Source organism: Dysidea avara, chromosome 5, assembly GCF_963678975.1.
Source record: "Dysidea avara chromosome 5, odDysAvar1.4, whole genome shotgun sequence".
NCBI classification, from domain to species: domain Eukaryota; kingdom Metazoa; phylum Porifera; class Demospongiae; order Dictyoceratida; family Dysideidae; genus Dysidea; species Dysidea avara.
The window spans coordinates 7,450,689-7,582,546 of NC_089276.1; the positions used below are offsets into that span (position 1 = coordinate 7,450,689).

Below are 131,858 nucleotides of genomic sequence, written 5' to 3' on the forward strand. Positions count from 1 at the left end.
TGATGGAGCACAATATTTGAGAATTTTGGGGCTAATAGAGTCAATTCCTGTAGCTTTGTTGGGATCAAGCTGACTTAAAACTGAATACACTTCTTCTTCAGTAAAGGCCAGTAAGTTCATTTCATTAGAATGTGAAGTTGCATTCGCATAATGTGGAGTTGTAGAAGGTGGAGTAAAAACCGAATGGAAATATTGATTAAAAAGTTTACTCTAGAGATGTTGCTGTTAGCTGAGGTAGCATCAAGGTGGATGGTGGGTGGGATTGTGGCTGACTTTGTAAAACTTCTTATGTAATGGTATATTGCAGGATTAGAAGAATTGGCATAGTTGGTAATGAGTGTAGTTTCGTAGTTGGACTTAGCAGCAGCTGCACTTTGTTGGAACATTTCTTCAACATGATTTATAGTCGACTTGCATTGTGTTCAGAAGGTGAACACTTGTGCTTTCTTCTCAGGGTATGCAAACACTTCAATTGATGTCGTAGACCTCTGCTAAACCACTTGGGGTATTGTTTAGAACGGATTTGTATTTTGGGAATAAATAACATCATGGCTTCGTGAATAATAGACTTAATCATATCCCATGTAGCTTCAACATCTGATAGGAACAAACAGTTGACGATCATAGATTTGGATATGTAGGAATTCATTCCATGAAAATCAGCTTTAGAGAAATCATAAACATGTTGAGAAATATTTTCAGTTCGCTGAGGTTGAACAAATGATAATTCAAAAGTGATAGCATAGTGATCAGATTTGATACATAGGTTGTCAGTCAGTATCACTTACTGAAATGCTGTCTATTAGGTCATCATTGTTTGTAAGGATGAGGTCCAAAGTGTTGCCATGGATATGAGTTGAGCAGGATATTAACTGTGATAAATTATTTTCAAAACATGTGTCACAAAATGCTTCAGCAGCAATAGTGCTACCACAGAGAGTATCCCAGTCAATGTCGCGCAAGTTGAAGTCACCTAGTAGTACAATGTTAGAGGACTGTTGAAACTGGTAGAGATGACTTGATAGAGATTGGATCAGTGATACATTAGGATTAGGAGGTAAGTACACAATACATAGGATAAGTGTTTGTGGGAGTTCCACTTCAACAGTTAGCATCTCAATATTGGTGGGGGAGGGGAGGACTTTACTGACAATGTTATCCCGCACTGCAAGGAGGACATCACCACCTCTTGAGCCACGATCATTACGATATATAGTAAGTATAGTTAGTAGGTAAAATTTTGTTGTCAAATATATTGCTGGATAGCCATGTCTCAGTAATAGCTACAATGTCAAAATTATGGGAATAAATCAAAGTTTGAAACGAGGATAATTTGTTAACTATACTTCTTATGTTCATATAATAACAGCTGAGTAGTCATTGATTTGTTGTAGGTGCTGCAGAAGAAGATTGCTGATTTATAGATGTCATTAGAGGGAGTGGGGGATTATAATCAGAACGGCATAGTTCAGAATTATGGTATTGTCCATAGAGTTTGTTGTCGATAAAAATGCTTTTGTTTCTAATTTTAATTCTTTTCTAGTCAAAGCCTAATTACATCAATGTCCATCTTTCTTTAAGCAATGCAGATTCAGCTTTCCTTTCTTCCGGCGTCATGTCAGGTTTGATTCGTACTGGAGCTTGGAATGAGGCAATTTTGGTTAAAGCCATGGTGGCTTCTGTGGATCGTAGAAATTTAATGAGAATTGGCCTGGGGCGTGAAGTATCAGATTTGTATTTGCCCAAACGGAAGCAATCCTTGACTGAACTGGCCTGGATCGATAAGTCAACTTTAGCAAATTCATTGGTGATTGATTGTAAATCATTTTCCAGACGGTCAGATTTAGATGTTTTGGGTGGGCTTTCTTTAATACCGTACATGACAACATTGAACTTCTTGTCCTCATAACTAGCAGTAGATGGTGGTTTATTAGTGAGGGTGACACTTGCAGGCTTAGGTTGAGAGTTTGCAGAGGTTGATCCATCAAGCATTGATACAGGCTCCAGAGTAGGTTCCAATGACTTGACGGAGGTCTGGAGAGCTGCAATAGATTTGGTGAGTGAAGCAATTGTGGCTTTCAGATCTAAAATGGTTGAGCAGTGTTCCTTTAGTTGGCAATTAAACTGGTAAACACAGATTTGGGAAGACCTGCGCAACCTCTATGCAACCAGGAGTTGCACTGGCCTTCACAGAAAATACCCTTCTTAGACTTACTGGAATCTTGTATTACTTCTAGACAAATACACCAACCTTTCTTCTTGGTTTTCTTTGGCTGACACGAGTATTGTGATGAATCGCCTGGTCTGTTACGCTTTAAGCTAGAAGTGGTGTCCATGCTGGCTGCATCAGTGTCTTTAGAGGACGACATTATTATCCGTTTCTAAATAAAGAACACCACGACGAAATAACATACAAAGAAACACAGCGACTAGCCTTGAGTGGTATATACCGTTATCATACAATCCAGTATTATGCCACGGTACAACAGCGTTTTTACATAGTAGCAATATGAGATCATCATGCATCCATAAACACATTAATGGTGTACCATCTCTTCAGTTATACCTTATTTATTAAGTAAAATCTTGCTGTAATGCACTTACATACATATCCCCACTCTACACTATTCAAGTTACGTACATAGGACAACAGACCTCCTCAAAAAGGATATCTGGGTACCTTGATAGCCTCATGATCTTACTTTATAATTGTACATACATTTTTGGACCCAAGCCAAGTCTGTGGTTTCTCAAAAATGAACACTTCATCAATGGTCCAGGGAATAGAATAGTTACACTACATGCAGGTATATATATATAGTAGATGCATTACTTGTACCAAGAGTTTTATATTATTAACACTTGCTTGCACCTCAATGTGTGATTTATAGTACTGTAATTACTAATATTAATGGTTTTCAAAGTATTTTGTGTTCACGTTTTGAAGATCAGTACAGGTAAATGTTAAATATGTGGTCAACATGTTTACTTCCTACGTGAGTATGTGTATGAATTTATGATTTGATCTTCAAAGTGGTCGTGAATGTAATGTAGTAATTAATTTCACACATTGAGGTACAATTAATGGACGTATATGGTAAAACCCCTCCATTGCTAGAACCATAATAAAGTGCTCATATTACAGAAGCAGCCACAGAAGTATCTTGATCTAAATGTACGTGCACCACTAGAGTGGGAGTACGGTGTATAAACAGGTGTCCTGGTTATCATGCAAGATATCCTCTGAGGAGTTCTGTTGTATGTACCTATATGCAGCCACATACGAAACTTAAATATGGCTAAGTCCACTACAGTGAGATTCAACTTAATAAAGAAGGTACTTGTGAAGAGATGGTACAACATTTACATGATGTTTATGGACACGTGGTGGTCAGATCTATAATTTATAGTCAACCTGTCTAATAAGGACCATTTTTGGATTTGCTAGAAAGGGTTGATGCTTTGGTGCTATACATTAAAGAAATATAATTTAACTGCAGCACATAGATGGCCTTTAATACAGGTGGTCACTAGTACAGGTTGCAATGTACCTAGACAACTTCACTCTGTAAGACAAACTTGGCAAAGCCTTGTTGTAAGTGGTTATTGGAGGTGTACACTCCAATACAGCAATAATAGACTGCAAATTCCACCGCATACCACAACATAATTCATTATATCTCTCGAGCCCATTGTGGTCCCACCACAAAAATTTTATCAAACATAGACTATGACCTAATTATTCACAAAATAATTTGAAAAATTTCAAGCAGCATTTTTCAAAATATAAACGATTAAAGTTTTCAATGAAGTACTTTTGAACCATAATTAGTAGATATCCCATAATTTAGGGATCACTGGAAAGGTCGTCCAACAGTCTTCCATCAGTGAAAATTGTGTTTAAAAAGAATTACACAGTGCAAAGTTGCAGTCAATTTTATGACTAGGGATGGACCAAATTTTCATGAAATATTCAAATTATTTGTGGTCATAAATCAGAAACTATGAAATGTATGGAGCTAAAAATTTTGCATGAGTGACAAGCACCGCAGGTACACAAATACACCAAGTTTCGTCAAAATCCAAGAGGTGACCCTAAATCAGGGACCCGCCGATTATGCTCATAATTTTACCTACTATGCTATGCTGCACTGCTAAAAAATTTACCTATTATGCTTAAATTTATGCTCATTATTTACCCATTATGCTCAAATTATGCCCATAATAATTTCTAATTTATGGATAAATAATAAGTGGCTGAAGCACAAATAGTCAGGTTCACTATGTACTTTTGTTCAAAGTTTATGGAGATTAGCAAACCTATACGTTTTTGGAAAGCTTAGAGCATGAGGAATCTGAAAATCAATGTTTACATTTGCACATATTCCTGCAAGGTCAGCATGTTTTAAATTTCAAAATGGCAGCCAATAAAGTAAGAAATTCCCGATATATCAATTTTAATTTGACATAAAAGTTCATTAATAAACTCAACAAATTCTCTGGTGACATTTTTACATCTCTATTTATTAGAGGTGATAGTTAATCATGAATAATTAGAAGTTTTTACAAATGGAATAGAAGAGCATCCATTATGCTGCAATAACTCAAGAATAGTTCTAAGCAAAAAGAATTGTGGAATATTCCAGATTAATTTAATGAGATCTTTGTATAACTGGAGCAAAGTATAAGTTTGGCTTTCACTGAAACAGTTCAAGCCAGAAAAAATTGAGTTATTCTAATAGAGCAGTCACATACTCTAATAAAGCAATCAATTTTGAGTTCATATTGTTAATGTAGCAGTCACTTTTATGAAACTCCTAGCTAGTGTGCTTATGTTAGGCATAAATTTCAGGAGATTAGCTAATACTAGGTTTGAAAGAATAATCGTCATTTGCATAAAATATTCTCTCTTAAAAGGAACCTTGTTAATTAGCAATTGGCAACTATGACTTCACCCTGACCAGATCCAAGAGCACTTTTGCATGTACCAGTTGGTGGCATGCATTGACACAGTTTACTATGTCAAATATAACTTTGCTCAAAATTTATGGGCCTACATAATTATTATTAGAAAGCTTAGAGCATGGAGATCAATGCTTACATTTATACAGATACCTACATGTTAGTTAATTAGCAGTTTGAAAATAGCAGTCCATATGGTGCAAATTTCTCCATATATTAGCCTCTTATTGACAGAGAATTGTAACAAACAATATTTCTATGTTCTCACACCCATATAGAATCCATTAATAGCCTCTAAAATGCTAAGTAACTTAAAAGCAATTTATTTGGCAAATCGTTATTCCATGAAACAAAGTGAATAAGTGAATTATGAACATTGAGATGTAGAGTACAGCTATGTATAAAGACATCACGGCTATGTACGTATGTACATATACATGTATTTATATCTATTACAGTTAATTCAAAGATATGAACCTAACAATGATCAGCACTGTCACTGTTGTCATTTTTGATGTATTATACAGTACGATAGTACTATATATATATTAGGGATCATGCAGAATTGAGCTTTTCTAGTTCAAAATATCACCCTAAAACCAGTCTCAATTTCCCTTCATGACAGCTTTGCAACATTGGCTAGGCATAGCCAAGCTCAAAAATGTTGACTTTAGACTAACTCCAAACTCTTCCAACAAACTTTCTATAGCATTTTAGAATTTTTCTATTCAACAGAATTTTACGCTGACTGACTGACAGCCATGCAAGCATAATTTGACATATTGGCTTGATTTTGCCAACTGTAGATGTACAATACATGCATCATGGGCTTGCCTTTGTCCTCTTTTGTGTTCCAGTTCTCTTCACTGACAATGCAAGGTGTCAATTTACGCTACATAACGTGATACAGCTTAACTGTGGCTGTGTTAGCTTATCGCCGGTATTTTCCATAGCAATATGATTGATAGTGGAGACACTTCTCACGCTGTTCTTTGTTTGTAACGCTGTGTAACGTGAAAAGCATAGCTGAAAATGAAGCATAATGGCTACCTCCCTTTTTGCTACATAATTGATAGTTGGGACATGTGTCCAGGTGTATAGTTTTCCAAGTGCCCTTCTTCCTTTGATGCAGTATATGTGCAAGTTCACCAGTCATAATTATGTTAGTCCTACATTAATTAATTCCTATATTTCAGTCTATACAGTAGTGAACAAGAGATGTTACCTATATGCTGCGGTGGACATTTAATCCCTAATTCAGTCATTTATAGACTGAATGAAGTATAGGGATTAATTGTTCACTAGTATATCTGCAGATGTATAGGCAACCTTTCTTCTTTCGCTACTTTTTAGCAATTCCCTTGTTTCTGTACTTTTTTCATCGTAATCCAACTTTAAAATTTTTCATTTTTCCTTCTACTTGTATGTATATATAAATCTCCGTCACTTGTGCATCTGTACCACACAAACACAGTTCTGTGCAAGGTAAATCATTGCAATAACACCAGCATTTTAGCATGGAGCAGTTACTTGTAAGCCTGTCATTAAAAGCATCTTGGCTAGATCTTTGCCATCTTCTGGATAAGAATCACTCCATCGACAATTGCAATATTTGGATTATTTAAAGATGGTAATCATTCTGTCACCAGAAAGGAAATTTACATTGGGTTAACAGTTAGGTAACAGTGGATACTAATTTTTGAGATCATGTATCAATTTTAACTTGTTGGTGCATGTCTATCTGGTGCATAAAATTGCTCTTGGTGATCACGGTGAATTCATTGTTTATGTAAAAAGGAAACTTCCCTTTTAGGAGAGAGCTAATTCCAATTACTTTTAAAATGAAAATTCTTTCAAATTCATCTAATGCTAATTATGCTAAACATACGTAAGCACATTAACAAAAAAATGGGCTCAAAAGTTGACTGCCTTTAAGTGATTGCTCTATTAGAGTATCTAAAATTTCAGCTTTTCTAGGTTTGAACTGTTTTAGTAGAAGTCATATTATACTTTGCACTAGTTATACTTTGCACCAGTTATACTCCAAATGATCCAGAATATTCATTAATTCTTTTCACTATAAATTATTCCTGAATTATTGCAGTATAATAGATGTTCTTCTATTCCCTTTGTAAAAACTTCCAATTGTTCATGATTAACTGTCTCACCTCTAATGAAAAGAGGTGTAAAAATGTCACCAGAGAATTTGTTGAGTTCATTTATTAAACTTTTATGTCAAATTTAACTTGATATATTAGAGTTTTCTTATTTTATTTGTCACTTTGAAATTTAAAAAATGCTGACCTTGCAGGAATCTGTCAAATGTAAACATTGATTTTGAGATTCCTCATGCTCTAAGCTTTCCAAAAATGTATAGGTTTGCTAATCTCCATAAACTTTGAGCGAAAGTGTATTTTTTGACATAGTGAACCTGACTAAAACTTACTTGTCAAAATGCATATCACAGAAAAGATTGATATACTCTAATAGAACAGTCAGCTATGTGATTGTTCTATTAGAGTTACTGACTGTTCTATTAGAGTATATCAATCTTTCTGTGATAGCTATTTTGATAAGCAAGAATTCATACTATAACACAAATATTCTACCTATTATGCTAGCATTATTTTCAATCCTTTCAGACACCTATTATGCTCATAATTATGCCAGCATAATCGGCGGGTCCCTACCCTAAATTCCTTGTTGATTTGACATGGAATGACCCATAACCTAAATCTACCATGTATGAAAGTGAGTAGAGGTGGAGAGGCATTCATGATGTGTTCCTTGGGATCAGCTAAAGGTAGTATCGCAATGCTGTATAGAAACCTTATAGCTACTCAGAGCAGTGTAATGGTGTATGTGTATAATGGCTTCAATCAATGGAGCAGTTAATGCTGGGTGGCCACAATAGCCAAGCAAACCAGACATGGTTAAGCTTAAAAGCTCAACTTTGTAAATTGGATTTGGTGAAATCCAATTTCCAAGACATAGAAGATAAGACTTTTTAGCTCGTCACCAGTTGCGCGCTGTGTGAGCAAAGCGCTAAAGTTAATGCTTTTTATGTAGTAATAATTGGATGATGGAAAGATCCCCTTATCTAACTAGTCTACATTTGTAAGTCAGTCACATTTTTTGATATTTGATATATCTTCAATAGCAAAGTATTAAAAGCAGTAAGCCACATAGCAGTTTAAAGTTAGCTAGTATACAGAAAAGAAATAAATTTTTAGATATGAAATCTATTTCACGAAAAATGTAAATTATGGTACTTAATGTCTTACACAAATGCTACTATTATGCATTTCACTGGTAGTTTCCCAACATCAGTTTGGAAATGGACTGCCACTTATACACATACAGCTTAACTTATAACTTTTCTAGTAAATTTAATTTATAGCAATAAATTGAGATTACAGTAAAAGTAATTATTGTTCTATTGAAGTTAACATGCCTTGGCATGGGTGTAGACAGGGCCGCCCAGAGAAATTAAGGGGCCCAGGGCAAAGAGTTAAAGTGGGGCCCTTCACCCAAGTTGTAAGTTGAAGACCAAAAAAAAAAAAAAAAAAAAAAAAAAGGTCACAACCTGCTGGCAATGACAATAACTACCCATCACCAACCACATCTCCTTATCTATAAGCTTGCTACACTGCTCCTCTGAAGAATACTGTGACTGCTCTATTAGAATATTTAGATCTGACTGCTCTATTAGAGTATATCGCTCTTTTAAACAGGTATTCAGGGGGCCTCCTGGGGCCCCTTTCAGGCTGGGGCCCGGGGCAAAATGCCCCAGTTGCCCCACCTGTGGGCGGCCCTGATTCAGGGTGCCCTTCATGGGGCCTCCTGGGGCCCCTTTCAGGCTGGGGCCCAGGGCAAAATTCCCCAGTTGCCCCCCCCCCCTGTGGGCGGCCCTGGGTGTAGAGTAAATACAGCGCAAACCTATGTACCATGCATATTAATATACCACAGTAAATGAAGCCAACATTATTATTATAGGTAATAATCGTCAAACTCACATGAGTGAGTATGTTACAATAGGTGCAATAATTAAGGCTAAGTTACAATATAGTTATTTAGATGTTCCTTAAAGTATCTAAATTGTTACAACTTATAGTATCTCTAAGTAGATTGTTCCATAATCGAATTGAAGTAGGAAAAAGCTGTACTGGTAAACGTCAACAGCTGTCTCAGGCTGTATAACATGCTTTAGGTAAGAGAATTTAAACTAGTCTTTTGTGCTTTGTCATAGCACTAAGAATTGAAATCAATATGCTTGATTTGGTCGTACCCATCTTGACGTAAAAAGACACTTAATCCCATGGGGCTCCCATGGGAAGATTTAGGCCACTTCAACTAAATCTTTTGTTTCTCGGGCGAAATTCAGCCAAATAAAAGTCGGTAGGTCGGTAAAATAAAAATAAAAATAGGCTATTTTGCTAGCTGAAGAGTGATATTGCGAGTCAAACGGTGGCTAAGCTACATTATGGTTGCTGTATCACTTGTGAGTAGGCAGCTATATGTTGAGATTTTTACTTTTTGTCGTGGAGGAGGAACTGTAGAACCTTTACATACACCTATTATGTAACACTATTAGTATGTTGCACGTATGCGGTTCACGTGATAAGAATCAGTTCGATTGTGGCATTAACACGAGGTGCTTGGCTTCACGACCAGTCTTGAATCCTCCCCTATTCCGCCGATCGTTAGTGGAACCTCGGCGTACTACAATTCTACCAACACATTTTTGGTGCTGTGACAGGTACGTCGGCTATATTGTCATACCCCGCTACATTTATGGTGCTGTGACAGGTACGTCGGCTATATTGTCATACCCCGCTACATTTATGGTGCTGTGGTAACCAATGGCGGAAATAAAGAGACTGATCTCGTCTAGACGAGGATTCCGAGCGCATCTTACGAAGTTACTACAGAGTTTGACTGAGACTCTAACTAATGCGTCACAACCGCTCACTGAGGATAACATCGCCAGTTTGAAGGACCTCCACGAACAACTCCAGCGGAAACAAGAATTGATTTCAGGGCTAGACGCCAAGATACTGGAAGCCACCACAAACGATGAGGAGATAGAAGCAGAAGTATTACAGACTGAAGAAGTAAACTCCTCCATATCCTCAGCTAAGGTGAAAATCACTGAACGCCTTAGGTCAGTATCCACAACTACAGAAGGGCACACATCCCCTTACCATACATCACCTCCTCCTGCTGCGGTACCACAAGTAACTCGATTACCCAAATTAGAGCTACCACAGTTTGCTGGCAACCCCCTTCATTGGCACTCCTTCTGGGACTGCTTCGAGGCGGCAATCCACAACAACACTTCTTTGACCAGGGTGCAGAAACTTAGTTATCTTCGCGCACAGCTCTGTGGAGATGCTGCCCGTGTCATCGCTGGCTTCCAGTTGACAAACGATAGCTACACTGATTCAGTTACCTTGTTGAAGGAACGGTTTGGTCAGACCTACACACAAGTTGACGCCCACATGCAAGCTTTGATTGACACTCCTGCCCCAAGCAACACAGTCTCCAGCTTGCGAGAATTCTATGATTCTACTGAGGCACACATCCGTAGCCTGGCAACACTTGGGAAACCAGAGGACTCGTATGGCACTTTACTCATACCCATTCTCTTAGGAAAACTGCCCTCCCAAACCAAGAAGAATTTAATCAGATCACATGGCAGGAAGGAGTGGTCCATTACAGAATTACAAGCAGGTATTCTAAACGAACTGTACATTCTTGAGATGGGATCAGCAGAACCACGCAGTTCCCCACCCCCACCTACTGCTTCATTTCTTGCAGGTACTAAGAAGTCCACCACAACTACTAAAGGCAAACCGCGGTGCCCATTCTGTGCAGGGTCACACATTCCTTCACTTTGTGAGTCATTCAAGGATCCAAAGCAACGCTGTGATATAGTACGACAGAACAAACTTTGTTTTAATTGCCTAGGACACCATAGGGTGTCTCAGTGTAACTCTAGACATCGCTGCCACAACTGCCAGCGTAAACATCATACCAGCCTATGTACTTCTAGGCAAGACAACCCTGCAGACCAATCTGGCCACTCTACAAGCACCGCACAGCAGAACACCACCCTACCTAGTCAGTCTGCCGTTGCTACCATTACACACTCAACGGACACTGCCTCACTGTCAATGACCATCCCATCACCACAAAACAGTGTATGCCTTCTGAAAACAGCTGTGGCAACTGTCACAAATGGAAGCAACCTGACCAAGGCTAACCTGCTGTTTGATGAAGGTTCTCAGCGGTCATTCATCACTCAAGACCTAGCTAAGACCCTTGCTCTACAACCATTCCGTAAGGAAGACCTCACAGTTTCGTCATTCGGCGCACAGTGTCAAGTGAATCGTGAGGTGAATGTTGCTGTTATCAGTTTGCTTACCATGTCCGGCCAAGCCATACCACTCACTGTACTTGTAGTACCTCGTATTGCAACACCTATACAGAACACAGTGACCTCCAGTGTTACTCGACTTCCACACCTCCGGAATCTCCCGCTGGCCCACCCACTGACCACTGACAAGGAATTTGACATCTCTATTTTAGTAGGGGCTGACCACTACTGGGACATTGTCGGAGACCGTGTTATAAGAGGTGATGGACCAACTGCAGTTGAATCAAAGCTGGGTTACCTGCTATCTGGACCGGCTCCATTAACAACCGGACAATTTTTCACCAGTATCAACTGCGTCGTGATGTTGACCACCCCCCCAAGTGAGTTCAACTTGGAGCGGTTTTGGGATCTAGAATCTGTGGGAGTAATCCCCACTGATGACAGTCTAGGAGACAATGTGCTGAACCACTATATAACTTCGTGTGTTCAACGAGATCAGGGCGGAGCATATGTTGCCAGATTCCCCTGGAAACCAGACCACCCTGCACTTCCAACCAATGTAACTGTAGCCAAGCAGAGAACCCGCCAGCTAGTCAAGCGTCTATCCAAAAATCCTGATCTACTGACGACGTATCACCAAATCATAAGTGAGCAGGAGACTAGGGGCTTCATTGAACGAGTGGACAACCACTCCACATCACACTCTGGAGTACACTACATCCCACACCATGCTGTAGAAAAGGATTCTACAACAACGCCGATACGAATTGTCTTTGACTGCAGTTGCCGTGAATCTGCCAACAGCCCCTGTCTTAATGATTGTCTGATAATAGGTTCAACATGTGATAATGATTTATGTGCAATTCTGATTCGTTTTAGATCACATTGTTTCGGAATATCTACTGATATTGAGAAGGCCTTCCTTCACATACAGCTACATCCTGATGATAGGAACTATACCCGCTTTTTTTGGTTATCTGATCCAACAGATCCCTCAAGTCAACTTTGTGTGTACCGTTTCAAGGTAGTGCCCTTTGGAGCCACCAGCTCGCCATTCATGCTCAATGCAGTGCTTCAGTATCACCTCAGACAATACAGCACACCCGTATCACTTGATATGTGCTCCAACCTTTACGTCGACAACATCATTACTGGCTGTGATGTGGAGCAAGATGTGGTGAACTATTACCGAGAAGCAAGAGCCATCATGTGTGATGCCAGACTGAATCTCCGCAGCTGGTCCTCCAATAGTGTTGCACTGACCACAATAGCCACCAAGGATAACACTGCCGAGAAAGCCGTATCAGTTAATATCTTGGGACTTCGTTGGATCCCTTGGTCAGACAAGCTCCACCTGGCTGCTAAACCATCCATTCTAACTAATGACCACCTTGTGACCAAGCGGGAAGTTTTACAAGATCTCTCTAAAGTATTCGACCCCTTGGGATTTGTGGCACCAGTAGTAATTCGTGCCAAGATGCTGATGCAGACACTGTGGCAACTTAAGGTCACATGGGATGAGCCACTACAAGAGAACATCCAAGCCCAATGGAAGGACATTGCTGGTGATCTTAAGACTGCAACAGCTTTCTCAGTAAGTAGATGTTACTTTATTGCACGCATGACATGTCCAGTTGTGCACTGTTTTGTTGATGCAAGCAAACATGCATATGGTGCAGTAGTATTCCTCACCCAGGGCAATGAAGTGTCATTTGTAACAGCAAAGACCCGTGTGGCACCCTTGAAGACACTCACCATCCCACGTTTAGAGCTCATGGCAGCTCTGGTTGGCACTCGTCTGACACACTTTGTGATTGAGGCAATTCCTGTCTCTAATTCATTAGTTTTTATGTGGTCCGATAGTCAGATTGTGCTCCACTGGATCAAGAGCCAGAAGCCTCTTCCGGTGTTCATACGGAACCGTACCACAGAAATTAATTCCTTATTACCAAGTGCCAATTGGAATTACTGCCCTACTGCCGATAACCCGGCTGATCTTCTCTCAAGGGGTACCACTACCAAACTGCTTATGTCATCACACCTATGGCAACATGGCCCCAAGTGGCTCACAACACCAGACTATTGGCCATCTCTTCAACCACCACATTTGTCACCAATGGTTTTGGCAGCAGCAGTGGCAACAGAGTTTGTGCCCATGAAGCAGGCACCACCAGATCTTGGGCTACACTGTGCCATCTCTATTGATCGCCATAGTTCTCTTACCAAGTTACTGTCAGTCACTGCGTATGTCTACCGTTTTATAGATAATCTCAGAACACAACCGCAGCAGAGGTTGAGTGGACCAGTCAATGCAGAGGAACTTCAACGGGTGAGCCTCAGGTGGATTAAGGATGCACAACAGTCCATCTACTGGAAGGAGATCAACAACCTCCAGATGACAACAAAGCAGCCTAAAACAGCTAGACTGTCACTTGTTCGACAATTACGGCTGTTCCTAGACTCAGATGGACTGCTACGCTGTGGTGGACGCATCCACAATGCTCCCGTTAGTGAGACTGCCAAGTTTCCTTTCCTGTTACCCCCAAAACATCCATTGTCAAGGCTGATCATCCTAGACATACACATCAAGCTATGTCACTCAGGCACCAATGCAACCCTAACTGGTTTACGTCAATCCTTCTGGATTCCTGCTGCACGCCAGTATGTCAAGTCCATCCTACATCACTGTGTCACATGCCACAAGGTGAATGGAAGACTATATGCTGCACCTGACCCCCCTCCTTTGCCTCAACTGAGAACACAGGATGTCCACCCATTCACATTTACAGGAGTGGATTTCACTGGGGCCCTGTATGTACAACAAGGCAAGGAGGAGGTCAAGGTATATCTGTGTCTCTTCACTTGTGCCACTACACGTGCCGTCCACCTGGAGATAGTCCAGGACTTGACAGCTGATACGTTCTTGATGGCTTTTCGTAAGTTTGCAGGAAGAAGATCACTACCAACAATCATGATGTCAGACAATGGTTCAACCTACCTATCAGCGGCATCAGAGCTACGTTCCCTAATGGAGTCACCAACAGTCAAGGAGGAACTTGGTAGAAGAAGTGTTTCATGGCGATTCATACCGAAGAGGGCCCCCTGGTTTGGGGGGTTCTGGGAACGATTGATTGGCCTATCCAAGTCTGCAATAAAGAAGGTTCTAGGAAGGAGGCATGTCTCACTGCTAACCTTAGAGACTATTACTGTAGAAGTAGAGGCTACACTCAATGACAGGCCACTCACGTTCGTCTCTTCTGAATTAGGTGATCCAGAACCCTTGACGCCTGCTCACCTTCTACACGGCCGCAGAATCACTTGCCTACCACATCAGTTGGTGGAGATGGATGAACTTATAGACCCAAGCTACAGAGAGACTAGTCAACTTCAGAAGAAAGCCAAGGTCCAGGCAGCCATACTGAGAGATTTTCGCAAGAGGTGGTGTCATGAGTACTTAACAGCATTAAGGGAGTACCACAGGGCATCTGGGAACAACAAACAGAGTATAAGAGAAGGTGATGTAGTCGTTGTTCATGATGACACCCCTCGAGCAACTTGGAGAATGGCTGTAGTGACGGATTTGATTGCTGGAAGAGATGGGCTGATACGAGCTGCTGTAATACGCACTGCTAATGGGAACACGACCAGACCAATAACTAAGCTGTACCCATTAGAACTCAATGCAACAGAAGAGAAGGAACTAGGGGTGGAGAAGAGTCTTACTGCTACTACCAATTCAGATAACATTACTACTGATCCAGACAACTCTGGGAGTGAGCACAGTCGCCCACAGCGAGCTTCTGCAAGGAAGGCCACAGATCAAGTGAAGGAATGGGTCAGACTTCTTTCTGCCCCCCCGGAGGATGTCGTGGAGGAGGAACTGTAGAACCTTTACATACACCTATTATGTAACACTATTAGTATGTTGCACGTATGCGGTTCACGTGATAAGAATCAGTTCGATTGTGGCATTAACACGAGGTGCTTGGCTTCACGACCAGTCTTGAATCCTCCCCTATTCCGCCGATCGTTAGTGGAACCTCGGCGTACTACAATTCTACCAACACATTTTTGGTGCTGTGACAGGTACGTCGGCTATATTGTCATACCCCGCTACACTTTTTGAGAGCTTAAAGATAAATTTGCAACTCCTTCGTGGCGTTATCACTCTTTGCAAGGTGATCACGTGATTAACATAATCATTTTATGCTGAAAAATACAGGGTCGGTCGGGCCCAAGAAACAAAAGATTTAGTTGAAGTGGCCTTAACGTGAGCAGTCCCATGGGTCACTCATGGGAAGATTTTACGTACTTTACACTCACGTAAAATGCTGGTAGAAGGTAGGAAATCCATTTGAGAGCCTTACTCCTGGGAAGATTTTACGTAACTTCGTAAATCACATGATACTAACGCCACGTGATGCAAAGTAATCGCGTGAGCATTGTTAAAGGAAATTTCATGTTGCAAATCACTTCATACAAAGGTCACGTGATGCAAACTAATCACGTGAGCATTGTTAAATGAGATTCCTTGTTAAACAGTTGATTGATTGATTGATTTTTTATTTAAGCTCAAATATTCGGCATAGCTGTTCTTCCATACAAGAGCGTACAAACAACAAAATTAATACAGAAAACAATTTACAAATACAGAAAACAATTTACAACTACAATAAACACACAGGTACATACAATAATTTACAACTACAATAAACACACAGGTACAAAAGCAATAAGCAATAAGTAAACAAAAAAATACACATACAATTTACACATCATTACACAATAGTAAATTATACACTGAGGAAGGAAAAGTGGAGGACAGAGCAACTTCATCAAGCAGATCACTCCACCAGTGCACAGCAGAATGTCTAAACAGTTTCTTAGTAGAGGATAGTCTACAAAATGCTGGCTGAATAAATTTCTGAGAAGATTTAGTGTGATATTTATGATTAGTTCCAAATACTACTGGAGGATCCAGCATAGTACCATCACCCATATAAATCTTGTGTAAGGCACACAAGCAGCGGTACTTAATTAAAGATGAGCCAGTTAAAATTGGCACGATGTTCTGACACATGGTCAAATTTGTGCAATGAAGCAGTAATACGCACACCCCAATTATGCAAACGTTGTAAGCGTTGAGTGTTTGACTGAGACAACAAAGGACCCCAGACCAGTAAAGCATAAATCAGGCGAGGATAGCACAAGGGAATCAACTAACATCTTAATGACTTCAGTTGGTAAAGTCTTCCTATGGGAGTTAATCCAAAATAAATAAAAAGACATCGTCTTACAAATAGCAGCTACATGAGTTGACCAATCCAGTTTATTATCAAATGTTATTCCCAGATACTTTTGAGAGGCGACTGTGGACAAGGGAACATCATCAATCTTAACTTCAGGTGGCAAAGTGTTTGACAGTGCACAAGGTTGAAACCACATAACACTAGATTTCTTGGTGTTAAATTAAATCAGTAGTATTGTGATGTGTGTGTGTGTGTGTGTGTGATCACAAGGATTTTACTACCCTGGTATACGTACTTGCTCTGCGTTGGAAATCCTCGTGGTCATGGGATGCAACATGATCACATGTGAATGAGCTGCGCTATAATTTTTTGAAAATATAAACATTGCATGCATGCAGCTATATTAATGATGTCTATGTCAGGATCATCAGGTGTATAACATGAAAACAGTCTGTTTGTCACAGTATACACTAGTGACTATACAGTACTTCCCCACTTCTGGCTTAGTTACTGCAATCTATGTCAGGATCATCAGGTAAAATAAAACAGTCTGTTTGTCATGAGGAAGTATACACCATAATTCCCACTTCTTCCATCATATAAAGGTACTGTCCCTTTGTACCACTTTCCACTCCTACTTTAATAGAAAACTTCATTTTAATGGTTTTCCCCATCAAACCCAAGTCAGGTGGGTTGTAGATGACACCGACATCATTCTGTGAGCTATATACAAATATATGCATGTAAATAATATACATGCATCATATACAATATTGAGAATTATGTGACTGGATCTGGGATGAAGCCCTTTCTCTGGAATGCCTACTAGTGTAAATTTAAAATGACAGCCCGTGAGTCTACGAATAAGCCACCTGCCTAGGGACCCGCCGATTATGCTCATAATTTTACCTATTATGCTATGCTGCACTGCTAAAAAATTTACCTATTATGCTTAAATTTATGCTCAATACTTACCCATTATGCTCAAATTATGCCCAATTATTTATGCCTTAGTTCTCATGCTCTGCTAATAATTTCCAATTTATGGATAAATAATAAGTGGCTGCAGCACAAACTTACTTGTCGAAATGCATATCACAGAAAAGATCGATATACTCTAATAGAACAGTCAGCTATGTGATTGTTCTATTAGAGTTACTGACTGTTCTATTAAAAGTATAGCGATCTTTCTGTGATAGCTATTTTAATAAGCAAGAATTCATACTATTACACAAATATTCTACCTATTATGCTAGCATTATGCTCAATGCTTTCAGGTACCTATTATGCTCATAATTATGCCAGCATAATCGGCTGGTCCCTAGTTTTGTGTGGCTGTCCACGTATAAAGATTGAACCTTCTGTTGTATGCATACCTCATTTACTTAGTTGTGCATTTAATTACTGGCATTGAACTAAACATAATTATATAATATAGTTAATACAGCAACTGAGGACCAAGCCCGGGAGGATGAAGTGCTAATTATCTGCACATTGCAAAACCATATCAAACACACTAACTTTATGATAATTCAGTTATGCAATCATACATATGAAATCCATGGTAAGTGGTGATTGCACCCCGGGGTGTGCACTACTTGAATCTGCCAAGTGCATGCCACCTGGAGTGTTTCCACATCAATTACATAGCATGCTAACATCAGCATATATATATATATATATATATCAGCGTAGAAACCGGGTCGGGTCATCCGGGTCACATTTTCTCCGGGTCTGACCCGGATTGGATCACGTGAGAAACGAAATTGTTCGTTGGACGACGTGGAACTTATAAACGCTATCGCGTAGCTCTTTCGTGAGCCACGCCCACTTATCGCATTACCAACATATGCTCAGCCACGCCTATTTGTTAGTAAGTGCAGTATGTAGCACGAAACTGAGAGTATCTATGGTGAGGGGTAGCTATTGTCAGTAGGTGAAGACCTTTTTTTTTTTTTGGTCTTCAACCTACAGCTAGGCTGAAGTTGCAATATTTACGCAACACGAATCGAACGCTCAAAATGTAGACTCATTCGCTCGCCCGAGACACGCCTCGGCTTTAATTAATCCGGGTCAGTGGGTCATCCGGGTCAGCAGTAGTGACCCGGTTTCAACGTTGATATATATACCTATTTCTCTTCAGTGACATCAATGTTAAGATTAATAGGCTTGTGGGAATTATGCTCAAAATTTTCATCATTATTCTATTCCGAAATTCTTTTAAAACCTTATCATTATGCTTTTTATTATTCCCAAAAATACTCATTATTCCCAAAATTATTCCTAATTTTTGTAACTTTTTCTTCATTTTAGTAATTAAATTGTACAGCAAGACTTTGAAACAGTAAAAAGTACTAAATCCAGCTGTGTCAATTCATCAGAAAAGCTTTTTTGATAGCAAGATGCTTACTTACCAGTAGTATTAGTAATGAATTATTCCGCATCGATCGTTCTATTAGAGTAATTGATCGTTCTATTAGAGTAAGTGACTGTTCTATTAGAGTATCTCGATCTTAATTTATTTTTATGCCGATTATGCTCCAAAACTGCATCAAAATGCTGGAATAATGCTCTTTTCTATTACCCCATCATTATTCCCAAAATTATTCAGGCATAATTCCCGCATCCCTAAAGATTAACATGTGTATCATTGTTGAAGGTAGCTTGTACCGTGGCTTATCTTTTTGCTCCAATGATGAAGAAATGACTATAAATCACCACAACCCTCACTATCCCATAATCGATATGTGACTGGATTTGTGAAAAGGTACCTTTTTCACAGACCCTTTTCTAACTTTTAAGCTTTATAACTTTTTATCATGGTACATAATTGCCTGAAATTTTCTGTGAGTGCAGCTACAGCAATTTGATACTAAGAGCAAGTTAATCAGAGTCACATGTTACATCGCTGGTTTGTAAAATGGTACCTTTTGCGAATCTGGTCACATACTGTATGGCCATTTCGGTAGATACAGTAACTGTATATTTTAAATGGGAAAACTATAGTTCTACAAAAACATACCTTTGCTTTCATGATTAACTTACTTATACTTATTTTGATATTCATTTCTTTGACTGCTTCAGAAAATCACTTTGTTAGACAAAAGATGAAGCCTCAAGAACTTGTCAGTTTCAGAACTTATCGTATATGCAACTCCTAGTATAGACAAATAAGGAGCTAGGATAGCTAGATAAACAAACAACCATGGCTATATGCATTGTTGGACAGGTTTGAGTGTTGAGGTTGTGTTCTGACCATTGTTAGCTAGAATGCTATCGATTAAAACATTTTCAACACTTGATTGCTCATTCATGTTTGAAATTTGTTTACCAGCATTCACTGTCTACCAATAATATATAATAGTACCATATTATCAAGAAATGAATCAAACATATTACACACTGTGCATTATAACTACAGCTAAAATGTTGTGCTTTAAGTTATTACTACTATGCGTATCGGCATCACTGGATTCAGCTTCCTGCAAAATATTTTTACAGTAAAATCCATAATATTTGTTGCATAGTACATACAGTTTATTATATATATATATTATATATATATATATATATACATAGGTAGTTGAAATCATACTTACAAATGGTAAGCATTTTACAGAAACTGTTCATGTGTCCCTTGAGACAAAACTACAAATACAACGTGTGTGGTATATATAACCTTATGGCAATTTACAAATCAACATTCAAAATTATAAGTGTACATATTTCGGTCTTAGGGTTGTTGTTTATATAGTTTTGACCTTTTGTACATATGAGTGTCTACCAATAATAAAATTCGGAACATTAGGTGTTACAGCAAGTGCAGTGTACAGTATGTATGGCTGAGGTGGCATGTACTGAGAAGCTTGTTATGCTACAAATAGTGAGGAACACAACTACTTATCCTCCCCACTATACCCATGACTGAAGTAATTATGGATTGAATGTCCACTTGTATAATCTGTAGGTGTACATTGCTTCACCATGTTTTATGTCTATGATCCGTAATCAAACTCAAAATTCCTAATTATTCCTTCTACAGTACTTATCAAGACACACAATAGTGTTTCGTGCGGCCCAAGAAGCCGGCGCGCCACACCGTGGGTATATTGACAGGAAGAAAGAAAACGTCATTTTCACACTTTTGTATCTCGATGATTCCTTATCCGATTGGAACCAAATCTGCTACAGAGTTTCCCGCCTGCCAGGGAAGTCTACATACCAAATTTGAAGGAAATCGTGCCAGCCATTTCCGAAATACAAGCTGCCAAGGTTTCAATTTTTTTTCTTGGTTTTTTCTTCTTCGTGTTTTCGCACACTTGCAAAAATCGCTATAAAACGCAAAAACGTACTCTGATCACCTTGAAAGTTGGCACACAGAAAGGGAGTCCAAAGGCGAATCCTAGCATCAAATTTGGTGCAATTCCGATGAATGGTTCGAGAGTTATGACCAATTATTCGCGTAAAACAAGATCAATTTGTTGTCACACCTACAAGGTAAACCGCTTCCTGGAATGAGTTGAAAATTGCTACAAAGATGGAGTAACCATTGTAGGAGTTCCTTTTGGTGGTTTGAAAGGAATCCAGATAAAGACCATGGAGATATGACACAAAACCCAACCTGTGTCACAATTATGCGATCGATTTTTATGAATAAAAAAGTATTAGTTTTTACTAAGGCTGAAACAAATAGTACGAATATTCGTTATTCGTTCGTTAAGAAATATTCGTATTCGTTAAGAAATATTCGTTATTCGTTAATCGGATAATGTACACATTTAACCTTGAAAACATTTTGACAACTGAAAACTATCATTTTAAAATATACTTTTTCATCTTAATAATACATGTAAAGGACTTTTCTTTTTTAACATTTAAAGTTTTAGTAGTAATCAAAGTGATTTTGTCCCTTTCAAGCACCTAATTATTCCAAAAATTCTTAAAGAATAATTTGTTAATTCGTTCGTTAATTCGAAGAATATTAGAATACCTAAAATTCAATATCCGTTTCACCCCTAGTTTTTACGCCTACTAGGTAAATCTCTTTGGAGCAATCAGCTGAAAATCGGTGTATAGCTGGAATAATCTTCATAGAAAGTCCTTGCAGTAGTACAGAAGAATCGGATTACAAACCACTGAGTTATGATTTGAAAGCCAACTCCGTGTAGCAAATGCGAGATCGAGACTGATACTCTAATAGAACAGTCACCCTAATAGAGCATTCAGCCATAATTTATTTACTCCATTATAGAACTCTATTACATTACAAGTTATTCTGTAGGGAGTTCAGCTGCAAACAGTTAATCTTATAGACAGTTCAGCAAGAAGCAAGTCACCCTATAGAGAGTTCAGCTACAATTATATATTATTGCTGTAGTGATTCAGAACATTGCAAGTCACACTGAAAAGAGTTCAGCTATAAACAATTCATGCACCCTGTAGAGAGTTCAGCTACAAACAATTCACTCTGTAGAAGTTCTGGTACAAACAAGTCTTCATGCAGAGAGTTTAACAACCAAAATCCACCATATAAAGACTTCAGCTTTACTAACAAGTTACTCTGTAGAGAGATCAGCTAGAAATAAGAGAGAGCTCAGCTAGAAAACGTAACCTTGTAGATAGTTCAGCTACAAACAAATCACACTGTAGAGAGATCAGATAGAAGAAGCCACCTTGTAGAGGGTTTAGCTGTGAAGTGATCACCCTAGAGAGAGTTCAGCTAGAAAAAAATCTCCCTGTAGAGAGCTCAGCTACAAAGAAACCATCCTGTAGAGAGATCAGCTAGAAACAAGTCACCCGTAGCGACATCAGCTACAAAGAAACCATCCTGTAGAGAGCTCAGCTACAAACAAATCATCCTGCAGAGAGTTTGGTTACAAAAAGTCACCCTGTAGAGTATTCAGCTACAAACAAATCACCTTGTAGAGTGTACAACTATACACAAGTCACTCAGTAGAGAGATCAGCTACTTAGAAGTTACAGTGTAGAGAGATCAACTAGAAGAAATCACCTTGCAGAGAGTTCAGCTACAGACAAATCACCCTGTAGAGATTCAGCTACAACCACATCACCCTGCATAGAGTTTGGCTACAAAGAAACCATCATGTAGAGAGTTCAGCTGCAAACAAATCACCCTGTAGAGAATTCAGCTACAAACAAATTACTCTGTAGAGAGATCAGCTAGAGGAAGTCACCTTGTAGAGAGTTCAGCCACAAACAAGTTACCCTATAGAGAAATCAGCTAGAAACAAATCACATTGTAGAGAGTTCAGCTACAAAGAGATCACCCTGTAGAGAGTTCAGCTACGAAAAGATCACTGTGTAGATAGTTCATCTATAAGAAGTCACATTGTAGAGAATTCAGCTACAAAGAAACCACTATGTAGAGAGTTCAGCTGCAAACAAACCACCCTGTAGAGAATTCAGCTACAAATAAATCGCCCTGTAGAAAGATCAGCTAGAAGAAGTTACCTTGTAAAGAGTTCAGCTACAAAGAAATCATCATGTAGAAAGTTTGACTACAAACAAGTCACCCTGTAGAGAGATCAGCTAGAAGAAGTTGCCTTGTAGAGAATTCAGCTACAAAGTAACCATCATGTAGAGAGTTCAGCTATAAACAAGTCACCCTGTAGAAAGATCAGCTAGAAGAAGTTCCTTGTAGTGAATTCAGCTACAAAGAAACCATCATGTATAGGGTTCAGCTACAAACAAATCACCCTGTAAAGAGATCAGCCACAAACAAGTCACCCTGTAGAGATATCAGCTAGATACAAGTTACCTTATAGAGATCAGCTACAAACAAATCACCCTGTAGAAATATGTGTTGGAAACAAATCGCCATGTAGAGAATTCAGCTAGAAACAAGTCACTCTGAAAATAGTTCAGCTACAAACAATGGGAGTTTCAGCTACAGTTCAGTTATGTATAAGAAGTCACCTTATTACCTACAGTATGATTATCTTTCATTGTTAAATATACGAATATTTTTAATCAGACAAAAAAACTGTACACAATATTTTTCCTTTGTTCCACAATTCCTGCAGAACAGAAAAGAAATAAAAACAAGTTAGAAGGAAGCACCAAAGCCAGTTAATGGCCGGCTTTGAGGCTTGCAATACAAAAAGAAGTGACGTCTAAACCAAAACAGCCTAGCTGTAAAAAAAACAGTGCGGCCCCCAAAAAGGCCAGGATGAAAAAGATGTGAAATCCAAGGTAGTGGCCAAAAATGGCTGTGATGGTAGGTTAATGGCAAAAATTTTAATTACGACAATTCAGGTGAATTTCGTGCCAAATCCTAGTGGAGGAGGCAACACAAATTCACCTGAATCGTCATAATTAAAATTTTTGCCATTAACCTACCATCACAGCCATTTCTTGGCTGCTACATTGGATTTCACATCTTTTTTTATCCTGGCTTTTTTGGGGGCCATACGATTTTTTTTTACAGCTTGGCTGTTTTGGTTTAGATATAATTTACGCTGAACAAACTGTATTCTGTTCTACAACTTATAACTTTTCTAGTAAATGTAATTTATTTCAACACAATAAATTGATGCCTTGGTGTGGGTGTAGAGTAAATACAGTGCAAACCTAAATGAATCCAACATGCTTTAGGTAAGAGAGTATAAACTAGCCTTTTGCGTTTTGTAATAGCACTATGAACTGAAATCAATATGCTTGATTCAGGTTGGAACATGAACCAATGTTGCAGGATAAGTGAAACATGATGATGTCATAATGATTCATTATATAATTCATAAACAAGTTTGGCAGGTTTACGATGATCCCTCACAAAACACATGGTGTGTTTGCAGACAGAAAAATTATTCTCTCCCAATTGAAACCATGTATGTATTAAGTATATGTACCAGTGCATGTATTGTTGAATGTGCTTTGTGTGGCCGTCCACGTATAAAGATTGAACCTTATGTTGTATGTATAACTCAGTTACATCATTTACTTAGTTGTTGTGCATTCAATTACTGACATTGAACTATACATATACTTTTAGTTAATATGGCAACCAAGCCCAGGAGGATGATATGTGCATTGCAAAACCAAATCAATCATGCTAAATTTATGATATTCAGTTATGCATGCACACATATGAAATCCATGGTAAGTGGTATTTGCACCCTGGGGTGTGCACTGCTCGAATCTGCCAAGTGCACACCACCTGGAGTGTTGCCACATCAATTAGCATTTTAACATCAGCATAAACCTACCTATTTCTCTTCAGTGACATCAATGTTAACATTGTAGGTCTGTGCTACCACAGGATTCATCATAACACCATCAGATCCTGTAGTTGTATTGTAAGTAGATTTTTTCTCGTTATGGTTTCTGCAAAAATATACAGCTTAAATTATCTAAAGTTTTATCTTAAGACACTTACCGATAGTACCATATTAATACAACTACTCCAACTATTATTATTGCTATCACTACAATGACAGCAATAGTGACTCCAACTGCTATCCCAACTGTGTTGTCATCATCATCTGAGGAAGCTGTCCTCTCCATTGCAATGTAATCATTATCAACTATCAGTGGACCATCCTCCTGTAAAATAGATACATCATCTGTTGTGTTGGTGTGTATACTGTGGATATCAAGTAAGGCAGGGGCACAAAAAGGTAGTTTCCAAGAAAACTGAATAATATATGTTTTAAAAAATTTTAATTGGATTGAAGGCACTTTTGTGCTTGATTGTATACAAAACCAATACTGCAAAGGTACCAAGAAGACATTGTGAGACTGGCCATGGTTTCTGGTCAATTATTGTTGTAAGAAAATGCAAACCTCCATGATCCTTAATATACAGTACTACTAATATACAGTACTACTGTACTGTATGATATGCTACATATATTCTCACCACACGTCCAGTATCAGACTGTAGTCTAGCATAGTGGAACACTCCATATGAGGTACTCTCAGATAATCTTCTGTTGACATAATCTGTTCCATCAGGTCCTACAGTGGTCTCTCCACCACCAACAACAAATGTTAATGGTACATCTTCTATATTGTTCCACACTGTTGCAGTATAGACACCATCTCTACCAGGATAAGCAGGTGGTAGCTGATCATTATTCCCAGTGATAATATCCCTTGGAGCGTTGTTAATCTCATCCCCAGATACTACAATAACTCCATAAATGCTGAAAACATAAAGCACTGTTACTATCCTATAAGTATGTTGTAAATTACACATGTACATACAAGTTTTTACACAAAACTCCTATACCATAATAGCCACGATGCAATCATGCACATTATGAAATAACCCACTTCAGCTCTCCAGTTTCAACTTGATGAGGTGGTGGTAGTACTACAGTGATAGTGGTAGTAGTAGGTGCACGAGGTGGAGACAATGTAGGAGGAGGTGTTATGGGAGCAGGAGGTACTGCAAGGAGTGCACTCAGTAACATGCTTAAATGTTGTCCATTACAACAGAAAACACATACAAATGTGAGTACCACATTTATAAAGTATATGGATACACAGAGATGCAGTGCAAATGTTATGGGATACTTATTTTAGATTTCAGTGATGAAATGAAGCTCTGAATATAAACACTAGTTAGGGCCATGTGATCATTAGGTTATTGACATTATATTCATCAGGGGTGTACCCAGGGGGGTTTCAGGAAACCCGTTTGGATTTTACACACTACTTGAAACATTAAGAAATTGAAACTTCAGGTTTCCAGAATCTGGAATCTATCATGCAACAGGATGCATGAAATTTGGCACAGTACTAGGACAGGTCCTCAGAAAGATTTTTGGATATAGGGTCATCCCAGATTTTACTTTTGGTGACCTTTATGGCCACTTGTTTATTGAAAATTAGCCATTTTATCTTTATCTCCATTAAGCTTCAATTTAATTGTTAAAATCTGCCATAAAATTGAAGATCTCACTCTAGGAAACAACTACCGTATAGCTGGTAATTTTCGAAAGGTTTTTATTTTCGGATATTTCGAAGAGCCCCTTCTCTTCGAAAATAAATTCCCACGTCCGGTTGTTTTACGAAAATAAATTCCCACAAGTGAAAGCAACCGTCCAACTTTTGGCAATTCTTTCGTGTATTCCTCGAATTTTAGCTCAGTATTGCTGATGATAATGGGTAAACTGTATCATTACTGTACCAATAACCAGCAAACAGGTGATCCAGAATGGGGATTGATGCCGTCTACTCTAGAATCTATGGTAGGATAGCTAGCTATGATCAAGCGTGATGGTGCCAGTGAATTCACTCCACCCGAGACTCACTCAGTCTTCTCTACAGTGCACAGGAATGGGGATTATTCGTTATTCCATCAGTAAGTCAATTTTCGGCAAACATTCACGCTTCCTCATAATTTGTGACACAAATTTCCGTTTATTTGAAATCCATCCGGACTTCGAAACATGCACTCTTTGAAATTAAAATCTTTCGAAATTAAGATTTTGCTTCTTGTGCGAAAATTTCTGTTTCGAAAATAACCCACTATATGGTATTTTATTCTCAAGTTACAGTCACTTTTGTAAACCATAAAGTACCTTTAATTCACCCCCCACGCACTTATGATATAAGGCTGGTTTCAATGCCTTACTGGTACTATTTAGATCTGCTAACACTGAGGTAGATGTATACTACATACCACAAACCCTATATGTTTATCTGTTGCCATGGAAACTTCACCATTGGGCCATACAACAATATTCAGCATAAATTTCCTAGCATGCACCCTGCAGCTTCCTATGGGTGTGGGCTCGGTTTCCATTATTGCATAAATGTGTATGCCTAGAAGCCAGGGAAGCTTACCAGTATACCTACAAACTCTGCTGTTCATGCCTGTACATATTTCTCTGCTTTTAACATTAAAAAACTGCTTATTTGGGTGAGAAACAAAATATAAATGACAGAACAAAGCAGCAACAGACTATGTAGCTATTGATATAAGTGTGGATACTTACCGTTTTCTAAGAAAGTTTTCCTGATTGTAAATGATGGCAAGTCCTTCTCAAGGCCAGAAGATTATGCACTTGGTTATTAAAATACTTTTTACAGCAATCATGAGTTTTACGTGACAATTCACTAATACCACAAAGAGCAATCAAATGTTGTGATGAATGGAAGTCACAAGGGCACACAGAAGGCATGGAATTTAGTGAAAGCAATGATACACAGCTTTCCCTATTTTTATGTCACTGAAACATGACAAGTTTCCAGATCATCACTACAGGTAATCACTGAGTCATACAATCCTAGGCTAGAACAGCAGAGTGAGCAAGTAACTATGATGGAAGCACACAGACACAGTCAGCCGAAGCAGTCCAACTATGTATATTATAAACAAATATGGCAGGGTTTGCTCAATATACGTAGTTGTGTCTTCTTATGTAACACTAGGTAGTAGATACAAAAGCAAGTTTTTAGAATTGTGAAGTGGTTTTAACAAAACTTGACTGCTGTGATTTAGAACTGAACTTATGCAACTGCACTGACATGCAACTGCACTGACATGTAGCTAACACTGCATGCACTTTCATGTAGCTAACATTAATTATGTTTTAAAATTAGTGGCTTTAGTTAACAATATAACAGCGTCAGAGACCTGACTAAAGATAGTTGAACGTGGTCTAGAGTTTAAAAGTGTCCAAACAGATAAGTTGCCAAAGAGTACTAGTTTTTATGTAGTGTAGGCCTGAGCCTATTATGCTCAAAATTTTACCTATTATTCTTTCCAGAATTTCCCAAAAAATTCTCCTATTATTCTTTTTGTTATTCTTGTATCTAGCCTATTATTCCATAATTATTCTCACTCAGTATTATATATCTGTGGCTAGTTGCTTAGTTTTCAAGATGCTGCTATAAGTAGTTTTGTCCGAATTATTAATAGCCACTTTATGAAGCATTCCACCTTACACATTTTTTTAATATCCATAATAGTTACAGCTGACTTAGAATAGCTAGCTACAGTTATAATTCAAGTATATTTAATTATTAGTGTATTATAATAATAATTATGCTGTAACTACTGTATAGCTGGTAAGTTAGGTAGATAATAATGCTCAAAGAATTGAAGAAGATGCACTGGTATAAGATGTACAAGTTTCAGAATTGCAGATAATCATGTAGTTAAATCTCTGATGCTGGCTGCAGATTGTTAACATGAAACGATCTGACTGCTCTATTAGAGTATTTGAGCATTCTATTAGAGTATATCGATCTTTCAGAGGCTTTTCAGTTCCTTTCAGCCAGCACTCCTGTCAGCTTTATATCATTTGTAGTAGCTTAACTCTTTCTTCTAGGCAATCAAGAAGAGACACGTTACCTAATTCCACCGATTATTCCCGTGGTTGTCCGATTATTCTAAAATTATGCCTGTAACCATCGTATTATTTCGGAATTATTCTCACGAAATTGGTCACCTATTATTCTCAAGACTATGCCAGCATAATAGGCGCAGGCTTAATGTAGTGTAAAACATTAATATAGGATGCATTTAGAATTCTCTTAAATCAAATAGGTCATTAGGTTTCCATAGCAACAGACAAACATGTGTGTTCCTATAGCAACAACTATATGATCTAAGGTTTACCATGTCTAAATGGTACAGTTTTTAGCAGGGGCATCAGAGTAAATGTGAAAGTGGTAAGACTTAGTCTAAGGGGGTCTTGGGGGGCATGCCTTCAGAAATTTTTGAAAGTGCACACTCTGAGATGTTATCTGAAGGAAGCTTTGGGCTGGAGCATGGTATGAATGGTGCTAGCTAGCTGGCCTGACAAGTGTTCAATGATAAAACTGTTCAGTGATCAAAAAGTACCTTTTAAACACTTAAATCTTACCATTTGAGATTATTATTATGAGACAAACTGTAAGGAATGTTTCCAAAGTAGACACAAACACAAATTTAAACATAGCTATAATTAGAGGCACTTAATACGGATAAAGTAGACATGAAGCTGTTCTGAGTGAAAAACAGGTTAGATAAGTGTTGTTTCTGGTCAATTGTTGCCATTAAATATATGCTAAGTATTCCATGTTCACTACTTTTAGTTTTAGCTTTATCAAGTTTGCAAATTTTTTTATTTCAGCCAAAAAGTGGTAAGGCTCTGGCCTCACTGGTCACACCTACTCTGATTCCCTTGGTTTTTAGCATTAAAACAAGCCTCACACCATTAGTGTGTGGATGGGTGAAATGACAGCACTGTACAACAACAGAGGAGGCCGGAAGCGTGCACATGATTCCAATGGTTTTGTGTTGAAAAGCGCATTGAACCTCCGTGGGTACTGAAATATCTTTTGATTGATGAAGTATGACGAATAAATGGTAATGGCACATTAAACCCCAATAAATCCCACCAAAAAGGGTAGTTTTTTAAGACTTAGGCAACCCAGAAATCACGTGAGATCTTGTGCCAGGCCATGGATGCAGTAAAATCTTTGTTGTTGAGTGAGGAAGATGAATAGAGGAATCCCACTTGAGAAATAGTATGAATAGACACCCAAGAAGTCATTGTACTCAGTATACTCCATGAATAATAGTGGTGTGTGCCCTGTTACAAGATTAGACAAGACTGGGAAAACTCTCAGCAGAACAAAACCAGCAATATCCCTCCCTGAAGAAGGTTAGAGAGTAGTATCACAGCCACCATTCAATGCTGTTGCCCTTCTTCAATACTATTCCACTGTACAATCTCATAAATTAACATGAAAAAAGTTTCGTAGCGCTTATTACGCTTCCAACCTCCTCTAGTACAACAACTTAAAACAATTGTAACTTATAAATAAAACATGCTATCAACTTCAAACAAAAACCAAGTTGTTTCTTAGAATTAGATCTTTATTTCTATGGCAGATTTTAATCATTTACTTGATGTCTGAGGGAGACATAGGCAAAAATGACTAATTTTCAGTAGAAAATGGCTGTAAAAGTCACCAAAGGTCAAATTTTCGATGGCCCTATATCCAAAAATATGGAGTAACCTATGATGTACTACTGTACAAAGTTTCATGCTTTTATCATCAAAAGTACAAATCTGCTGTACTATATATAATATAATATTGTTCTGAACTATGATTTTGCGATGAAAATATTGAGATACTCTAATAAAGTAGTCAGGCTACTCTAATATAGCAGTCATTTAGCTGTGGTGGAAACCCCTTTCTGCTTACACCCTCGATGACACTTATCAAAATGCATGACATGCATGTAGCTTTTCTCAGCCCGACAAGCACCAATAATTATATTAATTGACTTACCAGATGAGTTAGTTCTGTCAATTATCTCTATTTCTATAGGAGCATCACTAACACCTTCTCCTCTCACTGACATATGGATAGAATAATTTGTGAAAGTGTTTAGTCCAGACAGATTTAGGCTAAGCATATCCACAGGTACTTCAACTGCAACAAAGCCATCATTTGATATGTTAGGTGACAATTGGATCATGGGTGGGTTTGCTCTGTGATATATGATATACTGTGTCAATTGACTGTTGGGATACTGAGGATGATTCCAGCTGATGTAAATTGATTCCAGAGAGGATGCCACAGCAGTGAGGTCTTGAACAGCTGTAGGTGCTGTGAAATAATCAATGGCATAATACACTGCAACAGTACACTAATGTATCAATTCTGAGATTCTAAACACCAGTATGTAAAATTTTTGAGGGATTGTTTAATCAGGTAAAGACATTGGTTAAAGGTCATTATCCAGCTATACAAGTGTGTAATTATTGCTGGGTATACTGCAGCAATGGGTGGAGAATCGTGTTAATAATGTAACTATAGTGGTAATCAACAGCAGCCACAACAGTATAACAGTAACCCATTGACCTTCAGATCATGCATTAGTAGTATATATCAGCAGAACACTCTAACTACTGAACTACTGCTTCCCAACTGGTTGAGATGAGACTATATTTTACAACAATGCCACATCAAAGCTATATACTGTAATTAATTCTGAAGGTTTCTTGGAGAAAGCACAATGCTTATACGTATCAACAATGAACCAGAATAGGAAAGTATATATTATGTTGTTGAAAATTACCCTACTATGCAGCAAAACATTTCACTACAGCATTGGGGAATTCATGCGAAAGAGTCATTAGTGTCATTCAGGCTGCGATACTGTCAAATAAAATTAATGCCAATTGCATTTTCACTTTGTCACCAAATGTTTTACTTGTCATTTATTCAGCTACACTGTACTGTATAGTATACACACACCAGACTATTCACCCAAGTGGTATACAATTTTGATCCACTCCTGTGGTGTGGTATACACTTAAATACTACCTAGTAACATAAACGATGAAAGTTTGGAGTGATTAAAGTTTGGAGAATTTGGCGAACAAGGAAATTCACCAACCTTTATTCATCAATTAGCTATACAGTGTATTGTTCTATAATTGTGCTATAATAAGCTGTATGGCAAATTTGCCAAACTTTTGTCTGCCAACGTGCTTTAAATGCTGATTCGCCAAACTCACAACAAACTTTCGTCCTTTACGGTATATGGATTGTACCTGCACCAGAAGTTTGATCCATAATTTCAACAGGTCCACTACTGATATTGTACCTCATATTAACAGTTGTGATGGTGATGGTATAGTTAGTAAAGTAAAGAGCATTAGGCACATTGTAACTTCCTTGTCCTTGGTCCAACGTGATACTAGATGAGCCATTATATAATGGTCCTATAGTATAAGCTGAAGAGAATGAGTAATACAAAATTTGATAATATGATCCATTATCTGGTGATGGAGGTGTCCAAGTGATAGCATACGTCCCACTGGTGTCATTGAATGGAGTGAACTGTGTCTGCAAATCTGCAACTGAATCCGGAGCTGAAAAAGAAAACAATAATATCATTAGGTAATACACATGCATGACTAAACATTTGAAGTGCATACTAACCATAGCATTAGTTGACCAAATTAAACTTACCATCTTCATCAGTAGGGCTCATAGCAGTTACAAGATCTCCTAGGCCTGCTCCAGTCCTTCCTCTCACCTCAACAGTGTAGTTAGTATTAATAGATAAATCATTAATAGTGTACCACAGCGTATCAGGACCAGTGATGTTCACTCTCATTCCATTACTAACACAATCACCCACTGAGGTTGGGACATAACAGAGTTCATAACCAGAGAGGACACCTCGATCACACGATGGTCTATCCCAAGTGACCACCAGGGTAGTTGAGTTACGAGGTATCCCTGGATAGTTTACTGTGAGGTTATTGGGTGCCAGTGGAGCTGGGGAATTGGAAAAGCATAGAAGTAGTAACTATATACATTAGCATTAATATGATGTAAAATGCATGTATAGTACGGTTATCATGGGGATATCTCAATGGCTGAAAAGTTTGAAACAGCATTGCTATGTTTTAACCAGTCAAATGTAATGAACTGTTATAGGTTCAATTACTCTAATAGAACAACCATTTGGAGTTGGGCTTCACCTACAATACAGACATACAATTTGAAAGTTACTCACTGTCTTCTCTTGTTAAAAATGTGCCATTCTCAAGAGGGCCTTCACCAACAGAAGTGGCAGGAAATATTGAATATTTGTAATGTCTGTTGCCAACTAAAAATGGAATACATCAAAATTAATAATCATGTGAGTGATGAAATGGTGCTGTATCCCACAGTTCACACAGGTACACAAAAAAAGGCTCAACCAAGTTCCCTCATGGAAAACACCAGAATACAGTACCAGTTGCATAAAAACACATTGACAAAGCAAAATGTAGCTACATAAAGTGAAGGGAAACAGAGCTCCAGAAGATGACATGCAGTATTAATTTTGTTTAGTGGATACATCATGGAAACACTATTGTGTGCCCAATTTCTTTTTAATTCATGACATACACTATGGGAGTGTGTCTCAATCTATAAAAAAACAGCCAAGCTGTGAAAAAAGGGTGTAACTTCCAAAAAAAGCCATGATGAATAAAGATGTGAATTCCAAGGTGGCAGCCAAGAAATGGCTGTGATGGTAGGTTAATGGCAAAAATTTTAACAATGACAATTCAGGTGAATTTGTGTTGCCTTCTCCTAGGAATCGGCACCAAATTCACCTGAATTGTCGTTATTAAAATTTTTGCCATTAACCTACCATCACAGCCATTTCTTGGCCGCCACCTTGGATTTCACATCTTCTTTCTACCCTAGCTTTTTTGGAGGCCGCACCCTTTTTTTACAGCTTGGCTGTTTTTCTATAGATATCACATCTTTTTGTATTTGTATACTCCAAAGCCAGCCTAAGGAGAAGACATCAAGACCTGAATTCTATGGATACTTTTTTTATAAAGATGCATTTTTTTACAAAAAAATAATACTGTATGAAAATTATCACATGTTCTCTCTCCTACAGGTAAACTACTTTGTAGCAGAAATCTCCACAAGGTAACTTGTTTGTAGCTGAAGTCTACAGGGTGACTCGTTTGTTGCTAAACTCTCTACAGGGTGATTTGTTGGTAGCTGAACTCTCTATAGGGTGACTTATTTGTAACTGAACTCTCTCCAGGGTGACTTGTTTGTAGCTGAACTCTCACCAGGATGACTTATTTGTAACTGAACTCTCTCCAGGGTAACTTATTTGTAACTGAACTCACTACAGGGTGACTTGTTCGTAGTTTAACACTCTCCAGGATGGCTTATTTGTAACTGAACTTACTACAGGGTGACTTGTTTGTAGTTGAACTATCTACAGGGTGATTTGATTATAGCTGAAGTCTACAGGGTGACATGTATTGCTGAACCCTGTCTTGTCTGTAGTTAAACTTCCTACAGGTGACTTATTTGTATCCGAACTCACCACAGGGTGACTGGTTCATAGTTTAACTCTCTCCAGGGTGACTTATTTGTAACTAAACTCACTACAGGGTGATTTGATTGTAGCTGAAGTCTACAGAGTGACTTGTATTGCTGAACCCTCTTCAGGGTGTCTTGTTTGTAGTTAAACTCTCTACAGGGTGACTTATTTGTAACTGAACTCACTACAGGGTGACTTGTTTGTAGTTGAACTATCTACAGGGTGACTTATTTGTAACTGAACTCTCTACAGGGTAATTTGTTTGTAGCTGAACTCTCTCCCGGGTAACTTGTTTGTAGCTGAACTCTCTACAGGGTGATTTGTTTGTAGCTGAACTCTCTCCAGGGTGACATATTTGTAACTGAACTCACTACAGGGTGACTTGTTTGTAGTTGAACTCTCTACAGAGTGACTTATTTGTAACCGAACTCTCTACAGGGTGATTTGTTGGTAACTGAACTCTCTCCAGGATGATTTGTTTGTAGTTGAAGTCCACAGGGTGACTTGTATGAACTCTCTACAGGTGACTTGTTTGTAACTGAACTCTCTACAGGGTGATTTTTTTGTAGTTGAACTCTCTACAGGGTGACTTGATTGTAGTTGAACTCTTCTTTTGGGTAACTTGTTGTTAGCTGAGCTCTCTACATGGTGACTTGATTGTAGCCGAACGTTCAAATATTATGGAGCTGAATGTTCTATTAGGGTGACTGCACTATTAGAGTATCTCGATCGCGCACGTACAGTGGTTTTTATCTGATTCTTTATAAACCACTGAAAGCTTGTTCTAAAACAATTAATCTACCTCTGATTCCATAAACTAGTTTGCCTGGTAGCGTGACAAGTATAATACTTTTTATTAACAAAACTTGATCATGTGATTTTTACTAATAGTTGCCGTTTTTGTTATAACTCCATGACTGTTAATGCGATTTCTTTCAAACCACAAAAGGTTTGCACTATGATAGTTACTCCATATACAGACCGATTTTCAAGTAATTCTGTCAAGCGTTTTACCCTGGAGGCGTAACAACAAATCGCCTTTGGATTTTTGAAAGTTGTGCATAACTCCCTTGGTCTTTGTCTAATCTGTACCAAAATTGGTCTATACATGTGCAGTATTACGTATATGTTCCTACTGCCCTTCAAATTTTAAGTAAATCGACCAAAGCACGCACGAGTTATTACAATTTTTCTAAAGTGTGCGAGACGAAGAAGAAAAAGATTAAAAAGAAAAATACAAAGAAAATAAGACAAACATTGAAGGCGTGTATATCAGTGATGGATGGGCGGATTCACCTTAAAGTTGGAATGGGAGGTGCCCTACCCTGAGGGAGTTCCCACAGCAAAAATGGTTAATTTCTGTCCTGCCATTATCAGGCTACGGATGTGTGAAAATGGCATTTTCTTGGTTCCTGTAAAACACACACTTGTCTGTTGCGCGCCCACACAAGCTGTACTTGGCTGCACGATACACTACCGTGTGTCTTGATATTGTTTAGGTCACTCTTATTTCTGCTCCTGTCCTTCACTCAAAACTACTTTTGCCCAGATGATGCAGATGATGATAATGATGATGATGATTTTTACAGAGATGCCCAGTTTTAATACGTTGAGACCTTTTAAAACCACAATTCAGCATTTATGTTGGCACAACCATTCAATAAACTGCATGGAAGCATGTACATGCTTTATCTAAAGTATTTCAAATTTAAAGGAAACAACGTAAGTCATATTTAAGGCTTACATGTACAAAGGAAAATGATATCTGAACTAAAACAGCTGAGCTGAGAAAAACAGTGCAGTCTTAATAAATGTGATATCAAATATTACAGAATTGACTGCAGTGATAACATTTACTGCAGTGATATCATTATTGTTGGCATTATTGCTAAGGCAGCCATTTGTTGTCCACCACATTTTAAAACCACATCCTTTTATTCACAACATTAGTATACAAAGTTGTACCAGCTTGACTGTTTCAATTCTTCTAACCTAGTCCATCTAATATAGTTATAGTAGGGGCTTCACTGGTTCCACTAAAGTTAGCAAAGTTATTCATCATTTCAGAATCCGATGGATCATCTCCACAACCACCATCAAGTATCAGTTGAAACTCAACACGATAGTAACGAATGAATCCATTAGGATCTGATGGAGGGTCCCAGGATATCATCACAGCAATGGTATCATCCGAGTCAGTGACATTTGTGACTACTACATTCTGTACTGGATCACTGGGAACTAGGACAATGTACATAACAGTACATGTAATATCTACTTACAGTGTATACATCAAGTAGACTCACTTGATTCAAGAGTCATAATCATGGTGGTATCATTGACATCACTTTCCCCAACTTGGTTATTCGTTGTTACTGTAAATATGTACAGCTCAAACTCATTCAGTCCAGTGATGTTATGCTCCTATGCAAAGAAACAGTCACCATTGCACCAAATTCATCCTTTAGGATGTTGTATACTACCACAAAATTTGTCTTAATTTCCAAAACACCATATATATAAAGAACTTTGTGTGGGAGGATCAAAGCAAAAAAGTGCTCTATATTCACCATACAAGCACAAGTGTTCTATATTGGGCAGTTATAGAACACCTTATAGATCCACAGTTCTATGACAAGTAGTTATAAAACTGACAGGCCTATTTGCAGGCTGATAGCCTGTACTGTGCTGGCTGACCAGTCAGCCCAACCAGTAAGAGGAGAACCACTGGATTTAATTTATAGACACACTTGAAGGTTTCGATGATGGTTGCTTGCAGTCACAGTACCACAATCAAAAACTTTTAGTTGTTGAGAAGACAGACTATACTCACAAAACGACTAATGCAGGTGCAACACAGGCAAAATGCCTATTTTACCGATGATAACACTACTCCGTGAGTTTCTAATCGTTTTGTGTGTCTTGTGCGTATTTGAAGTTGCCAGTTCTCTATACCAGATAAAGCACTGCCTTCCCTCGTGCTGTACGGGAAATGTAGCACTCTAAGAGTGGTCTTGAGATGAAATATAGCCCACTCTTTTCGTGCTATATTTCCTGTACAGCACTTGCGGCAGTGCTTTATATAATACATATATATATATATATATATACACGTACAAATGTAATTGCATTATTCCCTGCCAGAGTATCCACTGTACAAGTAGCCAACAGCCAAGTTATCCATCATTTTAGATTATCATAGCTCTTCAAGAGGAATCTGTATCAGGGAAGGTCCAATAGAGGTTCTATTCAAAATTTCTTTGATGAATGCACAGAGGTATGTTAAGGCTTAAAACTAGCTAAACTGAGAAAAAATTGACAGTATAGGTCTTCATCCGAGGTGTACAGCCACATCTAGCCATCTCCATGAAGTTAGCCAGAGCTCCATCACAGTTCAGATTGCTCATACAGCTCACCACTGGGCTTGGTAAAAGCAGCTTGCAAAGGCAGACTATTTACTCTAACTCAGGTAAACTTTTGACTCCAAAATTTGAGAGTGTAATCATAGTGTTTGTGATAAAATATCAAACCTGCTGTCATCCATTATACATTTATATGTTTTATTATTAACTAAACACACTATTGCTTATTGCACATGCAACTACATACCATTTCTGTCACATTAATAACCATCATGTAGTCACTAGACATGCTATCATTTTGTTGATAGTAGATGTTGTATGATAATGTGATCCCATTTTGTTCTCTAGCCATAACTGGACCCCAACTGAGTTCCACTGTAGTAGGATCAATATTCCTCACATCTAGATCAGTTACTGATCCACTGGGTACTGTTGGGAAAGACAAAAAGTACATATACACCTATAATAATACATGCACAGAGAAGTATGATATTGAAATTCACATAGGAAATTCATGCTTTAATGTATTTCAATTAAAACTCTGAAGTCTTGTAACTAACCAGTCCTGGCAGCTACACATATGTACTTTTCACCACAAATGGAACTTTCAATGGTGTCTAGTGCACAATTCAAGATAATATTTGTGTTTCTAACCATTTTAGATAGTATTCATTGAGGCTGGCTCTATTACAAGTCATCACATGCAGTCACAGGGTGGGAACAGCTATATAAGTTTTGAACCATTTTAGCCAGTTCCTGCATGGTGTTTACAATGTCATATGGAAAAGTTCTATATATGATCAGAAAACTATGTAATTGCCAAAGCAGACCCAATGAGTTGAAGGCAAGGTTAGTGCAGAAATTATTAGATTGATAGTGAAACAATCACTTTTATGATCTGATCACATATTGTATCAACCAACATATTTTATACGAAACTACAAAATTAATAAAAAGCTCATTTCACTTAAAATTAAGATTCACTACAAGACACATTGTTAAATCAGAACATAATTAACTCAGACTATACTTAATTACGCACTTACTGTCAGGTAATGTTTGTACATTTATAGATGAACTGTAAGGACCAGCTCCTGCTGCAGTATGGGCCCTCACTTCTATAGTGTAGTTACCAAACTCCTCTAAGTCTTCTATTAACAAACTGGTATCATCTCCCATTGCAGTGTTGAGTGTTAGTGATCTATCTTCATTAAAGTCTGAAGTGTTGTAGCGTACTTCATAATGTGTAATGACTCCATGATGATATTGACAAGCTAACTCATTCCAAGTTACATTAATAGTTGTAGTAGTTGGGACTGGAATAGCCACCATTGGAGCAACAGCAGGAGCTGGAAATGTGGAGAAGAAGAAATGTCATACAAAGATGATCCCAACAAGTCAGGAGTTCATAAACATTGCAAGCCACCTTGTGGTAATCTTGAGCTCCTGGCACAACCATAAGATATTTTACCTGTAGGAAACTCTATAAGCTACTAGTGGGTATATGTGCAAACAATGGTGTAACTAGTCCAGAAGGATTGGTTGGGCACCATTGTATGCGTACAAGCTGCAGCAATCAGCATGCTGTAGCTAGGGGGATCTGGGGGCATGCACCCCCCCAGGAAAACGTTTGAAAATTAGATGCTGAGATTCAGTTTGGTGGCATTTTGCAGCTAATATTTGTTATCTCTAGTAGGACACTAGCTGTACGAATGTTTTGTTAGCATAATAATTATAATTAGTTATGCAGCTGTAGGAGGCTTCATATTGCAACTCGTATTGCACAATTTAGCTATAGCTAGCTACGTACAGTGAGTACCTGTCAGTTCCAGTGCCCTACCAACGTAGGGTACTGGAACTGATTGGTTGGGCCTGTGCCCTACCAGTACCCACCTTAGCTATGCCACTGTGTGCAAAACATTTGTAGGGTAAAACTATTTACCATCTACATTTTGGATAGAAGGGCATACAGGGAGAATCATACATGTCAGTATACCATATTACAGTTGCTTTGGACACTAACTACTACTCTATCACAATACCTTCCTCCATTGTTCTAACACTAACTGGTGTACTGGGTACACTGGGACAAATATCATTGATGGCAATCACAATAAAACTATAATTCTCCCCAGGATGAAGGTCAGTGATCATGGCCTGCTCCTCCATGCTAGTCACTGTCACATCTTGTGGTTGACTATTAGGTGCCATTACCAAACAATCAGGATTCTGGTAGGTGATATTGTAGCCAGTAACTGGAGCATTATTGTCATGAGGTTCAGTCCAGTTAATGAAGAGATCACGTGAAGTAACATCAAACAACCCAACATTAATGGGTTCATCAGGACAATCTATGATAGGATACATGATAACACATTTACCCAATACACAGAGCTACTATAACAGTACAACAGTGAGACCATTTAACAGTTTTTTCAAATAAAAAGCTTGGTAGTAAATTATTCAAAAATGGGAAACATTTTGAGTCTAACTCTCCATTAATGTCATCGGCATTAATATCACTGCAGTAATTTCTTGGCCACTGCTATTATGTCACATCCATTACACACTAGCCATTCTTTGAAGGTTGCATTTTTATGGCTTGGAAGTTAGATATAATTTACGTATTCGCATATGCTAGACCCATAATTAGCTAATGGTTTATGTCTGCATGTTTCTTCCTCGACTATTCTGTAAATATTGTACATAACAGAGAGTCAAGATTTCACTAATATACTTAGCTTGCCAGGATTGTTGAATGCTGTGTTAGATCTCTCCACTCTATTAAGTATTTCAATCAATCAGGCACTGGTTGCATGTCTGGTTTTCATAATACCTCCTTGATCATAAATTTGTATTAGTTAATTCTTTTGCTACAAAGAATTGTACATGTGTGTGTAAGCTCTGAGAGAAAATTCAGCTGTTTTTCTTAAACAGTTGTTTCAGTGGGTGAAATATGTATCGCATGTGTAAACTCTTCATCGAAATCGTACAACAATTAGATCATAAAATCAGTTTAGTATGCTGAAGTACATCAGATTAAGCATACTTGAGTTATGTGAGTGCTGCAAAAAGAAGGATGAATAATATGAAACAAAATTTGAAGATGTATATACCAAGGTAATTCCTACAGTAAGGAATGGTCAGTCATGAATAACACAAAATTGCACTTTTGGGCTCCCATATTACACATACTTGTGTGCATGTGTTGTAGTCTTGTCCCCAGCCACCCACATGCTCAATCACATGACCTTCACGTGATCAAGTGCGTGGGTGACTGGGGATGAGACTGTGTGTTGCACATTCACAATGGCTTCTCTTAACCACACAACACACTACCAAATGTTGTGATACTCACTTTGTACAATGACTGTAGCATTTTGTATGTCAGTAACTACTACATTAGTAGCCACACACTGGTATAGTCCTGTATCACTAGTAGTAGCATTAGTGACAGTGATAATACTACTATTAGATTGTAGTTCATCTGTTGGTGTAATTGCGATCACTGTTGGGTCTCTGATGGTATAGGATGTGCCATTCTGTCTCCACTCTATGGTAGGAACTGGATAACCTGTAGCATTACATGTTAGCATAAATGACTGTCCAGCTGTGACATTCTGTGTCTGTGGACTATCCACTATCACTGTAGCCACTACAGGGAGAAAACACAACCACCATCAATAAAACAGTACAAGACAAAAATCACCAGTTACAGATAAACATATCCTCACCATTAAGAGTAGTCATGACAGTAGTATTACCAGCATCATTAGTGATGATACACTGATAGTCACCACCATCTAATGGGTCTGTATTGTCCAGCATCAGTTCCTGTATAGAAGACACTACTGAATTGTCCCTTAGTCGTAACCACTCATAGGTGTTGCCAGGACCACCATTAGCATAACATGTGTAGGTGACCATATTGATGACTACTACTTCAGTAATTGTAGCATTGTATGGGGTAACTACACAGAGAATAGAATATGTTATAATATTTTAACACCATTGGATGTATTAATATGGACTGTGTACATACACAGAATCTAGTAATTGTACTGTTAGTGTCACTATAATAGCAGTTGATAGCTAAGTATGTGGTACAGAACAGTACCACACACTTGCTCAGATAAATTCCACCCTCACACAGTAGCTCTAACTACTAGCAAGTTAATTTTCAACACTTTACATATCAGGTTTGGCAGTTGTGAAACAACAGCTCCTATTAATTTGTAATAAAGTTGTTCTTCCACAGGTATGTAGTGGAGTGTGTGATATCTTAGCTAAGATGTAGTAAAACAAAATCTCGGAGTGAGTAAGCATGGAGCAACTAGCCTCCTGCAAGAGGTCACAGACTAATAAGAAATTTTACATAGATGTACAAATAGGGCACAGTCAACTTGCTAACATAAAGAAAGTATATGGTGCATTCTTTAACAAGTTAGAGATGGGAAAGGCGCTGAATATAAAGTGTCCCATCAACACTGGAACCCTTTCTATTACGGACATTTTAGGATCCAGAATTTTTGGCCACCTTTGTGGCTGTACTATAGAGGTTTTCCTCTTTCAGAGGTAAAAATGTACTAACCAGACCTGTTGGGACCAAAATGTTAGTCCTTGTAATTTTTCTATTGCGTCCTTGACTCAGAGAGTTTGTTAAGAGAGATTCCACTGTATATTATAAGCAGCATGTTACCTACCAATAATTGTAGCAATATTATTATCATTCCCAGCAGCATTAGTTACTGTACACTGATACACTCCACCATCAGAGCCAGTCACCATTGGAAACGATAATATAGGATCGTTAGTTTCACTGATGACCACCCCGTTTTGCCTCCACTCAAACACATTGTTGGGACCTCCTTCAGCTGAGCAAGTCAAATTCTCATTAGAGTTAAAATTGGTTAAGATGTTCATAGGTGATATCTGAACACTGCCTTCAGGTGATACTACACAATGAAAGTATCCATATAAGAAACAAACAGTTTTAGACATAAAGATGTTGAAATCCATTGGTACTGTATGCCTTCCAAAGTAACACAGGGCTTCTAATGTATAAGCTAGTTTCCTCTATAATTAACATTTCCCTCAACAAATTTGAATTCTAGGTGAGGTGGGTCCTCAGGTCTCAGGTATCCGCAACTATCTACAGACATACTTACACCACACTATAGGCATTCACACAGACACAGACACACAAACCTATACATCTCAAAACTTACCAGTTAACAATGCTGGATCGGACATAGTAGATGGACCAGTGGAGCTAGCAATACAGGTATAGTTACCAAAGTAACCATACATAACTTCAATGCTGATAGTACTAGTATTGAAAGTCTCATCAGTAATGGGAGTAATCCAACTGTATGATGGAGCAGGAAAGGCTATTGCAATACATGTGAAGTTGATAACACTTCCATTTCTTGTCAGTTGTGATGTTGGATGAGTTGTAATGAATGGATCAACTGGTAAGGGAAACAGTACACACAAATATGACAAGTGTATACTTCACAGGCAGTACAATGTTTACTTATTAAGGCTTTACAGCACAAGTGCGTAAGGGACAGCACAAGTGCTTAAGGGACAGCACAAGTGCTTAATGGACACCTCATCTTACAGCCTATTTAAAGATGTTGCAGTAAAGAAATGTGGTAGTGATGGTCTCATACACCAGAGGTAGTTATTATAGGTACTATTAGCCAAGGCAATCGCTTGGGTGGGTGCATGGGTGGGAGTGGCAATTGTAGTAGTACTATCTAGATATTTAATAATTGCACATTTGCAGTTATTGTTGTGAACATTTCATTGTGTGTATTATGCTTTAATTCTCGTGTCATTATGGTGGGGCATATTGGGTGGGGGATGAGAGTAGGTTAATAAGTATTGATGGAGTAAATTATGAGAATGTACAATTGCAAACTAACACAATATATGCTATAATGGTTAGAGCATATATATACTACTGATGTCCTGGTGAGTGAAAGCTGTTGTGACAGAGACACATATACAGTTAAAGCACTTGTCATTTGAACCAGCTGTTGTAGTTTTGTTATTGTGCATGTAATGTAGTCTCATTGCTTATATGCATGCATGTGTATAATTTATATCTACAATTTGTTGTGGTTGCTTAGGACCTGGTGTTGATGTAAGGAAATACACACTGTCATTGTATATAGAATTCTGGTTAAGGCTTGTACATACTGTATGGCAATCAAGGTTTTGGTAAAAACAGCCAGATTAACACAAAAGAGTTTTTCATGACCTCTTATTACTAATATGTTGTTATTTTATTTGTTTCATTGCAGTTTTCTACAAGTGCTGCAGTTTTAAACTTTACTAGTAAGTTATTGAGGTTCCTGAAGCTGGCAGTAAAGCATTTAGCAAGAAGTGATCCATTGGACTGGTGATTTCCTGCTATTGTTCTTTGTTGCTGGTAGGCAGTGTGGATGGCTAGTTCTCAGATTGGTGACCTTGTGGGCCAACAGATTAAGAAAACTCTCTGTTGTGCATACAATGCAAAGAATAGCAATCACAGCAAGATGTTTTGAGCCTAGTGATATTGAAGTTTAAGCAGTGGGGTCTCCTTCAGATGCATCAGGGATACATAATGGGTGGAGAAATTAAACAGTGTCCAAATGGCGGCTAACTGCTGGCTTTATAAGAGCAGGGATTCACTGTGATCAGTGTTCTCATCAATGTACCTGTTGATAATGCTGCCAAGAAAACCGTGGCTACCTTACAGGCCTACCTAATCTCAAGGTTAGATGTAGCTCTTGGAGTTATAATGATAGTCCTGGTTCAACTGACTGTGAATTTTATAGATTAGTGTTGTAATGTTCATGTATTTGATTTGTACTTATCCAAACTAGGGAGGTTGGCCAGGGGGAAGGTTGTCTGCCTATCCATCAGGAATAAGAATACTCTTCACATGTAGTTATTCATTGGATGCACAAAAGTATTTAGTACATTGTAGCACTCAACACAAAATAGCATCACCATGAAACTGTGGATGGCATTAGGCTAATAGTTAGTGATTCTTTCAGTGACCAGTTGATAGATGGGGCCATTTAAACTGATCAGTGCAGAGTTGTTACTTACCATACAAGACACTACTGTCCCTTCCATTTCCAGCCGCATTGCTTACAACACATGTATAAGTTCCCCCAAGGAGGTAAGTTACATTGTTCACTGTCAACTGGTTACCATTGATCACAATGTCATCATTGTTTGGTGTAGTATCATTGTACAACCAGGTGTACATGAGGTTGGGACCAGCATCTGATTGACATGTAAATGTGACATTATCAGTCAAGTGAGGTACTTGATACATCTCTGGAGTGACTTCAACAATACCAAGTGGTGATACTATGGTAAAGAGATTTATACATTTTAAACTGGCAACAGATAAGATACATCTTTGAAGATAATACAAATAATTCTACATATTTATATACATACATGCTACCTATTAACAGTAAATGAAGCTACTAGTCAGTAATATTGAATGCAATTACAAAAACATTTAAGAGAGAAGAGGTAAAAAGTTGTAATCATACTAAAAAATTTGTAACAAAAGGCTCAGAAACAGAAAAAAATTGCACCAGAAAGGGTCAAAAATAAAGTATCACGAGTTGTTTGCTACAACAGCTGCACTGATACATGCAGTGGTTGCCAAGATAATCGATGGACGCCAAAAAAAAAAGCATGATTGTCAGACAGACAAATGGCTTTTCAGCTTTATATACAGTATAGAGATATAGATTATGATAACAGGAGGGAAATTGAATATCAAAATCACTGTTTAAAACCTGAAAAACTGCAAGTTTATAAGTGAAACCTTCCACTAGTAAGAGTGGGGAAGCATGTAGGCAAGTGATGGTATGGCAAAAAGAAGAGGTCTTAGGGTATCACGAGCTAAATGTACCAGATCCTCAAGAGTTTAAGTACACCCAAGTTTATGACAATGTATGTAGGGTGGTGAAGAATCACAGCAATCATTGCATCAGGCTGATAACAGTTCTTGAAAAGTGCTGAGGGTTGAAAGAATTAAGCCACTTTGTTCTTACAGATTAATAGATTTATAAGTATATTATTTTGTAGTGGTAGAATGGAAGGTGCACTAAAACATTATTACAACTACACAATTTATATGAAGTACTCCAATAGAACAATTGTCACAGTTCTGCCAAAGTACACTGACTGTTCTATTAGAGTATTTTGGATGCTGACACTAGCAGAAAGTAGCGGACCATCTCTGCTAGCACTGATACTAGACATTATAAACTTGCATGATAAAAAGGCAGCTCTAACAGCAAATACAGTATCTCGATACAACCTGTAGCTTTAATGGTAAATATAAATGCTCATTAATTTTAGACTCCATTAATAGCCCAGACCTATATTTGAGACCAGGCAAGCATTTCAAAATGCATCAGAAACCGCCCAGCTTATAATTGAGACAGGTGTTTATTTGAATGCAGCATTCAGACTAGGATATGGTTTAGCAACCATCTACTCACTGTGCAGCGTTGCTTCATCTGATGTGGCATTGTTGACGATATTAGAGGCCACACAACTGTAGTTACCCCACTGAGTGACATTGGCATTGGTAACCATTAAAGTGGTGGTGGTAGCACCAGACACATACATCAGTTGATCCACTAGGTCAACACCATTGTAGTACCATTGGTAGGATATTGGAGGGGAGCCTGTGGCCTCACACATAAAGGTTGCATTATCATTGACATTAATAAGCTGATCCATTGGATGAGTAGTGATCACTACACCAACTGTTGAGAGAGTGAAACAATAAGAATATATCATAACTGCATGTTTTATAGTATGGACAAAGTCCAAATATATAATATTAATTTATAAAGTAGCAACACAGAAATCAAAATTTTCAAGGCAAAAGCAATATTTTTTGTAATATTTCTGAGTTTAGGAAAACATTCAAGGTTTCTGCTGACACTTAGTAAGTGTGTACAGTGAACCCTCAGTTATCTGAATCTTCTTGTTTTCAGGCAATGATAAAAGTGTTCAGATAAGTGAATTGCTTGGATAACTGAAGCTCATAGAGCTCTGTTGAAATACTCTAATAGAACAGTCATTTCCAATTTCGGATAAACGAGGGTCTACTGTTCTGTATGTATGTACATATATGTAACCAACCTTGTGCAATACTCTATACAACCAAAACAGGTTTAATTATTACATGTATGATAAGAATAAATAACGGAATAGTAATTCTTGGTACGACACAACATGCTCTACTGTCACAGAAGTTCAGTTTGAGAGAATGATAATCTTAATCTCTGTCCATACTGATTCAAACTTCACTTTCCAGTGGGTGTAACAGTAGAACATGAGTGACAATATGACACAAGAAAGCATACATGCATAAAAAAGATTTCATTATTCTTACTATTGTGTGCACGGTTAGCCAGGAGTTGTAGTGAACAAATTTAACCACACCATACTCTACCACCACACAAGCATGGTTTTATCCTACACTCAAGCATATTTCTTTCAACTTACTATAAACAGTAACCATAGTATTGCTGGACCCAGCATCATTAGTGACAGTACAAGTGTAATCCCCTCCATCAACTGTAGCTAGATCACTAATAGTAAGGGTGTTGGTGTTAGTAGTTGTGGTGGCTGAGATTTCATGAGTCCCACTCCTGCTCCAACTGTATACTAAGTTTGGTCCACCCTCTGATGAACAGCTCAACTCTAACTGACTTTCCTGAGGGTACATGTTGTCACCCATGATGGCCACATCATAAGGAGCAACTAGATAAAAAGAAGTTATAGAACAATACATGATATGTTGTTCTGAATACTGATCAAAAGACATATTTCTCAACTTGTTGTTGACAGCCGGCTATAACTTAATTTCCAAAATTTTTTTGTCCAAATTCCCTTGAACCCTATCTCATAATCACCAAACAAGAGCACATAAATTCAACCACTGTAATGGATTGATATCAACTGTATAAGCTTGGGCTACATCAAGAAATCTCCACTTGACAATATCTAGGATTTCTGTGGGCTTTCTAATAAAGATAATTCACTCATCCAACCCTGGCCAGTACCCAAGATTCCTTACACCCCATTCCGGGTTAGCCAGAGTATTTTCACCTCGGGTTATTGAACTCGGGTTGGCCCTTGTTCACACTACTGCATCTGATGCGAGCTTGATAGTACGAGCGCCGAATAATAATTAGCTAAAACAAGCGCACAAGCTTTCATTTATTCAGGTACAAGGCACTAGAATTGTAGCGAGGAAGCATAGAACCAGCTGAAATAAGTCGTACAATGTTATAGCTGGCATGTTCAAGCTAGTGGGTGCTCCTTTCGCCAGGAATATTAACGCGTCATTCAAACGTAACTGTCACAAAGTCTATCAGAACTATGGTACGTCTTAACCATTTTGAAGAGCAGTTTTAGAGCATAGAACATACTTGCTGTGTGGCAAACAGAAGCAAGTTATATAGTTAACCTGAGTTGGCCAGCTCGGAATGTGTTCACTCTGTATCCTATCCTGGGCCAACCAGTACTAACTCACCTCTCCTTGTCGTGCTGTGTTGGACCCGGTTTGGCATGACTTGATTGATTCACACTGCAATTTGTTTTGAGCCGTGCCATGCTCTACTCGGGTTAGAAGGTAGTGTGAATGGGGTGTTAGTACCCTTACTACTATTGAATTGCGTCAGATCCCACATACTGATCATGCATCAACAGGGGGTAAGTTTGCAATACATTAATGGTTGAACCAAATAACCACTTTGTGGATGCCTAAAGTAACTTAAGGTGCTAAAATGAATACTTAGGAGTATAGGTTGAGAATGTCTGAGCCATCTTCTCATATGGCTGAAATGTGCTGTGTAGAAAAACAATCCCCACATTGCAAAAACAATTATTAATTTTAGTGATGCCTAGTAACTGAACTATGAAATGGTGACTCACTCAATTATTTTCCTTAAAACAATGCTTAGCCTAATAAACCAACATGCTAAATTTAAACCCCCCAATGTAAAACTTTAAGCAGCTTTATATAAAAATCAAAGGGAATTGATACTTTGCCTCAATATCAAAGGCAGTTGTGGTCAGAGTTATATAATGATATCACGAATGTGACTAAAACATGGAACGGACTCGTAAACAGACTGGCTCCAACAAGCTTAAAATGTGGATTTATCAGTATAGCTTGTAGCATAGCATCCCAAAAAGAATACAACACACAACAAAGGTCTTACAAAAGCTTTTGAACATAATTTTAAAGTGAGTTCATCTTCGAGCCAACAAGCCCTGTGCTTAAAACCTAGGGTTAATAAACTCAGATAACAGCAGTCACTGGTGAAATTGTCACTATCAGTGCTGAAAAAATCGTTGAATTATAATTATCATATAGCGGATTTATTGTTGCAGTCAGCCTTACCAACGTGGTGCGACTTCGAAGCCTGCCCATCACCTCCCGTCACCTGTTACACTGAGAAGCAGCTGTGAACTAATTACCTGCTACTAGTCTTCAACAAGTCTTGAAGCTTGTATCTTGGCTTGTTTACAGCATTATACAGTCACGCCACGAAGAATATGCTTTTAATTCAGCACAAAAAGATTAAAATTCAAGAGCAGTTTTAAGCACAGTGCTTAATATCGGCTTAAGCAAGCTTCGAGACAATGTTCAGAGGTTTATTTACTGTTACTACAGCATCCGATATTGTATTTGGAGTGGGTAACTGCATAAAAAAATGTGTTTGGGGTAAGTTTTTCCAGTCCATTTACAAGTCCGTTTCCTAGTCCGATCCATGTTTTAGTCACATCCTGATATCACCCTAACCACAGGGTGAAATCATGATATCGCCTTGTGGTCAGGGCAATACATGACATATAGCCTTGTGGTTTCCTTTGATCTGAGGTGTCAAAGTATATATTGGGGATATCACAGAGGTTTGCCCAACCTCGCAAAAAAAGATTGACTAGAAACCAGTATCACAATACCTTCACAGTACCTTGACAGTATATTGCTGAGATAGTATTTAAAAAAATGTTAATTTAAAAATGAAGTAGGGATCTATGCAATAAAAAGTAGTGAAACAAGAGATGAATGATGGTATTACAGCATAGCTCAGTGGGTAGTCCCTACTTTTGGCATTGAACAAAATAAGTACTATACCAAAGTAGGGACTTTCCCACTAGGGATGCACCGATACCACTTTTTACCAGCTGATCCAATACCGATACATTTTGGTGGAAAATTGTGGCCAATACCGATACCTTTCCATCATTATTTACAAGAAACAGCCAGTATCTCTACTCAACTTACTTAAATCCATGTTAGCTAATGTCTTATAGCACTGCTTGTTGGTTTTGTGGCCATTACGCATCGTTAAATCATGACGATCTATCAGCACGCATGGCTTCAATGAATCTTGTTTTGTGGCTTACTACCCATTCATAATCACTGGCTTCTTTCGAGTAATTCATGGTTATATGTTCTTCCTTAATATATAGTCTAATTCATGGTTATATGTTCTTCCTTAATATATATAGTTTTTTTTTGTTGTGCTCTCAGGGCATAGCTGAAAAACAGCCTTCTTTGGCTGACGCTATTTTCCCTGATTAAATATCATTTTTTAAAAAAAAGTCCATTCCACTTGCTACGTATGCCGCCATCTTGAAAAGCAATTAAATGATGTCATAACTTACAAAGTATTGGTTATGGTATCGGTCACTCAAACCATAACTGATACCAATCCGATACCACCAAAAATGTCCAATACCAATAAAAATATTGGTATCGGTGCATCCCTATTTCCCATGTAGCTATGCTGTAATACCATCATTCATCTCTTGTTTCACTATTTTTTATCACCTGATTCATTTAAAATTAACATTTTTAAAAATACTAGTTTAATTTTTTTGTGTAGCACAGCTAGCTACAGTGTAACTTACTGCTCTAATAGAATATCACACATGACTGTTGTATTAGAGTATCTTGAGTCAGCCAAGTGGTGTGCAGCTAGACCAACAAGGGGTGAGGATCTTGTTTACTGTTAAGTAAATAGCTAGATTGTTTGAAGAGGTGTGGTCTCCATACTCTATCACTATTAGTCCACCTAGATCTTTATTTGATGGGTGTGGTTGTGAACCTATTGTGAACGGGATCTTTTCTGTCTCAGCTTCACAGAAGATTTTTTTCTGGCTAGAAGCTGTTTGGAGTGGACACACCATCAATCAATTGTATTTATATATAATTTCTTGCCACACCCACTTTTGGCTTTTGCCATGTTGTAATCACGTGTGCCCGAGGACGCACCACATTTGTAAGTAATTTTGTTCATTTGCTTCATCATAAAATGATGGTTTCTCTCTCCAATCGCAAAGTTGCAGATATCTAGCTATTATACCTCTTATACACTGTTAAAAATAAAGAGTAACCACCACTCTAAAGAGTTCCCAAGGTAGGGAGGATTTAACACCCCCTGGAGCGTAACCATTACTCTGAAGGAGTAACACATGCTCTGAAGGAGTTGTCACTTACTCTAAGAGTAATAATTACTCTCTTCAGAGTAATAGTTACTCTCCAGGGGTGTTAAATCCTCCCTACTCTGGGAACTCTTTAGAGTAGTGGTTACTCTTCATTTTTAACAGTGTAGCACCGGAACTGAAATGCTTCTGAAATCCAGCTCTGAAATGAATCTGTGGTGTCTAAATATGCTGCTGAAAGAAAGCGTTGAAATGGAAATTATCAGTTTCGTTGGATGAAGAAGACAAGCAGCCTGATTGAAGATAAAAGGTGCAGAGAGCCTACACTCATTGGAACCCCAAAAGGCACATCCCACTGGTGGTTTGTTATTTTGGCATAAAATGGTGGCCGTGCGCTGTTTTGCCACGGTTTGGCTGACTGTGGTCAGGCAGGCAATCAGATGGCCAGTGAGACTAAAATTCGAATTTTGGCAATATTTTTTGTTTAATTCTATATCTGGCCACCTGATACTTAATGCTGTATCATATATTTTATGGACTATAGTACTATTCCATAAAGGGGATTATCATCACATAAGATGTCTCTAGGATGATTTTTAAAGGCAGAATTTTGGGTGGCATGCGAAATTTTCGGGACAATCCCTACTTAACAGTACATTGTTTGTGTTTGAAGAGCAACAGTTGGGGATGGGTACATGCACTCCCAGTTTCCCAGGATCTGTCATTGGTTTGTGTTTGGGAAGAATATAATTATTACCTACAGTAGCAACAATGCAGAGACCACACTAGACAGTACAGATGATCAATGGCTAAGTACCAGATGCAGTGGCGGATCTAGGATTTTTAAAAGGGGGTTTCTGAATGTTGGTATAGCTGAATAATGCATCTGATGACATTTCTCGGGAAATTTTTGAGACTTTAGAAGTTCTGAGATCGGATTATAGGCTATTTAGTTACAAATTGAAATAAATCCAATGCTTTAATAAATACTATAGTTAACTATAGGACAAAGATGGTGACTACAAGCTGTAGCTTTGATTGCTCTATTAAAGTAGTTACATGACTGCTCTATTAGAGTATCTTGATCATTTTTATTGTAGTGAGAGATGAAAAGTGAAGTGTTACTGAGGATTTAATAGCTATAAATGGTGTCAGTTAAGTGCAACTACATGCATGCTACTGAAATACTGTTGTACATAGTTGTTTGCTATGACAAATTGTCAGTGCAACAATGTTTATATATTTAGACTGCTACTGAGCTAAATTTAAAAGGGGGTTTCTGTCGAAACCCCAGAAACCCCTCTAGATCCGCCACTGAGATGGTATACATTTATGCATGTACCCCAATAAGAAAGCATTTCCACAGTAGGATGTGAGTTTGCTGTTTATGTTTTACCAATTATAATCATGAAAAGTTAGGTTCACACCTGTGTGAGCGTTTGAACTATTTTAGTGAAAAGTAACTTTGAATTTGTTCACAAAGGTATTTGTTCCCTGTGCAATGTCATACCAGTAACTGAAGTAGTAGCAAAATCATTCCCAGCAGCATTGCTAACTGTACACTGATATATTCCACCATCAGAACCAGTCACCATTGGAATTGATAACACAGGATTATTAGAGATGACCACTCCTTGTCTCCTCCACACAAACATATTGTTGGGACCTCCTTCAGCACTGCATGTTAATTCCACTGTGGAGTTTACAGTGGCAAAGATGTCCGATGTTACAACAACTGCTCCAGGTGATACTAGAAATAGTAAATAAGTGGTGTAGTAGTCAAAGTTTACAATGTTGTACATACAGTGTTGTAGTTATCGTCAGTTTGCATTGCTGCCAAAACCAAAACAATAAGAAGTGAACATGTGTTCACTTCCAATAGTTTTGTACTGGAACAAGTTGTTTTCATATTCTAAACATGTTTGCACACCTGAATTGTCCATACTAAAATTAATGTACTGCTACTAGCAGCTGATTCACATAGGAAGAGGGCCAGGTGGATGCAGACTGACTATAGTATGTGACTACAAACCAATAAAATTAATATCACAAATAAACAATACACATACTTACTGCTTTTCACCAACTACTACTGGGTGTGCAGCGAAGCACCTCAGCTGTTTGTTTTGAATGCTGATTTTAAAATTATAACAGGGCATTTATATATGTATTACACTTAGATAAATTAGGTCATACCTAAAAGTACTGTGTGGCTTAAGTTTTGTCAAGTGACCAGGGTTTTGTCGAACAATAAATTAGCTACTGTACGTTGTGTTGTATGGAAAATAAAGTGAAGTTAATGATCAAAAGTGTGACAATTTACAATTGAAAAAAAAAACAAGCAGTAGCTGCTTGGGTTTTAACCAATCAGGTTATATAGACAGCTAATAAATATATCACAAATTTCTACATGTGCATATTAATGAATTACCACATACAAAAAGATAATTACCAGTTAATACTGCTGTATCAGATATAGCCACTACACCATTAGAACTGGCAGTACAAGTGTAGTTGCCAAAACTGTTGAAAAATGCTGTGAACATAATACTACTTGTCATAAGATTGGTGGAGGTACTTGGAGTAGACCAGTTGTAGGATGGAGAAGGAAAAGCTACTGCAAGGCAATTTAGAGTAACACTGTTTCCAGCTTCTCTTGATAGTGACATTGGATGAGTCGTGATCATTGGATTAACTGCAAAATAAGCAGAAAAACATGAATGTTACTACATTGTTGGCCAGGCCACTACATAGAGTAACAAGATATACAAGTACATTTCCTCTCATTAACAAGTAATACGTAGTATATACACAAACAGCAATAACTTGACCAGTATGCAGTTTCCTTAATCCAAGTACACACTTGGAGATACTATTATGGAGCAGTCAACTACTCTAATAGAGCAGTCACGTACCTTATAGAAAGTATTCAATCAATCTACACAGTAATACACATGCCCAACATACAGCACAAACTTACAATAAAAGAAACACTAATAATGTAAAATGTCATCAGACTGTGTAATAGAGGGAGCAAATTGTTCCACGCAATTATAGTTACTGTATAGCAAAAGAAACATTGGTTGATATAGTTTTGTATTGAAAGATATGACAAAAGTGTGGTTGCACACAGGTCTCATATAAATGATGAATCCAAACTCAATTGGTGGCTCAAAAATAGTTGAATTTCAATTAATATGCTAATGATGTATTATAATGAGTGCTCTGTACCACACCAGCAAGTTGAATGGTAACCATTCAAGATGATGGCAACTGTCAAAAACATAGTCATACATCTTTTCTATTAAAAAGGTGTCCCTCCTGTATGCATGCAGCACGCAAAAAGAAAGAACAGACTCAAGGTTTTGTATATAGAGTGAGAAAAACACCATAACTAAACTAAAGCTAAACAGTTAGGAGTTTTATTTACAGCTGTAAACATTTTACTTTAACTCCATATATTTTAATTACCACTAGCTTTATTGTAGCTACAGAAGCATAGCTCAAACAACCTGCTTTAAATATTACTATTCATTGTTGTACAGTAGTATATAGTAGTAGTACAAAACCTAAGCAAATAGACAAAGTTAAATATCTTTATAATTTTAAAATAATGATTGTAATGCTTAGATTTTAGAAGTAGCAACTTGTTCTTTTTAAATTGGTTTATATTGACACTTAGTCTAGGATTCTTCTGTGATGATAAATTTTTATTTTGTAAAATATTTCAATGATGGCTTATAAACTCCAATATTATTTGTTCTGATGTACTGTAATCCCTACAAGAATAATAAAGTGGGATAGAAGAGAGAGAACTTGTGTAACATGTATGGCTTATATTTACTTTATAGCTCTATAGGAGTCTGTTCTATTAGCACCTTGTGTTACCTTTCATCTGTCGTTTTCCTTTTCATCTTCAGAAACCATACCAAGACATAATTTTCGTATTGACACTTTTTTACAGGAACATAATTATATGGACACCTTTCTGAAGCATTCATGCCATTATGAACAGTTTCTGACTTAGACATTTAAAAGGGGTTGCGTACACTCTGGGGCATGGTCCATAACTATAGCTAAGCTAGTATAGTTATTTCACCAGTTTCTTTCAGGCTTTTTGCTACATCTATAAATATAATGGTGGATCATCACTATAATCTGATATTATATGCAAGTTAACAGTAACAATACCTTGACTATTCAACATTCCTTGCTAGCTTGGTACTAAAAGAATATTGAAAATTAAAGTATACAGTGGACTAGATAATTTTTCTGCAGCTTTGAAAAAGGAATGCAAGTGAGAGATCAATAGTACTGTTATTTTGAAAAGATTCTCATTAAAGGACCTTTATTTTTCACACTAATAAAATTCTCCACTCTTAGATAATCACAGATTGCTTTAAAAATCTGTTCTTAGATGTAATTAGGTAATTCATTTTTTTGCAGTTTTTAACTTTTGATTGTATACTCATAAATCTTACCAAACAAGTCACTACTGTCCCTTCCTTCTCCAGTACCATTGCTTACAATACATGTATAAGTTCCCCCAAGGAGGTAAGTTACATTGTTCACTGTCAACTGATTACCATTGATCACAATGTCATCATTGTTTGGTGTAGTATCATTGTACAACCAGGTGTACATGAGGTTGGGACCACCATCTGATTGACATGTAAATGTGACATTATCAGTCAAGTGATTCACTGCCGGATTTTTAGGAGTAACCTCAACAGTGCCATTCGGAGATACTGTGAAAAGAGGATGACATGAGTAATATGTATGTACTAAGCAGTTACATGTTTGCATTAAATATGGCACAGATTAAGAATTATCTAGAACCCTTTATCAGGAAATGTGTGTACGTATAATATATTTGTTCCATTAGAGTGTTACAAACCAATACTACAGTATTGCACATGTCTCTGGCAATAATCGCTATATTGTGCCTGTAGAAAAGGACAACATACGTAGGGTAAAAAAGCTCCAAAGCTAGCCTGAAACTTGATTTAAATAATATCTATTCTTTCATTGCAGTTATTAACTTTGCTGCACATGTGGGTGACCATAATGTTGACTACTACTTCAGTAATTGTAGTATTGTATGGAGCAAATGTAGAAATATAGATGCTACAACCTAGTGGCAACTCATTAGGATCACAATATTGATAAAAGTTTGTAGGAAGTGGATTTAGGATTAGGCAAAGAGGTTTCTGGAGGTACAGCTACAACAAATGTAGGGTGTAGGGATCAGTGCCAGTTGTGATTTTCATGTGTATTTATGGCTTAGCATTAATCTTGGAGTCACTACATCTACTGTATCTTTTTGACTTGGAACCTTTTTTTGTAATTGGAGTGTGCTTGGAGGATTCACAATTTATAGCGACTGTGTTCTGTAAGACTGTTTGACTGGCCTATTACAAATCTTTATTTGTTTATGTTTGAAGGATAAAGAAGTGCAACAGTTGGGAATGGGTGCATGCACTCCTAGTTCCCGAATCTGTCATTGGTTTGTAATTGGGATGAATATATTGCCTACAGTAACAGGCTACACACAGTGGTGACTATGCTGGTTATGTTATCAAATACATCTGCTATGCATATATTTCAATATAACTACAACAAAGCTGCCTCATTGAAATGCTTTCTTGTGGGAGTACATACACACCTATATAATAAAAATACATTAAACTAATGCACTCATTTCCACAGTAGGATGTGAGTTGCTCTTTCATGTTTTACCAATTATAATCATGATAAGATACAGTAGGTTCACCAGTGTGAGCATTTGTATTCTTAGTGAAAAGTATCTTTGAATTTGTTCACAAAGGTATTTGTTCCCTGTGCAATGTCATACCAACAACTGAAGTAGTAGCAAAATCATTCCCAGCAGCATTGCTAACTGTACACTGATATATTCCACCATCAGAACCAGTCACCATTGGAACTGATAACACAGGATTATTAGAGACGACCACTCCTTGTCTCCTCCACACAAACATATTGTTGGGACCTCCTTCAGCACTGCATGTTAATTCCACTGTGGAGTTTACAGTGGCAAAGATGTCTGGTGTTACACCAACTGCTCCAGGTGATACTAGAAATAGTAAATAAGTGGTGTAATTGTCAAAGTTTACAATGTTGTGCATACAGTGCTGTAGTTATAGTCAGTTTGCATTGCTTCCAAAACCAAAACAATAAGAAGTGAACATGTGTTCACTCCCAATGGTTTTGTACTGGAACAAGTTGTTTTCATATTCTAAACATGTTTGCACACCTGAATTGTCCATACTAAAATTAATGTACTGCTATACTAGCAGCTGGTTCGCATAGGAAGAGGAAGAATAAGGCCAGGTTGATGCGAACTGACTATAGTATGTGACTACAAACCAATAAAATTAATATCACAGATAAACAATATACATGCTTGCTGCTCATGTCTTCTCACCAACTACTAGTGGGTGAGCAGCGAAGCACCTCAGCTGTTTGTTTTGAATGCTGATTTTAAATTATAACAGGGCATTTGCATATTTAGATAAATTAGTAAAGGTATTGTGTGGCTTAAGTTTTGTCAAGGGACCAGGGTTTTGTCGAACAATCAATTAGTTACTGTATGTTGTGTTGTATAGAAAATAAAGTGCAGTTAATGATCAAAAGTGTGACAATTTACAATTGAAAAAATAAGCAGTAGCTGCTTGGGTTTTAACCAATCAGATTGTATATACAGCTAATAAATATATCACAAATTTCTATAAGTGCATATTAATGAATTATCAAATACAAAAAGATAATTACCAGTTAATACTGCTGTATCAGATATAGCCACTACACCATTAGAACTGGCAGTACAAGTGTAGTTGCCAAAACTGTTGAAAAATGCTGTGAACATAATACTACTTGTCATAACATTGGTGGAGGTACTTGGAGTAGACCAGTTGTAGGATGGAGAAGGAAAAGCTACTGCAAGACAATTTAGATCAACACCCTCTCCAGCTTCTCTTAATAGTGACATTGGATGAGTCGTGATCATTGGATTAACTGCAATATTAGCAAAACACATGATTGTAAAGTTACTGCATTGTTGGCCAAGCTACTATATATAGACTAACAAGACATGTAAGTTCTTTTCCTCTTGTTAACAAATAATATGCTACATATCATGAACCACGATAGTGGGTTCATAATAGGGATCGCAGTGGAATTTTTGAAAATCCTAATAGAGCAGTCACCTAAAACCAGCCTTAGAAAGCAGACTTGAGCATAAAACAACACTCAGAAGGCTCATTATCAAACACTGAACTCAGACAAATGGTGATATAGCAGTAAAAATGGTCTAGACGAAATTTGGAAACATTAAAAAATTGCAAATTTTATGCGAATTGTTCATATCATGAACCACGATAGTGGGTTCTTAATAGAGATCGCCCATGTTTTTTGTAAAAATCCTAATAGAACGCACACCTAAAAACCACCTTGACAAGCATCCTTCAACTCAAAGCAACCCTCTGGTGGTTCTTTGCAATGAGTATAGGTCCACTAGTAAGTATCAAGTGAAAAGGAAACAGTATGTGTATTTCAGACAAAATTGAAATATTCCCGTTTGCTCATAATAGCCTAATAATTATTAGCTATTCTTATTATTCATAATATTATTATTATTCTTTTTTCACAGGCATAGCGAAGTTTACAAGGAGAATCCTGGGATAAAAAGTAGCAAGGCTTGCTGAATGGATCATTGTGCGTGTCCATGACCTATTTTTGATTTCTTTTTCGGATGGAAACAGCCCAAACGGGGCCGTTTCTTCTTGCCAGAATGCTATTCAGTATGCTCTAGAAGCCATATAAGATCGCGTTCGAAGTTAAGGTTTTTGGCGTTTGCTGCTTGTGGCTAATAGAATCTGTCTTTATTAAACTCAGTATAGGCCAGGAAGCTTAATCTGGGCTGATGACTTTGTTGAAAGGTGGTTTTTTCGCTCCGTGATTATTGTACGTGGGCGGGTTATCCAGATTAAATACTCTAATAGAGCAGTCATGTAAATACTCCAATAATGCATTCAAGTGTATAACAACAATCCTTGCACTGAATTTGACAGCTATTAAAGGCACCAGTAATGTAAATTGTAGCTCATATTGAGAGACTCTCAGCACATTGCAATTTGATCAGTTTCATGTTTGTACTGAAACATTGACAGCGCTACTATGCAGAATGCAAAATTACACTATTCACCACAGTCTTCTTCATAATCCATTACTGGATTAATAAAAAGTACACAAACTAGATGAATAAAAAATTGGAAATTTTAAAATGGGAATATGGATCGCTGAAAAAAGCCACGAAACAAGAAAGGATCGCTGGGGTGGTAATGTAAACCACAAATCCCTATTTTGACTCTCTGTTGGTGGTAATGTAAACCACAGATCCTTATTTTGGCTCACTTCAAAATGACAGAGCATAACTAAAGATTTATGACAAAGTCAAAATAGGGATTTGTGGTTTACATTACCACCCCAGCAATCCCTTCTTGTTTTGTGGCTTTTTTCAGCGATCCCTATTCCCATTATAAAATTTCCAATTTTTTATTCATCTATAGTTATTATTCATAATATTATTTTGTTTCACTCGCGTACAGCTCAAGGCTTCCATTTTTTTGCGATAAAAGCTACACAGCCTTATTCATTGAGTCCTTCCGTGTGTCCATGACCCATTAATTAACCTGTAAATGGAAGAAGCCATAGAAGTACAAAATTACAGGATTGTGTGTGCTCAGGGATACGTATTGTTCTACTTTTGTCTTTATAATGTTAATACAGACTATAAACCTTTACTATTACCCTTACTATAAAACAGACATCCAAAAATTAGAAAAAAATCCAACGGAAAGCAACTAGAATGATCAAATCTATAAGAAATCTTGACTACGAGGAACGATTGAAAGTACTTAACTTGCCATCATTACATTATAGACGTTATAGAGGTGACATGATTGCTATCTACAATATGCTACATGATAAGTATGATATAGACCATTCTGATTTTTTTACTTTTTCACCCATTACCCATACCAGGTCATACATTTAAGCTATTTAAATATTTTTCAAGAACAGATGCCAGGAAATATTTTTTTACAAGAAGAGTTGTTGAACCATGGAATAATTTACCCCAAGAAGTAGCATGTGCAGCATCAGTTGATGATTTTAAGAAATTGATTGACCAATATTCATCTAACACTATGTATAAATGTATGTAATTAGTCTACTTGTACTTTTTTTACCTGTTGATCAGGCTGTTTAGCCTTATAAATTACCTGTAATAAATAATAATAAAAAAAGACCTCTCAACCTGGAAGCAGACCTGGTCGTGAGAAAGCCAGCCACCCATCCCCATGCGGCTGTAAAGCCTACCATCTTTGTGATGGGTTCATGCACATATATTTGTTTTAACAAAAAAATGTTTTAAAAGGCACAACTAGCTAGCTATGTGAGTGCAATACTGCTGTTTTCCGCAGCTTATATGATATCTCTATGCTATAGTGTAGCCTACTATTTGACAACCTACTAATTTTGCTCCATCGTTGAATCACGTGATATCAGTCTTTCAACTCAGCTGATGTACTGGTTCACCAGTGATTCCAATGGCGGATCCGGGATGGGGCATTTGCCCCCCCCCCCTCACCTTGTGGAGTAGCCATAGCTAGGCTACTTCTTTTTGGTTAAAATACCTACTAAACTTTACATCAGGCCTTATAACTCATGAAAATATGCACATTTTAATAGCATTTATTATTACAAATTCAAAGCAAATCAGTCTAACTATAAAATTGTCACCTAGCACCTTCGTGCGTACTAAGCGCCTCTAAAATAATTTTTTTAATTTTTTTTTGTTTTTTTTATTTATTTTTTATTCCGGCCCTAATGGCACTCCCATCCTCCCCGATCTCTAGCTAGAAGTTAAACCTAATTTAATTTATAAATGACAAAAAGCAGAAAAAAGAAAAAGCAGCTAAACCTACAGAGCCTACACAGGCCTACAAAAACACTGCATGGACCGCCTCTAAAATAATTATTGCGTTGCAAGACATTAATAGTCTTTTAAGACTTCACAACCATCTGCAAAGGCAAAATCAGCAGTGAGACACTACAAAGAGGTGATCATTTGCTGTTTCAAAAATACAGCAACAAATAAGAGAAGCCAACCACTTACAACTTAGCCTGTTTGTGCCCCTCCCCTTGCCAGCTCCTGGATCCGCCCCTGGATTCATCGCCTGAAATCACCTCCCATTTCTTGAGTAATCAGTATCCAGCTGTGCACGTGGATCAGTGTTCAGCACAAATTTTCCGCACAAGTACACCTCACAACAACCGAAATTAAGCAATAAACATTTGTAATAACACAACTGGTAGAATTTCACCTAATCTTCTCCTTTCGTGTGTGCTGAGTCTTTTCTCAAAGGATTTCACCTTCTAATCCAACAACTGAATGTGTTACTATATAATACTCTCAATAGCAGCTTGACGTATTATATTGAAATACGTCAAGCGATTAGCCAATAGAATTAGTATTACACTTGTTTGTCAAGGTCCCATGACAAAAATCTATAATACTACTTTGATTGGCTAAAATAGTGTGGTGTGTTTACATTAGAAGTAAATGTCCAATTTGACAACTATTGTTACCATAGTGATAGATGCCCCCAAGGTATGACACAATATGGTTGCTTAGCAACGGTTTGCTATGTAACCGTTGCTAAGGTAAAAGTCATTTTGAGACCATAGCAACGGTTGCCAGGCAACGGTTGCTAAGTGTGATTGGTCTTTTGCAGTGATTATTTTTTGAATTTCTGTTGCCTAGTAACAGTTGCTAAGGTTGTCGGATTAATGTGCATAGGACGGATGGCTGTGGTATTCGGGATTAATAGTGCGAGCATTGTAAACAGGAAGGAGTAAAATAGTGCTCGGCAAAAATAGGAAACATTATAATATCGGTGAAAAGGAAGGAAATAGCATTGTAAAAAGGAAGGAAATAGTGCTCGGCTTTGCCTCGCACTATTTTACTCCTTCCTGTTTACAATGCTCGCACTATTAATCCCGAATACCACAGCCATTCGTCCTATTACATATACAAATAGGGCTCAGTTCATTGAGTTTGACAGCGAAGTGACTTGTGACACATTCAAAAATACAGGAAACCGCCAAAATTTCCAGCTCAAAATACAGAGGCGCCCCACTATTCTAATTAACTGATCACGTGATACCTGCTACAAGACGTTTGGGGCTTAAATCAAGGAGATTTAGCGTGCCTTAGAAACTTTTATTGAAAATCGTGAGATCAGCAAGCGGTCGTGATATGAAAGCTGAAATCGTGTGTCTCATGACCAAATCATGAGAGTTGAGAGGTCTGTTAATAGATGGCAGATTGAAGTTGTGCAGCACTCCTTACAAGATCGCCATAATAGGGTCTCTAGTGAGCTTCCCATCTTCGCTACGAGAAGCCGTTCAAGCATGCATGCATATCAAAACTTGTGTAAGATATTCCGGATTTCTGAATGGGTTACGCCCGTTTCGTATAAAATAACACCGTCCTCTAAACAAGGCGCCATAATGCACACGTCAATTTCATGCCCCATCCCCCCACCCCCGGGCATCTCCACACCCCAGGGCGTCCCCACACCCCAGGGCGTCCCCACACCCCAGGTAGGGATTTGACATTGTTTCTTATCCCCACCCCTGGGGCAATTGACAGTTGTCCAATTCATTGACCGATTTTCGGTACTCGGTTGCATTTCTAAACAATAAAATCGCACTTGCTACTATAATTTTACTAGCTACAGGGCAGGTTTATTACTAGTCGCATGCATGAAATATGCGCATAATGCGCTTAGTCATCCTTGAGGTGTTGTCAAATCCCCTACTATGGGGGTGGGGACATAGTGGGGATTTGACAGCCGATTTTGCCCCAGTAGTGGGGAATTTGACACTACGATTTGTCAAATCCCCTGTATTCCCCACCCCCCGGGGTTGGGGGTAGGGCATGAAATTGACAAGTGCATAACTTCTGCGTACTTTGGTTGACGGACACGAAGTTTGGTTTATCAGATTCCTTGATGAAAGGCGATTCGATTCATGTGTCAGTTCTTTGTGTAGTAATGAAGGGGAAGCTAGAAAGGAGCCTTGTACCGCAAAATTTACGTGGTCAGAATGCCCGTAAAAACAAGTGTTTTTAAACATATTTCTATAACCTAATCTGTTAACAATTTGTACGGTCGGAGTCTTATTAAGCATCCTTTGCTGCGTAGAATGATACCAAATTTAGCAAATTTGGTTGAGGATAACAACTTGTAAATTGGGATTTTCCCGGCGAGATAATTTAATTTTCCAATAGGTTAATGTATGGAGCGCGTATTATGTCATCATCAGCAGTAAATAACTGTTGATATGGCGACATTTTCCCATTTGCACGGTCGGAATTGGATAGAGAAATTCAAAGGCTTTCTTTTATTGTATGGTGTGCTGTAAAAATTTTGTGAGTTAAAGGTTGTAAATTAGTGTTTTTGCGTGTAGTGTAAAATGCATGTATTTTGTATTGGACAAAAAATGACAAGGAATGATGAGATTTTATGATCAACCTGCTTTACCAAGTTGAGGTTTCAAAAAGGATATTAAACAGATATTAGATTTATTTAATGCATAATTCTTAATTTTTAAAAGTTTAACCCAGTGTTTGAAAACTTTTAATGTTGACCACCTGAAAATGCTTGATTTGACAAATCCCATACATATGTTTTGATATGGCAAGGCATCCAGTTTATTCTTCTTCTTAGCCATCACAATGAGTGCTTTGTTTGTCCATTATAGGGGGAAGATAAACAGTAGCGCTGATATCATGGCTGCTTTTCACACACAACGGGTGGGGTGTTTATTACAACCCTACCATTTAAAAATATTTTGTGGTCTATCCACATATCCTCCCATATGGTATCCATGTCATAAACAACTTGCAGGGTGTGAAGCCTGACAGTCTTACATAGTGATGTGCAATATACCGAAAAATTATCGACATTGCAATATTTTTTTCAATACCGATATCGAATCGAATCTCAACATTTTTATAATTGAAATCAATATTTATCGTAAAGTGAATATTTTGCTACAATTTTCGATATATTGAGTAATTTACAACTTTTGGTGTATGATTGGCCAATCACGGTAGAAATGAAATTCAGTTCTGCACAGTTCAGCCATTTTAAAAAAGCGTCTACCAGTTTCCAAGGCTTGTTATTACCTTCATCACAAATTCTATAAAGCTTAGCTGCTAATTATAAACATTTGCCCCACGCAATTAATCAATAGAAAAAAATACTGAAAAAGTATTTATTTTACCAATTATTGTATCGACATCGTACCGAAACCAAAATCCTAATATCGCACATCACTAGTCTTACATGGGAGGATGCTACTCAGGGGGGGTAGGCCAAGACCACGTGCACTACAAAGCGCTAACAAAAACAATTTTATTAAATACAGTTATACTAATTGTTGAAAGTAATAAATCACACAACAATGATTGTAATATAACCACTGATGATAACTACTACTGTTGAAGCGTAAGTCATGACCACGACACATCGTCATCACATTAAGTCCAATAACTCCGTAACGGAAGTGTTTTTAGGATCATGACTCACACCATTGTAAACAGTAAACTGAGTAGAATCAAAACAGACCATGCGCCCCGACGCGCCCTTACCTCTACTTTTTGTACAGGGACTATTCAGCTCACGTGAATTTTTTTAGAACTTGCGCAATATTCATACGTCATGCATGCGTCATGACCTACCCCCCCTGGATGCTACTGTGCTTATGTCACTGTAACTAGCTACTGTGTACTTACTCTAACACATTCTCCGATCAGCTAGTAGTACAGGCATTTTAACAGGAATATTGGGTCAACCTTAAACTAATTGCAACAAAAGCAAACTCAACAGATTTTGTTTCCTTATTATGTCCTCATTGACAGAAAAAAAGTCCTAAGGAATCCTCCTGGGGGAACAATGTGAAAATCATTGAAATAGAAACCCACTTTTTTTGCTTCTTAATGCTTTTATGGTTTCACAGTATTTATTGTTATCTCAGCTAGGATGTTACCTGTATCAAAACTTAATATACCATTATAAAGCTCTTGCAAAGACAAATCTTTTGGTACTAAAATTATCACTCTAGGATAATGTGTTAACAAGTTATAATCATATACATTGTATCTTGAGTTTGCCTACTTTTTGTACATGTTTTGCAACGTTAACTACTGTGGTAACACCTTATTGAGCTTGAATGTTCTGTTGTGGATGCATGAAATATCATGCCAGATTCGCTTTCATAAGGAAGAAAGTTGTGGGATGTCAGCTGTGACCTACCAAAAGCTAGTAGATCTAAAGACTCAGGACTGCTATGAAAATCTTGATGTCCTATGGAAAACATCTGTCATGTTTGGAGCTCCCAGACCTGCATGGTCAGGAATGATGCAGTTTGTACATCAGGGTCACCACCCAGGTAGGGCATCTATTATGTTCTTGCCCATAATAGACATGAATCCCAGTGACAGCACATGCATTTACTCCACCCTCATGTTCATCAGTAATCATGCACGAAGGCATGGTGTTACCCCAATCCTAACATTTGACCAGCCACTGTGGTGGAAAGCTACCATGATTGTTGAATCTGAACCTGAGGGAAGTGATCTAAGAGAAATTGTTTTGCATCTTGGTGGTTTCCACACTGAGATGAACTTTCTGGGATGTATTGGACATTTAATGGATTCATCTGGACTGCAAGAAATGCTTGAGTCAATCTATGCACCCAATGCAGTTGTTCACATGCTGAGTGGCAAGGCTATTGCACGAGCTGTACGTGCACACTTCATTGTTGATGCAGCCCTCAATGCTCTGATACTGAGAAGAGTGCTCAATGCTCCTCTACCATGCCAACCTGAAACACCAGAGAGCAATGATGATAACGATCCAGACGTTGCCGAATCTGCTGATGTAGGTAATAGTCAATACTTGGATGAAGCCCACACCTTTTATGATAAGTTAATGTCAGGAGATATTTGTGCTGAAGAAGCACAATCCTCCTGTGTTCTGGAAAAAATCAAGGATAGTCTTAAGAAGAATGCAGAGTCCATGAGGAAATCTTCCAGAACTTCAGCTTTGTGGATTCAGTACATGAGCATGATGGACATTTTACGCAAATTTATCAGAGCAGAGCATACAGGTAACTGGGAGTTACATCTGCAGTCCATCCAAGCTATGCTTCCATACATGGCAGCTTCAGGTCACAACTCCTACACTAAATCTGGCATGCTGTATTTGCAGCAGATGTCGACCCTTCCGACTCAACATCCCAATGTTCTGCAACATTTCAGTGAGGGATTACATGAATCCACAAAGCTGTGACATCCAAAGGAAAGGCTGGTGCAACTGTGACAGTTGCTGCTAACATGACCACTACAATGAAGAAGGACCAGTTTTTGGCCAACCAAAAGAATAAGCAGCAATTCATTTTTTGTTGAGTGCAGAACTGGAGAAGAACAACTGCAAAACTTACCATGCACCTGGAGATGCTGATCTTTTGATTGTTCAGAAGGCTGTTCAATCAGCTACTACCAGTAACACTGTGCTAGTTGGTGAAGACACTGACCTCATTGTCCTGCTCTGCTACCATGCAAGACTTGATTCCCATGACCTCTTCTTTCGTCCTGAGCCAAAAAAAACACAAAAAAGCTTCGTGTCTGGAATATCAGAACCACAAAAGAAAAGCTTGGTCAAGACATCTGCAACAACATCCTCTTCATCCATGCTATTCTTGGGTGTGACACAACATCACGTCTCTACGGGGTTGGAAAGGGGACATCCCTTAGCAAGTTCAAAGCAAGCAGTATGTTCCGTGAGCAGGCAAAGGTGTTCCATTCTAATTCAGCTTCCACACATGATGTGATAGATGCAGGAGAGAAAGCTCTAGTACTAGTCTACAATGGAATGTCAACTGACACATTGGATTCCCTCCGACATAAACGATTCTGTGAAAAAGTAGCTTCAAAAACATCCCATGTAAAACCACAATCATTGCCACCAACTTCAGCAGCAGCAAAGTACCACAGCCTTCGCGTGTACCTTCAAGTTCAAGAATGGAAAGGATCAGCTGCAGAACTTAATCCCATAGACTGGGGATGGCAGGAGTGTGAAGAGGGATTTGTGCCACTTCAAACATCACTACCTCCTGCTCCTGAACATCTGCTACGGGTGATTAGATGCAACTGCCAGACTGACTGCAGTACATTAAGATGCTCATGCAAGAAACACAACATTGAGTGTACTCTCGCTTGTGGTAACTGCAAGAGAACTGGGTGCACAAACACATCTTATGATAATGATAATGAACCTGTTGAGTAGTTATACACAGACTGACATTTGCTACAATCTCTTTGATTGATATCACCTGTATTAATTATATTATTTTGATAATAACTTGTTAACACATTATCCTAGAGTGATAATTTTAGTACCAAAAGATTTGTCTTTGCAAGAGCTTTTTAATGGTATGTTAAGTTTTGATACAGGTAGCATCCTAGCTGAGATATAACAATAAATACTGTGAAACCATAAAAGCGTTAAGAAGCAAAAAAAGTGGGTTTATGTTTCAGTGATTTTCACATTGTTCCCCCACGAGGATTCCTTAGGACTTTTTTTCTGTCAATGAGGACATAATAAGGAAACAAAATCTATTGAGTTTGCTTTTGTTGCAATTAGTTTAAGGTTCACTCACATATTGACTGTACTATAGTGACATTGACAGTTGCAAGCATTTATGACCACATGCTAACCAGACTTTGCTGACTATACCTATGGTGTTCCACTTTATGATACACTGCTGCTAGCAGGCTACACCTAGGCTTTCCAGGGCTAGAGCCCAGTCTAAGTCCTGGAAATTGGAACTTTATATGCCAGTTTAAAGTACTCCTGCATGGGTAATGACTGCCAAATCCCTGGTAATCATGTAAGACTGGCTATGTCACTGGCCACTAGTAGTGACATTGTGATTTGTACATGTAGACACCGGCATAGGAAGACTTTTCGGTCAAGCCTAGTCATCTCCTCCTATTTAGCTTGATTAACACTAACTCACACGGTTGCTGCTACATGCAGCCTTGTTCATACGTGCATTTATACAAAGGTAGTGTCATCGCTACAATAACAGCACTACAGCTACAGTGTATAGCTATCTCTTCACTACCTATTCTGCTAGACAACTCTACACCTATAATTCACATGCTTGATGTATGCATCGTTATATCACATGAAAATTTATCTTCTCTTTTGAAAAAAAATTGGACTCTACTGTAGTGCTGAGCGATAGTAAAAATTTTACTATCACGATAGTTCCTCATTAAATATCGCGATAGTGAATACTATCCCGATAGTTTATGAAACACTTTGCTCTTAACAAAGTCTTAGTTGTATAGCTATGATTTGCAGTAATATAGAAAGTTATTTTGCATGTACAGGACATTTGTTAATTAACTGTGTGGGCAGCCGATGAATATGGACTTTTGGTAAAGCTTTTACAGGCAACTCCTTTGTAAGAAAGCTGGTAATGCCAACTGTAAAACAGTATAGAAGGGTTGTTAATACCATTTTAATGCAGATCTGAGCTTATCATAACTATCACGATAGTGATATCCCTACTATCGCGATAACGATAGTGATTTACTATCGCGATATATCGCACTATCGATACTATTGCTCAGTCCTACTCTACTGGAATTATAACACTAACAGTTACCATTCTTATAACTTGTATCATGGAGTTTCATTCTTGTCCTTCTGTTAGAATAAACACCTAAGACATCTTGTTCTTCTTCAAGTCTCCTGTGTCGTCATCAACACTGTCTCCTGTATGATAGGTACACAATCAGTAATTCTTCTGACAGGTAGCTAGCTCATATAGCAGTGTGTTTTCAGCAATGGCACAAAGTATGACGATGATTGCTGAAACACTGAGTGTAGACTAGGAATTAATATATCCTGCCTTATATTTTGTGCATGTACAAATCAGGATGAAAATACAGTCTTTACATAGATTACAAAATTAATATTGCATAAGATATCTAGTTAATGTTAGCTTACTACACTAATGTGCCAAATAACTTATAATCCATAAATGGATTTGGAAATAGTACACAAACTAGACATATTAAAAATTTAAAATAAGAAATAGGGATCGCTGAAAAAAGCCACGAAACAAGAAGGGATCGCTGGGGTGGTAATGTAAACCACAAATCCCTATTTTGGCTCTAAATAAATGCTCCATTTGAGTATAAAGAGTCAAAATAGGGATTTGTGGTTTACATTACCACCCCAGCGATCCCTTCTTGTTTCGTGGCTTTTTTCAGCGATCACTATTTCTTATTTTAAATTTTTAATATGTCTAGTACATAAAAGCAATGACTTGACTAGTATGCATTTTCCTTAATACAGGTACACAGTGGCGGATCTAGGAATTTATAAAGGGGGTTTCCAGTTTCGAAGGTGGACATATTATATACACTGACATGGGTGACTGTGCTTGTGCTAAGGTGGTCTGGGGGCATGGCCCCCAGACCACCTTAGCTTAGATGCTTAGACCCCCTTAATTTAGATGCTCTGAGACAACAATTTTAGTGTGAAATTATCTGTAAATAAATATTTTACAGAGTCAATTTATGGAGTGCTGAGCATGCGAATCACTAATTATAGGCATACGCTGCAATAATTAATTAAAATACTTAACTGTTGTGTAATCATTTTTCAAAGGGGATTTCCGTGGAAACCTGAACTGTAGGTACACATTTAAAGATACTTTAATAGGGCAGTCAACCACTCTAATACCTCAAGTAGACATGATTTTAAAAATTCAGGCAAACTTGTTGCCAAATTTAGAAGGCTGGATTTTCAAAATTTCTTGTGAAAGTAGGCCCCATGCATGTACTTCTCACAGTGTATTTACCATTGTTCTTATCTCCCCTACTTAAGTTATTCCCCTAACTGTGTAGCATAAAAGTACAGGCAATCCTAATCTAAGCAGTTGAAACATATTTTCAATTAAGGAAGATTGACTATTGATTGATTGATTAAACTCCACCAATTGCCCAAGGCCAATCCTTGTTTAGAAGAGACATACAATAGAACATCACACAAAAGACAGGTGCTGATATGTCTACTGAACCACCCCTAATCATTACGGACAAACGGCTAAAAGTAACACTGTGGATTGTCTATTTATGCATGACTTGTGGTTGCAGTTAAATCGGAGTAAAAGCTATGGAATTACAACCAAAAAATACAAGCTCTTTCTCTTCTATCCTGCTTTGCTATTAATGTAGGGATTACACTAGAACAAAATGGAGTTCCTAAACAGCTGATATTAATAACCAAAATGCAAAATATCATCACAGAAGAATCTTAGTGTAATAAATCTATTATTAGAAAATAGTAACAGAAGCACCAATTAAGTTGCTGTTTCTAAAATCCAGGCATCACCCCCTGCTATAAAATCAGAGTAGAAATTTAAAATTTCGCTCTACAAAGCCTTGAGTCTGCTCTTTGTATGCTTATACAAGAGGGATATCCCTTTCAATAAGAAGAGGTATGTAGTTTCTTGTAGCCAACGCTATATACTATTATTCGTACCGTCAGTCTGTTCACATGCATTCAGAAGTCAGTTTCACCTGTATTACGAATGGCATGAAGCTGAAGCATATGCCTCAGAGTAAAGCTTACCAGCCAGTATAAGGTTAATGCAGGAGGGTTTACCAAGCACTCTCACTGGCTGATTTTAAATTAAGCTTTTAAGCTGTGCAAGTACTGAAAAGAATTATGTGTACACACACAATTTTCAGAAAACAAATTTAGGAAACCAAGCATGCCTGCAACCAGCCAAGCATGCCTGCAACCAGCCAAGCATGCCCATGTGGTCAGTGAGTGTGTGACTGATTTAAAAACACCACAACATGATCTCTGTGGTATGCCATATCGCACAGCCTCCATTCTATGCAACACACACACATGGCATGTGCACTTTGGAGTCCCCAAAATGTCCACTTTTTACACTTTGAATTACCTCTCTTATTCTCCTTGTAACAAGTTAAACAATTAATGGAGAGAGATAATCTGTGTGTGCTTGCCGTGTAGGAACATTGCAGATAGCAAGTGGTTAAAGGCTATGTACCATGTGTGCAAAACACCTAGCTCACCCCTAGGTCTACAGGAGACTACATTGAAATGAATATATACAAACCAATTACATTAATATGTGAATAAAATCAATAATTAAGGTATGGGATTTTGAATGATGGGAAGAAATTCACAGACATTGAAGGGAGTCTTGTGTGGCAGACTTGAATCCATTCCAAATGTAGCTCTTCCATCCCAAGATTAGCTTGGGATATGATAGTGCAGGATTGTTCGTACGGCTTCAGAAATCCCTGTGAATTCAAATTTAGGAACCCTCGGGTATTTGCCCTCAAGCCTCATGCTATCGTGAGCCACAATCTGTGGCTGATCACATCACTAGTGCTATAGCATAATTCTGTAGGAGAACCATAGAACCTTGCACACCCACCAAAACAACCACCATAATTGGACGGCCGTCGACAAGTGAAAATATCAGCTTGAGACAAATAGTTGTTTGTGGTTCTATTAATTATCAACTAATGTGAACTACCAGGGGCGTATCAAACTATGTGCTAAGTTCAACGCTTTTCTCACAAAGTGCACAAAATCATCATATTTGTGTGCTATGCTGCCTACTATAATTATCAAACAGTACGTAGTACCGTTTAAGTAGGGACCACCCTGAAAATGTCGCACGCCACCCAAAATTCCACCTTTAAAAATCATCCTAGAGACATTTTACGCAGCAAAAATCATCTTTACGGAATAGCACTAGTCCACGTAATATAAAAACTATAACAAAACACTTGCAGGTGGCCGGATATAGAATTTTAAAAAAATCGACAAAACTCAAATTTTAGGCCACTCCAAATGAGAGTGTAGTTTCCCGTCCTCCGCCCGCATCATGTCTTGGCACCCACATTGCATGTCCTTATTGTCATTATGTTTCCAAAACCACTTCCTGTGCTGCTTTCTGGAAACTTCTCATGGAGCCTTTTATTTTGCATTGCTATGAAACCTAAAAATAAATGGTTCTGGTGGTTGTTAGCTTGCAAAGAAGCCCTTTTCATGACCTTGAAATCCTCTCAAGATCGAGATACTCTAATAGAGCAGTCACATCTTTAATAATGAATAATGATAATAAGCCTCCCACCTGCACCGAATAATGAAAACATCAGGACGGGAATCTTATTTGGAATGGCCTTAGTCTCACTGCCTCACTCACTGACCACGGTCACAAGGTTAGAGGCCAAATGAAGCAGCGCATGGCCACCATTTTATGCCACAACAACAAACTCACCAGAGGGATGTGTCTTTTGGGGTTCCAATGAGTGTAGGCCCTCTGCACCTTGTCTTTTCTTTTATCTTCAATCAGGCTGCTTGTCTTCTTCTTCATCCAACAAAACCATATCGAGGCATTAATTTTCCGTATCAACACTTTCTTTCAGCAACATAATACAGACGCCACAGAATTATTACTTAGCAGCAAACAAAATGACTTCATCCTTTATTGGTCTAGCTAGCTGCACACCTCTTGGCTGACTCGAGATATACTCTAATACAACAGTCATGTATGATATTCTAATAGAACAGTCACAATTTACATTGTAGCTATATAGCTGTGCTACAACAAAAAAACTAAACAAATTAGTATTTTTAAAAATTGTAAATTTAAAAGTGAAGTAGGGATCTATGCAGCAAAAAGTAGTGAAACAATAGATGAATTATGGCATTACAGCATAGCTCAGTGGGAAAGTCCCCATTTTGGCACATTAGATATAACAATTATTTTGCTCAATACCAAAGTAGGGACTTTTCCACTGAGCTATGCTTTAATACCATAATTTATCTCTTGCTTCACTACTTTTTGCTGCATAGATCCCTATTTCATTTTTATTTTTTAAAAACTAGTCTTTATATATACACTAAAGCCTATATAAATATTACAGATTGTTTTAAACCTGTTCTTCAATATAATTAGGCATATTCTGTTTAGTTGCATGTTTCAAATTCTACAGTTTATTTGCTTTGGATTCTATTCAAAGCAAATTTATTATAAATCTTACCATACAAGTCACTACTGTTCCTTCCTTCTCCAGCAATATTGCTTACAACACATGTATAAGTTCCCCCAAGGAGGTAAGTTACATTGTTCACTGTCAACTGGCTATCATTGATCACAATGGCATCATTGTTTGGTGTAGCATCATTGTACAACCAGGTGTAATTGAGGTTGGAACCGGCATCCGATTGACATGTAAATGTGACATTAGTAAAGTGATCCACTGCCGGATTTTTAGGAGTAACCTCAACAGTGCCATTTGGAGACGATACTGTGAAAAAGAGGATGACGTGAGTAACATATACACGCACTCACATAATTATATTCACATTTAACATAGCACGGATTAACAATATTCTAGAACACTTTGTCAGGAAATGTGTGTAACCAGTGTTGTTTTAGTACTGCACAATCATTTTCTAGTTATAGTACAGTAGGACCTCCATTATCCGAACTCCTGTGTGCCAGTTCAACCATAAAAGTGTTCAGATAAGTGAATTTTTTTGGATAAATGAAGCCTATTCATTTATATAGAGAGTTCTGTTCAACTACTCTAATAGAACATACACTACTCTAATAGAACGTTCACCTAATGACGAAATACTCTAATAGAGTAGTCACTTATACTGTTTGGATAATTGAACATTTGGAGAATCGAGATTCGGATAATCAAGGTCCTACTGTACTCAATTTTAAAAGCATTTGTTGTTAGTATTAGATCTAGTGCCCCCAATAGTACCACCTGTTTACAGGAGTTTTTGTTAGTTTTAGTATCCTCTGTTACAGGAGTTGTCAGTATTACTGAAATCTTAGTACCCAGGAATTTAGTTAGCATTAAAAACTGAGGTTGACAGCTTATAAGGCATAAATCCAATGATGTTTTATTATTCAATTGCACACATAAGCAACTTTAATAAACTGTGATAATCAACAGTGGTCTTTGCCTCTTAAAATGCTCTGCAGGGTTCGGTTTTGTATGAAACCTTTTATGTACTTTAGTACTAGTATTAGAACCACGTTTATAGTTTTAAATTTTAACTACATATTTTCAAGGTATTAGTTAAGTTTTTTTGGATCAAAAAATTTCAGATACCTCATAATTTTGATTTATAGTTGTGACTAAAAAAATCATTGTATTTACTAAAAGTACTTTTAGTTTTAGTACCTTAGAACCAGAACAACACTAATAAAATCATTATAGTAATTACAAGTGCACAAAAAAATTTGAATTTTCAACTAGAGTAGGGACCATAACAAATTAATAAAAAGTACTGAAACAAGCTGGAGTAGAACATGATATTAAATCACAGTAAAACAATCAGAAGTGTTATATAATTCCTACTGTGCTCAAGATACCATAATGGAAATGCACAGCAGGGATATAACACTTCTTATTGTTTTACTGTGATTTAATATCGTGCACCACTCCAGCTTGTTTCAGTACTTTTTATTGATGTGCTATAGTCCCTACTCTAGTTGAAAATGCCAAAAATGTTTGTGTACTTGTTTGTTAACCTTTTTGTAAAATAGAATCATTATGACTGTGAATGCACACATCTCACATCAATAGAAAGAAATGGCACCTCACAACAGTTATATCAATTATGGTCTGAAAAGTGAAGTATCCATTAGCTTCATTGTCGGCTATGTTCAACCCGTTACGCAGCAGTACGAATCAAGAACTGTTTGAAAAGCACCACTGCAATTAAAGTAGCCACTATGAAAAATACAGACAATTTCCACTATGAAGGGAAGCCATCATGTGCTACTGCCAAATGGAAACTTTTTGCTGTCAGCAAAGATGAATGAGACACAAAGGAGGACACTGGTAAGCCCATGAAGAATGCATTGTTCATACTGCGGTATGCCAAAAAGCACCCCTCGGGTGGAAATGATGTCAAACAGTGAAAAAATCAAGCCTGTAGCCTTAGCCATTATTGAGTTATGCTTGTATGAAGGCATCAGTCAGTTACTCAGTTAGTCAGTTAGTGATGTTGGGTGGTGTTTTCATGGGCTACGCCCACACCTTTGTGGTCCCTACTATACAGTACTATCATACTGTATGATATTTGAAAGTTAACAAACAAGTACACAAAAAAATTGGAATTTTCAACTATAGTAGGGACCATAGCACATTGATAAAAAGTACTAAAACGAGCTGAAGTAGTGCATGATATTAAATCACAGTAAAGCAATAAGCAGTGTTATATCCATACTGTGCTCAAGATACCATAATGGAAATGCACAGTAGGTTGCCAATATTGGTGACAGTGTTAGTTTTACTGTACGGAGCTACTGGAGGTATCGATCAAATCAGATATACATGGCATTTAAATGGTGTTGTATTGATGGCTGATCCTGGACACATATCAATAACATCAAGTTTTAGCATAACCACACTGATGATAACTAATGTCACAGCTACTGATGATGGCAATTATATTTGTGAGGCAACTGATGAATTTCTTGATGCTACCTCTAATGAGTCTATACTATTTGGTAATTCTGTTGTATCAAACTTCAAAGTGTATTTCAAGTATGTTTCGCCAATAAAATAGATTTCTTGACAAGCCATCACTTTGTTGTCACTGCACACTACATTACATATCTGAAATGATTCAACATACTGTAGTTATGATTTGTATAAATAAATAAATGAATTTATATTATTTACAGTAATTATAGCTGAATTCCTATGCGATTTGGGGTATTACATAGCCAATTCCAAGCTGTGAAAAATGTTGCAACTTTCAAAAAATCCTTAGAAAAAGATAAGAAATGGTAGTAGCAATGTTAACAAGCACACAAAAATTTGAGAGTAGGGACCAATAGCACATTGCATAAAAAGTACTGAAACAAGCTGGAGTAGTCCATGATATTAAATCACAGTAAAACAATAAGTTATAGTTATAAACCGGTACGAGGGTGATATCATTGTTATTACACGAGTCCGAGGCGGAGCCGAGGACGAGTGTAATAACAATGATATCATCCGAGTATACGGGATATAACTGTTTTATATCCCAGTGCGCGGGAGTGCGCAGAAGTTTACGGATAGTAAATTAAGTTCCGGTTTGAGTCCTGTAACTGTGCTCAAGATTTCGTCCGAATTGTGTGGAGATTCTACTTTGTAGCCACAAGAAAGACCTTACATACTGCCTACAAAACTGTAGCGAAGGGCGGTGTTATGAAGCAGCGGTTTCAGGTATGATTCGCCTTCGTCAGAAATCGGTATAGTGGTGTCGCGTGGTGTGCAAGAGAAAAATAAAGACCAACAAGTGGCTACCATAGTCCAAGATAGAACGATGAAGCTAGAGGAAGTTAGTTCTTCACCATAGTGACCGTTGGGAGTGATTGCTGGAGCGAAAATCGTCACGTACTATTCTTGACATTTGTTAAACTATCGTATTGGTAACTTGTAGTGTTATTGTGTAAAGGATTAACAGTTTTCTTGTAAGATTTAGGTAGTTTTAAGTGCTGTATTGGTGTGTTTTGTATCAATATTTCCTTATTTGGCTCTTTGTTCCATCGGTAAACAATACCATTCGCGGTTATTATGATGTCATGAAAGAGACTGAGTGGCTCCGCAACAGGGTGATAAGTTAGTTATCACTGGGTGATAACTAATGTATCGAGCGTAAATCGGATGGCTGCAGGTTCGAGGCTACCTAGGTCCAGTCATGGATTTTTTCTCCTTTCTCCAACTTTTAAAACACACCTTAAGTAGTTAAAGTCTAAGTAGCTAAAGTCTTTGAGCAGGCTGTAGGACCAAGTGTCCTACAGACCTTCAGCACTTGTGCTGTAAAGCATTAATAAATAAAAATATCGTACAGTAGCAGTGCCGCTCTGTCTAGCTGTATGGTAGTTATAACCGAGCGCGGCGCTTTGATACTCCCACGCACTGGGGTTTAAGAAGTGTTATATTCCGATGTGTATTAGAAATGAACACAGCATGTCATGTAAATATGATGCATAGTTTGTAGGGAAGTCACGCGATCCAGAGATGGGGGTACGTGACTGACCATGCCGTCCCAGGTGTTAGTAGTAATGATTGTAGTTTTATAAAACAGTGGATTCATATAGAGGTGTCACTGTGAAGACGCGCCGCCAACCCTTTACAGTTATTGCAATTAGCTCGTCGCTCTTCAAAATACCATATTGTATTCCCCACTCAAACAAAAACAAAATCAATATCAAGACACACACAGTAGTGTGTTGTGTAGCCCAAGAAGCCAGCCGGCATACCATGTGTATTGATAGGAAGAAAGAAAATGTGATTGTCATGCAGTTGTAGCTATAGTTCAGTGCTGCAAGCCTTTACAAAATGAAACAATTTTTGCTGTGAAAATACTCTCCACCTTCAGTAGTCAACAGAGCAAATTTAAGCAAACTCACTTCAACAATCCTGAGATTGAGACTTCAAAGATTAACTTAATTTCTTCACTTTTATTTTTCTTCATTGTTTTGCACACTTACAAAAGCTGCATGAATGAATTATCAAAATCTGGAACACAGAAGGGGCTTTTAAGGCACAAGTTTGGCTGGAAAATGATAAACAGTTAAGGAGTTATTTGTGATTAAATAACACCAATATGTTACAAGGTAAACTGCTTATGGGAAAAAGCTGAAAATCAGTACATTGATAGGATAACTAATGAACCCAAAATCTATAAGAAATTGAGCTAAAGACCAGTGCAAAATCCAACAGTGTGTAGCAATTACATGATCAAGATTAGCTAATACAGTAAAAACCGATTACTTTCCATGCCTACAAGACAAAGTGCTCAGGGAAATGAGCTAAAAATCAGTGTTTAGATGGATTAATTATCTTCAAAGCTCCCTTCAGTGGTATAGAAGTCATTGGGTTATACCAACTATGTGTAGCAAGTGTGAGATCAAGATGCTCTAATGGGTTTTTTGGCAGCCATCGTAACAGAGCAGTCATGCAGCTAAGAAATAAATCTATTATAATGTTCATCCAGTCACCCTGTGGAGAGTTCAGCTACATTTACAAGTCAACCTGTAGAGATAAGCTGTAGAATAAGTTCAGCTAAGTTACAAGCAACCCTGTAGAAAGTTCCGCTACATTACAAGTCATCCCGTAGAGAGTTCAGCCAAGTTACAAGTTGCCCTGTAAAAAGTTCAGCTAAGTTGCAAGTCATCCTGTGGAAGGTTCAGCTATTACAAGTCACTGTGTAGAGAGTTTAGCTACATTACAAATAACCCTAAAGTATACAGTACAGTTACATAACTAGTCTCACTGTAGAGAGCTCAGCTGCATAAAAATCATCCTGTAGAGAATCTAGCAATATTGCAAGTCTCTCTGTAGAGAATTAGCTAGGTTACAAGTCATTCTGTACAGAGTTCAGCTACAAAAACTATTCATCATGTAGTATAAGAGTCACTATAAGCCTCCCTATCAAAATTTTAGCTTCATATACGTAACCCTGTACTACAAACAATTAAGTCAACCTGTATAGAGAGTTCATGTGAACATTGTATATGACCAATTAACACAATTGCATAATTGCACATTACTAAATCAATGGTTCAAATGTACATGTAGCTAAAAAATTAATTTAAAATCTCATAATTCTCATAATCCTCATTCCTGTAGTAAAGAGAAAAGACGAGTTAAAAGAAAGACTCAAATTACAAAAAGTGATATCTAATCCAAAAGCAGCCAAATAAAAAGGGTGTGCCCTTCCCCCAAACACAGAGTGAAAATATCTGAAGTCCAAGGTTGCATCCAAGAATGGCTGTGATGGTAGGTTAATAACTAAAATTTTAATAATGACAATTCAGGTGAATTTTGTGCTGAATACCAGAGTGCATTCAAGATACTCTAATAATGCAGTCACCCTATATTAGAGCATTCAGCTACATTACAAGTCATTCATTCAACTATGTTACAGCTAGAAAGTGCAGCTACCAGGGGTGGATCCAGGTTTCCAAAAACTAGTCAATTTATTTTGCATTGATTTTCAAAGGTATCAAAGGCAGGGATGGATCCAGGCCTAGTAGGAGAAAGTAACATAAATTCACTAAAATTGTCATAATTAATTTTTTGCCGTTTACCTACCACCACAGCCATTTCTTGGATCTTGAATTCCACCTTGGGTTTTACAATTTTATTTACCCTGGATTTGTTTGGGGGGGGGGGGGGGCACACCCTTTTAGTACAGTTTGGATTAGAATTAATAGATGGTAATAAGGGGCACAAACAGGCTAAGTTGTAGGTAATTGGGGAGAGGCAGACTCTCTTGTTAATGCTATATTGTTGAAGCAGCAAGCAATCATGTCTCACTGTTGATACTGTACCAGAGAAATCACCAAAGGCCAAGACCAATCCTAGTAAAATTCCTATGTTCCTCTGATGTCCTTAGCATTCTATCTAAGAAAAGAGACCTCCAGTCATCTATTACCATAAAGCCAGATATGACAAAACAGGAACAATTGACTGACTTTGAACAGTTATTGCTCAAGCAACAATGGCAGTTACTACAAAGTGGATACAGTTGCAAACAAATCAAAATCTGCCGTAATTCCCTCATTGTAGACAATGTGGTTTTTGCCAAGGTACTTGAAAATAAGTTGGTGTTTTTGTCAACAATTCCAGAAGCCAGATCTATAACTACAACTACTGCAACACCAAACCCTGCTCCTACTTCCTAACCAATGGATCTCAATTCTGTCTCAAATTGACTAGATATTGACGTGTGCCTATGGAATGCTAGAAGCATTGTCAATAAATTATCCTCACTTATTTCTCGTGGAGGTGGAGTTATGCTAGCCATCGACGTATCCATCCCTAGCAAAATCCTTCCAAGTCCTAACAATATTGAAGTAATTGTTTGCAAATCACCACTCACAATCCACTTACACTGTCTTTAGTATACAATCCCCAAACAGTTCTGTCACTTCTCAGCAAAACCTTTTAGATTTTCTTTCTGACATATTGCAATCTGATAACAATGTTGTTATTCTTAGAGACTTTAATATGCCAGATATTTGTTGAAGTGCTGATTCTATGTTCTCTACGCTATTCTGTGACCTGGTATTTCAATACAACTTTCCCAGCTAATTGAATTCCCAACACACATACATGGAAACACATTTGTAGCATATGGATATCATGGGACAGACACTTGTATATAATATTGTAGCAGTGTATGCATGTATGTATACATTGTATGGTGTGCTTTGGTTGGAATATTATTATTATTCACGTGATCAACCACGCCGTACGCCACATGGTGTCAGAACGATGAACCTACAGCCTCCGACTCCCTTTTCGTTTGGAAAGAGTGAAGAATGGCCGAAGTGGAAGTGTCGCTTCGAGCAGTACCGGGTTAGCTGAGAAAGGAGAACAATGCCAAGTCAGCACCCTCTTGTACTGCTTAGGAGAGGAAGCGGAGGAAGTGCTGGACACTACCTGCATATCAGGAGATGACAGGAAGAAGAACGAGAAGGTTATAGACGAATTTGACAAATATTTTAAAGTAAAGAAAAATGTGATCTATAAGCGAGCCAGATTTAATCAGCGTAGCCAGCTTCTGGATGAGTCAGCAGACCATTTCATCACAGAAATACACAGATTAGCAGATAACTGTGAGTTTGGTGATATGAAAGACCAGCTAATCCGTGACCGCCTCGTTGTGGGAATCCGAGATTGTGCATTATCAGAACGCCTACAATTAGAAGCAGATCTAACTCTCGACAAAGCAAAGAAGCTTATCCGTCAGAGAGAAGCAGTGAGAGTACAGCAAGATTTTTTACATAAATCCCAGGTCAAAGATGACACCTCTCTGGATGCAGTGAGGCAGAATACCAATGTGAGAAGGAAATTGCCATCCATACCCCACACTTCTGCTAAACCACCACCGAGCAACTGTCGTAGATGTGGTAGTGGAGCACATCCTAGACACCTATGCCCAGCAAAGGAGACAACCTGCTACAGATGTAACAGACGGGGCCATTATGGCCCTCAATGCCTGTCCAACACAGTTGCAGTGATATCAGCCACACCCCAACCACCCCAAGCAGAATCAGAGATCAGGTTCCTGGATACAGTTGAGGGCATTCAAGGCAACATTTGGGAAGCCAAAGTGATGATCAAAGACAAGGTGGTATTATTTAAAGTTGACACTGGAGCTGAGGTCACCATAATATCAGAAGGAACATGGAAGAGCTTAAGTTTGACAGAGCCCTTACAGCAACCTAACACATTTCTCTGTGGACCAGATCACACCTGACTAACAGTTCTGGGTAAGATATTACTAACTCTTACACTAAATGAAGTATGCTACAAACAACCAGTTTATGTTGTAAAGAACATTACTAAAAACTTGTTAGGATTCCCAGCTATAAAAGCACTGAGTTTGTTGTCACATGTAGAATCAGTTGATAAAAACATTGTTTCACAGTATCCATCACTGTTCACAGGTCTGGGTACATTTGCACAAGAGTATAGGATTCAACTAAAAGCGAATGCACAGCCATTTGCTCTACACACACCCAGGAACATACCTCTAGCCCTTAGGCCAAAAGTTCATTTAGAATTAGAACGAATGGAGGGCATAGGAGTAATATCTCGTGTTAATGAGCCCACACCTTGGTGTCCAGCTATGGTGGTTGTGCCAAAGCCATCGGGAGCAGTTCGTATATGTGTAGACATGAAGCCCCTGAATGAGAATATCCGGATCCTGCGAGAGGTACATCCAATGCCAAAAGTAGATACTACCTTGGCACAGCTTACTGGTGCAACTATCTTTAGCAAACTCGATGCAAACAGTGGGTTTTGGCAAATCCCACTGGCCAAGGAATCCAGATTGCTTACAACCTTTATTACACCATATGGCCGGTTCTGCTTTAATAAACTGCCATTTGGAATATCAAGCGCACCAGAAAATTTTCAGTGCCACATGAATGACATTTTATCTGGCCTTCCTGGGGTGTTATGCCACGTAGATGACATTCTAGTGTTTGGGGCCACCCCTAGTGAGCATGATGATAGACTTCGGGCAGTGCTTGAACGAATTAAATGTGCAGGGGTTACATTAAATGCAGAGAAATGCCAGTTCTCTCAAACCCGAATCACCTTTCTTGGCCATGTCATTGACCACCATGGTGTTTCACCAGACCCACGAAAGACAGCAGCTATCTCAGCAATGAAACCACCATCTTCAGTGACAGAACTTCGAAGATTTATGGGTATGGTTAATCAAATGGGTAAGTTCTCCCCAAACATTGCCCAATTTTCCAAACCACTAAGGGAACTGTTAAGCACCAAGAATGCCTGGACATGGGAAGCTGCACAAGAAGATTCTTTTAACAAGCTTAAAGAAGAAATCTCATCACACAGGGTACTGGGACTTTATGACCCATCAGCAACTACCAAAATTAGTGCAGATGCCTCCGCTTATGGCCTAGGAGCCGTTCTTCTTCAGAAGCAACATGACCAGTGGCGCCCAATTGCTTTCAGTTCACATGCATTCAGGGCCGCCCACAGGGGGGGGGGGGCAACTGGGGAATTTTTCCCCGGGCCCCAGCCTGTTAGGGGCCCCACTTAGGGCCCCTAGCTATGCAGTTTAAAACAGTGAATTTATGATTCAGCCGCATACTACATCATTACTTTAATTTTTATCAACTTACACCTTAGTGTCCGCCTACCATCATCAATGATCAAAAGAAGTGATTGGTCTTTGTGCAGTCTTACGACATGGAGGAGAATTCCAAATACATTATCCATGACTAGTAATCAGGCGTATGTCGAGATTTATTCCCTTTGCGCCTAATGAATACAATTTTAACCATGCTAATTAGGCGCTTATATGACATCGTGACTGACAGACTGACATTCAACAGAAGCCAGAGACTGTGACTAGTGAAGCCAGAGACTGTGACTACTGAAGCCTTTGTTATAAAAACTGAAGCCCAGTAAACCAGGAAACCTCTGTTAATGACTTGACACCTTAATCGCAAAAATAATGTTACAGCCATGCTGCTATAATTAGCTATATGTGTGACCAGCTCCTTTTAAGTAAGTATTAACCATTATAGCTTTATGTGTATAAATATACGTGCAATTTCAGGTGTATGGTACTGATTTTAGTTATTTGAGTATATGTAGCTAACTAGTGATGTGAGTAAGTAGGAGCCTGGCATTGGCTGCCAATGGCATAATAGCTATTAAGGCTTTAGCTATAATGTCAAGTGTGAAATGGACCTACCTCTCTGGTTCTGAAAAAAGAAAAGCGAAAAAGAAAAGGATTGAAAATGAGAAAAAGGGAAGGCAGACGTTAGAAGAGTGTGGCTGGTTTGCATGTCGATCTAGTCCAGCAACACAGCCAACAAAATCTCATTCACTGACAGAAGAGGATATTTCAACTGTGCACATCAGTGGTATGTCAGCTTTGAGCTCCAGTGATGCCTAAGTGACGGGACAATCAGATAAGTTGGAGGAAAACATGGAACCTATAGCAGATTGTCATAGTGAAAGGTATGATGTAATTATAGCTATACTGTCTAAGGATTTTTACTCTCTTTACCTGTAGAGGAAATGATGTAGAAATCAACTCATCTTTGCATACTCAAACTCTGCCTTTAAGCAATGATAATGAAAATACAGGTAGCTGCTTTTTAGACAACCATGACATCGGTGAATTTGGTCAGCCTTTGCAAGAACTTTGCACTGAACACGAAACACCTTCATCTTCAGCTGATACCAATCATGCCATAACATTGCCTAGTAATGACCCAGCAACTTGGACCCACCTCTCAAATACAATAAGAGAAAGTGTTGTCCTGAGTGGTCCACCAGCAAATCCATCCTGTTTCCTGCGTGATTCCCATGGTAGGAGTTTTCCCTCTAACATATTCGACAAAACATGCAAAATGGAGAAAAACATGTGTTGACTGGCTTGCATGGAGTCATTCAGCTAGCAAGCTATTTTGTTTTCCCTGTTGTCTCTTTCATGGTGCAGATGATAAACAAGAATCGTCCAAGTTAGCTCTACCAGATGCTGGAATTCAGGACAATTGGCGAAAGTTGTATGAACAAGTCAAGAGCCATGAACGAAATATGCTGCATGTTTCCCGCTATTTAAAATGGAAATGCTTAGAGGCAGCTTTGAAGAAGAAAACAGGAATAGATGCTGCTATGCAAAGGCAAATAGATGAAGAAACAGCTAAATGGAAGGAAATACTAAAATGCATATTGGATGTCATACTTTTCTTAGCTGAGCGCAACCTTCCATTTAGGGGATCAAGCAACAAAATAGGGGATGGAGACAATGGTCTGTTTCTAGGTATATTAGAGCTGCTGAGTAAACACAATAAGGTACTAGAAATGCATCTTAACAATGTAAAGCAACATCAGATATCAGAAAGCCGTATGCAAACACACTACCTTTCATGGAGATCGCAAAATGAATTTATTGAAGCATGCAGTACACAGGTCCTAGATGCTCTTCTTGCAGAATCTAAGAATGCTATATATTATAGTGTAATTGTTGATGCAACCCCAGTTGTATCACATACAGAGCAAATTACGTTTGTTCTAAGGTATGTGCACAGAAATGAAGACAATGTTTGGGATGTAAAAGAGCGTTTTCTGATGCTTGAAGACTGTGAAAAAAAGAAAGGAAAAGATATAGCTGACTTGCTATGTAGTGTATTGGAGAAAAATGAAATAGATCTTCAAAACTGCAGGGGTCAAGGGTATGATAATGGCTCAAACATGTCAGGGATATATAAAGGTGTACAAGCACTAATCTTACAAAAAAATCCCCAAGCGATATATTTGCCTTGCAGTGCACACAGCCTTAATCTTTGTGGTGTCCATGCAGCTGAGTCCAGTACAGATGTAAAGTGTTTTTTTGAGAACATACAAAAGTTGTACAATTTGTTTAGTGGCAGTGCATCTAGATGGAAAGTTTTACAGGATAAAACAAGTATATCTTTACACAGATTGTCGGAGACTCGATGGAGTGCTCGAATTGATGCTGTAAAATCCCTGGTAAAAAGGCCCAGGGAGATTTTGAGTGCTTTGGAAACATTGAAAGAGGACTTTGACCTACCGGGTGACTTATACAATGAGGTTGTAGCACTGCATAAATGGTTTTTCTCTTTTGAATTCGTTGTTTTGGCAACCTTTTGGTTCAAGGTTTTGCAAGCCATTCATAATGTTAGTTGTTTGCTTCAAGGTACTCAACTTACTCTAGATGAAGAGATACGGCTGTTTGCACTACTTACCAGTGATCTGCATCGTATCAGTGAATCATGGTCAGCTATTCTTGATGAGGCTAGAACTGTGGCATCTAATCTGGGCTTTGAGGAACAGTTTAAACAGAAAAGACAAAGGAAATGTAAAGCTTTACCTGGTGAAGACCCCAGAAATGCTCACATTCATGCTAATGAAGAAGACAGGTTTCGGATTGATGTTTTTATGTTGCCTTAGACAAACTAACACAAGAGATTGAATTGAGATCCCAAAAACCAGGAAACATTAATGATATGTTTTCATTTATTTGGCAACCAAGTAAAGGTGATGCAGACTCCAATGTTGCAAAAGCTGTTAAACTTGCAAAATTCTACTCAAATGACTTGACAGTAGATGATTTTTCTGAAGAGATTCTTCACATGACCATGGTAGGTAAAGAATTATTTGGAACAGTGTCATCACTTAATCTACTTAACCTAATTTATCAAAAGGGACTACAGAATATTTTCCCTCAAACATGTATTGCCTTGAGAATTTTAATCACAATACCAGTATCAGTTGCTGAAGGAGAAAGAACCTTTAGCAAACTATCAATTGTAAAGAATCATCTGAGATCAACAATGGGACAAGAACGCCTCTCACATCTGATTTTGATGTCATGCGAACATGATTTAGCAAAAGGATTAAATTATGACAACATCATCGATTCTTTTGCATCACTGAGAGCCAGAAGAATTCACTTTCCTTCTTCATCTTCAGACTCTTCATATCAATAACCCTATCAATTTGATCAGTTGTAATACCTATAGTGTCATAGTGATACCTAAATTCTATGTGTATGACATGTATCAATAATAGTAAAATCATACTTTTCAAAAATTTACATAGTAAAAGCAAAAGCTGAAGTTAAATTTGTGCATGTGGCAATGTGCTGGCCTACAGAAAAAATAAACACAATAAAGTTTCATTATTAAGTTCACAGCTAAGCAACTGAGCATCCCTCTCTCTCCCACACATACACACACACACACATCTACACACATTTAGCTATACTGTAGTAACAGACATTAATGCATGGTTTATACAATGAATCCAACTGAAAATGAGACCCTAAAATACCTCTAACATTCAATCTCAGAACACTAATTTTTCAAAAATTTCCTGGGGGGGCATGCCCCCAGACACCCCTAGATAGCGCATGCTTCGCATGCGAATTGTGTTTCACCATTCTGCTAATCACATCTTTATATAGGGGCCCCAATTTAACTTCTTGCCCTGGGCCCCTCTATTTCTCTGGGCGGCCCTGCATGCATTGAGTGAGACAGAACTTCGATATGCCCTAATCGAAAAGGAGGCTCTTGCTCTGACATGGGCCTCGGAGAAGTTTTCCAAGTACACCCTTGGCAAAGTCATCATGTTGGAAACTGATCACAAGTCTCTTGTACCACTCTTAGGACAGAAGAGCTTGGATTTGCTACCTCCCAGAGTGTTACGGTTTAGGCTGCGCCTTATGCGATTTCAGTGCACAATTCAGCATGTGCCAGGGAAGTCCTTATACACTGCAGACACCCTGTCTAGAGCACCACTAAGGGAATCCTGTGATGCAACTGCTATTAGCTCCAGAGAAACAGAGCAGTTTGTCCAAGCCATAAGAACAGTGCTCCCAGCCAGTGCAGACCGTTTAGAGACTTATGCAAAGAAACAGGCAAATGATAGAATCTGCTCAAAACTGATTGAATTTTGCACATCTGGGTGGCCATCCAGAAATCAACTTAGCAGAGAGCTTAAAGAATACTGGAGATACCGAGGTTGTCTTACACTCAGCAAAAACCTACTGCTGTATCAAACACGAATTGTGGTACCCTCAGAGATGAGACAAGAAACTCTTGACAAAATCCATCATGGTCATCAAGGTATACAGCGTTACAAATTACGAATTGCTTCTTCTGTCTGGTGGCCAGGAGTTTCTACAGCCATAGAACATTTTGTACAGTCCTGCCCAACTTGGCAAAAATTGACAGTTTTACCCAGAGAGCCATTAATGACAACACCCTTGCCAAATTACCCATGGGAGCGAATAGCTGCAGATCTCTTTGAACTAAAAGGCTCTCACTACTTGCTGGTAGCAGACTATTACTCAAGATTTGTAGAGGTGCAAAAACTAACAACTACAACATCCTCCAACATTGTGACCATTGGATATCATGGGACAGACACTTGTATATAATATTGTAGCAGTGTATGCATGTATGTATATATTGTATAGTGTGCTTTGGTTGGAATATTATTATTGTTCACATGATCAACCACGCCGTACGCCACAACATTGGACTTAGTAAATCAGTAACTGTGACGAACTAATACACAATATTTCAGTCAACGATACAACTTCCTCCTCTCTCAAATTGGACCACGTACCACATGATATCCTTTAAAATTAAACAAATTGTTTTGAATCTTCACCAAAGAAGAGAACCTTTCTATATCTATGACTACTCCAAAGGAGATTATGAAAGCCTTAATATGTATCTACGTAGTACTGACTTCTCAGATTGTTACCATTCCAGTGATGTTGAGTACATCTGGACATCTGTGCAATATATCCAAGGTGATGGAGCGTCTAGTCTACAACAAGATCATCTCTCACGTCACAACCCGCCTATCACCCCAGTAGTGTCTAATCACTGGACTGGACTACTTGACTGGAATACTGGAATGGACTACTGGACTGACATTTTTTTTGGTTTTGCACATTTTTAAGGGTGGGGTACTGTACATTTGGGTGACTTGTGACAACATTTCAGCAATACGGTCATAAAAAGTAGCTGTGATAAGCCAAATGGGTTCAATTAAATGTATTCTATTCACTGCTTGACAGTATCTACTCTACTGTATAGCAGATACTGACATGTAGGTATACCCAAAAATGTTTCTCTCACTCTTAGGCACACATGATTATTGTGATACAACTTCATATGAACTGGTGACTAGTCACTGATATGTAATTGTGTGTAATGGAGGCACATTAAATTAACCTACTTTTAAACTTGTACACACTGTATGCCATTGTGCTATGACCTTGCAATTTTCTACTCCTACTAACAGCTAAATGGCATTGTAATACAATTTAATAAAAGAATGCAGACATTTCATTCCAGTTTAAATATAACCAATTATACGATGGGATCTAGTTTGTGTGTTCATACACACCATATAAAGTTGAATCACACAACAATAGTGAGAGAAACATTTTTGGGCATGCACACATGTCAGTCTATACAGTAGAGTAGATACTGTCAAGCAGTGAATAGAATACATTTAATTGAACCCATTTGGCTTATCACAGCTACCTTTTAGGAAAATATTCACCACTCAGTGCTGAAATTTTGTCACAAGTCACCCAAATGTACAGTAACCGCACCCTTAAAAATGTGTAAAACCAAAAAGATGTCAGTCCAGTAGTCCAATCCAGTGATTAGATACTACTCACCAGTTTGGTTTCTTGAGTAAAAGATCAACACTACACCAATTAGTAATCCTATATAATCACATTATCAATGCCAAAGATCAAACAGATGTGGACTTTTGCAAAGCCTTTGACAGTGTACCACACAATGAACTTCTACTCAAACTTAGATCCATGGGTATCTCAGATAATTTATGGCTTTGGTTTAAGTCATACCTATCAAACCGCCAACAATGTGTGAAAATCAACAACATACATTCCCACTTAATAACAGGGATTCCCCCAAAGGAGTATATTAGGTCCTTTGCTGTTTCTCATCTACATCAATGACATTCCAGACTGTGCTGTTTCTTCCATAATTCTATTATTTGCCGATGATACGAAAATGTTTCAAAACCGTAGGAAACTTCTTTGACTCAGACCAACTGTGAAAAGATCACTATACAAATGGAGTTCTGACTGGAACCTTACATTCTATTTGTCCAAGTGTATACACATGAGTTTTAAACCCAAGCTAGAAACAATTTATAATATTAATTTATCTCCTATTAATAGAGCTGACACTCATTGTGATCTTGGTGTTGTAGTTTCCTCCAACCTTTCCTGGGAGCCACGTTATCAACACATCATTGCCAAATCTTACAATTATTAGGCCTATTGAGGCGCACTTTCTCAACTCATAACACCATCAACAGTAAGAAATAACTATTCATCAAGAGTTACAAGTCACCTCGTGCAGGCTTCGACACTACAAAATACATCACATTTGCTACCGGAAATACTCGACATGCCACCCATCATAAATTGAATCAAACCAGGTCTTTAGACAGCACCTCTAAGAATATCTACTTTAACAGACTGCCTAGAATTTGGAATCACCTCCCTGTCATTGATTTGGATTTTACCATCAAATAAAAAACTACATACTTACCTCTGGAATCACTTTCTATTAAATTTTAATTCCAATATCAAATGTACGTACTCCTTATTGTGTCCTTGTGTTAATTGCAGCAAGCACCCGAGAACTCCAAATTTTGACTTTCTTTAATACACTGTAGCTATAATCAATGTAATTTTTACTTGTAATTCTCATCTTAGTAGGGTATAGAGCTATTTCAGCACGTGATCAAAATTACGTAAACCATACCGAGACGTCATTTTGGTGCACCACCTGATTGATACATGTTGATACGAACTGCAAATGTAGAGATTGTCAAGCTAGACTGAAGGCTTCCCGACGAAGCAAAGGAACGATACAAGGATAAACTATGAATTATAGGTAGGATCGACCCGTTATCAGCAATTTTCGAATTTAGCTGGCGGTTTTTCCGAGTTTTCCTCCTGCCTGTCCTGTGGAATCCATTGAAACCGTTTGTTACTTTGTTGTAAGGACTAGATTTGTCACAGCTGAGCAGCTTAAAGCGTGGAAAGTCCTTGAAGCCTATAACCAGTTTGTATGCTAGTGGTTGGTTATATCAATTGTACTGAACAGGAAAGTTACTGGAAAGTCACTGGCTGGGTAAAGTATATTTCTTTATTGAATCATAGCCTCTGATTGAATGATACTTGTAAACTATCTTCTTACATGTACAGTTCATTCTATACACATACAAAGTTGTAATTATATATTATGTGTTGTATAGGTTTGCCATTCACAGATGATGAGTGAGACGCCGCTGTGCATGTGGAAAATTCTAGAGGAGTCAGGTCATGTCTGCTGTTCACACTGCAATTGCATGGCTGGCTTGCAGAAGTCTGTACACATGTACTGTAGCAGCAGTGCTTTTTATTTGGTTCACACAGACAATTTCAAGGAAACAGGGAAAACAAACTTGTGCTTTTACCAAGGTCCAGAGAAAGGATTCACAGTTGGGTGTGACAACAGTAACTGTAAATGGTTTTACGTAAGCTCATGACTGTTCCAAGGGGAAAGTGGTACTGCATGCCCTGATTGTAGAATTTGTCACAATTTCTAAAGGAGAAGGCAACAGTAAAAAAACACTTAAGAAGTAGGTGAGGCATGCCATATTATTTGTGTTGTACAACCATTCATATAAAATAAAATATTTACTGTACAATTGTCCATTAATTTTAGTTTTAGTCAAATTAAAGGAACAACTGAGTCACATACATTGATTAAAGCACAGCAAATACAGATTATTCAATCAATCAAAGGTCTCTTTTCACCTTTATTTTTTTCTGATCAAAAATTGAGTCGGCAATTATAAGTGCTTTGAAGAAATGGAAACCTTTGCTGGACAGAGCTAACAACACATTCCACATGTGTGCAGACATTAGCACTAGTTTGCTTAACCTCTGCTGCTGACAGTTGACTCTTCCTTTTGTGACTGCAGGAAGGTGCAATGTAGCTTGCATGGCTTACAAAGAAACGGTAATGTCACAGTCTGCCAACATTATATCCCCTGGCAAGAGTTACTTCAAAATATCAGTGTTCTATTAACTATTTGTCACTGACACACCCTAAACCTTGACAATTTGGTAGCTTTGTCAGCTGGCAACGTCCTGCTCACAGTTAAATGTAGCCTTCAGTATATACTCCTAAGTTAGGTAAACCGGCGTGTGCTCCAATGAAAGTGTCTCTCACAAAACTTTCCTCACAGAATGGTGGTAGCTAGAGGTTCAGTTGTTTGCTCAGTTAATTAGTTCATTTTTTTGTTAATTGGTAATTTATATCAATAATACAAGAAAAGGTTTTCATGAGTACATGAGTAGCTGTCTGGCAATCGCTAAGCTGATCCTGCACAGTTCCAGAACCATCACATTCTGACTTTTCTTGTCAACATTCATTTAGCTGCATTCTTACCCAGCCAGTGACTTTCCAGTGACTTTCCAGTAACTTTCCTGTACAGTACGATATAAACATCCTTTACTAGCATACAAACTGGTTGTAGGCTTCAAGGCCTTTGTACGCTATAAGCTGCTCAGCTGTGACAAAACTAGTCCTTAGAACAAAGTAACGAATGGTATCAATGGATTCCATAGGACAGGCAGGAGGAAAACTCCGAAAAACCGTCAGCTAAACTCGCAAATCACTGAGAAACTGGTTGATCCCACCTATAATTCATAGTTTATCTTTGTATCACTCCTTTGTTTCGTCAGGAAGGCTTCAGCATAGCTTGACAATCTCTACATTTGCAATTCGTATCAATCAGGTGGTGTACCAAAATGGCGTCTCGGTACGGTTTACGTAATGTTGATCACGTGCTGAAATAGCTCTATAGCTAATTAACTACTTATTTACCCCTTTCATATGGTCACTTTAAACCAGGTTGAACCCACATTCAACCCGGGTTAATGCGTTCATATGACCACCATAACCAGGTTGAACCCGGGTTGAACCCAGAAGTCATAACCGAGTTCAACCCTACAAAGCAGTAGGGTTGAACCCGGGTTGAACTCAGTTTATGGCTTCAAAAGCGAGTTGCGGTTTTTAATGAATACATAAAATGCATAGAAGACAATTATCACTCAATGAATACCATCATGTGATGATTGCTTGTGAACAGAAACTGGGTTGAACCTGGGTTGAATGTGGGTTATTATTCAACCCGGGTTGAACCCACTTTTGAGTGGCCATATGAAAAGGGTGTAAGTGTAACTTCTGGCCACTGGTATAGGATACCAGTGGACCATCAGTGCTGTAAAGTGTTTAAATAATAGTGTCCAAAAATAGATGTAGTGTAATGTCCGGAATTTGAAAATAATTGATTATCAGTCACCGATGGCTTCAGTACATTTTTACGCTATTAATTGCATTCCAAAGGGACAATCGTGTCTCCGGTCTCATGATGGATCTGCACCATACAGGGGCGGATCCAGGAACTGGCAAGGGGAGGGGCACAAATAGGCTAAGTTGTAGGTGGTTGGGGAAAGCCAAATTCTCTTGTTGATTGGTGCATTTTTGAAGCACCAAATAATCACCTCTTTATAGTGTCTCACTGTTGAATTTTGTCATTTTGGCCTTTGCAGATGGCTGTGAAGTCATAAAAACTGTTCAAAAGGCTTCAAATGTCTTAAACAACAGCAACACGATAATTATTTTTAGAGGCGCTTAGTACGCACGAAGAGCTGCGTAACAATTTTACAACTAGTTTGACTGGTTTGCTTTGATTTCAGGTGAAATTCTAAAAAAATGTGCATATTTTCACAAGTTTTATAGCAAAACTGATCTTGGCCTGACAAAGTTCAGTATTTTATTCAGAAGTAGCTATGGCTAGCTTCTTCACAAGGTGGGGGGAGGGGGCATTTGCCCCAAATGCCCCATCCTGGATCCGCCATTGCCCTAGATAGTATATGGTCCGTACATTGACTATGGTTACACAATGAACACCCCACAGTGGTAGAGGGGATCGACTCGTAAAGTAGATTTTCCAATTTTGGACCTTACAACTAATAGAGTCTCGCCGGCTATAGCCGTTTAAAATTCCGGACGCGGCGAGACTAAGCACTAGACGAGGCACCAGACAGCTGCTGTATATTATAGCTACTAGACAGCTGCTGTATATTATAGCTACTAGACAGCTGCTGCATAGATACTTATTATTATTAGCTACAAGTTACAACTGACTTACTCGGCATTAGTGAATGTCCATGGTGTATTAGACAGCCATATATAAGCAGGACAGCAAAAGTTGCCTTGAAGAAAGTCATGTTAGTTTACAAGAACTCCACTGACTGAACGAACTTGTAGTACTGTGACTCTCCTGTAAATGACTCTCTATTGCCTGCGGATTCTTGCCAAATTCCCCAGGACAACTCCAACTCCAACTCCACTAGGAATTCCAAATGTACTGATTCATACACTTAGTAGACATTCCAGTATCCGAGATTTTTTAAATAAAAGAATTCTCCGTATATTCCCAATAGAACTCTGTCACAAATTAACAAGTTGTGCTTAACTTGGGATTGCTCCGTCGTCCGAGCTCCAATGAAGATGAAAATCGCTGTGGGGTTTGTCTACACGCTGATCATCATGAAAATCTTAGTTTTATCGTGCGCGTTACACATAAGTAAGTTTTATGTTGTTTTGTAATCTTTTTAAGCCTTGTAATGTATGTGGAATACTTTAATAAAACTTTAAAAAACGTACCGTCGGGTGGAAGGTAGTTACTGGTGCTTACTTTAAAGTGTGTAGTTACTTCGCTTGGATTAGCGATTTTCAACTCCAGAGCAACTTTCTGATGGCTGTGTCATCAGCTCAAAAGCATAAACTACTTCAAAGTTGGCATAACAATGCCATGATTGAAACCACAACTCCACCTTAAGTATTGTTGCATCATTGTGGCACCTCCACTTTAGTTGTTTACCTTTATAAGTTGTCACCTTGATGTTTTTAGTTACTTGAGTTAGCCACTTGCCTAAGGGTATATACCATTGCATTGAGAAATGTGCAGTAGGTGAAACATATTTGCTCACCAAAGATCGCTGAGATTCAATAAGACCTGAAGTTACTCTCATTACATGTACAAGCTTGAAGCACCTGCAGTTTCAAGATAGTCCAGATTGCTAGATGGTTTCCTGATTCAATTGTGCCATTTCCTCCTTTAAAATGTATGGGGAGCCCCGGAGAAAAAATGTACCTTTTTTCAGTTTTTAAGCACTGTGCATGCCAAAATAGCTAATTCCAACCCAGCAAACTATATAGTTTTGAGATCGGCAATCAATACTCTATCCATTGAGCATATAAAAAGTCCATTTTTCCAAAATTTAAAAATTGGGCTGGAATGCCTACACTTAGGCCCCTATTTGGTGATTATTAGTTTCTCATCCACCGCCCACATCCTTCTTAAGCTACCGCATGGTAAGCCATTATTTACTCTGTGCATGCTTAGAAGAACACGTGATACCAAACTGTTATAATTTTTAGTTGATGAACGCTACAATGCGCTATATACTGTTGTTTTCCTTAGCAAATTGCTGCAGTGCCAGTTGCAATCATGTTCTATCGACTTCATCAAAGCAGGCTTTCAGTTGACTGTCGAAAAACAGTTGGCGACCACGAAAAGTAGAAGCAGCTGTAGTAGGAAATGTTTGTAGTAAGAAAGAAAGACAATTTGGACAAGGTCTGTACATCAGTGTGTTAATATTATAAAATAATGGCATAATGGTAATACCGTCCTGCCCGCATCATAATAATTAGAAAGGCTGGATGAGAAACTAATAATCGCCAAATAGGGGCCTTAAATTGATTTCTTTAAATAGTCATTGTAGCAGTATGTGAACGTGGTTATCACCTGATGTTTAGAATTAACAATGAGTTCTTTCCTAATGGGTACCATGTTTTCAGAAAGGATATAGAGCTGACAGTTATGGTGGGGTACTTTTAGGCATGCCAGGACTCAATAAACTGTCAAGAACTAACATTTGATACTAATTCTGAATTTGTAGTCTGTCAGGTTACCCTAAACAGCCATCAATATGTGATAATTTGTTCATTCTTCAGACCCCTAAATAATAATATTCAGAGCGTAAAAGATTTATGTGATCTATTTACAAATATTACAGCTACGTATCCTAATATCCCCATCTGGTTAGTCAGTGACTTAAACTTACCCAATATTGACTGGGAAAATACCTGTATACAAGGTTCTGCATATCCTCTAGTTCTGTGGTATACCATCATTGATTTTCTACAAGAGTATGGTTTCACTCAAGTAGTGAACTTTCCAACCAGAGCATTTGGATGTCTTCATGACTAATAAACATTCACTTATCCACTGTTGCAACCCCATAGCAGGCATCAGTGACCACGAAGCCATCTTCATTGAATCCTCTATAACGCTCTCGTAAACATCAGTGTGCTAAAAGGAAATTTTATCTTTGGCATAAAGCAGATATCTCTTCTATTAATGAAATCATAATTCAGTTTACTAGCTCCTTAGTTGTCAACATCAACACCCGTTGACATTTTGTGGGAAGAATTCAAAGTAATGTGTTATGAATGTCTAGATCTTGTTCCCACCAAATTTCACTCTACTAGATCAAAGACTCTATAACTTGGCCAAACGTTCTAACAGTAGCACACAATTGGGAAACCTATCGCACATATTTATATAAAAGAAAAGTTCAAGGAGAATGCCACAAAGCATATAACAACTACATTGGAAGATTAATTGACGAGAAAGCCGGTTCTGTTACAAAAAGATTATGGTCTTATATAAAGAGCCAAAGGAAGGATCATTGTAGTGTTGCATCTTTGAAAGTGGACGGAGTTGTTTATACCAACAGCTAATCTTAGATAAGGCTGAGATCCTTAACAAGTACTTCACATCAGTGTTTACACCGATTTCATTAGATACCCCCCCAGCAATGGATGAACCACTGATACCAGACATTGATCCTAACCAAGTGGACACTAATGGTGTTGTTTAACTATTAAAGTCCTTAGAGGTCCACAAGGCTGCTGGGCCTGATAATATACCAGCACAACAAAGAAACCAGTGACCTTCTTGTCCCATCACTTACTCTCATTTACCAAGCATCTTTACATCAGTGCTCATTACTTGCAGATTGGAAAGAACATATATCGTACCCATCTTTAAAAAGGGAAATTGTGCTGCTCCTAATTACTATAGACCCGTATCCTTAACTTGTATAAGCTCTAAAATGCTGGAACACATAGTGTACTCACATATATTCACCCATCTATCACACCATAGGATTTTATGCGACCAACAACATGGATTTCGTCGATCAAGATCGTGTGAGTCCCAGCTCATACTGACAGTTAACGACTTTGCTGAAATACTTAATAGAAGAGAACAGTTTGATGTGGATTTCTCCAAAGCATTTGATAGAGATCCCATCACCACCTATTTCACAAATTTCATCACTATGGTATTCGTGGAGATTTACTAGACTGGATAAAGAACTTTACCTTGAATACACACGGTAGTGTGTCGTGCGGCCCAAGAAGCCGGCGTGCCACCCGTGAGTATATTAACAGGAAGAAAGAAAACGCAATTTTCACACCTATGTAGCTCTGAGATCCCTTATCCGATTAGAACCAAATTTGCTGCAGGCGTGCCGGCCAGCTAGGGGAGTCTACACACCAAATTTGAAGAAAATCGCTCCAGCCATTTCCGAGATACGAGCGAACAAACTTTCGTTTTAATTTCTTCGTTTTTTTTCTTCTACTTCTTCATTTCGCACACTTCGCAAAATCCGCCATAAAACACGAATGCGTACTTGGATCGGACTGAAATTTGGCACACTTAAAGGGCTCATTAAGGCGGATCTCTGTACCAACTTTGGTAGGAATCCGATGAATATTCACGGAGTTATGACCGATTATTTGCGTAAAATAAGGTCGAAGGTCTGTCACGCCTACAGGGTAGACTCCTTTGAAGAATCAGTTGCAAGTTGAAAGGTAGATGGAGCAACCATCGTAGGAATGCCTTTTTGTGGTTTGAAAGGAATCAGGATAAAGACCATGGAGATATGACACAAAATCCGACCTGTGTCAAAATTACGTGATCGATTTTTATGAATAAAAAAAACTATTAGTTTTCGTGTCTACCAGGCAAACCGCTTAGAGCAACGAGCTGAAAATCAGTATGTAGCTGGAATAATCATCATAGAAAGTCCTTGCAGTAGTACAGAAGAATCGGATTACAAACCACTGAGTTATGATTCGAAAGACAACTACGTGTAACAAATGCGAGATCGAGATACTCTAATAGAACAGTCACCCTAATATAGTATTCAGCTGCATTTATAATTTACTCAATTATATTACATTGCAAGTTATTCTGTAGGGAATTCAGCTACAAATAAGTCACCCTGTAGTCAGATCAGCCAGAAGAAGGTACCTAATAGAGAGTTCAGCTACAAAGAAACCATCATGTAGAGAGTTCAGCTCAAACAAATTGCCCTGTAGAGAGATCAGCTAGAAGAAGTTACCTTGTAGAGAGTTCAGTTACAAAGAAACAATCATGCAAAGAGTTCAGCTGCAAACAAATCACCCAGTAGAAAGTTCTGCTATGAACAGATCACACTGTAGAGAGTTCAGTTAGAAACAAGTCATCTTGTAGAGAGATCAGCTAGAAGAAGTCACATTGTAGAGAGTTCAGCTACAAAGAAACTAACATGTAGAGAGTTCAGCTGCAAACAAATCACCCTCTAGAGAACTCAGCTACAAACAAATATGCCCTGTAGAGAGATCAGCTAGAAGAAGTTACCTTGTAGGGAGTTCAGCTATGAACAGATCACCCTGTAGAGAGTTCAGCTACAAAGAAATCACCATGTAGAGAGTTCAGCTGCAAAAAAATCACCCTGTAGAAAGATCAGCTAGAAGAAGTTACCTTGTAGAGAGTTCAGCTACAAAGAAACCACCATGTAGAGAGTTCAGTTGCAAACAAATCACCTGTAGAGAGTTCAGCTAGAAACAAGTCACCCTGTAGAGAGATCAGCTACAAACAAGTCACCGTGTAGAGAGTTCAGCTAGAAGAAGTCACATTGTAGAGAGTTCAGCTACAAAGAAACTACCATGTAGAGAGTTCAGCTGCAAACAAACACCCTGTAGAGAACTCAGCTACAAACAAATCGCCTGTAGAAAGATTAGCTAGAAGAAGTTACCTTGTAGGGAGTTCAGCTACAAACAAATCGCCCTGTTGAGAGTTCAGCTACAAAGAAATCATCATGTAGAGAGTTCAGCTGCAAACAAATCATCCTGTAGAGAGTTCAGCTATGAAAAGATCACCCTGTAGAGAGTTCAGCTAGAAGAAGTCAACTTGTAGAGAGTTCAGCTGCAAATAAATCACCTTGTAGAGAATTCAACTACAAACAAATCACCCTGTAGAAAGATCAGCTAGAAGAAGTTACCTTGTAGAGAGTTCAGCTACAAAGAAACCACCATGTAGAGAGTTCAGCTGCAAACAAATCACCTGTAGAGAGTTCAGCTAGAAACAAGTCACCCTGTAGAGAGATCGGCTAGAAACAAGTCACCCTGTAGAGAGTTCAGCTAGAAGAAGTCACATTGTAGAGAGTTCAGCTACAAAGAAACTACCATGTAGAGAGTTCAGCTGCAAACAAACACCCTGTAGAGAACTCAGCTAGAAGAAGTCAACTTGTAGAGAGTTCAGCTGCAAATAAATCACCTTGTAGAGAATTCAGCTACAAACAAATCACCCTGTAGAAAGATCAGCTAGAAGAAGTTACCTTGTAGAGAGTTCAGCTACAAAGAAACCACCATGTAGAGAGTTCAGCTGCAAACAAATCACCTGTAGAGAGTTCAGCTAGAAACAAGTCACCCTGTAGAGAGATCAGCTAGAAACAAGTCACCCTGTAGAGAGTTCAGCTAGAAGAAGTCACGTTGTAGAGAGTTCAGCTACAAAGAAACTACCATGTAGAGAGTTTAGCTGCAAACAAATCACCTGTAGAGAGTTCAGCTAGAAACGAGTCACCCTGTAGAGAGATCAGCTACAAACAAGTCACCCTGTAGAGAGTTCAGCTAGAAGAAGTCACATTGTAGAGAGTTCAGCTACAAAGAAACTACCATGTAGAGAGTTCAGCTAGAAACAAACACCCTGTAGAGAGCTCAGCTAGAAGAAGTCACATTGTAGAGAGTTCAGCTACAAAGAAACTACCATGTAGAGAGTTCAGCTGCAAACAAACACCCTGTAGAGAACTCAGCTACAAACAAATCGCCTGTAGAAAGATTAGCTAGAAGAAGTTACCTTGTAGGGAGTTCAGCTACAAACAAATCGCCCTGTAGAGAGTTCAGCTACAAAGAAATCATCATGTAGAGAGTTCAGCTGCAAACAAATCATCCTGTAGAGAGTTCAGCTATGAAAAGATCACCTTCAGCTAGAAGAAGTCACCTTTTAGAGAGTTCAGCTACAAAGCAACCACCATGTAGAGAGTTCAGTTGCTAAAAAAATCAATCACTATGTAGAGAGTTCAGCTAGAGGAAGTCACCTTGTAGAGAGTTCAGCTGCAAATAAATCACCCTGTAGAGAATCCAGCTACAAACAAATCACCCTGTAGAAAGATCAGCTAGAAGAAGTTACCTTGTAGAGAGTTCAGCTACAAAGAAACCACCATGTAGAGAGTTCAGCTGCAAACAAATCACCTGTAGAGAGTTCAGATAGAAACAAGTCACCCTGTAGAGAGATCAGCTAGAAACAAGTCACCCTGTAGAGAGTTCAGCTAGACGAAGTCACATTGTAGAGAGTTCAGCTACAAAGAAACTACCATGTAGAGAGTTCAGCTGCAAACAAACACCCTGTAGAGAACTCAGCTACAAACAAATCGCCTGTAGAAAGATTAGCTAGAAGAAGTTACCTTGTAGGGAGTTCAGCTACAAACAAATCGCCCTGTAGAGAGTTCAGCTACAAAGAAATCATCATGTAGAGAGTTCAGCTGCAAACAAATCATCCTGTAGAGAGTTCAGCTATGAAAAGATCACCCTGTAGAGAGTTCAGCTAGAAGAAGGCACCTTTTAGAGAGTTCAGCTACAAAGCAACCACCATGTAGAGAGTTCAGCTGCTAAAAAAATCAATCACTCTGTAGAGAGTTCATCTAGAAGAATTCACCTTGTAGAGAGTTCAGCTGCAAACAAATCACCTGTAGAGAGTTCAGCTAAAAACAAGTCACCCTGTAGAGAGATCAGCTAGAAACAAGTCACCCTGTAGAGAGTTCAGCTAGAAAAAGTCACATTGTATATAGAGAGTTCAGCTACAATGAAACTCCCATGTAGAGAGTTCAGCGGCAAACAAATCATCCTGTAGAGAACTCAGCTACAAACAAATATGCCCTGTAAAAATATCAGCTAGAAGACGTTACCTTGTAGAGAGTTCAGCTACAAAGAAACCACCATGTAGAGAGTTCAGCTGCAAACAAATCACCTGTAGAGAGTTCAGCTAGAAACAAGTCACCCTGTAGAGAGTTCAGCTAGAAGAAGTTACCTTGTAGAGAGTTCAGCTACAAAGAAACCACCATGTAGAGAGTTCAGCTGCAAACAAATCACCCAGTAGAAAGTTCAGCTATGAACAGATCACCCTGTTGAGAGTTCAGTTAGAAACAAGTCATCCTGTAGAGATATCACCTAGAAGTATCACCTTGTAGAGAGTTCAGCTACAAACAAGTCATCCTGTAGAGAGATCAATGCAGCTAGAAGAAGTTACCTTGTAGAGAGTTCAGCTACAAAGAAACCACCATGTAGAGAGTTCAGCTGCAAACAAATCACCCAGTAGAAAGTTCAGCTATGAACAGATCACCCTGTTGAGAGTAGAGAGATCACCTAGAAGTATCACCTTGTAGAGAGTTCAGCTACAAACAAATCACCTGTAGAGAGTTCAGCTACAAAGAAATCATCATGTAGAGAGTTCAGCTGCAAACAAATCATCCTGTAGAGAGTTCAGCTATGAAAATATCACCCTGTAGAGAGTTCAGCTATAAGAAGTCACCTTTTAGAGAGTTCAGCTACAAAGCAACCACCATGTAGAGAGTTCAGCTGCAAACAAATCACCGTGTAGAGAATTCAGCTACAAACAAATCTCCCTGCAGAGAGACCAGCTAGAAACAAGTCACCCTGCAGACAGATCAGCTAGAAGAAGTTACCTTGTAGAGAGTTCAGCTGCAAACAAATCACCCCGTAGAGAATTCAACTACAAACAGATAACCCTGCAGAGAATTCAGCTAGAGTCAAGTCACCCTGTAGAGAGAATCCTGTAAAGAGTTCATCTATGTACAAGCAGATCACCCTGTAGAGAGTTCAGCTACATTTCAAGTCACCCAGTAGAGAGATCAGCTGCAAATTATCCTGTGGGGATTAATTGACATGTAATAAATATATGCAAGAGTTCATAATATAATGAACTCTTGATATATGCATTATATATATAATTTGTACATTTACTGATAAAATCAGAATGAGTTAAAGTATTTATAAAATCTGCTTCATCTTTTTCTTTTTCCTGTGGTAAAGAAAAATATATAGGTTAAAAAGCCCCAAAGCTGGCCATAGGCCGGCTTTGGGGTATACAAATACAAATAGAAGTGAAATCTAATCAAAAACAGCCAAGCTGTAAAAAAGGAGTGCGGCCCTTGAAAAGGCTATGGTGAAAAAAGATGTGAAATCCAAGGTGGCGGCCAAGAAATGGCTGTGATGGTAGGTTAATGGTAAAAATTTTAATAACGACAATTCAGGTGAATTTTGTGCCAAGACCAAGCGGCACCAAATTCACCTGAATTGTTGTTATTAAAATTTTACCATTAACCTACCATCACAGCCATTTTTTGGCCGCCACCTTGGATTTCACATCTTTTCCACCATAGCCTTTTCAAGGGCCGCACTCCTTTTTTACAGCTTGGCTGTTTTTGATTAGATAGATCTTAACATGTAATAATTGATGGTCAAAAAAAGTGACGTCTCTAGCGTCACATCTGGTGTATGTTTCTTAGGGGACGGTGCTTGCTCCACTACTGTTTCTTTGCTTTATTAATGACTTGCCTAATAGAATCACAGTTGGGGTAAGGAATTCCAAATTTTAATAGTGGACGGAAAAAAAGAAAGTTTGTAAGAGTCAATCCTTGTCATTGGTATCATAAATCTTTTATTGTGACCTCTGGTGTGGTAGATGTCAGGGTTAGGAATAAGGAGATTGTCAGACCTGGCAGTTTATGATCTTATATAACATTCTAGCCTTCTGTTCATTTCTACATCTGGTTAACGTGGACCAGCTCAGGTTGGATAACATTTTGGTCACACTTGTGTACCGGAAATAATTGTTAGTTACAAATCTCGCTGTGGCATCAATGTCTCTCTGCGTGTGTGGTGACCAGACAGTGCTTGCATATTCTAATATAGGTTTAACAAGAGCCTTGTAATAATTACTTTTGGTTTGGGGGGGGGGGGGGGGGGAGACACTTGCTTATAATTACGTTGTAAAAGGCATTTTACATTATTGGCTTTCTTAGTTATTTGTTTGATATGCTCTGACCAGGATAAATTCTTATCAATAGTTGAGGAACTTAGCAAATTGATTTGCAGGAGAACCTGCATAAGAGGTCTGTGAGCAACTTATTTCCACAGCCACAGAAAAACAAGAATAGCTACAATTTGATAAGTCTTAATGGTGGTCCTGATTGTATTCCAGCACATGTGCTAAATAAAAGTTGCTGCTGAATTTAGCTATTAGAATTTTACAACTTTTTGTTGATTCAGGTTGTCAGCCCAGCGACTAGATCACTGTTAACACACAATGAGAATGATAAATTAAAAATCTTTCCTCAAACTACCACCCTATCAGTATCATCTCTAAGGTCATGGAAAGGATAATTTTCAGCATCTTTGGAGCCTAGTAATCTTAGCTATTAGTGAAGTTCAACATGGTTTTTGTAATAAATTTCTGTTTCAGTTATGGATTGGGCTTCAATCCTTGAAAGGCACAACTCTATTCACTGTCTGTTATTAGACCTTAATTGCCACTCAGTTTCGTAGAGTTGACTACTGCTTAGACTTGAGAGTCTTGGCATATATATGGAAACCTCTTATGATGGAAACCTATAATGATGAATTAAGTTGTTCTTCACTAAACACTACCAAAGAGTTCTCGTTAATGCCACATTCTCTGACTGGCTTAATGTTAGGTCAGGGGTCCCCCAAGGCTCTGTTCTTGGCTCCTTCTTATTTTTACTATATATCGATGAGTTGCATAAAGTAATCCATCATAGCAACATCAAACTTTTGCTGATGACAATGCTCTCTATAGAGAAACTGCATCTCTTCAAGATTAAATTTCTTCCAAGATTCAATTAATTTTATGAGTGATGTTGACTGTGGAAGTTGAATTTGAATCCACTGAAGAGTAAATAATTTACATTTCCTACAAGTGTCTTCCTCCTGCTTTCAACTATACCCTCAAGATCAAATTTCCTCCAAGATTCAATTTATGAGTGATGTCGACGGTATTGAATTTGAATCCTTTGAAAAGTGAATACCTTTGCATTTCCTACAAGCATCTTCCTCCTACCTACACTATATCCTACATATTCCTCTATTCCTCTTAAACCAGTAATTTGCTACCTATAGCTCTAGTGATCTTTATCAACTCTCATCTTAAATGGGGAGACCAAGTTGAACATCTAGCAGCTAAAGTAACCTGTTCTCTTAACTATCTATGACACACACTTCTCATGTCCCTTGTACATTAAAGCAGTTGCATACAAGTGATTGGTTAGGTCAATCCTTGAATATGCTTCACCTTTTTGGTTTCCACATTTAAAGATATATGCAATTTAGCGATGTACAACCTACCTACTTATCCGGCAGACCAGCACTGGTTGCACAATGGCTAAGTGAACCTGCAAGAACAAATCCATCTCCAGAACAGATGACATCATTCCCATGTGGCCATATTTTAAACTCCATTAATGTTCAGAAGTACCCCTAGACTCCACAATGGCCTGCGCCTGTGAACCTGGAAACTTTCAAGGCTACTTGCCTAGCATTATAAGTAGGTGTACTAGCTTGTGAGAAGCCATGATCATGATAGCATGAAATTATGTGTTACTGTCACAAACTTAGTAATGAAGGGATTCCAAATAAGCACTAAATAAAGTAGATTGGTGAAACATTAATGTTGTTGACTACCTACAGATGAAATGGTATCTGTGCATAGAAGCCATTCACACAATCTGTTGCTAACTACACTACACTACAAATGATACAAGCTGTTTTCTATAAATGTTTGAGTCCATCATTGCTTGTGGAATATGTATGGGTGGCAATGCAGTGTACATATCATTGCTGTAGTGAAGGTCCCCAAGTGTTGATGGGTTGTTACTGACACATCTGCATGTGCAGTTTCTGATCACATTCTTTAAGATTTGAACATAGAGCTTTCTGAGTCGTTCTATTATGTTTCCTTTCATGCTATTTTTACAGAGGTGTTTGTTATGTGTCTCCATGCAGTACATTGGACCACTCTGTTTGAATACCTCAAAGTTTTGATTTTCTATTATAATTATTTTGTAGCCCCATCTCCATCCACTCTAGATTAAAATGCATGTAAGTTTCACAGTAGTTACTATCAACAGCATCCTTCTCCAAACCAACAAATTTCAAAGGGATTCGATAATAATCATAACTTATCATTTATACATAAGAACACAATTGTTGCAGTAATGGTAAACAAAATATTTTTAATGTTAATCACTACAGATGTACACTTAAATTTTGTAGTCTGAATCATCACAGAGCATCACTGGACTCAGCTTCCTGCAGGAATGTTAGATAATACTATAAATGTACAAATTTCATAACACATAATAGTAGGTAGCGATATGAGTCACACTTTAATGCAAAGCTGTGGGCTACAACCTTTAAATCAATGATATGCTCATTTTCAGAGATTGGCTGTTATTATATTGCATGCAGATAATATTGTGTACTTACATGAAACCCAAATAGGTGAGTGCATCATGCATGTTTCAAACTCCAATCATTTATGCTGATAAATAGTAACTTACTCAATGAGTAAGGACGATAAGTGAACTGATATTTACATTGTGCAAGCTTCAAAATGATATCTATGTATGTAAGAAAAAGGCAGTTAAAGAGTCAGTCTAACTAATACTCTGATGGTAATTGACAACAATCTTTGATAGGATTTGTCGGTAATTTTTCAGATGTAACAATGCTACCATCAGTAAGTCAGTGTATCCTCAGTTATCTGTTCACCTTAATCATCTAAACACCATAAATATTTTGTCTCTAACATGCATTCTATTAGAGCAAATGCATGTGTGTTCAATTAGAGTAAATGTATACGTAATCATGGATCCCAACAAACAGGATTCAATTATAACAATTTGTGACCCGGTCTGCGAAAAGGGGTCTAATAGCCTTTCCAAATTGTCAAGTTTGACTAATCATAACTCCTCATGTTTTTATCCTATCACCTTCATAGTACACCAATCCATGGTGCTATGTTAGGGGTATAGGGGGACCAAATTTCAGGGTGATACCACATTCACAAGTCAAGTTACAGGTTGCCAAGTACATGCAATTGAAAAGGCTATAAGACCCCTTTTCACACACCAGGTCACATTTGTCTAACACTACTGAGGAGCAATGGTGTTCAGATACCTACATTAGCACTTGCATTGTTGTCAACTGCACCATTGTAGGACTGTGAAACTGCTGCTGTGTTCACTACTACATTATCTGATCCTGTAGCATTAGCAGCTGGTACACGGTAGGATGTTTTCCTCTTACAGCATCTGTAATAATAATAATACAAAAAATTTTTTTATTGATATCAACACCTACCGGTAACATGTTATTGCAACTACTCCACATAGTACTATTGCTACTACTACAACGACACCAATAGTGACGCGCACTAAAAGAACTATCAAATTATCATCATCGTCATCATTTGAGGAAGCTGTCCTTGTGATTGAGATATAATCGTCATCCACTATCAGTGAACCATCGTCCTGTGCAATAGTACACACTACATTATTGTACTACTAAGGAGTATTGTATATGCAGTAGGTAATAGTGTATCCCAAAGTACAGAGTGTATAGTAGAAAGCAACCGTAAACCTACCAGAGTTCTATTTAAAATAATTTAGTCAAAGCATGAGGATTGATAGTAGATGCAATCCATACAATATGTCCCAATGAGTAAGACCACATATCAGGTAGCAACTACTGTCAAACAGCAATGGTAGAAAAATGTCAATAATGCTTGGAGTGTATGAAAGTGATATTTAATATCATCATTTGAATATTTTGGGTATACTTGAAGATTCATAAATTACTTAGATTTCTTGTTGACACTTTTAATTTCATGTTTATTTCTAAACTAGCAATGTGGATAAGAAATAATGAATTAATAAGAGCTAATGTGAGTGTGGTCAGTGCTATACTAAGTACTTGCTTCTGTTACATTTCTTGTTCTTTGTTATACCGTAGGAACAACTAAATGGGCTTTACACTTTAAATTACTGAACTGTACATTATTTGGTATCACTTAGGCCTAAAAATGCCCAAGGTCTTCATATGAAGGTTATTAAATTTCATAGATGCAGTGATTTAATACCTAACAAGTTAACAGATAAACTGTATAGTCGTATGCAATAATGTGACTTCTGACAAAGCAAGTTCCTTGCACAACAGTCCTACTTACTTGCATGAAGAAACAGACTGTAAAAATATGTTATGTAGTTTGTACTTTTATACATTTGAAAATTTTTTTGTTGCATACCGCATTGTGTACATACGTATATACATGTATATTTTACCACATTTCCAGTATTAGACTGTAGTCTAGTATAATAAAACACTCCATATGAGGTACTCTCAGATAATCTTCTATTGAAATATTCCATTCCATCAAGTCCTACAGTGGTCTCTCCACCACCAACAACAAATGTTAATGGTACATCTTCTATATTGTTCCACACTGCTGCAGTATAGACACCATCTCTCCCAGGATAAGGAGGTGGTAACTGATCATTATTTCCAGCAATAATATCCCTTGGAGTGTTGTTGGTCTCATCTCCAGAAACTACAATAACTCCATACACACTGGAAACATAAAAGAATCAAGGCATTGTAACAAACTCTTATTCTGTGACAGACTGTAGTAATTAGTGACATTCCTTAGTGATTAGATGCATTGTTTGTACAGACTTTCTTAATCTTATTCACATGTATTTGTACTTAGTTAAATATATTCATGTGTTTTTGTGTAACCTGATTTCCCTCCTTTGGTTTTGTAATTAATTGCCCTTGTACTTATTTTCTCATGTGCGTTTTGTACTGTTTAATTATCCATTGTTCTGTACCTGTGGTTTTATGGTTTTATTTGTGTGTATAAATACTGTGTAGTAGTTGTACTTATTCAGTTGTTGTATGCTGCTGTCTTAAAGTTATTAAAGTTATTGTCAAGTTACGACATACTGGCGACGAGGATAAACCATGGCCACACATAGCCGCCTGCGAGAGTTCAACCCTGCTGTAGAAGACTGGACCTCCTATGCAGAGAGGTTGGAGTTCTACTTTGCTGCCAATGAGGAGAAGGAGGCTGAGAAGCAGAGAACTGTCCTTTTCAGTGTCTGTGGTGCTGCTACTTACAAGCTCATCAAGAACGTTCTGGCTCCTACTAAGCCTGTTGACGCTACCTTCAAGGACATTGTGAAACTGTTGACTGAACATTACCAGCCAAAACCTTCCAAAGTTGTGCAACGTTATTTATTTAATTCTCGTGTTCGCAAGCAGGGTGAGTCTGTTGCTACCTACATAGCTGAACTTAAACATCTGTCTGAACATTGTGAGTTTGCAGGCATACTGGAAGATATGCTATGTGATCGCCTGGTATGTGGCATCAATGATAGCCATATTCAACGCCGTTTGCTGGCTGAACCAGACCTTAACTACAAGAAGGCATGTGAACTTGTTCTTGCTTTAGAAGCAGCGGACAAAAGTGCTCAAGAGTTGCAAGCCAAATCCTCCAGTGTCAACTTTGTGAAACCTAATAAAGACAGATCTTCAAAACCTATTGTTTGCCATAGATGTGGAGGCCCTCACAAAGCTCCAGAGTGTACTTTCCAGAAGGCCAAGTGCCACAAGTGTGGGAAAGTAGGTCACATTGCTAAGGTGTGTCATTCCAGGGCCAAACCTCTGAAGTCCACAGCAGCTAAAGCTCCTTAACAGCAGCATTCACTCCAGTTAGATGAATTGTCTTCAGATTCTGAATCAGAGTGCCCTGAGTATGGCATGCACAATGTCACTGTTGGCCATTCTGACCCAATTGTTGCCACAATTGAGATCAACAACTCAAAACTACAAATGGAGATTGACACAGGGGCATCCAGATCTATTGTTAGTGAGAACACTTTCAAGCAATTATGGCCTGAAGAGCAGCAACCAACCATAACCTCAGCCAAGGTGAAGTTAAGAACACACTGGTGAGCTGATTCCTGTTTTAGGTGTGGCTACAGTAACTGTTAATCTCCATAATCAGTGTAAAGTGCTTGAGTTATTAGTTGCTGCAGGTGCTGGACCTAGCTTGATTGGTCGTGACTGGCTTCATGAACTGAAAATTGACTGGACTACTATCCACAGTGTACAAGCTGAGAATAAGCTGCAGTCACTCCTCCAGCAGTATTCAACAGTGTTCAATGATGAGACTGGAAGATTCCAAGGAGTTGAGGCCAAGATTGTTGTTGATCCAGCTGTACCACCAAAATTTTGTAGAGCCCGTACAGTCCCACATGCTTTAAAGCCTTAAGTGGAGATAGAACTGAAACGACTACAGCAGACTGGCATCATTAAGCCAATTGAACATTCTGACTGGGCAGCTCCAATTGTGCCAGTTGTCAAGAAAGATGGTTCTGTGAGAATTTGTGGTGACTATCGCCTGACAGTCAACCGTGCGGCTAAGCCTGACACTTACCCACTCCCTAGAATTGATGACATTTTTGCTTCACTGTCTGGTGGTAAAACATTCAGCAAATTAGATCTGGCTAATGCTTATCAACAGATTCCCTTGGAACAAAAGTCAAAGCAGTTGGTAACAATTAACACTCATAAAGGTTTGTATTGTTATAACAGATTGCCATTTGGTATTTCTGCAGCTCCTTCAATCTTCCAGCGTACAATGGAGGATGTCTTGCAGGGCATCCCAAATACCTGCATTTATTTGGATGATCTGTTGGTGACGGGTGACACACAAGAAAGCCACCTTGCTAATCTAGAAGCTGTTTTGTCCAAGTTGCAAACTGCAGGCCTTCGTTTGAAACGCAGCAAGTGTACCTTCATGATGCCATCTGTCGAGTACCTGGGTCACCAGATATCAACCAAAGGAATACAGCCCACTGAAGACAAAGTTAGAGCCATAAAAGACGCTCCTGTACCTACTGATGTGACACAGCTACGGTCATTTGTGGGGTTAGTGAACTATTGTGGTAAATTTTTGCCAAATTTATCATCAGTGCTAGCTCCCTTGTATATTTTACTACAGAAAGGTTCCAAATGGAAATGGGGAGCTCAGCAAGACAAAACTTTTTCTGCAGTCAAATCTCAACTAACCTCTGAGTGTTTGTTAACTCATTTTGATCCCCAGAAGCCACTTACCTTAGCCTGTGACGCCTCTCCCTATGGAGTTGGTGCAGTGCTATCACACAGACTAGATGATGGCACTGAGCGACCAATAGCTTTTGCATCCAGATCCTTATCTCCAGCAGAAAAGTGGTATGCTCAATTAGACAAAGAAGCTCTAGCTATTGTTTTTGGTGTCACAAAGTTTCATGTGTACTTGTATGGTCATTCTTTCACAATTTATTCAGACCACAAACCACTACAGTACCTTTTCAATCCTAGTAAAGCTATTTCAGCTATGGCTTCTGCTAGAGTTCAGTGTTGGGCATTACTTCTCAGTTCATACCAGTACACTACAAACCAGGATCTCAGATGGCTAATGCAGATGTCCTTAGTAGATTACCTTTGCCAGAGATGCCTGAATCAGTTCCTGCTCTGGGAGAAACTGTTCTTCTAATGCAAGCTTACAAGCTCCAATAACATTTAACCAGTTGAAACAGTGGACCACACAAGATCCAATCCTTTCCAAGGTGCACACACTGCTACTTCAGGGATGGCAGTATTCTAATGATCCTAATCTGAAACCCTATCAAGTGAGACACAATGAACTGACTGTATGTGATGGGTGTGTTATGTGGGGGAGTCGTGTTGTTGTTCCACAAACAGGCCGCAAGAGTGTAATGGAGCAGTTACATGATGGCCATCCAGGTACATCAAGAATGAAAAGTCTGGCTAGAAGCTTTGTTTGGTGGCCCCAGATGGATGATGACATTGCTGACAGAGTGAAATCATGTAACCAATGCCAGCTGACTCGCCATGCTCCACAACCTGCCCCCTTACATCCCTGGGAATGGCCTGATCGCCCTTGGACTCGACTCCACATTGACTATGCTCAACCCTACCTTGAGAAATGGTTTTTGATTGTAGTTGACGCCCACTCCAAGTGGCTGGAAGTCAAAATAGTAAAGAGTGCTACTACTGCCAATACTATTGATCATTATGCTACTGTTCCTGATGTGATTGATGACTTTATTCCATTTCAATCACCCACTACTACCACTACTGCACAACAAGCCAATTCAGAGCTACCTACACCATTACGTCGATCTACCAGAGTCAGAACTGCTCCAGACAGATTGACCTACCCTCCCAAGTGATATGCAGTATCTTAAATGGGAAGGAGTGTGACAGACTGTAGTAATTAGTGACATTCCTTAGAGATTAGATGCATTGTTTGTACAGACTTTCTTAATCTTATTCACACGTTTTTGTTAAATATATTCATATGTTTTGTGTAACATGTTTTCCCTCCTTTGGTTTTGTAATTAATTGCCCTTGTACTTATTTTCTCATGTGCGTTTTGTACTATTTAATTATCCATTGTTCTGTACCTGTGGTTTTATGGTTTTATTTGTGTGTATAAATACTGTGTAGTAGTTGTACTTATTCAGTTGTTGTATGCTGCTGTCTTAAAGTTATTAAAGTTATTGTCAAGTTACGACATATTCTCTATTAATTTTACAGCTGTTGCAAACTGTCTAATACTCATATTAAACTAACAAATCTTTTCTAATGTAACAGTACAAAATGTCTAGTTATGTTATGAGTACACAGCACATCCAGGCCCAGATGTAGGTACAATTGACTTACTATAGGTCTCCAGTTTCAATTTGATGAGGAGGTGGTAGTACTACAGTGATAGTGGTAGTAGTAGGTGCACGAGGTGGAGACAATGTAACAGGGGGTGTTAGTGGAGCTGGAGGTGCTATAATAGTGGAATACGGTAATAAATTGTTAGCTATATGAAGACTGTACAATAAATTCATTTAGTACAAGGAAAAACAAGGAATTTTACGACTTGAGTAGGGATCATGGAAGTGACAAGTAATGAAACTAGGGAGGTTGTCTACACCTGCAGCTACTGTATACTAGTGGACATTTAATCTCTACTTCAGTCATGGCTCTATGCTTGACAAGCTACAATACTGAAATAGGAAGTATCAGATGTACACCTGTACTGTTTTATCTCTACAATCCTTAAAATTGTTATATAATTTTCCTAGTACTTGTTTGTTTACTTAGTGACAAAGCTGTGATCAGTAAACTCATGCATAGACTACTACTGAACTACTGAAAAACTACTGTTAAACTGCTGAAGGCAAAGTAGTAATTTTGCTTTGTTTTCAGCTATGTTCCATATGTTATGATGCAGTGCTACAACCAAAGAAAATAGCTTGTTAATAGTATAGCCATTACTAAAGCAAATGTCCTTTAGCATATATAGCATTGTCCTTTTTTTCATTAATTTTTGATCTCTACTCAAGTTTTAAATTCCTATTTTTTGCTTGTTGACTATTTTCGATGACACGATGTTGTGACTGGTGAATCTGTGCCGACTACATCCTAGAAAACAATGGTGTCAGACATGCCACATATTTATTAATTTTGCATCTGAATGCATTCCCCAAATATCAACCACATAGTAGATAGCATTACTCAACTATGTCTACAATTTCGCATTGAAAATCAAATGATGTCGAGTCAGACTTACTTGGCTCATCAGTCCTAACCATGATGGTAGCAAGGACAACACTTTCCCCAACTTGGTTATTTGCTGTTACTGTGAAAGTGTATAGTTCAGACACATTTAGACCAGTGATGTTGGATTGCTGTAAAGAACACCATCGCCATTATAAAAGTAATGTTATAATCTTCAATCTATGCATGGTACTTATGCAAAGGTAACATTTACGTTGACACAAAAGTGTTGAAGATTTGATACATAGAGAGGTACCCATATATACATGAGAACTTAGTGATGTGAACCAATTGTGATAATTATACACATACAATGGAACTGTACCTCTGTACAATAATTATATGTTGTAAATGCTTCACAGATTGTATATTTATATACAGCAGTGGTAGAATTGCATACATAGTACAGTGGTCCCTCCATTTCTGAACACTTTAGGCCCTAGGTGTGTTCGGAACTTCGGATAATGGTAAAGTTCAGATAAACAAAGCCCATACATTTATACACAGAGTTCAGTTAAAATACTCCAATAGAAATTACACTTTAGGAAAAACGCTTTAATAGAACAGTCACTTCACAGTTCAGATAACAGAAAGTTCAGATAATCAATGGCTGGATAATGGAGGGACCACTGTATTGAGAGTGATAGTAGGTTTTGGACTTGAATGTGCACATACGTATGAAATCCAAACAATGTGTATCCATAGTATTTTTGTAAGCAGAGAGAGATATTATTCCCTATGAGCATATTATAATACTTACAAGCCATTAGAACCAAATAATATGGGAATGCTAGTCTTGTTGTTTATTATAAAGTATCAAGATATGTTGGTACCTGAGAAAATTGCTTGCCTGAGAGATCTGTGATGATGTGTCACAATGCTGACACCATCCCCTTTTGCTTTATTTACACAATCATGTTTGAATTTGGATGACTTAGTGGTAAATAAATCGCAACATAATAAACAAAACAGTGCATGGGAACCCTAAGAAAGGACACCTTAAATTGTGGACATTTAATCACGACACATTGTCCATGGTACAATACATACAGTTAGACTCACAAAATCAAAATGCCTCTCTAATATGGCAAAGTGAGGGTTCCAATTTTTAATCTATATCAAGATTATTTTTACATGTTGCCTTTCAACTATCAGTAGCTACACTATTTGAATTAGTAATTACTATTGATACATACGTACCATCTCTCTAACTCTACCAACCAACATGGAAGACATGCTATCAGTGTGTCGATAGTAGATGTTGTATGATAATATGATCCCATTTTGTTCTCTAACCATGACTGGACCCCAACTGAGTTCCACTGTAGTAGGATCAATATTCCTCACATCTAGATCAGTTACTGGACCAGTGGGTACTATAGGAAAGCAATTATGCATAATTAGTAGCTCCACACATTTTGCCAACTTTAAGTGAAGATTATACTGGTCATATATACAGAGTGTGTGATAATGAATCATTAATAATCATAAATTTCTCATTGTGTCACTCATGCCATAAGGCCATGCACATATAGTTAATTATATGTTTCTGGTTCCCTTCCTGGTAATTTTTTTTGCAAAATGAATTGCACAATCACCATCAAAAGTTTATAATTTTTATTTTGTTGAAGGATTTGCATCTCGTAAACACTTTTTTTTATCAAAACATGCATTAGTTATACGTTTGTCCCTATGATTCCATGTACTGCAAATGAGTGCACTACATCAAAAACTTTGCAAACAACGGAAGCCTGGTCACCTGGTCAAGTTTGGTGAGTTTGTAGAACCAGAAACATAGGATCAACTTTGCACACTGGAGACTGGCAATCCTTTGGTGCTTCCTTAGCAGTGCATAGCAATGTAATTATCAAATCACAAAATAATTAATGAATTACCAAATACACTAAATTATGTTTCTTAATAATAGCATAGTATGTATATTATGAAAAATAGTTGATTTTTAGCTAGAAAGGGATCATATTACAGTGGTCCCTTGATTATCTGGCCATTGATTATCCGAATTGTTGGTTATCTGAACTATGGAGGTGACTGTTCTATTAGAGTATTTTGTCTAAAGTGTGTGTTCTATTAGAGTATTTGTACAGGACTCTGTGTATAAATGAATGGGATTCTATTATCCAAACTTTTAGATTATCTGAACACCCTCAGGGCCCAATGAGTTCGGATAATAGAGGGAGCACTGTATTGACTTCATGGGTGCCTGGTTTTTAGAAGCAGCACAACATCAACTTGTTTCAGCAGTGCATACACCATGCTAAAATGTGCAGTGTTTACAAATATTATAGCGTGAGCAACATCACAAATTAATGTTCTTAATTCTCTTACCATCTGTTAAAGTTTGTATATTTATAGATGAACTGTAAGGACCAGCTCCTGCTGTAGTATGGGCCCTCACTTCTATAGTGTAGTTACCAAACTCCTCTAAGTCTTCTATTAACAAACTGGTATCATCTCCCATTGTAGTGTTGAGTGTTAGTGATCTATCTTCATTAAAGTCTGAAGTGTTGTAACGTACTTCATAATGTGTGATGACCCCACGATGATCATGACAAGCCAACTCATTCCATGTTACATTAATAGTTGTAGTAGTTGGGACTGGAGTAACCACCATTGGAGCAACAGCAGGAGCTGAAAAAAGCAATAGTTTCTAAATTCCTGTACTAAATGTTTAAATTGTACTTATGCACAAGGAAAAGCTCATACATGCACTACTGTGTATATGTACAATACCACACTGATACCTTCCTCCATTATTCTAGCACTGACTGGTATACTGGGTACACTGGGACAAATATCATTGATGGCAATTACAATAAAACTATAATTCTCTCCAGGATGAAGGTCAGTGATCATGACCTGCTCCTCTGTACTGGTCACTGTCACATCTTGTGGTTGATTATTATTTGCCATTACCAGACAATCAGGATTCTGGTAGGTGATATTGTAGCCAGTAACTGAAGCATTATTGTCATGAGGTTCAGTCCAGTTAATGAAGAGACCACGTGAAGTAACATCAAACAGCTGAACATTGATGGGTTGATCAGGACAATCTGCAACTTAAAATTAGAAAAAGAAGATTTGTCTACTGTATTACATATATCATTGATGCAGCAAATCAGAACACATTCATGCAGCCAATGTATCTGGGTACATGACAGACAAGTGTGAATTTTACAGGAACCAATAAAGTATGATTTTCAACTGGTACACAGAAATAGCCAATTTTTCTGTGAAACTCAGGATCTTCTATACCAAATTAGACCTAAATAAGTCCAGCCATCTTTGAGATGTGCACCTTCAAAGCTTTTCTTATTTTTTTGCATTTTTCTTTTCACGCCACTTACAAATATTGCTATAATTCACATAAGCCTGATTGGATTCTTTTCAAATTTGGAGGACGTAAAGAATGCATTACCGATTGGTGTACAGATTAATAAACGGTACAAGCAAGTTTCAAACATTACAAGTGCAATATTTGTCATGTCTACTGACAGAACAAGTTATTAATTGGTATGCAGATAGACTGACCATCATAGCATGGACCTTTTGTGATTTGAAAGTACTTAGAGCATTATCTATGGAGATATGAAGCAAAAGCTAAGCTTGTGAAACAGATATGATCAAGACACTCTAATAGAACAGTCACCAAGAAGTAAAAAAATGTGCATGAAAATGACAAAAAAAATGTTTAGGCTTCAAACCAAGGACCTCCACACTTATATGCACAAACTTTTTACCACTCCACCACCACTGTCAGTTGCTCATCTCACTTAATTTCTACTTTACTAGCTATACCAAACCATGCAACCATATTGTGTATGCACATGAGTAATTTTTGAAATCTTTAATAAAATATAGCAGCTAAAATCGCTGCAATGATATTATTAACACAAATTAAGATATCATTGCAACTACTTCTTGTCTGCAACCTTTGATATCACATCATTTCATACTAGCCTATTTTTGGAAGGCTGTACTCTTTCACAGCTTAGCTGCTTTGCATTAGTAGTAGTGAGGATTAGTAGTAATGTCTACAACAATGCATTGTTGGTTTGCCATACATTTGTTTCAATAGTGGGAGTGCAATAAAAATGTAAAGGAGACAACAAAAATTACAGAAGCTGTTTAAGAAAAGTAACCTTTTTGTGGAACACGTAATGATAATTTATGTGGCCAATAAGATTTGCTAACATTAGATACACTGATACCACTCAGTACCAGACAATTGGATACAATTTAGGTGGAAATTGGCCAATACCTGGCCGATACTGATACTTTGCCATAGAGGCATTAAATTTACAAGTACTATACAGGGGTATCTCCAATGCTGCTTATAGCACTGCTTGTTGGTTTTGTGGCCATCATGCACTGAATCATATGATGCATGGCTGCAATGAATCTTGTTTTGTGGCTTGTTGCTCACTAACAATCATAATCAATGGCTTCTTTCAAGTAATTCATTGTTATATTCTTCTTCCATAGCAATCCATCAACTTTGCTATGCATACCATCCCATCTTGAAAAGCAATTAAATTTTATTGGGCACTTAAACAATAACTTTTTAGCCTTTGCACGCCATGCGATGCCACTCCACCAGCTCCAGACAAAGGCAAGTCGTACCTTGGAAACTACTTGTTTGTAAATATGTCCACTACCACTGTTAGTAGCCTGTAACAGTGTCTATCTAGTACTAAAGTTAAATTCAGACTAAATCTTGAGCACACTAACAGGAACTACAAAGAACTCAAACAGGAATTTACTTTAATGCCTGTAAACTGTTGTGCACTGGGATATGCCATGAAACAGTATTGGGATAATATCACTTTTATTGTATATACAGTTATCCTTGGTTTCAGCCTCAGACTTGTGTAATAACAATGACATCACCCTCATAATTACATCACTATAGCATTAAATAATATGTCATAAGTAAAATGTGACCAGATGTTGGAAAATTAGCCTTAAATTCACATTTTACAACTCAAATGTTTATGATCAAAATGAGGCATTCCAAACTACCAATCAGCTTTACAATGATTAGAATCATTAGTTAGTACCCCACACTATGTCATTAAGACAAAATCCAGTCACAAATATAATATGTGACCAAATTTTGGAAAATCACCCATATGGGCACATTTGACACTTAAAATATTTAATGACCAAATAACAAGCTTTATAGTGCAAATCTACTTGTTGATGGTTTTAAGCCATTCTCAATACTAGAAAATTCTAGAAATATCTTTATTACTCTTCTCTACTCATAATAGTAACACACTAAACATGAAAATTCTAATTATTTCATGCACGCCCATATGGGTGATTTTCCAAAATTCAGTCACATATTTGCATCCTGTAACTTGCATCATAAAGCCAAATAAATGTTAACTAAGAGTTGAAAATTAATACTGTCATATTGGTGCAAAAAAGTTATTAGCAATGAAAGTTAGAAAAAGTAGGCAAAAATCATGTGCCCACATGCCCTGTTTCGCAGGCCCGGTCACATATATAATTTTCCAGATTATACAAAAACTGGACATGTGATGTGACACTATTTGTCAGATGTTCTGAACTTCTATTCAGTTAATTGAAATTTGATGCTAAGTATTACCAACGTTTAATTTTCAGGTAAAAAGTTTGCAAATGATACACATATGTCGTCACTATTGGACAATTATGCTACCTTTTATGTACAAATGCTTTGTAGGAAAAAAAGAGATTATCTTTTAAACAGGCAGTTTTAACATAACTATAAACATACTGATAACTGTAGTAGTAGCATTATCACTTCCAGCAGCATTACTAACTGTACACTGATACAGTCCACCATCAGAACCAGTCACCATTGGAATTGATAACACAGGATCATTAGAGATGACCACTCCTTGTTTCTTCCACTCAAGCATATTGTTGGGACCTCCATTTGCATAACATGTTAGGTTTACTGTAGAGCTTACAGTAGCTAGGACATTTCCAAATGGTATTACAAGAACGCTATTTTGGGGTGACACTAAAGAATAAGATTAAATATAGCAAAGCACATAGGAGATGTATAACAAAATTAATGCAGCATAATATATAATTGTGACAATAATTTACAAAACTGGCCAAATTGCATACCAGGCAAAATCAAACTAACACCACCAGTGGGTACTATAAATTTAAGCCTCAGCATTGCTCAACTAATCAAGGCTGATTTTCTGGATGGGGTATATAGCAAGCTTGAATGGTGATTTTTGGCCTTGGTAGGGACATGCAGAATTCACAAGAATCAGTGGTGCACTGGTGGATGGCCTTTTACAGTTGGCCAGATGTTTTCTGTGTTAATTCTGCTGCATATCAGCCACTAGGAAGCCAACACAGCTTTGTAACCTCATGTCTATACTTCAGTTATAATCTGTGCCTGTCTCATCACCCCCACCCCCTTTTGAGCACTTGTGGTACTGCTATACTAATCCTACTAGTCAGATTTTTTGTTTGATAGAAAACTGTACAAGGAGTTTGGAATGTTCTGAAAGGTAATAAATTGGCACATTTCTGATGTAAATTTCATATGCATTTCCTGCCAATTATAATTGCTTGAATCTGCTTATCTCAAAATTACTGATATGCAAATTAGATTGGTTTTCCAAAATTCTGTCTCATCGATGAGAATTGGAATAACTAACATTAGAATTAACTACCAATCCACACATGGCGGTTATGCTAACTACAGTACATGGCAGATGTTGCTGTTTGTGTTTTTATAAGTCACAAGTTCTTAGCAGTGAGCTATTTAACTGTAAATGTATTGTGCAGGATCTCGGATTAAAATAGCACATTTATGAGTCATGCTTTAATGTGGATAAAAAGACAGCATATTTAAGCATTGACAATTTATACATAAAACATAATACATTTACCAGTTAGCACTGCTGTATCAGATATAGCCACTACGCCATTAGAACTGGCAGTACAAGTGTAGTTACCAAAACTGCAAAATAATGTCATGATCACAATACTACTGGTCATAAGATTGGTGGAGGTATTTGGAGTAGACCAGTTGTAGGACGGAGAAGGAAAAGCTACTGCAAAACAATTAAAAGTAGTAAAACTTCCAGCTTGCACTAACTGTGACATTGGGTGAGTCACAATGAATGGATTAACTGTGTATAAAAATATAACAAACATAATTATATCAAAGTAGCAACATATCCTACTTATTTGACATGAAGATAATGTGTAGTAGAAATTCTATATTTGTACAGATTGTGGGTGGGGCTCTATAGTGCTAACAGATGAGTTGTGTTTTGTAAGGTGTGGTTATGATCTGAGTTTCATTTAAAAGTGATCTTAGATATATTAGTTACCAGGTAATTTAAGGCAAATGATAATTTTGATACTAATTTAGGGGTTGCAGAAATTATAAAAGTTAGGGATGTGATGTACATGGTTCACTAGTTGAAATTTTATACTGCTCATCAACTTTATTTACATGCAGTAAATTCCACCTATATATGATATATGAAAATTAACAGACCATTGCAGCATGCCAAATATAAATGGTCTATATTCAACACAAACACTCTAATAGAACATGCACTAATTTTCTAGCACAAACTACAGCATGAATAGTGATCCATGTGGGGAATAATTGTTACAAGAGATTTGACTCACTTTTTGCACTATATATATTATTGGAAATAAAATAGTTGATAAAACTATGTACACAACTTTGCGGGTAATTCAAGCAATTGATACTTGTCATGTAAGAAATAATGCATACCCATTTTACTTTTACAACTCCAATTACTAAAATTGCTCACCTTAAGACTTGAAATAATGAAACTATTTTTCAAAGAGTTCTTTGATATAAACCACGCCAAAGCAGTCATGACACTTTTACAAATATAGTACAATAGGACCTCCATTATCCAAACACCTGTGTGCCAGTTCAATGATAAAAGTGTTCAGATAAGTGAATTTGTTCGGATAAATGAAGCCCATTCATTAATATACGGAGTTGCGTTCAACTACTCTAATAGAACATACACTTACCCCAATAGACCATTCACCTAATGAAATGCTCTAATAGAGCAGTCACTTATACTGTTCAGATAATCAAAGGTCCGGATAACCAAGATTTGGTCCTACAGTATTAAAATCTTACAAATGAATCTGGGATAGAATGTAACAGGTATGTTGAAAACCACCTTGCTATATATGTACTATACAATATACCCAGAGGCATAGACAGACTTCTTGTGATTTAAGCTATCTGTCTATAGAGAGAAAATCACTTGGGGTATAAAAAAAATTTATAATTAAATTTTTTTTTCACTTGGGGTGTGGTCTCAAGACCAATATAGCACTCAGCTTTGCCTCGTGTTATATTGGTCTGTTGACCACACCCCTCGTGCTACATTTCACGTATAGCACTCACTACAATGTTTTAACTAATACATAGAGAATGGTAACAGTAGCATAGTGCGCAGAATATCTGGGGGCATATTCCCCCAAGAAATTTTGAGTTATATTTTAGAGCAGTATTAATAGTTTGCTTGACTGCTGAACAGGTGATTGCTCTAATAGAGTATTTCACTCTTGATGTTTTTGGTAAGCATTTTACTAAATATAGTACAGTACATAAGAACTGTATAATAGAGATTCCCTCAACATGTAGGGTACATGCCAAAATTATGCATTATAGAAATATAACAAAAGGCACCTATACGAAAGAGTCTTGCATCAAATATACGTAGCAATAAATACAAGAACACCATTACAGAAGCGTGATTATTAAATTTTGGTCTATCTGTCAACCTGACCATGTTCACAATGCTAGAGGCTAAACGATGCAGCACATAGCCACCATTTTAAGTCACCACAACAAACTCATCTGTGGCATGTGCCTTTTCTGGTTCTGAGAAATGTCCTCTATACTTTACCTCCTCTGCACTTTGCCTTTCTTTTATCTCTAATTATATGATCATCTCCTTCATGCAAAGTAACCATACCAAGATACCACTGAAAGCCGAGCACAATGACCATACTTAATCAGTGACAATGCCCTGAAAATAATGACCATATCCTTGATGATTCTAGTAGCATTTATAACTATCAACTACAATTTAGTAGTAGAAACAATACATGGCAACCACACCCTTTGATCTATTGCATGCTTGAGATAAACAGTGAGATCAAGACACTCTAATAAAGCAGCCTAAAACAATAGCCATGTAATGTATAGTGGAAAATTTTCAAAAGGTTGAAAGTGTGCTTGATTTAAAGTTTGAAAAAATATTCTCGAAACAGTTCCTCATTACCATGCTGTACCATAGATAATTAACTAGAAAGATTAGTGAAGTTAATTGGAGGAAGCTAAGTTAATCATGTACAGCAGAATTTGTGTCAACATGGGTATTGATAAAGGCCCATCTGGCTTTGGTAGAATTGCATCTAGCTACCTCTTCCTCCTTCATAGCTTAAACCATGTTGTTTAGCTTTAATCCAAATGATCTGCGGATTGCACCATAACTGTTGACATTTTTCTAGGTATTTGCTACTATCTCACTCAAGCTGGAATAATGATTTTCTTGAGCTGTTAGGCTTCAAGACTCATTGAATCGTGGTCGCCTTCCAGTGGCTCAATGCCTAGCTATACTTGGGCTTATAGCTAACTGATAAAGTAGGAAACATGCACTCAAACTTCACTAATACTTTTTTGATTGTCACTTCTAAGATGTATGTAATTGTGGCTAGGTACCTATTTCTACAAAAATATAGTTTCGAAAATGCATTGTTATATTATGTATATTTATAAAGTTTCCAAACTTAACTTTTTGAAACTGTTCTGCTATATGGTACATGTATGCTGATAGAACGGTCACACTTGTATCTCACAAAAATGTAAACAAACTGTTGTAACTACTTAATTAATAAACACAGTGATTAAAACAAGAGATGAATTATGGTATTACAACAAGGGAAAGCCTTTACTTTGGCACTGAACAGGCAGTGGTCACATGCTAATGTTAGGATTTTCTCAAATAGATATGTTTTAATACCATTATTCATCTCTTGTATCACTACCTTTTATCACTGAATGAGTCTGAATAACTATTTATTTTAAATACATTGGTTATTAATGTCCATGAATTGTTTATCAATGTCCCTGGTGGCCTGTGTTCAGGGTGTGCCCCTGGTATTTCAGGCAGTACACTTGATACCTCAAAATTAATGAAATTGAAATTAAAACTCACCAAACAAGTCACTACTGTCCCTTCCTTCTCCAGCTTCATTGCTTACAACACATGTATAAGTTCCCCCAAGGAGGTAAGTTACATTGTTCACTGTTAACTGGTTACCATTGATCACAATGCTATCATTGTTTGGTGTAGCATCATTGTACAACCAGGTGTACATGAGGTTGGGACCAGCATCTGATTGACATGTAAATGTGACATTATCAGTCAAGTGATCCACTGCTGGATTTTTAGGAGTGACCTCAACAGTGCCATTCGGAGATACTACATATACATAAATAGAATTCATAATTTTACTCTATGAATATACACATCAGACAATACATGACAAGAAAGTGATCAGGATTCTTTTAATTGAGGTCCTTGAATTGGATGGAAATGTATGTTTACTTGATAAGACTTTGATATGTTAAAATTAATGTGGATCTACACAGTATGCATCAAATCTTTTCATTTTCTTTTTCTTACATTGTTGCTTAATTGCATTTCTAATAATATAATAATATAATGTTTATAATTGGATAAAATACCAACCAACTTTTAAAAGATTTTTAGACCAGTATCTTTTAGAGACTGTTCTGTCAGAGTATTTGACTGTTCCATTAAAGCAGGCCCATAGGCAAGGGGGTTCTGAAGAAACTTGCCCCCTCTTGAAACATTCTTTGTCTGCGTTACATGTGGAGTGTATATTTGTACTGAGCTACTGGAACATTCATGTCAATCTGAATAATCACTGAGTAATTTTAGACAGAATTTTAATTACAGTACCCTATCGAATGTTTGATAGTCGTTTCTTTTCATTTCCTATTATAATACATTCTTGATTTTGTTTTATTCTGTGAATGCTATCCCACTAGGGACCAGTCTTAAAGCCTGTGAATATAGGGAGTCAGAAACATGTATCTAAATCTGTGAAGAATGCAGAAAAACATCCCAGACCCAGTGGTGACTTGATCCCCCACAACATGCAGTCTAGGCACATGCCAGAGGAACCACAACAGCTGGGATCTGAGATATTCTCTGCATTCAACCTGTATTTTGTGCACGTTGAAATCTAATACATAAAATGTCATCAAGAGTTCATAATAATTATGTGACCAAGCCTGCAAAAATAGGGCGTGTGGGCACAAACTACACCCTGCCATATAACATCTCATATCTCAGAACTGAAATAGAACATTATTTTCATTCTGTAACTTGTATTTTAAAGCCAACTGAATATTTAATAAGTGCTGAAAAGTTCATGGCCAAGCCATAAAGGAACAGTAAGTTATTACACATCAAAGTTTATGTGCCCACATGCCATATTTTCGCAGGTCCAGTCACATTATAAAATACAAACTCTTGGTACATAACAGATTGTAGCTACTTACTGAACAAAGTTGCTTCATTGGAGGTGACATTGCTGTTATCACTATCAGCTACCTCACAACTATAATTACCCCCATCATTAACTGTGACATCAGTTATCATAAGTGTAGTTGCATTAACACCTGATATGTGTCCAGGATCAGCCATCAGTTCCCTACCATTGAACAACCATCTATATTTTATTGGGTTAGTACCTCCAGAAGCTTCACAAGAAATGGTAACATTGTCACCAATATCAACAGTTTCATTCATTGGTTGTGTAGTGATCATCAAACTATCACTTGAACCATCACCAGCTGCAAGAAACATAATGATTAAATCATGGATTACAAGGACCTTGTTATGTATACATTTAGCTATACAGATCCTTGAAATCAAATTCATACACATGATTGTAATAATTATCATGCTTTCGTTGACATGCAGGGACTCCAATGGTAACCTGGAAAGAATTTTTTCTACACTTTCTAAGGAACCCACCCTAAATAGATGACAGTAGTGATCATGATAGTGCACTCAAGGTGAATTGTGACCGGATTTGCGAAAAGGGGTCTTCTACACACATCCAATTTATGAACTTTGACGATTCATAACTTGAGATTGGAAAAAATTATTGACTTGAAATTTGTTCATAGGTGAGCACCAACATAGTTTAATGGATGGATAAAATTTCAGGTTTACATTTTTCTTGATGGTCTTCCAAGGTCATAGAATTAGATGTGTGTGGAAGACCCCTTTTCACAAATCCGGTCACAATTTGTGCAGTGGTTGGGAAGTTGAGAAGATGGATTGAGACACAAAATAATAATAAAAGCAGAGTTCAATGTCTTCATGCATGTGTAATCTTTGTATATTGAAATTGATTAGGCCAATGACAATTGGAGCACGTTATTATATAACAAAAATTCCACCATGAAGATGGATTACATGATGAAGGGTTAGAGCTACTGAATTCTGTAGAATTTTCATGAATGGAACACTGAATATCAATTATAACTACTTATACATGCTGAAAAGTGCGTGTATGTTTATGCTTAAGTTGTACAGTGTGAAATCAATGCTGTCTATGCTAAGTTTGAGTGCAGAGAAGGTTTCACACCTCATGTTTGGGTGGGTAAAGCCAGGCAGTAAAAACAGGAAACTTGAGCTTGAAATGAATGAAGAGGATGTTAGCTCTGCGAATATACAAAATACTCTGATAAAGCAGCCAGAGGGTGTAGTAGAGCAGCCACACTACACTGGCACAGTCAGATGTGCCTAACCTTAATTTTTTCTGGATATATGCACTCCTGTCTGGGCAGACTTCTCAAGTTTTGCTAACAAAATGTCAGTGGAAACCTCATGGCTTTAGTTGCAATCATGTTTTTCAACTCTGTAACATGATAGACAACCTCTGTGAAAATTGAAAGTAAACTTCCAGAAATCCTGAAATTCGTTAATTTACAAAAAAAATGAATACTTCACAGTATGTGCATATAACCTTAAAATAGATTGTTCCTTATTCCAGTTTGATACTGGTGGGCTTACACAATACAGAAATCTTTCCCAAATGTGCTGGATGCTTACAGCCAAGCATTGCTCAACTATGCTTGTGTCCCATTTCTTTCTCCACTGTAATTTCCATAGTCACTATTCAGTATAATCATACATCGCTATGTAAAGTGGAATTGCCACAATATTTTTGATAGTTGAGGTGTACATTCAGTAGTAATTTTTGTAGTAAGTGGATTGATTGCAGAAGCAGTTCAAACAAGTGTATGGGAAATTAGAAATTTTACATTAGAATAGAGATGATAGAAATAACAAGTATTGAAACAAGGTAAGTCATGCATCTGCACTGCAGCTATACTAGTGGACATTTAATTCCAACTTCTGTCATTGGTGTACTTGAAATTAATCTTTCTACTTTCTACAAAGCAACAAAAACACCTTTTCAATCATATCCAGTTGATCAATAAATAATTTTCACACCTCACTATTTCCCATAATTAACAGTTAAGGTAACAATGGAGGTATTGATTCAGGGTTATTGATACCTCTTGTATTTCAGTAACAAACTACAGAATACCTTTTACATTCTGACAAACTAAATTTTATCCCCATACAGTCCCGCCCACTTTCCTTTAATGCAAAAGAGGTTGATGCACCAGTCTATGTCATAAGGTTAACTTTGTGGTATGATGAAAAGAAGTCATTGTTTGTCTTTTGATGAAGTTATATAGCCCTATGGCTTGGCTTAGTTCATGCCTTATAATATGTACATACTAACACAGCCTTGGTTATTTTAAAAGGAAAAACTAGTCTAGGTGACTGCTTTATTAGAGTATCTCAAGTGGACCTTAGCCAACTGGAATATACGGTGTGATATTTCACACTTTGTGTTTTACCATGTTGCCAATAAGAGGCATGCATTTTATGATAAGTTGCTATATAAATACAGCTAGATCATTAATGGGAATGTCCCTCAATAATTATTGGTCCAGCTATTAAAAACATAAAAGCACTCGTTGTTGATCCTAAGAGGTCCCTATTGTGCAGGTACAGTGTCTATCAACTGTCTACCAGTAATATCTCTTAAAGCAGCATGCATGAGCATTTAAATAAAGCATCTAAATACAGAAAGAGTCAATAAGGAAAATTAATGCTTGATATGGTTTCATAACGTGAAGAAGATGACCAGCATTATTTAAGATAAAAGGTGCAGAGCGTAAGCACTTGTCAGAACCCCAAAAGGCTCATGCCACTGGTGAGTTTGTTATTATGGCATAAAATGGTGGTCATATGATGCATTGCTAAGTCTCCATCCTTGCAACTAGAGTTGGGAAGCATTTCAACAAATTGCCAACATCGCCTAACTATGTCAATTGGTTAACTTGATAGCAAAGAAGTTATGTTTGTAAACTAATTCTCATTGAAAACAAGCAGTCATGGGCTTTTCTAACTATGTGATTGTGTTTCAATTTTCACATGCAATATTGCAATAATTGCATTAAATTACTCATGCAATAATCACACGTCACAAATTCAGTATCGCCCAACCCTACTTGCAGCTGTGGTCAGGCTTGTAGCCTGGCTGGTTGGCCGGTGGGGCTGGCTGGCAGGCTGGCAGGCTGGCAGGCTGGCTGGCTGGCAGGCTGGCTGGCTGGCAGGCTGGCAGGCTGGCTGGCTGGCTGGCTGGCTGGCTGGCTGGCTGGCTGGCAGGCAGGCAGGCAGGCAGGCAGGCAGGCAGGCAGGCAGGCAGGCAGGCAGGCAGGCAGGCAGGCAGGCAGGCAGGCAGGCAGGCAGGCAGGCAGGCAGGCAGGCAGGCAGGCAGGCAGGCAGGCAGGCAGGCAGGCAGGCAGGCAGGCAGGCAGGCAGGCAGGCAGGCAGGCAGGCAGGCAGGCAGGCAGGCAGGCAGGCAGGCAGGAAGGCAGGCAGGCAGGCAGACCAAAATCAGGTTTTGGGCATTTTAAAAATATTACATATTAGGGCATAGACTCTATTTAGGCTGTTTTGGGTGGGTAGGGTAATAAATCTCATATGCTCTACCTTGTTTTCTAATATACTCTATGCCTTTAGGCACAATATAACGTATGCTCAAAATCTAGGTTTATCCAATGAGTATGCATTTTTCATGTGTAGTGATGTAACAAGGGCACTTATTTTGTCATGTAAGCATGCATAGTTGCCATGGCGCTAGTATTATCACAAGAAAACCAGCCACTTTAGCTGAATCTACAGCAGAAACAGCCGTGTACGAGGTAAGTAATCTGAGTGTAATGTAAAATATAGTCTAAAGCAGTTATCTGGCACAATGTGGAGTCTATGAAATTATAAATTCTCAGGCCCATTAGTAGTGTCCTCACTTCACTTGTGTACTACAGATTTGGACCTTCGGGTTTATAAATTTCCTAGACTCCGCATTGTGCCCGTATAACTATGGTTTTTAGTAGTTTTAATACTATATATATATATATTTGACTGTAGATACACTAAGACTCTTCCATAAAGGTACTTTCTCCTTGTAGGGAAGTTTTTAGAGGCAGCAGTTTGGCAGGTGCCATTCATTATTGATACTTAAACAGTACTACAATACTGTTTGATTAAATAAAAGCTGTTCATCCAAAGCAGAACAACATTGCAAGAGCAAAACAAGAATCAATGCACTCAAAAAATACAGCAGAAAGAAATGTTTTTAGCTAGCTATAAATTCTTTGCTGTTCTAACTACATTAGAAACAGCATCAGCCTGAACAACCATACAAACAAGCATACACCCTGGCTGATTATGCCAGCATAGTTTAAAGCATAATAGCTAGGTAGCCAGAAGCATCAGTATAATTCCAACATACAGTAACAGGGTTGACAATTTTCAAAATATTTAATTCAAATGCACAAGATTGTGACCGCATTACATTTTATTACTGTATTTCATATCATAATACTGCTACTTGGCTGGTTATTCACACGTAGATTGATATACCATATAGTAGTAGTATACCATTATACAATACAGCATCATTTACTCTAATACAGTAGTCAGGAAGCACTTTAGTGCTCCAACAAAACAGTTAGATCTCAAGCAGCATAATTTTGAGCATAGCTTTACCTTGATTTTTCAGTGAGCCATGTTCAAAAGCACAATAGATAAAAAAATAAGCACAATAGCTAGATAATTATAATTATGGCAACAGAAACACACTGTGTATACATAGGCTGCTAAAATGACACACCAGTGCTAAGGCCACTTCAACTTTATTAGTTGCTTCATGGGCGAAAATCTCAAGCGTATAGCTATAGGCTTGTTAAATTGGCATATAGCTAAATAAAAATATAAACAGAAATCAGGACAAAAATGGGTACAAAAATAACATAATAGCTACTAGTAAGAGGGCATGGTCTCGACGAAAAGGCAACTAACAACTTTACATAATGTCCAGCACTGAAGACAGCTAGTAGTTGAAATTCATTGGAAGAATACGAGGCTTTCAGTTTAGGGGCATTGTAGCTTCATTTTCCCACTCATGAAAATTATTTTAATCTATGAATAAGGTGATTCGGTTGGGCCCGTGAAACAACTAATCAAGTTGGCATGGCCCTACTAGCAGACTACCACCAGCAGCTAAACTTACATTGCATCATGGTTCCGGGTGAGTATACCACTGCTAGCGAACTACCTACGATGACAGCTATAACAGCTGCTTTCAAAATCCAAGTCATTTAACCTCTCACAGTGCCAAAACAACGTCCGTGTAGCGATGTCAGCCGAAGTGTCAGTTCCGGTGAAGCATTGTAATTGAATCACGTGATTCACAGTTCTTACCTATCACTAATTTGATTACGTTGTTGAGAGACTGATGAATTATCACTATGTGCTGTGTTAGCCACTCCTTTGCTTCCCTTCCACCTCACCGGCGCATCTGGTTACTATCAGCATAGATACTGTTAGTGTAGGTACGGAGTCTATAGTATCTATGCTATCAACTCAATTACTCCGTATTCTTCCACTGAGTCCAGGACGGAAATTTCCGGGGAGTGGCCATTGCTACGAGAGTTTTGGTTAGCCTGTCGCCAGTCCCAGTCTCTGGCAACGATGGCGGATCTCTTTCACTGATTACATGTGGGTGTAGCTATATGACGTGGCGGCAACGGGTTAGTCTCGCGTGGCCAGACCGCTTTTTTCCGTATATTGGGTGGGGAAAAAAGGGTCTGGTGCAACTCCAATAGCTGTTTACTTCTGAGCCGTCCCCACATTCCGGGGACGCTAATTGAATAACATTGGTCACAAAGGAGGTGCCATGACGTCAGTAAGTTAGCTAGAGATCTGTTTATCCTTTAAACGAATCTTAATTTGCTCCGATGTCTCTTTTATAGCGTCATGAAAGTTAATCCTCATCGTGTAACAAGACTCACAACCGGAGCAGGAGTGTAAGAATACTTCATAGTTTTACTGACGTCATGGCACTTCCTTTGTTACCAATGTTATTCAATTAGCGTCCCCGGAATGTGGGGACGGCTCAGAAGTAAACAGCTATTGGAGTTGCACCAGACCCTTTTTTCCCCACCCAATATACGAAAAAAAGCGGTCTGGCCACGCGAGACTAGCAACGGGTTGCCATGATATCAAGACACGTCAATCACAAGGCCTGCATGTAGCTTTAACTCTGAAAGTTTGCGGTGTGTGTAGCTTGGCAATTAGCATGCAGTAGTCTATTAAAATAATTATATCAATACAGTTGGTAAGTGCCTTGTGGCATAAATGGATGCATGGCTTATTAAAGTTTACTCAACAGTGGGTCAAGAGTAAGTTTTAGCTAATTTGTGGTTCAGCAAATATTGTGTTTATGAGAGGCAATTATCACACAGTGATGGCGATGATTGCCTGTAATGCACTGGGTTCACCCAATTAACTGATTAGCTACCAATTAATTAAGTGCAAAAATAATAATATCGGAAATAAAGATACTCTACTTGAAAATCAAGAGTTATGTAACGATTTAATTGTCAAACTATATCAAACCGAATGTCTAAATGGAGCATATCAAACCCAACACTTGAAATTGTCACACATAGCTACATCTTTGATGGATATAAGGGTGCAACAGTTTGCACATTTTAAGTCTGAACAAAATATATTGATCAGAATGTGATATCATCAAATGGTAACACACACACGCACACAAGATCCAAAACATGGTTAGCTGCCTGACATGTGTTAATGTAAACATGAAAGTGTGTGGTTTGTATAAAAGTGTGTGATGCACATGTGTATTTAAACCCTTGCATTCACTGTTGGGTGTGAGTTTTGATTGCGGAATTCTGATTGAGTGTGTACGTGTGTACTTAATTGCTGATTACTTAATTACTTAATGATTGCTTGTTATTGCTAAATGGATTCATTTTGTTGTATTGCAATTGTGTGATTCCTTGCTTGTCAGTGTGCAATCTTTTAGTAGCTATCATAATATATTCTATAGTTGCAGTATTAGTTGTTATAGTTGAAGTGAAGTGAAGTTGACTACACTTATCTTATCCACATGAATCCAAGTAGTCATGGAAAGATTAGTCCACAGGGTAAAATCAGATATGCATACAAAAAATTCTTTTGATCAGCTCGCACAAAATGTTACATAAAGTTATTGGAACCCCAACAACATTGTTCATAACCACCAATAGATTTTTGAATTCATCTTTCTGGTAACTTATTGTTCAGAAGACCTTGTTCATTCGACAATAATAAGTTTGTTCAACTTATTAAGTCTGCTGCTCTTTTTCAATAGTTATCTACTTCTGCTATATTATAGAAGAGTGAGGCACTATATTAACAAAGCTATGAACAATGACCAGCCTTGATAAACTCAAGAGTGTCTGCTGGTTAAACCCACTTCTTTTATAGCTCTCCTTT

At 38.0% G+C, this 131,858-nt stretch overlaps 6 protein-coding genes and 1 pseudogene across 6 annotated transcripts; 4 read left to right on the plus strand and 3 right to left on the minus strand.

The window, feature by feature from the left end:
- Positions 1–9,633: 9,633 nt before the first annotated feature.
- Positions 9,634–15,304, plus strand: LOC136255341 (uncharacterized). Its single transcript, XM_066048079.1, has 2 exons — positions 9,634–9,721; positions 9,772–15,304. The coding sequence occupies exon 2, from the start codon at positions 9,825–9,827 to the stop codon at positions 15,225–15,227; it is 5,403 nt and encodes a 1,800-aa protein (XP_065904151.1). The 5' UTR covers positions 9,634–9,721; positions 9,772–9,824; the 3' UTR covers positions 15,228–15,304.
- Positions 15,305–17,221: 1,917 nt separating this feature from the next.
- On the minus strand, positions 17,222–60,962 carry LOC136254955 (hemicentin-1-like). The gene is made up of 27 exons (XM_066047674.1): positions 60,947–60,962; positions 58,069–58,311; positions 57,131–57,370; positions 55,758–56,024; positions 53,729–53,971; positions 52,787–53,026; positions 47,320–47,577; positions 46,302–46,571; positions 44,881–45,147; positions 43,005–43,247; positions 42,480–42,731; positions 41,511–41,747; positions 41,135–41,431; positions 39,819–40,127; positions 38,823–39,125; positions 38,024–38,205; positions 36,721–36,838; positions 36,407–36,655; positions 33,092–33,184; positions 32,539–32,850; positions 32,118–32,438; positions 30,847–31,167; positions 25,885–25,999; positions 25,469–25,754; positions 24,986–25,152; positions 24,816–24,933; positions 17,222–17,313 (listed from the first exon to the last, which is right to left on the minus strand). Exons 1-26 carry the CDS (start codon positions 60,960–60,962, stop codon positions 24,816–24,818), a joined length of 5,967 nt encoding a protein of 1,988 aa, XP_065903746.1. The 3' UTR covers positions 17,222–17,313.
- Positions 60,963–66,763: 5,801 nt separating this feature from the next.
- LOC136256738 (uncharacterized) lies at positions 66,764–67,821 on the plus strand (annotated as a pseudogene).
- A 1,308-nt stretch (positions 67,822–69,129) lies between these two features.
- LOC136256289 (HEPACAM family member 2-like) lies at positions 69,130–83,323 on the minus strand. Its single transcript, XM_066049210.1, has 3 exons — positions 83,209–83,323; positions 73,541–73,807; positions 69,130–69,215 (listed from the first exon to the last, which is right to left on the minus strand). The coding sequence occupies exons 1-3, from the start codon at positions 83,285–83,287 to the stop codon at positions 69,163–69,165; spliced, it is 399 nt and encodes a 132-aa protein (XP_065905282.1). The 5' UTR covers positions 83,288–83,323; the 3' UTR covers positions 69,130–69,162.
- A 421-nt stretch (positions 83,324–83,744) lies between these two features.
- Positions 83,745–85,996, plus strand: LOC136254956 (zinc finger MYM-type protein 1-like). Its single transcript, XM_066047676.1, has 2 exons — positions 83,745–83,940; positions 84,522–85,996. The coding sequence occupies exons 1-2, from the start codon at positions 83,745–83,747 to the stop codon at positions 85,994–85,996; spliced, it is 1,671 nt and encodes a 556-aa protein (XP_065903748.1).
- Positions 85,997–86,052: 56 nt separating this feature from the next.
- Positions 86,053–86,535, plus strand: LOC136254957 (52 kDa repressor of the inhibitor of the protein kinase-like). Its single transcript, XM_066047677.1, has one exon. The coding sequence runs from the start codon at positions 86,053–86,055 to the stop codon at positions 86,533–86,535; it is 483 nt and encodes a 160-aa protein (XP_065903749.1).
- An 18,845-nt stretch (positions 86,536–105,380) lies between these two features.
- Positions 105,381–124,784, minus strand: LOC136254958 (cell adhesion molecule DSCAM-like). The gene is made up of 13 exons (XM_066047678.1): positions 124,478–124,784; positions 123,102–123,368; positions 119,763–120,005; positions 118,622–118,870; positions 115,602–115,916; positions 115,186–115,488; positions 114,040–114,215; positions 112,853–112,970; positions 111,952–112,066; positions 107,502–107,787; positions 106,522–106,691; positions 106,343–106,472; positions 105,381–105,468 (listed from the first exon to the last, which is right to left on the minus strand). The coding sequence occupies exons 1-13, from the start codon at positions 124,782–124,784 to the stop codon at positions 105,442–105,444; spliced, it is 2,706 nt and encodes a 901-aa protein (XP_065903750.1). The 3' UTR covers positions 105,381–105,441.
- Between the last annotated feature and the right edge of the window lie 7,074 nt (positions 124,785–131,858).

Excerpts from the sequence above, each read along its gene's own strand:
- LOC136255341 (XM_066048079.1), top strand. The coding sequence starts at position 9,825 with ATGGCGGAAATAAAGAGACTGATCTCGTCTAGACGAGGATTCCGAGCG.
- LOC136254955 (XM_066047674.1), bottom strand. Across the intron at positions 57,371-58,068 it reads TGATACAGCAGTATTAACTG|TATCACCTGGAGCAGTTGGT; the intron begins GTAATTATCTTT and ends TACTATTTCTAG. Across the intron at positions 31,168-32,117 it reads GGATCAAACTTCTGGTGCAG|CACCTACAGCTGTTCAAGAC; the intron begins GTACAATCCATA and ends ATTATTTCACAG.
- LOC136256289 (XM_066049210.1), bottom strand. The coding sequence starts at position 83,287 with ATGGATAATGTATTTGGAATTCTCCTCCATGTCGTAAGACTGCACAAA. Across the intron at positions 73,808-83,208 it reads TCTTTTGATCATTGATGATG|TATCGTCTCCAAATGGCACT; the intron begins GTAGGCGGACAC and ends TCTTTTTCACAG. Across the intron at positions 69,216-73,540 it reads GAACAGTAGTGACTTGTATG|GAGACAGTGTTGATGACGAC; the intron begins GTAAGATTTATA and ends CCTATCATACAG.
- LOC136254956 (XM_066047676.1), top strand. The coding sequence starts at position 83,745 with ATGTCAAGTGTGAAATGGACCTACCTCTCTGGTTCTGAAAAAAGAAAA. Across the intron at positions 83,941-84,521 it reads TTCAACTGTGCACATCAGTG|ATGATAAACAAGAATCGTCC; the intron begins GTATGTCAGCTT and ends TTCATGGTGCAG.
- LOC136254957 (XM_066047677.1), top strand. The coding sequence starts at position 86,053 with ATGTTTTCATTTATTTGGCAACCAAGTAAAGGTGATGCAGACTCCAAT.
- LOC136254958 (XM_066047678.1), bottom strand. The coding sequence starts at position 124,784 with ATGTTTCTTGCAGCTGGTGATGGTTCAAGTGATAGTTTGATGATCACT. Across the intron at positions 115,489-115,601 it reads TGCTAGAATAATGGAGGAAG|CTCCTGCTGTTGCTCCAATG; the intron begins GTATCAGTGTGG and ends TGCTTTTTTCAG. Across the intron at positions 107,788-111,951 it reads ATTGAAACTGGAGACCTATA|TGTGTATGGAGTTATTGTAG; the intron begins GTAAGTCAATTG and ends TTATGTTTCCAG.